This window comes from Camelus dromedarius, chromosome 4, assembly GCF_036321535.1.
Source record: "Camelus dromedarius isolate mCamDro1 chromosome 4, mCamDro1.pat, whole genome shotgun sequence".
NCBI lineage: Eukaryota > Metazoa > Chordata > Mammalia > Artiodactyla > Camelidae > Camelus > Camelus dromedarius.
The window spans coordinates 79736986-79881164 of record NC_087439.1 but is presented as its reverse complement, the minus strand read 5'-3'; the positions used below and the strand labels follow the sequence as shown (position 1 = coordinate 79881164).

General features: G+C 44.5%; 2 protein-coding genes and 1 pseudogene across 3 annotated transcripts; 1 reads left to right on the top strand and 2 right to left on the bottom strand.

Annotated features, from left to right (window-relative positions):
• Positions 1-74893: 74893 nt before the first annotated feature.
• On the bottom strand, positions 74894-77328 carry RPL37A (ribosomal protein L37a). The gene is made up of 4 exons (XM_010979698.3): positions 77261-77328; positions 76742-76870; positions 76241-76323; positions 74894-75020 (listed from the first exon to the last, which is right to left on the bottom strand). Exons 1-4 carry the CDS (start codon positions 77261-77263, stop codon positions 74957-74959), a joined length of 279 nt encoding a protein of 92 aa, XP_010978000.1. The 5' UTR covers positions 77264-77328; the 3' UTR covers positions 74894-74956.
• Positions 77329-87998: 10670 nt separating this feature from the next.
• On the bottom strand, positions 87999-139434 carry SMARCAL1 (SWI/SNF related, matrix associated, actin dependent regulator of chromatin, subfamily a like 1). Of its 2 annotated transcripts, XM_010979699.3 has the most exons (17): positions 139224-139434; positions 136792-137672; positions 136136-136186; positions 132692-132931; positions 130256-130306; positions 125569-125755; positions 123454-123604; positions 121963-122121; positions 118855-118920; positions 112548-112688; positions 109174-109392; positions 103582-103652; positions 100230-100332; positions 94058-94240; positions 92625-92725; positions 91559-91655; positions 87999-88302 (listed from the first exon to the last, which is right to left on the bottom strand). In XM_010979699.3, the coding sequence occupies exons 2-17, from the start codon at positions 137612-137614 to the stop codon at positions 88072-88074; spliced, it is 2874 nt and encodes a 957-aa protein (XP_010978001.3). In that variant the 5' UTR covers positions 137615-137672; positions 139224-139434; the 3' UTR covers positions 87999-88071. The 2 variants fall into 2 exon arrangements, with proteins under 2 accessions (XP_010978001.3, XP_010978002.3); XM_010979700.3 differs by lacking the exon at positions 139224-139434 and having other exon boundaries at positions 136856-136994.
• Positions 110727-111363, top strand: LOC116152902 (tetratricopeptide repeat protein 23-like; annotated as a pseudogene).
• Positions 139435-144179: the final 4745 nt, after the last annotated feature.

Genomic DNA, 144179 nt, shown 5'->3' with positions numbered 1-144179 from the left:
AAAAGTAAATGCCACCGTGGGGAATGTAAATTGGTGCAGCCAAAACAGTATGATGGTTCCTTAAAAACTAAACATAGACTTACCATATGATCCAGCAATCCCACGCTACGGCATATATCCAGAGAAAACTCTAATTCGAAAAGATACATGCACCCCAATGTTCACAGCAGCACTATTTACAATAGCCAAGACACGGAAGCAACCTAAACTGTTCACCAACAGTTGATTGGATAAAGAAGATGTGGTATATATTTGCAGATCGTAAATCGGATTAAGGGATTAATATCCAGTTTATGTAAAGAATTTCTACAGCTCAGCAAAACCAAAAAACTCAATTAAAAATAGGCAGAGATCTCGAAAGCTCTCATCACAGGGAAGAAACAATTTTTGTAACTATGTATGGTGATGGATGTTAGCCAGACTTACTGCTGTGGTAATTTCTTAATATATACAAATATCGAATCACTAGGATGTAACCAGAAGCTAATGAAATGATATATGTCAATTACACCTTCATTAAAAAGGAGAAAAATAGGTAAAATGGTAAACTTTATGTTATGTGTATTTTACCACAATAAACAACAACAACAAAGGAAAGGCATTTCACTTGTGGCAGCAGAATAATACTACAGAACTGAGAACACAAAAAAGCCATAAGACAGCTGTCCTCCTGTGGTCTCAGGAGAGAAAAAAAGGTGCAGTCTTCAGGAGAAGGGCATCTGAGACAAGTTTGTTTGGGTTAAGCTGCAGTGTAGACAGGCCTGAGCATGCTTGGAAAAGGTACTTAGAAGAAAAGAAAAATCCAAAACCTCAATGTGGTGTAATGGAAGGGACTAGAGAAGGGGGAAACCCATGCTAAGGAGTAGAGGGGGCGGAGTAGGATGAGAAACGCACTGGAGAGAAACTGGCGTGGGGGATGTTACCAATAGATCCAATAGAGTCTTTTTAAGCAAATAGTCCCCAGACTTGGAGGGGGCATCACAACGACACTTAAGTGTTGTCTCCACTGTGCTCCACAGTGTGTGGCTGTAAGAAGCCCGTGGAGCCCTCCCCTGGGGCGGTACCCACGTCTCACAGGGATCCAATGCTCTTGTTCCTCACAGCTCTGGGGGACTTCCTCCCGGTAAAGTTCCACATCCTTCCGCATCCTCCTGTGATTAACCTCTAAAGAGAACAACTACGGTTCCAGCTGGGCTTTCCCTGTTCTCAGCTCTGGCTTTGGAAGTTGCCCAGAGGTAGGAGCGAGAGAAAGGAGAAATACTGGTGTGTGTTGTGTTCCCCCAGAGTGATAATGACCTTCAGTATATTTTGAGTCGTGGGATTTAAAGTAGAAGTTAATTTGGGAGAAAGGAACTTTTGTCCTTAAGGAGTTTGCATCTCAAGGAAAGCATCATATTTTATAGCTGTGACAAATTGGGGGGGGAAATGGTCTTTCTAAGGATGGGGGTTAATTTACACGCTAAGTAGAAAACTGAGATGAGTCTCAGGAAAATGAAAATGAGGAAAGCCAGCCGTGGCTCAGGCCGAAGTCAAGTTAATCCCTAGAACCTGCTTCGGCTTGTCAAAAATTTAACTTCGATGCGCTCCATGTCAATGGAGGTAAAGGAGGTGGGGAAAGTTCTTTCTCCTTCCATTCTTGGGACATAAAAGTCTTACTAGCCAATGAGCTTCCCCGAGACAGAAGACATCGTGTTCCGTCCTCTGGGGACCTCAAAGATGTCTGGTACTCAGCAGGGTCTCACCCACTGTGAGTAGAATAAATGATGGATTCAATAAAAGAAAAAAGGACTGAAAGAATGACTGGAGAAGCCACATTCCAGCCCACGCCTCACTGATAACAGTCATAAAACGAAGGACAAAGTGGACTGAATTGTTATAGTATTTTGACTTTGTTTAACTTTGTGCAAACACTTTCTGTTTAACTGGGATAATGGGAGTACTCGGATTGGTAATAAACAAACAAATGAGCAAAGAAATGGTGTCTTACATTTGAGGTGATTTATGGTTTACAAAGCTATTACACACACATTTTTTCCATGGAGCCTGTTAACCACCTTGTGCACAGGCCTGACAAAGAATACTTTCTCCTTTGATGAAACTGCAATTTAAGCAACTGAAACAACTGCCATCACAGAGCTGAGAGGGGTAACATACAGATTTAAACCCAAGTCTGATTCTCCACGCTCTTTCTGACCTGTGGTTCTCACTCTCGGGGGAACTACATTCTGGAAAAATAATTCCACCAGCGTGTCCAGCCTCGTCAACTCCTCCAAGAGCCTTCTTTTGGGATCCAGGTGTCCATGAATAACATTTGGTCTTGTTTTGGGACGACTGTTAATTTGTTACAAATTGTGCAATTAAACGATGAAATGTGTAACTCAAGCCTTCGTGTCTTCTCCCACACACACAACCATCCGTTTCTCACGTCTCTCGTGAACATCAGAAATTCCCGCGTTCGTCGCTGCCCCTCCTGCGGTCGTCCTGGTCCCCGCCGTCTGCGTCATCTCTGCCCGGTTCCCCTGACGCTGGTCTTCCTTTCAGAATTTCAGCATCTTGCCCTGCCCTTTGCTGCCTCACTCCCAGCAAATGTCTGCTGCCTCCTCCCTCTTCTCTTCCCTAAGGCCTTTCAGTTGCTTTCTTTGGAGACAGTGTCTACCCACTCTTTCTTTCCACAGCTTTGGCCAGCTGGCCCCAGAAATCAATCAGTGGCCCATTAGAGACCAGGCGAGCAGCTGTCGCTCCCACCATGGAATTTAGGTGAGTTCCCCAGAGGCCCGTTAGCGCAGACGTTTCATGAGTCAGCTCTGCTTCACGGGACCCTCCCATTTCCTGCAGTCTCCCGAAGCCTGGACCGTGTCTTTATCTGTTAAGCCATCAATTTCTACTCCAGGAGCATGCACATTCTTTGTTTTCTTTCCCTTTTTTTCATTTAAGAAGCTCACCGCGTGGTTTCCCAGGAAGCTTTTATAGCCTCTACACGCTCGCCGTCTTTGTCACTCTGCCCTTCCAACAGATCTCTTTCGCCCGTTTTGTAAGGGTTCCTTCTCATTTTCGTTTGGAGCTTTAACATTTCGGCCCGCCCCTTGCGCCCTTAGCCTTACTAGGTGATGTGCTCCTTCCTGCCTAGTCTGGGGGCTGGAGGGAGCTTCGGAGAACCTCCAGTCCTGGAATTCCTAATCTGGGGTCCGTGGGGTCCTTGGCAAGCTGTGATGCTCTGTAGTTTCATGCAAAATGTTGAGGGTCTGGGCACTTTCCTGGGGAGAGAGTCCATTGACTCCCATGCTAGTCTCAGATCAGAGACGGGCTCATGGCGCAGGCCCCGCCCCTGGTCCGCCTCCTCATTTTACAGATGCCTAAACAAAGGCCCATGGTGAGTTAATGGCCGTGAGACAGGAGTTAGGCTTGGGGCCTCTCACATTTGTGCTGTGCCACGTCCGTGTGGGTCGCCCTGCACCTGGAGGCTTCCCTAAACACTGTTCCTCTTTCCTGGATTTCCCCCTTGGTTCCCGTTCTCCACCTCGTCACACACAGTGAGTGCTCCTTGCACTTTCTCAGTCCTCGAGCTGGCTATGTAACCGAAGGGACAGAGCAAAATGAAGACTGGGGCCTGGCAGAGAGTAGGGAAGCTGACCTTCTTCCAGCTGTCCCAGGAATTGCAACCTTGGTGCCAAGGTACCCTGGGTCCTGGAGGCAGGGTGGGCAGGAGGCCCCTGCTCAGGGGTGCACTGAACAAGCTGAGGGACTGCAAACCAGGGAGGACAGCCACACCTTCCCCCATGAGAGGCCCCATGGGACACAGGCCTGCCAGACTCTGATTGTCCCAGTGCCCACACCCAGGCCAGGGCGGATCAGCAGGGGAGCTGGGCCCACCAGCATGCTGGGCACAGAGCGGCTGCCCTTATGGGGTGAGGACGGGGAGGAGAGGCCAGACAGGGCGCAGGGGCCAGGACTCAAGAGTGGGAGGCTGACACCCCATCCAAGGGAGGCAGGGGGAGGTGGACCCCATGTGAGCAGAGGCTCCAGGACCCTGTGCAATCTCCACTGTCCCACTGGACTTCACTTCAGAGATGAAAGTGTTAAGACTCTCAAGACAAGAGTAGCAGAACAAGTACACCAGCCACAAGCCCCAGCAGCACCCAGACAGCACGTCACAGGTTTCAAAGAACATTCACATCCTTGCCTTTATTCTGACCTCTCATTAGCCCTCTGAATTCATCAGACCAGTCGTCTTTAAGCCCCATTTTACAGGCAAAGATAAGACTCTAAGGTAGTAGACATAGCTTAAACACATGAATTCTGGAGTCATATATAGTTCACCCCTCTGGGCCTCAGTTTCCTAATTTGCAAAGGGAGTTTATCACCCTTCTGTAGGGTCATTGTAGGATTACAACAAATAATGTATAAAATGCCTTCCATAGTGCCAGACACAGTCAGAGTGCTCAATAAATGGAAATATCAGCCTGCCCATGGACCTATCTGGCTTTTCCCAAAATCCTATTCATGAACACTTTTCATTAATTTTCAACATTCACAAGCCATCTGTACCATTACTGGGCACAGTATTTTTATTTAAATCTATCTACCTTTTTATACTTAAATTTATTCAGTGGGATAGCTTTATTCTAATGTCATAAGTGAAAGACCAATGACACTCACCTTAAATAGAAGGTGGTCATAAAAATAAATTTATGGAAAATGAGAATAGCATGAGAATCTTGCCTGATACCTTGGCTTGCTGAAAACTTAGAGCCCGTACTTTCTCTTTGTTAAAAAGGAAATTGGCAGGCTTTAGCCCCACTCTGAGACTTCGCTTTGACTTAATCTGCAGGGAATAATTCTGTCACTATTCCATTCAGTGGTGTTATGTGCCCTGCACGTAATAGGAAGTGGTAGAGCCAAAGTTCACCAGACATGTAGCGTGATTGCAAAAGATGAAAAACCCACACAAACCAGTTCCAAATGCTTTTCATGGACACATGGACTGAAAGAATTCACATCAGTTCCTTAATAGTGATTGCCTCTGAGGAGGGATAGAAGAGGAAAAGGTTGTGGTCAAAGGGACTTTAACCATATTTGTAATGTTAAAATTATTTTATCAAAAACGCTTGAAGCAAATAGGAAACTATTTTTCCAGTTGCTAATTCTGCATAATGAGAGCATGAATGTTCAGTATTCTTTAGACTTTTATTTATTTTAAAATTTTTCCTAAAGTTAAAAAAAGAGAGAGAGAGAGATAAAAAGAAGGGGAAAAAAAGAGTCTGATCCAGCAAAATGCTCCCAGATAAGGTTGCGGGAAGGGTTGAAAGTTCTCTGGTAAGTAAGGGGCTGGGTTAGTTTGCTAGGGCTGCTGTCATAAAATACCACACACTAGGTGGCTTACACAACAGAAATTTATTTTCTCACAGTTCTGGAGGCTGGAGGTCCAAGATCAAGGTTTGGTTTCCTCTGAGTCCTCTCCCCTTGGCTTGGAGATGGCTGCCTTCTCACTGTGTTTTCACATGGTCTTCCCTCTGTGCATGACTGGATCCTAACCTCCTCTTCGTATAATGATACCAGGTAGATTGGGTTAGGGCTCACTCTAATGACCTCATTGTACCTTAATGATTTGTATAAAGACTAGCTCCAAATACAGTCACATTCTGAGGTCCTGGGGGTTCAGACTTCAGCATATGAATTTGAGGGAAACAGCCCATATCAGGGCTGATGACTCCTGCTGACCTATCTTATCATCCAGGAGTCTCTTGTCACCTCCCTTCACTGACTCTGCTACCCTCTCTCCTCTTTCCAACATGCTGGACATCCAGCCAGGGTTTTCGGACCGCCCCACTGCCAGCATCTTTTTTTTTTTAATTGAGATAGAGTTGATGTACAATATTATATAAGTTTCAGGTGTCCAACAAAGTGATTCACAATTTTTAAAGTTTATATTCTGTTTATAGTTATCATAAAATATTGGCTATGCCTGCACCTTCTTGATCCTTCCTGGCATCAACTCCTGCTTTCTCCAGCCAGCCTACGGAGGACCATCCGTCCTCCTCACCCCAGCTCAGCCTTGCTCGCTCCCTTTGAGTCCACACTCATCTTTGGATTCTCCACTTAGGAGTCAGACTAAAACTCTGCAGCTTCGCCCAGCTCAGACTAACTACTCATGGACAGCACATGCAAGACACTTCCTCCATCTCAGTCTAGCCACTGAATGCCCACAATCCTGTGTCCTGTATTCCTTCTTGAGGTGCGTCGGCAGTGAGTGTGTTTGTGGCATTCCCCTGCCCCTTCCTCTCTCTGCAGTTCTCATCATTTTCAGGTCATAGATTGTATCAGTAAACATCCAATCAAGAGAGCAGAAAGCTCTCTAGACACTTAACCAGAGGAAATTTAATATAGGGAATTGTTTACAAGGGGGATGGGAGAGCTGAGGAGTCAGGCAGGGCATGGTGAGGACGGCTCATGTGAGTAAGGGTGACGCCCTAGAGATGGACGAGCAGCAAGACAGAAAGCATTGGGTCCACTGCTCCCTGGAACCACCACACTAGCTCTGAACTATATGAGCCCAGGCTGTTAAGTGGAAGAAAACTAACCTCCTGTTGTGTTGAAGCCACTGTTGCTTGGAATCTCTGTTAGGGTAGCCAAGCTCATATCCAGCAAATGCATCTCTTTTTATATTATCTCTTTGGAGGCAGTTTGTAGAGACAGGCCCTCTTCCTTCCCCGAGGAGAAAAACAGACCTGTAGCCTTGGCCTTGCCATCTGAAATGCATTAGACACATTCATTATGCTCAAATGAGTGCTGGAACTTGGGTGGCCAGTTGCCTCAGTTTATGCAGGTATAGGGGGTTTTGTAGAGGTGGAATTTTCAGTGCTTAAATGGGGAGAGGCCCAGGCACACCAGGGTACGTTGCTCACCCCACCTTCTCCTCGTGCTTGCAGCACCTCTCAGAGTTGCAACCCCATCCTCCCCTCCCATGCCCAGGTCCAAACCGCAGTGCAGGTCACCACCCTCACTGAACCTGGTTGCCTCCCAGTGTCTCTTTGAACAAGACGCGGCAAGTTCTTCCGTGTCCACTGCTTCATTCCTGAGGAGAATAAACACCTTTCTGGACTCAGCCTGCCGAGCAGAATCATCAGAGCCCTTCCAGCAGCCTTGGCCCTTTGCACCTGAGACATTTTCCAAAATAAACTCAGTTTCTCTGGATCTGAGGTTCATGTCGCATTCCTTGCTTCTAGGAATTTTCCTGACCACACGTTGTGTCTCTGGTCTCGCCTCAAGTAGGTGATGATGGGGTTCTCCCACCACACAGTCGTTGCTGAGCTGAGCTGCTCATCCTCTTGGAAGCGGAGCCTCTCCGTGAGGGTGTCCTTCTCAGCAGGGACCTTCTCTCTTCCTGCTGTCAGCTGAGGAGTAGCTTGCTGGACTGGAGACAGCGATGGATTGAGTTCAGACCTTTGTGTTTGGAAGCCTGCCTCTGCCTCTGTTCTCTCTATAATATTGGGCAGGTTGCCTTGCCTTGCAGAGTCCCAGTTTTCCCGTCTGTATAATGGAGTGGAATTGTAGGCTGAAAAATTACCCCCAAAAGACATCCACATCCTAAACCCTGCAATCTGTAAATGCTACTTCATTTCAAAAAGGGGTCTTTGCAGATGTAATTAAGAACCCTAAAATGAGGAAATAATCCTGGATTATCCAGGTGGGTCCTAAATGCCATCACAAATGTCCTTAGGAGAGCAAGGTAGAGGGAAATTTCAGACAGAAGGGGAGGGGGCAATGTGACCATGGAGGCAAAGATGAAAATGATGCAGCCACAAGTCAAGGAATGCTGATAGCCACCAGAGTCCATAAAAAGATAAGGAACAGATTCTCCCCTAGAGCCTCCCGAGGGAGCATGCCCTGATGTTAAGGGCTGAACTATGTGTGTCCCCTCGAAATTCATATGTTGAAGTCTCAACCTCCAGTGCCTCAGGATATAGCCATATTTGGAAATCAGGTTTTTAAAGAGGTGGTTGAGTTAAAATGAGGCTTTTAGGTTGGGGCCCTAATCCAATAGGATTGGTATCTTTATAAGAGGAAAGGACACCAGGGGACTTACACATACATGGAGGGAGGACCATGTGAGGACCCAGTAAGAGGGCTGCCACCTGCAAGTCAGACAGAGAGGCTCAGGAGAAACCAACCCTTCTGGTATCTTGATCTGGACTTCCAGCCTCCAAACTGTGAGAAAATAAATGCCTGTCATTTAAGCCACCCACTGTGTGGTACTTTGTCATGGCAGCCCCAGGAAGTTAACACAGGTCGTGATACCTAGCTCATAGTCTTGTTCTAAGATCAAAGCAATCGCGAGGTGTGCCTGCAGGGCTGTGGGGAAGTACTCTGCCTCTTACTCCGTCTCAGGGGTGTCTGAGCTCTTCTCTCATGGAGACGTGTCTACATGTTCATTCCTCTGCCCAAGCGGAAGTAAAAAAAAAAAAAGCACAAGCCATAATGGCTTTTTCTTTTTCATCTTCTCTCCTTTTTTTTTTTTTTTTTTTTGGTGCCTGTTTCCCAGCTTACCACTCCATCTTCCTTCAGTGAACCCCATCATCTACCAGGGCTCCATGAATAGCTAATAACTGCCTGTTAACATATCTGTCTCATCACCACTTAACAGCAATGACAACAGCTAATATGTATAGTCAGGCATTGTGCCAAGTGCTTTTTCTAAGTTACATCATTTAGCTCTCTGAGTGTCCCTTTAATATGGGTGCTTTTATTGTTCCAACTTGACAGGGAAACCGAGGCACAGAGAGGTGAAAGAGTCTGCCCAAGGAAGTGGCAGAGCTGGGAGGCAAACCCAGGCTGTCGATGCCCAAGCCCACACCCTTGCCCCTGCTAAACCGCGGGAGGGCAGGGATCCACCATATCTCAGTTACCTTTAACCCTGCACTGTGTGCTTGGCACAGAGTTTAAATTCAGTGAAGCCTGGCTGGCTGAATGATGAACGAATGAGTGACACTTTCCATATGCCAAAGAAAAGCCAGGAAGATGCTCTCCAGGACGTTGCTTTGTCCAGCTTCTCTTTAGCTTGGCTCTGCCTCTATTGCCTCGACAGCAGCCCCCACCACCCCGTCCTGAGAGGACCGTGCCCACATCACACTGTCTCTGCTTCTAGCCTCTTTCACCCTGGAGCTGAGAGCACCTGAGCTGAAGCGTCAGCCCCTGCCGCCCCCCCCCCCTCCATCACTCAGTGGTGCCTTGTCTCCTCCTCCATCACTCAGTGGTGGTCTTGTCTCCTCCTCCCAATGGCCACTACTCACCCATGTGGACAGAGAGGCTGGAATTCTCAAAGCCTGATGAGGGAAGTCTGGATGCAAGAGGATTATGGAAGTTGTGAGGGGCCCTTTACACTTGCCTAAAGCCACAGAAAACTGGGTGTTATTTTTGACTTCAAACCTGGTCTTCTTTCCAACGTACCAAGACAGTAAGGAGAGAAGATGCGGTATCAGAACCCGGTTTCAATCCTTACCAGCTGTGTATTGCTAGGTAAATTATATACATTCCCTAACCTTGAGCTCCTTGGCTTACAAAATGGGAGATAGGACTATTTACTGTCTGTCTTTACAGTTAGTGCTGGCTCCAGCAATCACCTAGCCAGGCTCTCCTGGGCCGAGGTCACTGAGACAATCCCGGGAGAGAGGACCCAATTCCAGAACTACATATTTCAGTAATTGACCAGTCTAGACCTCCACCAGTCTCACTCCTGGTGGTCCAGGCCCTTTGGGGGAGCAGGCTAGTTTCCTATTAATAACGGGGAAGGGCCTCAGAAACTTTGATTCTAGGTCAGTGCTTTCTGCATCTGTCTCCAAATGAGACCCAGAAAAATGCAGGAAAAGTAGCAGCTCACCTGAATAATTCCGTCCATGAGTAAAACCCCATGACATCTCTTTGGAGTCAAGAAAATATTTACTTGGCAATTGTGTCCTAACTTACTCAGTTGTCCCTCCTTTGTGATGAATGCCTAATCACTATGGAAAATAATCTCTTTTCTAAACTATGTATGTCATGACTTAACCCATACCAGAAACATGCTCCGATGTCTCATCTCTTCTAAACATTTTAACACACATGTGAATGAAAGAAAACAATGCTTTCAATAGAGATCTGCAGTCATGTGTTCATTGAACACAAAGAAGGCCAGCCCTGATGTCATCATTGTAAACCCCTAGAGCAGACTTTCTCAACAGCGCTTTTAGCATTTTGGACCAGATAATTCTTTGTTTGAGAGGCTGTCCTGTGCATCGCAGGATGTTTAGCAGCATCCCTGGCCTCTACCCAGGAGATGTTAGTAGCACTTCTCTTCCATCATGACAATAAGAAATGCTGCAGATGTTGACAAATGTGCACTGGGGGGACAAACCATCCCCACATGAGAACCACTGTCCTGGAGAAAGAGACCAGGCCTGGGAGACTCTCTTCGCCCTATCCTACCTGCAACTAAATACTTTACAGACGTGCTTTTTGATAACGCTGATGAATTAAATGTAGGCATAAGAGTTGGTTGAACAAGGAGAAAAATATATATATATATATTTTACACTCTGAATATACAAAATGTGCACATCTTAAAAGACTGTTTACTAAGTTGGCTTCTGGATCATGATGCACAGCGGATTCTTCCTGGGATTCCAATATTTAGCTAGGCAGCTGTGACGACACTGCAAAGTAGACCGTTTGTGACTTCATGTACTTTTCTTTAAAAATGGCTGCTCTCCCAGATGTGTCCTCTCCCAGTGAAGTGTTTGTTCTTATTCAGTTTCTCTACAGAAAAAAAAAGTTTACACTGTAGAAATTCCTCAGCAACTTGTCAAAATTTGTAGAGAATGTGTTGAAGCTACAAAGCATATAAAAATGGCGTGCAAAGCTTGGGGAAGGACGGGAAGATGCCAGGCTCACTCTGGACAGAAGGCAGACCTCGACACTCGATAGGCTGATGCTGGAAGCCATATTTTGCACTATGCTGTGCTTGAACCTCCTGGCAGTTGAGAGTGAGTCCTTGGAATAACTGGTTTATTAGAAAGAAGCTTGGACTACCTGTTCCTGTCCCTTTTGGCTCCAATATTCTAGGATCTGACAATTGTCTTATGTGGTAGATTGTTACCATGAGGCTCCTAATGAATCATGCCTCCCTTGGGCTCACTCCTCTTTGCTGGGTCACTTTACAGGTGCTTCCACCAGGAGGTAGAGTCAATTTTCCCACTCTTTGGACCTGGGATTGGCCTTAAGACTTTCACTGAACAATAGAACACAGAGGAAGAAATCCTATGAGATCGTCAGGGTTAGTCCTTAAGAGGCCTTGCAGGTTTTGCTTTCACTCCCTTGGAACGCTGCCAGGGGCATGTAAGAGCACAGACCAGTCTCCTTAAGTATTAAAGACCACGTGGAGAGAGAGATCCAGCTTTTTCTGTTGTTGCAGCCAAGCCCAGGGGTTTGCAGACTCACTTAACGTGGAAGAGCCCTATGAAGACCCACCTAGTAAACCCACAGAACTGTGAGAACTAGTAAATGGGGCTAACTTTAAGCCACTGCATTTTAGAGTGGTTCGTCACACAGCAATAGATAACTGAGCACCTTATCAAAAGATTGCTTTTAAGAAGCACCATATGAGCAATCTGCAACATGTGCAGCACATTACAGTAAGACCCTCCTCCTATTGCTGGAGCTTTTCTCCCAAACTAGAACAGACATTCAGGCTATTTCCTTTTTCGCTGTTTCAGGGGCCTTCCTCAGGAAGGAAGATTCCTTCCCTGACAGCACGACCAACAGCGTGTGGACGCAGAACAGCAGCAGGCGTAATCAGTTTTCACTAAGAAATTCACTGTCGCTTGGTCTTTCTCTGCTTCCCGTTGTTTCCTCTGTGTTTCATCTCTAATTTCTGTTCAAAGAAGTTTAGAATAAAATTTTTCTAACACATCCTGTTTCCTACAGATCAACAAAAGGAAACAGATAAAGGCCATAAAGACTTTCTGAGTTATTCATTAACTGATGGCCCATCTTCAGCCCAACAGACAGGGCATCAGAGGGCCGTCGTGTACAACATTGGCATAGTTCCTGATGGCATTACTTTTTCTTCATAGCACATAATAGAACTCAACTTCAGAAATCAGAGTAGAAGAGATTCTCTTATGAGTAGCACAATCTCCAATCCCAAAGATACTTGAAAAGACTGTATATGATAGGGCCCTCCCTACTGAATTGTCATCTGAATGGCTATTAGGGACAATGGATGTATAGTTTCTTGCCATAGCAAATTGCAGGGCTCACACAATCCCACTGCCATTGACCTGGTTTTATTCCCCCTGACTTGATGCAGTCCTAGGAAGAAGTTGAATTTGATGATTATCTTTGCTGGAGGGAGAAATTTAGCATCAGTGGAGGTCATTGGCATTTGGTAGGTACCCACTTGATCTCTGATCAGTCATATGTAATTCTCCCACTTAGAGATGCACTTTGCAGTTCTTTCTCCAAGCTCAGTTTTGAACATGTTGAGATGTCTGTTATTTATCCAAGTGGAGATACTGAGTAGGAAGTGAGATTTACAAGTCAAGAGTTCTGGAGAGAAGACTGGGCTAGAGATAAAAATTGAGGGATCAGTCATCAGCATATTGAGGGCCTACTGAGTGTTCAGTGCAACAACACAGCATGGTGAAGCAGTCAGAATACGCTCTGGAGCGGGCTCTGTCTGTGTAACTGGTGACCATGAACATGACCCTTTCCTTGTCTTGAGACCCCATCCCCCCACTGGTAGGACAAAGGGGTGAAATGAGACAATCTCTAAGGTTCCTTCGCCAAAGATGTTTGTGATTTTAGGATTTTAATTGCTAAAGTGTTCCCTACCCTCAAAGAGCTTACTCTCCTGCCAAGATGAGCAGATTGAAAAGCCAGTTAGTCGTGGAACCACAAGGACAAAAAGCAGGAGTCTTCTGCCCTGAAGTCAGCCTAGCAGTAGGAACAACAGCATTATTTTACATGGGAATAGTCCAGAAGACTTCTTGGAGGACCAGGGTGGAGGAGGGGGAATGATGTGGAAGTTTAGGAAGCTCTGGTTTGGAGGAAATGGAGGAGGCTCTTGCACATTTTGGAAATGGAATGAATGAAGGCACAGAGAAGCAGAAGGGCATGTCATTCAAAAGGGTTTTACTGAAGAGAATTGAAAAAAAAAGACTTATTTACAAGAGATATGGGCAAAGTTCAGGGAACCATGAAGAGATGGTGAAACACTCAGGGCTTAGCAGCAGTGATGAAGCGGTGGCTCACTGCTGGGCTCAGGGGAGCAAACGCTGTTCCCAGAGCCTGGGCAGAGCTAGAGGGGTGGAAGGGTGCTGTCTGACAGGAGGGACAGCCACAGAGGGTGGTAAGGCAGAGAGGGGGCAGGTATGGAGAGGGGGTGCAGAAAAGGGAACCTCCTGCACTGCTGGTGGGAATGTAAATTGGTGCAGGCACTATGGAAAATAGTATGGAGGTTCCTTAAAAAACTAAAAATAGAATTGTCATATGATCCAGCAATCTCACTCCTGGGCATACATCCAGAGAAAACTCTAATTCAAAAAGATACATGCACCCCAGTGTTTATAGCAGCACTATTCACAATAGCCAAGACATGGAAGCAACCTAAATGTCCATCAATAGATGAATGTATAAAGATGTGTGTGTGTGTGTGTGTGTGTGTTTGTGTGTGTGTTTGTGTGTGTGTGTATAATGGAATATTACTCACATAAAAAAGAATGAAATAATACCATTTGCAGCAACATGTATGGACCTAGAGATTATCATACTAAGTGAAGTAAGTCAGACAGAGAAAGGCAAATAGCAAATGATGTCACTTGTATGTGGAATCTAAAAAATGATACAAATGAACTTATTACAAAATAGAAACAGACTCACAGACATAGAAAACAAATTTACGGTTACCAAAGGGGAAAGGGGGTGGGGGAGGGATAAATTAGGAGTTTGGGGTTAGCAGATACACATTAGTATATATAAAATAGATAAACAAAAAGGTCCTAAAAATAAATACATTTTTTAAAAGAAAAAAAATTTTTAAGGAAAAAAAAAGGGGAGTTGGGGGAGTATAGCTCAGTGGTAGAGTGTGTGCTTAGCATGCCCAAGACCTTGGGTTCAATCCCCAGGACCTCCATTTAAAAAATAAATAAGTAAGTAAATAAACCTAATTACCCCCCCCCAAAAAAAGGTCCTACTGTCTAGCACAAGGAGCTATATTCCACATCCTGTAATAAACCATAATGGAAAAGAATATGAAAAAGAAAATATGTATGTATGTATATGTTATGAACCACTTTGCTGTACACAAAAAACTAACACAACATTGTAAATCAACTATACTTTATTTAATTAATTAAATAGAAAGAAAAGAAGCAGGGTAATAAATAATTCATCTTCTCTCTCTCCTCCCACTTTTTGATCTCTACCCAGTGTCTCCCACTGGACAACCCAACCAGAAGGCCCAGGCAATGGGATCTGGGTGATGTGGTCTTTAGAGGTCAGCATCCCAAGAATGCGTGGAGCAGAACAGACAGGGGCAGATGATGAGTCTGGTGGGGGGTGGGGCAAATGAAGAATAATCAGCACACAAGGGATATAGAGAAGAAAAGTTCAGTATGAACTCTTTCCAAGAAGGCTTACTTTCCCTCTGTCCAAATGTAAAAGTTGCTCTGAGTCTCAGTATTCCTGATTGTGAAATGGGCCATGCCTACGTCCTGGGTGGTAACGAGAAGCCTATGATACGCCAAGTGGAAGGACCAAGCACAGGGCCTGGTTCGCATTGGAGGCTCCGTGTATGTTAGCTCCTTTACTCTTCCCTGCACACGCCTGAATGGCCCTTTGACCAGATTACCTCTCCAGGTCTGATGCTCCAAGTGACCTAAGAAGTTGCATATCTGTTTCCCTCTATCCATTCATTCGTTCATTCGATAGGTGTATATTTACTGAGCATCAAGTGTGATTGCTGTAGATACCACAGTGGATAATGCAGATGTGTTCCTTGCCCCTTTTCCACCCTTCCTCACACATCTGTCCCCATCTCTCTGATTTGGGTCCCTGGTGTTTCTCTCCTGATTCGCACTGATTTTGTACCTTCAACATCTCCCTATCACCACCTCTGACAGAACTGTGAGAACGATCCTGGTTTTCACCTGGAGAAGCTGCTATTTAACTTTTCCAGGGACTCTGAGCCCAACGAGCACAGGAAGACAGATAAGTAGTTGGCTTCATTCTAACCATGAGTCTGTGCCGGAATCAGCTGCACAGCCATGCAACAGAGAGAGAAGGACCCACCAAGAGAGACAGAGATGGAAAGTTACTGGGAGCCCAGAGCCCTTCTGAACTGTCATCGGAACACCACAAGCTTGGGGGCACGGGAGTGTCCAGAGGTCACCAGATTCAGAGAAACTCTGAGCTGAGCCTCATCCCCAGCCCTTTGTGGCGCTGTGCGTTGCCTTGCAATTCTAGCAATCTGTGATTCTGTTCAAGGTTCCACCCTCCCTCCAGGACCCTGTATTTAATCTATAACATGAAGAGTTTGGATCAGATGACTTCTGAGTCCCCCTAGAAGAGTCTAGCTCAGGTATTTTGAGTCTGTGGGTGTGGGAAGGCTGCGAACTTTAGAGTTGAATTGATGGTTTTGGATATTCTGGTGGCTTCAATCGTTTTCAGGAAGGTTGAAGATTCTGCAGTCTGGGTAATTCTCCTTCTGAGCTACCACCCAATCTATCCTGGAAAAGAGCCTACACAATTATCCTTCTACCCGGGGGCTTCGGGTAGGCGTCCAGATATGCAATCACTGCAAAGAGAGCATGAATCAGAGCACAAGAGCTAATTGGTACATTGGCGTCCATCGGAGCCCAAGGCCTGGCCTGGTCCCTAAAGGGTATGACTGCTCTAGAGGTTTAGTCACTTTGGCTATCAAAAGAACTAAACCGCACCTGATGAGAAGCTGAACCTGGAGAATATTAATAAATAATCACAACGATAATCACTCTTTATTGAATGTTTACAATGCGCCAGACTCTATGTCAAGCACTCAGCAAGAACCTCGTTTAATCTTTACAACCCTCTTGGGTGGGTATTATTATTCTCCCCAAGATACAGATGGCAGACTGAAGTTTAAAGGCTTAAGTAACTTGCCCCAAGTCCCTCGGCTATTAAGGGAAGGATCTGGATCTGGGACTGAAACCCAGGTCTGTCTGACTCTGAGATCCCCGAGTAAGCACCCGCTATGCTCTCAGGGCCCCAGTGGACTTTGGAAAAAGCTTTAGTTCATCATATCTGCCTCTGAGGGACTGCTCAGTAGGATCACAATGTTCCCAATTTAAAGACCTTTGGGATAAACTTTGCAGATTTTCTGCATTCATAACCCCATCTCTGGCTGTGTTTTGTTAATGTCTCAGCCACCCCTCCTTCCTCTGTTTCCAAAAGTCCCCGGGCCACGTTAATACGCCTGTATACAAACTCCTTGGCTTTACATTCTCTAGTTGTTTCATTTGGTGCCCTGTCTAAATTCTTTGGGAGGCTGTAGGAGGAGGAGACAGCAATTTGGGCTGAAGGGCAAAGACCAGGCAGAGGGATATCCAAAAATGTGATACACAAGCTCTTTTTGCTACCCAGAGGTTACAGAAATTATGAACGTAGACCTGGGTTCCAGTGGTAGCTCTGAAGCATCATCCAAGTTACCTCCCCTCTCTGAGCCTTAGCTCCCTTGTCTGTACAATGAGGTAGGAAGAAGTCTATCCAAGGTTATTATTAGCACTCCTGGGGATCATGCATCTCCAGGCTTTAGCACAGTGCCTGCCACACAGTAAATGCTCCAAACTGGTAGCTGCTATTTGTAGAATCCTCTCATTGGCTGTCAGCTTAGTTCCTTCTCACTTATGTCATGCTGGGTGAAGTGGTGCCTCATCCTTTCTGATAGGTTCAAAAGCGTGCCTGCCTCTGGAACTCTCTTCAGACATTGTTCCCCTTCCCATTCTGTGAGCAGGAATAGGTCCCGTGGCCTTGAGAAGAAGCATGAATGACAAAGCACTATTGACTCTGCACCAGCTGTGTACAAAGCACCAAATTAGGCATGGAGGAACTGCCTAATTATGGAGGAGAGCATCCACAGAGGGTTGAAGAGATAACACCAATACTCTTGAAAGTGCTAGGTAATAAGCATACAAGACGGTACATAACTCAGCGCTACGCTGGTACAGAGGACAAATGCTAAAGTTGCTTAAGACTCACTAATGGCTCATTCAAATCCCTGCAGATCTTTATCAGAGGCTCTAGGGAAGTCAGGAATCTCATACTTGGTTGAAACACAAATAACCTATGAGAGCCAGGACCATACTGCTGGCACTCTGTGAGGGTGTCCTTGCACGTGCAGCGGCAGTGATTTGTGTGTGGGCTGCTGTTTCCATTCCCAGAGGGCAGAGCTCATGTTTGGGCTCGTAGGGTGTTTCCCACTCAATAAACAAAATGTGGCCACAACAGGATTAGGGCAAAACGGTGAAGGGAAAGATCACTGAACTAGAGGTCAGGGGACCAAGGTCCTCATTCCATCGTGACCACTATCTCCTTGTATGACCTTGAACAAGTCCCTTGCCCTTCTATTTATAAAATCAGAGAGGTAGCCAGAAAGGGATTTTTGAATTGTGTTCCATGTTACCCTAAGGTTTCTAGAAATTCTGGAGCTTCAAGGGCACCAGTGGGTTAAGAGGACAAGTGAGTGGCGATTTGGGATTCTCTGTCATTCTCCTTTTACCTTTCCCTAACTTCAACCAGAACAGCCCCCATTTACATCTTTTTGCACACTGAGGTTCTGTGGCAGCTTTCTTGGAAAATCACCTAACGTGTCTCCCTCCACCATATTCCTTTTCCATACATGTTAGCTGAGGCCTAGAGAGGTAAAGTAACTTGACCAAGGGCATCCAGTGAGTGGCAGAGATGGTACTAAAGTCTCTTTTCTGATGATGTTGACAGTTAATGGCTGTCCAGGGATAAATGTCACTCCCCATATCCTGTAGATTTGGAACATGTATGGCTCCTAAATTCTGAAAAGGGACAACCTGAAAGTAGGGCAGTGACTAGGGACTGGGGATCCATCAGAAAAGACACTTGAGTGCCAGCTCTGACAAAGTCCACCTGAAGCTCAGACAACGCCCAGTGGAGAAGCGGACACAGGATTGGGTCCTTGATGACTCCACTCCCTATTGACAAAGAAGGGGACCCAAGCCAAAGCAAAGAGACTCATTGGTCACTCTGAGGCCTTTCTAGAGTGCTCATCAACTTCTCCACCCTCTAGCTTCTTAGCTCTTGCCCCAGAAGTCAATATGGCATGCAACCAAAGTTTCTTTATCCTTACTTTTTGTAATTAATAGACATTATTTTTTAAAAGAAAAAATGAGCAGGAAGTACAGAGAGCTCCCATCCACCCCCTCTGCACTCTTGAATTTGTGTCCTACACTTGTCATAATTGAAGAACCAATACTGACACATTATCATTAACTACAGCCCAGAGTTTACATTAGAGTTCACTCTTTGGGTGACATAGTCTATGAGTTTTGACAAGTGTGCTATATCACATATCCATCATTACAGTATCATACAGAATAGTTTCACTGCCCTGAAAATCCCCTGTGCTGCTCCAATGGATCCCTCTTTTCTCTCCCTATCCCCAAACTTCAAGTAACCACCAATCTTTCTACTGACTCTATAGTTTTGCCTTTTCAAGACGTCATATATTTGGAATCATACAGCATGTAGCCTTGTCAGACTTCCTTCTTTCACTAAGCAATATGCATTTCAATTTCCTCTGTCAACCAAAAAATAATAATGCAAGAGGCTGCAGATGAGAAAAGTGTTTATTTGGGGATCTTAAGAATTGCAATTCGAGAAACACAGATTCAGGTAACCGTAACCCCAAAGGAGTGTTTCAGGAAAGGGACAGAGTCAGGGTCTTATAAAGACAAAAAGCTATGAAGTTGTTAAAAGTTGCCTGGCAAGAATTGTGACTGATGAGTCAGAAAACATTCATCCTTAAGGACTCGTGAGCTGTTTTAGGGTCGGGGTCTGATAAATAGACAGTCACAAGTTATTTTAGGGTGAGTGTCCGATAAGTATCTTGAGTTTTTGGCAGGTGTTCTGGATGACTTCACCAGGTCAAAATGTCAGATTCCAACCAGACTGAGACGTGTGTAAGTCACACTTCCTTAATGGACAGCTAGCTCCAATTTGGGGAGCTCTCTAAGCAGTACCGAGTCCATTTTAATTTTCCTTTCACACCTCCATGTCTTTTCATGGTTTGATAGCTCATTTCTTTTTATCACGGAATAATATACCATTATATGTATGTATGATGTGCCACAGTTTATTTATCTATTTACCTATTGAAGGACATCCTCACCACTTTAAATTCTGGTAATATGAATAAGGCTGTTATAAACATTCACGTGCAGGGTTTTGTATGAACGTTAAGTTTCCTACTCTTTTGGGTAAATACCTAGGATTGTGACTGTCAGATCATATGCTAAAAGACTATGTTTATTTTTGTAAGAAATTACAAAACTGTCTTCCAAATTGGCTGTACCATTTTGCATTCCCACTGTCACAGTATTTTAATTTGCTATTAAATGTTGTTCCAAGAAAAAATTTTAAACTCTAAATTATTAGCATGAATTTTACTGTTCATTTTTATATTGTGCAATGCCAGTTTTAAATGCAACTATAAAAACATTCACTCGTCTACAGAATCACCAAAATTACACAATTTGTATTTTGTAGCTTGTATGTGCATATCTATTTCATTCCCACCAAAAGAGTGGGAACACTGCACAGAACTGACTCAGGTGGTTTTGATATGTGCACCTCCTACCAAAACTCTCTACCTTCAATGTAATAAGTGAGGAAGGATTCAAAGAACAAGGAACTACGCATTCCCCTGCCCTTTTCCTTCTGTCATCACTGGTTGGCTTACATAGGGAAGTAGCAAGACTAAGAAAGGTTCCTTGGTTGTTCTGTTCCTTAGAACATCATTGCCTTCTTTCTGCCTTTAAAGCAAGCTGATTTGAATGGAAAGCATAGTTTTTCAGGGCAGTCAGTCCCCTACTTAGTCAGCTGTTGTCACATTAATACGGAACAGGAGTAGGGAATTCTGGTGTTCAGTGAGACTCAAAGTACCCAGCTTTCATAACACATTTACCTTATACTCATTTTGAGTCTCACTGAACTGCCATGCCTGATGTCCACTGGAATTCCGTGGTCCTGGGGCATCCCCAGTCCTCCTGGGCCAGCTGTGTCCTCATGTCACAGGTGAGATAAAAGCTCCCAAGTGGGTGAGGGTGTGAGTTGAGTGGTACCCAGCTCATCTCCTCATTTCCCTGGGGTCAGCCTTAGCTTAATTCATTCACATTCCTTGGCAGACTGTGCATCATTCTTTTTGGGGGTTTCCTGGGCAAATGCTTAGCAACTTTCCATTTGTCAACAACAAGACAAAGGGCTAAAGGCCAGGGAGAATTACCAACCTGTAAGAGAAATCAAGATTTTCAGGGACACCCCCTCTGCCCAGAGCATTCCCTTATTTGGCCCAAACCACAGTTTTACCAAACAAGGTCCACCAAATGAGACCCAGAAACAGGGAGGGAAAGGAAGTAGGGTAATTTATGTCATTTCCATCAGAAAATGTTAACACCACTACACACAGAATGGTTAATCCAGAATGAAACAGCGAGCACTTGCTCAAAATCGATTTAACGCTTTTCTCAAAGCACCTCGGATTGTTGCAAAACCTCTCTGTGCAATTTAAAAAAAAAAAAAGAAGAAGAAGAAGACTAAAGAAAGAAAAGGAAAAACAAAACAGAAAAGCAGCAGTTTGGAGCTGGGAACAAAGAGTCCCAGAATAGTTTCATTTCCACACTACCGTCACAGCAAAACAATCCTTCGGAAAATGGTTTTTAGTTAACAAGTCTATTTACTTGTCTCCCTGGGTCCTTGTGACAATGCAAGAGTTCCTTGCAGGACTTTGACACCAAGTCCAAATCCTCTGCGTGCTTTTGAGGTCATCCTCAATCTCAGTCTCTTCCTTTACTGCAGTCTGTCTCACATTAGTGGGTCCCAAGTTACGCAGGCTCCACTCAGAGGACACCACTTCTAAGGAACACACATGGTCGTGGCTTCTCACGGGCACTCTGGACTACAGTGGATCCCACTTGGTCTTTTCTCTCTGATTTCTTTTATAAAGTTTGCCTTCCGTGTTCTGCAGTTTTGCTATGGTGTATCTTAAAGAATATTTGGTTTTGTTTGTCCAGTTTGAGCTTTGTTGTGATGCCTGAATCTAAACATTCCCACCTTTCATCAATTCTCAGGCATCTTCCCTTCAAATGTGCTCACCCCAATCTCTGTTTTCTCTGCTGGAACTTCTGTTAGTTATACAGGAGACTTTCTCATTTTCTCTTCCATGTCTCCTAATATCTACTTCATAGTTTCCATCTCTGGGATCCACCTGGATAATTTCCTAGATTTACCTCCAACTTCAATAGTTCTTTCTTCAGCTGTGTCTAATCTACTATTTAGTTTGTTCATTGAGTTTTACATTTTAACAAATATTTATTTCTAAGAAAAAGTACTATTTGTTTTATTTTCTGTCTTCCTTATTTTATTCACTTTCTAGATATATATTATGTTTTTGAAGCTTTACTTTATGCTATTAGTCATTTTAACATAGTTTGTGGTCTCCTGTGATGATTTTATAATCTAAGATTCTGGGAGTTCAAGTCTTGTTGTTTGTTAGATCTGTGGACTCTGGCTCATGGGTTTTCCTTGTGTGCTGTGTGATTTTGGATTGTGAGCTCATCTTCGTCAGGTCTTTAATCTGGAGAAACCAGTATCATCAAAGTGTTTGCTTCTCACAGAGTATCATTGGTCCAGACAGAATTTTATGTTATTTCTTAGCCCAGAGGTTTCTAGGTTGTACAAGAACTATTTATTCAAACCCCAAACCCACTAAAGGCTTATGCCAGTGATTTTGAATTCTTAAGGGAGACATTTTCCCCTCCTGACCTAGAGCTCAGTTCAAGATAAACAAGCTTTCTTCCCTTTTTTTTTTTATGCTAGAAATTGCCTATTTCTGGTCTACAATTGTTTAAAGGATGTTGTCCTTCCACGGTCTTGGCTTTATGTAGAAGTCTCAGTGCCAACACTCCACCTCCCAGAGGCTCAAGATCTTGTTTCTTGTCCCTGAACAGTATTAAAACCCCTGTGTAAATAAAACCAGTACTAACACCAGTACCACTCCTCCATCCCACGGTAACTGCAAAAGGCAGCCCCTGCCCTTACTTTTCTAGTTTTCAGTTCCCTCTTGGTTTCTGGCTCCTGGAGGTTTTTTGTACACTCAGCCCTGTTAATTACAGGTAGTATTTCTTGCTACACGATGCTAACTGCGCATACATATTGACTCATTTAACTCCAGTAATACCTCTTAAGTATGTACTATTATTACCAGTCTCATTTTCATATAAGGAAATTGAGGCACAGAGAAGTAGAGTAACTTACCCAAAGTCTCATGGCTACTAAGTGAAGAAGCTCAGATTGAAACTTGGGCAAACTGGTTTCAGAGCCTGTAGATCCACTTGTATAAGATCTACCGGAGTCCAGCAGGTATTCTGTGAGAATTGTTCCACATACAGAGACGTACTTTGATGTGTCTGTGGAAGAGCATAAGCTCCACGTCCTTCTGTTCCACCATCTTGAACCCCTCCCAAGCATGTGTTCTCTGTCAATACTCTATACTGCTTTCTTATTTTGGATATTTAGGTGTTTTATCGTGGGAAACTATTTAGACTCCATATTGCATTTTCACACTATTTCTCCCCAAAGTAAATGAAGAATATGTGAATAGAGGTGCTTTTTGTCAAACAGACAGGCAGCCTGGTGATTTTTACTAGCTAGTCTCATAATGTTGAAGCCTATATCTTGGGGAAGAAGCCAGAATCCAGGCTCTATCATGGGTACTTCCACTCGCTCAAAGTAAATGACTTAAATTTGGGGAAATTTTAGTCCATCAGAGTCATCAGGGACTTTAAAGACAGTCTTTTCCAAGGCTTGGTCCTCAGACCACCTGTATCAGGATAAATCAAAGACACTTCTTAAAAATGCAGATTTTGAGACCCTACCCCAAACGTACTGAGTCAAGAGTTCCTAGGGTTAGGCTTAGGAATCTGCCTTTTAAAAACAATCTCTCTGTCAGGTTCTAATTCTAAGGTACCCTAGAATTTGAGAAGTACTCAGCATTTGCTTTGGACCCCAACTTGGGTCCATGTTCCTTCTCACGATGTGACCATGACAGGCACATCCCTTACCTTCCTTTTATGATCTGTTACCACACACCTAATGCACAGATGAGGAAGCAAGCCCACAGAAGATGGTCCTCTGCTGGGCTCCCATTGCACCTAGGTTCCTCCTAGCACATCAAGTACCACCTCATGGTATTGTTAATTGTCTTGACTGCTGGTCTATCTTCCCGTATAGGCTGTGAAGGCAGAAAATATTCCTCAGTCAGCTTTGTGTCCCTAATGCAAACCATAGTACCTGACACATGGTAATCATTCACTGTTTGTTGAGTGAATGGATAAACTGACTTGAGTTGCTTGAGAGCCACTTGCTAATCAATGATGCTGTGAGGGCTAGAGCCCAGGTGGTAATTTCTCATGAAACTTTAAATCTTCTGACATTGTCATCCCAGCAGCCATTTTTCTCCCATTCTTTCAGAGGAAGACGGAATTTCCTTTTTTTCTTCTTTTTTTTTTGCCAAAAGCAGGTCTGAGGTATGGGACAGCAACTCATTCTTCTCACCCCAATGAATTCCACTGTGAAACAGGGATTGCTATCCAGGTACCTAACTGGGAGGGGAGTGAGGGCAGGATGAAGGCAGATCACTTAGAAGTTGTGATGTGGGAATCATTCAGAAGTGTTGTAGCCCAGACAGTGATGTAAAGGGCTCAGCAGCCTCCAGACAAAACATTCATACTTCTTGGCACTGGGAGGCAGGGAAGCTGGGTTGAGATGCCAGTAAGCTCCCACCTGTCTTCCTCCTCCAAACATGACCCTTTGACTTGCAGGCTTGCCCCCTTGTGCTACAGTTTCAGTGAAGCCTGGCAAGGAGATCCTGTGTTGGGGTAACTAACCCCAATTCCCCATCAACACTCCAGCCCACTAATGTCTCTCCAAGGGACCTCAATCCACATGCCTTTCTTCACATAAGAGTTTGCCCCAAGAACTCAGTCCCAAGTTTAGCCAGTTTGCTTAAGGTTGCTGCTCTGGGAAGAAGAGAAGGAGTTCGCCAAAGACTTTCAGTTTGTTTCTGTGTGAAACGTTCTATTCTAGCTCCTTCTATGTGCTAGGCACTGTCTACATTCCCCTGCAGTTTACTGAGATAAACAGAACTTGGACCCCAACCTGATTGCTCAGATGGAAGACAGACATTCACACACACTTAACACACCCCTTGCCAGGTCATCATTCGGGGGACAGTTTCAGACCTCACCATATCCTGCCTGAACAACTTCTACCCTTTGATGTCTCTGGAGGAGCCAAATCTTGGGTGGTGGTGTTTTAGTGCTCATAGGGCCTACGTGACGAGGGGCACGAGGCTCCAGAGGGTGACCTGCATGCCTCAGTGTCACAGAATCTCAGGTCTCCCCCGAAAGCGTCCCTGCACAGGAATCTAGAAACGGCAAGAATGCTCCTGCCTCCCTCCCACGTCTCACTCCTGCTCTGTCTGTCTGCAGTCTCCTCACCTCCCTTGTTTCACCTCTGACTCACACTTGACTGTATCTCTCAGTTTTCACTAATCTAGAAACCTCCTGTGATGCTATTATAGGGGTGTTGTCAGCCAAGAATGGAGAATTTCTCCCACCCCCCACAAAATCTGCAGGGGATTAAGAAGACTTGTGAGTCCCAAGACATTAGGACAGCAAACATCAAGGGGTCTGCTCAGGAGCCCTGTCCTCTGTCCAGAGACACTTTGTTTATTTCTTTGTTTCTATTTATTTAAGACAAAGGGGAAGGTACTGGGTCAGGTGTAAGCTGAAAATTCTAACATGGAGCTGAGGCATGATGAAGAGACATTACTTATTTCTCTAGGCCCTGATTTCTCTCTCCTTGTCTCTCAACTCTGCTAACTCTGCTTGGCTCCATCTCAGATCTGCTCTCCCTTGGGGTGGTGAGATGGCCACAGCAGCCCAGGCCCTCACCTCACCTCTAGTCCAATTCCAATGGAAGTGCCAGGACTGGTCCTCGCTGGCTCTAGTTGGTCTGGATTGGGTCATATGACTACTCCCAAACCTATTACCATTGTCAGGAGAACGCAGCTCACCCACTGGCCAGACCTGAGCTTCCGGCCACCATCCCCCCAGGGGTGGAGTCAGCTCCATCAGGACCCCACAGAATGGAAGAAAAATGGAAACAGAGAAAATGAATGCTGATGACCAAAAACAGCTAATGTCTGTAACAACTAATATTTTGAGTACCATAAACAATTTACATGCATTATGTTGTTTAGCACATATCTCATAAGATATCTATAACTAATGGTAAGAAAATCCAAATTTTATCCCAACTGATGGAGAAGGTGTGAGAATCCAGCTCTCCCTGCTTTCAGAGCCATTCTTACTCCGTTTTGCCTGTAAATCACCCTATCCTACAAACCACTCAATCTTGAAAATCCAGTCTTCTACCACCTCTCTTTCTCCCTTAACCCCACATCCAGTCATCACCAGATTCTGTCATTTCTACCGCCAGCACACACAGTCTCCACTCCATCTCTCCTTGCCCTGCCGTCCCGCTGCCTCTGCCCTGGGTGGCCTTCATTGCCTCTCTCCCAAATAAAGACAGTAGCTTTCTAAGGGATCCTGGTGTCCCTACCACAGGGTCCCACACTGATGGGCTCAGACTGGACGCAGTTTATAGACCTGCCTCACTTAGCCTGATTTTTTTTTTTAACCAACATTTTTAAACTGGTGAAAGATTCCTCAAACATAATTAGTATTTCCAGCTTCTCTTTTAAAAAAAACAGGAAGATCTGGAAAAGTTTTAGGCAAGTTTTAAAAATTTCTCTAAGCTGCAGTTTCCCATCTAAACTGGAGATAATAATACTTACCTGATAAGGTCGCTGAAGTGATGATACGTGGACCCGTACAGAGAAGGTAGTCTCACATGGGCTCTCTGGCCTCCCTGACTATGAAGATACTCTCCTGGATTCCTGTAGCATCTTTCTCTAGGTGCCCAAATGGCTCTCACCTGTGAGAGCCTCATAGCACTCACGTGACGGGGTTAAGAGCAGCTCTGGACACCACTATGTGAAAAGGAAAAACATGATACTGGGAAACTAGGACTTTTTTCTAATATCACACCATCAGGTAGAACCAGGAATAGTTATTCTGTCTAATATTTTATCCAGGAAACTTTGCCAAGTCATGTATTGTAAACATTCGTACAATGTCTGAACAGAAGAGATCCAGGTGGGACAGAAGGAAGAAGAGCTGTTTGTCCCACCTGCAACCAGCCACTGAGGGGAAGTTACACAACCTTCTCCGAGGCCGAAGGATTTAGGGGATCCTGATCACGCAAATAATACTCCTTCTGGAAAGACAATGTCTACCACTGCACCATTGATCCAACTGAATGCTGTAATCAGTCGTGATTTTAGAGTCATCAGTTGTAATTATTGGAGAGAACAGCATTATGAAATACTTTGAAACCATTAAAAGCAATGAGGCAGATCTATCCATATGTCCCGAGACATGGTTTACTGAAAAGTGAAGAGCAATAGAAATAAAAACCTGGAAGACCTGGCAACATTGAACCTGCATCTCCCCACGCCCAGAATGCACAGAACTGCGTCGTGGAATTGACACTACATTGTAAACTGACTGTACTTCAATAGAAGTATATTTTAAAAACCTGTATAGTGGCTGCCTGCCTTAGAAAGGGCATCCACGCTTCTGTTTGCCCACCTCCCGTTGTTGCCCTTCTTTTTTAAAAGTAAAATTAAAATATTAGAAGTACTAGAGCCACAGATTTCATCCAAAAGTACAAATAGGAATACAGTGACCAGTCTTCTTTCAACTCATCCCACAGCCAAAGAGCTCCCCTCCCTCAGCCTTCCAGAGCCAGTCCGCACACACACAACCAAATACACGCGCATATAAGCAGTCACGCTCTTTTTTTCTTTTGTTTACAAAAATAATAGCTCACTAAATTCCCTGCTCTTTTTTTAATTGAAATATTATTGATTTACAATGTTTCTAGTGCACAGCAAAATGATTCTGTTTTATATATATACATATATATATGTATATATATAATCATGTTTTTCAGATTCTTTTCCATTATAGGTTATTAAGAGATATTGAATATAGTTCCCTGTGCTCTACAGTAGATCCTTGTTGTTTATCTATTTTATATATAGTAATGTGTATCTGCTAATCCCAAACTCCTAATTTATCGCTCATTTGCCTATCCCCTTTGGTAACTATAAGTTTGTTTTCTCTGTCTGTGAGTCTATTTCTGTTTTATAAATTAGTTCATTTGTATCATTTTTGTTCTATTCCACATATAAATGATGTCATATGATACTTGTCTTTGTCTGACTTACTTCACTTATTACGATAATCTCTAGGTCCATCTATGTTGCTGCAAATGGCATTATTTCATTCTTTTTTATGGCAGAAAAAATATTCCATTGTGTGTATATATATATATATATATATATATATACACACCACATCTTCTTTATTCAGTCATCTGTTGATGGACATTTAGGTTGCTTCCATGTCTTTGCTAGTGTAAATAGTGCTGCTGTGAACATTGGGGTGCTTGTATCTTTTTGAATCAGAGTTTTGTCTGGATATATGCCCAGCAGTGGGATTGCTGGATCATATGGTAAGTCTGTTTTTAGTTTTTTAAGGAACCTCCATCCTGTTCTCCATAGTGGCTGCACCAATTTACATTCCCACCAACATAAACTCCCTGCTCTTTACCCTACATTTTCTTTTAACAATGTCTCTTAGAGATTATTTCATATCTGTACAAAAGAGAGTTTTCTCATCACTTTTTTTTGCTGTTTTTGTTTTATTTTTGCCTGTTTGGTTTGTTGTGTGTGGAAGGGGCGCTGTTTTTGTTTTTTTTACTACTGGAGAGAATTCCATTATAGGGATATACCATAGTGTATTTAACTGACACCCTACTGATGCACTTTGGGGATATTTCTTATCGTTTGCTATTATAAATATTTCTGTAACAAATAATCATATACAAATGGTATCTCACACATAAGTTAGAGTAAATTCTAGGAGTAGAATTGCAGGGTCAAAGAATGTATGCTAAAATGAAGCTTTTAACGTCATGGAACAAAACACGGTATCAGAAAGATTAAAAATGGTTCTGGCTACACTTGTTACATGGCACTGACTGACGCATATTGATGTCTTGCATTATCTCTTCCACTAGCCAGTAAATTCAAGCAGGGCAAGAATCTGTCTTATTTATCACTGAGAGTTCCTGCTTACCCACAGGCCCTGAGTCCATGACCTAATAAGAAACCATCAGGCCCCCTAAAAAGTCTCCAAAGTACACCAGAGGGAAAAAGGAGAGTAACTGAACTCCAAGGTCAGGCCACAGGAGAGTGAACACGTTTCCTTCCAAGACAAGGAGCTGTAATAGGCGCCACTCTCCTAGTTGGCCTGAGTGAGAACACTACTGTGAGGCCAGACTCTCTGTTCCAGGAAGGGAAAAGTTGAGCTGGAGATAGAAAGGTGGTCCATCAGGGGAAAGACAATCAACCCTCTGGCCTCATTTTAGTTTAAACTAGATCCACATTTGTTCTCCAGCTTGGCAGAACGATGTTGACAAGTGCCTTTGTTTTCATCCAGATATTCCCCAGATGGTTTCCGGAGTCCCTGAGAGGTGTTTTAACACAGACCTGCTCATAGGATCGTCAAGAGGTCTCATCCCTAAGCAAATTCAATAAAACAAAATTAACAAGTCCTTGGTGCTAGCTAGAATTTTCTCCAAACCCAGTATTAAGGCCTGATGCACTTTTCAAACATGGAGGCCACCAGTAGGCCCACAGTGAAGTTTGCTGAATGCGTGAAGACAGAGTGTTGACGGTGTCGGAAGATGACACAAAGGGTTTGAGGATCTCTTCCCTCCCAACCCAGTAAAGCCAGGTTTGGGAGGAGGAAGGAGAAGAAGGACTGGGGGAAAAGCGGGAGGAAAGAGCTGGTCCTGCCTGGGGAGAAGGGGATGAGACTGGAAGGCAAGCAGAAGAGAAGTGAGGCAGAAGCTCTCCACAGTCTGCTTCTCTCCCTCTCTTTCTCTCTCTCTGTCCCTGTCTCTCTCTCTCTCCCAGTCTCTCTCTCAGGAAAGAAAAGGAGGAGATGGAGATGGGAGGTGAGGAGGGCAGAGGACAGAAGAGAAGAGGAGAAAGGAGAGAAGAGCTGGGGACACAGGAAGACCTGCAGGGCTTCCGGGCACCTGCTTCCCAAGTGGGGAAGAGCAGACATCTAAACCCCCATCGAATGTCCTTAATGGAAACTGCGGGTCTTCCTGGAGGAAGACCGCAGAGTCCACAAGAGGCTGCCTCCTGGGAGGTTATGGAAACAGGGGCTGTGGGCAGGCCAACTGGAGAGGCGTTTCGGCAACGGTTTGCCCTGGTATGTGAAAAATTTTTCCTGCTTAGATAGTTGGCAAACATTTGAGAGGCAAAATGGAATTTATTAAGAGAAAATATTTGTCAAGGATTGTTCCGACTGTTCCCTCCCCCCTCCCTCTGTTCTTTTCTTTCTTTCGCTCGCTCTCTCTCTCTCTCTTTTTTTTTTTCCCCAGTCTTCCTCTTCTCAGGGTGGAGGACTTCATCAACAAGATTCTTTCATCTTCCTTTGCGGTTTGGATCTTTAAGCCTGGCTCAAAAGAAGAGGGAGCCGGCTTTAGGGGGAATGCTCACCACCGCCCACCCCCACCCCACAACAGGATAGCTTCTCTACCTGCAGGTGTCAGCTTTCCCTCCTGGGAAGAGCTTGGACTGACATGGAATTATCTTTCCAGAGGATTCCTCCTGTTTCCCCTGGCATGGGCTTGGAGTTCATAGAACTGCATCTGAATCTATAATTATTATTAGTGGTGTGGCTTTCCTCTTTTTGAGCCTCCATTTCCTTAGGAGTAAAATGAGGGGGGAATAATACTTATCTCTTGCCACTGTTGTGAAGATGAAATGAGAAAGCGTGCTGGTACAGGGTCTGGCCCAGAGCAAAACCTCAATGGATGTTAGTTCTGCTCCTTCTGGTACAGGACAGAGACCCTGGTGGTAACCTGCCCACGGGGTTAATCAACCAAGGCTTAGAATATGGAGCCTTGGGTGTCAGTTAATAAATGAGAGGTAAGACCCAGCCTTGATGAAACCTACACTTAACCAGAGGCAGCAAAAATAGACAATGTTTATTGAGAGTTTACTAAGAACCAAGATTTTAAAAAACTTTACCAGTGTTATTTAACCTACCCAACTACCCTCCTATTATCCCAAGGCCAATAGAATTAAAGTGGCTAAACCAGCATTGAGCCCAGACCATCTCGTTCCCCTACTTTCTTAATGATAATGAATGCCCCATTGCTGCAGCAATGAAAGGGAAACACAGAATCATATTCTTGAGAACTGAAAGGGCTTGGAGATCAGCTTTTCCAGTTCTGTTTTCAGGAGGAGGAAAATGAAGCCCAGAGAGGGGAAATTCTCACCCAAGGCCATGTAGCTGGCGATGGTGGGGCCAGGACTAGAAGCCTGGCTTCTGGAATTCTGGGTCAGTGTCCTGCCACCTAGAAAGAGAGGAAGAGTCACATCCACTGGGGAGAGAGAGTGCTGGTTGGTCACATTGCCCTTGAGAACTGCGGGTCTCAACTTAGATTCCCAAATGGGAATTTAATCCAACTCACACCCACCCCAAACCAAATGTTTTCTCAAGCACCTTTGATTGGGTGCCTGCTGTGAGGGAGGCATCCCAGAGTGCAGACCCTATGGGGGAGACTGAAGATGGAGGATCCCGCATTGATGGACTGGGAACTGGCCAGAGATGCGCTAGAACGTGGCAGCTGCAGGAACATGAATGCAGAAACAATTGTTAGGCTCTGTGTGGAGATGCCGAGGAAGAGGGACCTGTGGCCTGCTTCTAGAGGGGTCAGAAAGATTCATCTGCAATGACCCTAAGAAACCATGGGCAAGTCTTCATTGTTTCCCATCTAAGCAGAGCCCAGTCATACCTGTACACACAGATACAGCCATGCAAGTTCTTAAAATATTGGAAACGTCCTGTAGCACTTGATAAACAGCCAAGTGAGCCCCACTAGCGCCACTGCCCACCCCACCACCACTCTCTCCCGTGGCACCTACATACCTTCCTCCAGTCCAGCAACTAAAGAGTTAACACTTGACCCAGCAGAGGTCCTGGAGAGAGCCTGCTCCTGCCTTTGGAGTTGGCTCTCTGTTAAGACTGGTCTAGGACTAAAATCATTCTTACTGTTTTTAGATAGTTTGAATATTGCCCCCACATGAAACTACCCAAATGGAATGAAGCATCTAAACAGAGCCACATGGGGTCCATCTGAGGTGGCTCCCTGGAGGACAAATCTTGCAAAAGAAATCTGAAGGGGTAAGAGATGCAATTTAGTGGCTGGGAGAGTGAGGGTTTGGACAAAAGCTCTGATTAAGGGGCAATCCTCCTGCGCACTCTGGGGTTTAAACACAGGGTTCAGGCGCCGCTGTGGACATCCCTCTGCCCTCAGCTGCCCTCTGGGCCCCTCCCCTGCAACAGACCCTGAGGGCAGGCCTAGCAGCCAGCGGCCACATTATTAATACTCCTTGATCTGCCCGACTCCCTGTGGTTTCCCTGCCAGCAGTACCCTCCCTCCCCTCATTGCTCCTGGACAACACGTGCTGGAAGAATGCAGGTCAGAACAGCCACAGAAGGCTCCCCAGCAACCCCTGAAATCCTTTGCCTGGCAGGTCCGCCAGAGGTTATCCAGGCAGAGTTGAGGGTAAGAGGCTTTCACTTGGATGCAGATGTTTTGCTGGTAGAGGTTCAGTAACTTCCAGGGGATGGTGTTCTATATCTTGTGGCAGCCGGGGAAGGGTTCCTTAAGGCTTCATCTCAGTCTCTTCTATTTAAAGGGAGAAAGGGCTAACTGGACCACTCACCTTCCCCTGTCTTGCTAAAGAAATGCAGGGGCCAGACGGGAACTCATTTCACTGGCTCTGGAGCTGGACAGTCCTGGGTTCACATCCGGGCTCCTCCCTTACCAGCTGTCTGACTCTGACAGGTTACCTAACCTCCCAGAGCCCAGTTTCCTCATCCATAAAATTCAAATAATAATTTTATAATAATAATAACTCAGGGTCCTTGAAAGGATTAAATGAGGTGGTGGATGGAACGCACCTACCCACGTGACTATGGGTCATCCCCTTCTCTTCCTTCATCTTTTGAAGCTGGGCAAGAAAACAAAAATTATGCCCCTAGCCATTCAAATATTTATAAAGTAAGTTGAGGAGTTTCTTCTGCCAGCTACAGACTTTCTCACATATCTTCACCCGGTCTTTTCTTTCCTTGGGCTCCCCATCCCTGGCCCTCTCCTGGGAATAAAAGGGTAAGAGGTGCCCAGAGAGTCAGAAGATGGTTCCTGAAGCTGAGCAGACATTCCAGAAGGGAGGGCTCATGAGCTCAGGAGCCTTCCCAGAGAGCATGGTGTTTAACCTGGAACTTCACTTCTAGGAATCACAGTGAAAACATTCAAAGATGTGAAGTTTCAAAGATTTAGAGATTTACAGATAAGGATATGAGATACATGTGTGTCTATACACACATGCATATGTTTGACACATATATTTATTTGACATTTAGGTTATGATAGACATATGATGTAAAATATATATCTGTATTTATATATAAACATAAACTAAATGTCAAGTAAATGCCAAACAAATTAAATAAATAAGTAAATAAATAAATATTTATGCTAGGATATTATCAAGCCATTAAAAATTAGGTTTGGTGCACCCCAGTGTTTATAGCAGTGTTATTTACAATAGCCAAGCTATGAAAGCAAACTAAGTGTCCATCAGCAGATGAATGGATAAAGAAGATGTGATACACACACACACACACGTATATACATATACACATACACTATGGAGTATTACTCATTTATGAAAAAGAATGAAATTTTGCCATTTGCAACATGGATGGACTTGGAGGGTATTATGCTGAGTGAAACAAGTCAGACAAAGGAAGACAAATCCTGTATGGTATCACTTATATGTGGACTCTAAAATAAAGTAAACTAGTGAATATAACAAAAAAGCAGCAGACTCACAGATGTAGAAAGCAAGCTATACCTATAAAAATTGTAGCTATAAAAATGGTTACCAATGGAGAGAGGGAAGCAGGGAGGGACATGATAGGGGTAGGGGATTAAGAAATACAAACTACTATGTACTTTTTCACTAAAATAAATAAGCTACAAGAATATATTGTACAGCACAGAGAGTATAGTCAATATTTTATAATAACTAGAAGTGGATATAACCTTTAAAATTGTAAATCACTGTATTGTACACCTGAGACTTACGTAATATTGTACATTAAGTATACCTCAATTAAAAAGGGAAAGAAATACAGTGATGCAAAAAAATTAGGTTTGGGAAAATATAATTATTAAGAGAGAAAAAGTACAGTGGAAAGTCAAGGCAGAAACTGTATTCATGGCATGATCTCAAGTATTCAATAGATGTCTGAGTATAGATGCAAGGCTGGAGGGAAATTCACCAAAATATGAATTCTGGTCAACTCTGAGAGCTGGAATTAAAAGTGAGTTTTATTTCCTTCATTACAAAAGTAATCCATGTCATTGTAGGAAATTTGAAAAATGCAGAAAAGGTTGATTTGAATTTTTTAAGTATCTTAAAAAAAAAAAAGAAAGGGTGGTTTCAAATGGACCCACCCAGAACATCAGCGGTCACAATGATCAGCTCCTCCCCAACCTGCTACCCACCTCCAGTGTTTGCAACACTGTCGTCCCTACACAACTACACAGGCGTGCATACACGCAGGTGCACACACAGCACACCTGAGATTCCCACCTAGGCATGGGGCCAAGTCCCTTGGGGTTGTTGGAGGAGCCTGAGGCTGAGAAGGCTGGAAGGATGGAAGAGAAAAAAACAAGCGGAGGTGGGGCGTGGGGATTGCAAGGGAGACGTGAAATGAAAAGAGGGAGCTGGTTTCTCGGAATAAAATTCCTGTAAATCACCATCTTCGTTGAGAGAGATGAATCGAGTTTTTTCAGAGAAAGGAGAGTCTACAGGATGGCTGGGGTGGCAACTGCTTTAAGAAAAGTGGAAGCAACTGTCTCAAAGGGCTTCATGGTAACAAACCGCCCCATGACGGTGGCTAAAAGAGCAACACGCGTTCATTGTGCTCAGGTACTTGCGGTTTGGGCGGGGCGGGAGGGGGCGGCTCGTCCCTGCCCCCACACTCTGTTGGCTGGGCTGGCTGGACAGGTGGGGGGGGGGGGCTCCAGGATGGCTCACCCACAGGGCTGGCACCCCAGCGCTGGGTGTACAGCCAGGGCCATGGGCTCAGAGCATCGGCTCCTCCCTACGTGGGTCTCCCCTCTTCACAGCCTACTTTGGCTTCCCCTCAGCACAGTGGCTGGCTTCCCAGAGCCAGCATCCCGAGAGACAGGAAGCGGCAGCTGCCAGTTTCTGAAGACCTGGGCCCAGATACAGGCCCAGCGCCTGGTCTGCTGAATTCATTCATCAAATAGACACAAGGCCAGATTCAAGGGGGAGACAGATCCCACCTCTCAAGAAGAAGAGGGTCAAAGAATCTGGAAACTGTGTTTTAAAACTGCCACAGAGGGGGACAGACAAGATCAGTTCTTGGGGGAGGGGGGAGGTTCCTCCAGACCAAGCTGTTTATAACATCTCGGCAGTCGTGAAGGATGGACAGGGTAAGAAAGAGCCACACCACAGCATATCCGTATAGCAGCAGCCTGCTCCTGCCAAGCAAAGGAAAGCTCAGTTTCTCTCTTTGGCCCACCTCCCTGGCCCCCACAATGTGGATCCCTCCAGCCTCTGGTCTACCCCGCTCCCCACCCTACCCCACCCCTAATGACTTTGAACAACCTCCTGACCGTCCCCAGGGCTATGCTGTGACTCCTCAAAGCCAGCTCTAGAAGCCAGAAAATGTCAGGGACCACTCAGGTGTCCCTGAGAAGGCCACTTTCTCCCCATGGAAATAAGGAATGGCCTGATGAGGGGAGGGGGAGCTAGCTGTGCTTTGTCCAATCAGTGTGCAGCCCCATGAGACTGCTCTTCTCATGGACTTCAACTCCATAAAGGATGGAGTCTGGCCCCTCATACTCAGAGGACACTAAGGCTTAGAGCAGGGAAGAGGCTGGCCTGGAAAAGACAGGACTAGAACCCAGTTCTCCAGACCCCAAGCTCAGTGCCGCACCACCAGCCCATCTCTTAGGGCATGTTCATGCCCTACTACAGAGTTTCTGCTGTGAGTGAGGCACTCACCACAGAGAAGCTCATTTTTGTTGAGAAGATATTTCTAGTCCAGCACCCCCACCCAGAAACCCTGGGCAGGGCATCAAAACATTTCCTCTAAAGAGGCCACAGGGGCCGAGGAGAGATCTGCAAAGCTAGAGCAATCTGCTCCCCATTCCCGAGCTCACCACCCCCACCCAACCCACCGCGAGTGAAACTTCTCCAAAGTCAGCAAGGCCACCTTTCGTAAGGGTAGGGACTGTGCTTTCCATGACATGACGTAGCCAAGGCTCATACATCATAACAACGATGCTCTCAGTGAATTAGTTTAAAAAGGATGCTGTGTGACAGGCTTCTCATGCCCCCTTCCACACCACACACACACACACGCACACCCCTGGCCCCCCAGGTCCCATGCCTGGGATTTTGCTATCTCGCTTCAAAATTGTGGCTGTCACAGTGGTGGGAAGACTGGTGCCTGAATCCAGGGGTCTGGGCGTGAAAGCCAGGAGTGTTAAAGTTCTCCAACAGCACACCCACCAGGTCACCGCACATGGCTGTACAAGTCGTAACCTGCCTCAGGGCATCCAGGTGAAGGGGCAAGTGGAGGCTGAAATTCTGCTGGGGACTGACTTGCCCAGACATGCCCCTTCAGGCGGCAGGGACCCCGTGCCCCTCACCCTTCCCCACCGGCAAGCAGAATCCACCCTCCCAATATTTCTGGTTTAATAAGCCATTTAACAAGTATTTATTGAATATCGATTGTGTGCTGGAAACTTACAGACACTGGGAATAAAACACAAAAGCGAGGCAAACAAAATCCCTACCCCTGTGAAACCTGTGCCTCCTGGAGGAGACAGTATCAAGCCAGGGGTCGTGAGTGCTATCAAAGCAGTGAAGTGGAGAAGGCACGCAGGTGCTGGAGCGCTGCTTTAGACACCTGGGTCTCGGAAGTTCTTCCTAAGGAAGTGATGTTTGAGCCGAGACCTGAATGGAGTAAAGGAGGCGATAAGTGAGACCCAAGCTGAGGAGGCGTCAACATCAATGCCCTAAATGGGGGGATCCTGGTATTTGAGGCCCGAGTGAAGTGAGTCAAGGGAAGAGACGTAGGAAATGAGCCTGCAGAAATAACAAGGGCTCCTGCTCGCTCTACACGGGTGAACTGGCACTTGTTTAGTGCCAACTAGGTGAAAGGCACCTGCCTTATTCACCTCTCAAAACCACCCTAGGTGGACACACCCAAAAATCCCGAGCAGGGCATCCACACATTTCCTCTAAAGAGGTCAGGGGCCAAGGAGAGATCTGCAAAGCCAAGGCAATCTGCTCCCCATTCCCGAGCTCACCACCCCGACACGACCCACCGGGAGTGAAACTTCTCCAGTCACCAGGGCCATCTTTCGTAAAGGTGGGGACTGTGCTTTCCATGACATGACATAGCCAAGGCTGACACACCGTAACAGCTCAGCCTAAATCCCAAACCACCAGACTCTGTAATCACCCTGTCAGGACACGAAGAAGGATTCGGGGAGGGCTGCCACGAAAAACAAAATCTGCTTTCCCTTCCAGTTCTGAAGATTCAGGACGTATTTTCCATCCACTTAATAGAGAAAACCTTCTATCAGGTTTCCTTTCAGCCTTCCTCCACTCCTCTTTTCCTTCCTTTGATTCTTTTTTCCTTTATGTATCTTCTTCATCTGTGCTTGAGTGCCTCCCATCTCCCTCTCTCTCTCTCCCTTTTCTTCCCAATTGAATGCAATGGAATGTTTTTCTTTGGGGATCATGCAGGAATTTCTGACATCTGGGAATGGGGACGAGGTATATGTATTTAGAATATACATATTGAGTTCCATTTCAAGAATTTGCTATTCCTTGATTACAGTCTAATCATATGTGAGGACAGGAAGACTTTCTGCTGAGGCACCAGCCTCAAGAGAAATGTCCTACCAGCTGTCACAGCCTCCTCCCTGGTCGTTCAGTTGAGAAGCAACATCAGACATCCTTGGGCCATTTCTTACCGAGCAAAAATTTTAGAAGAAACATGCTTCTGGAAAAATAATTAGGACATTTTTAAAGAGACATCCATCATAAAACTTGCTCCTATCTTCTTTGAAAAAAAAAAAATTAGCATTGGAGTAAATCAATCTGGGATTCAAGTTTCCAGGGTAGGATTAAAAGAAACATATAAGGATTCAATGCTAGCAATGATTCTAAATACATATCAGCTTCGTGTGTCAAATTGTTTTTCGAATTCAATGCATTTATGAGTGCCTTATGCCCCACCTTAGAACAGAGACATGGAGTCGTGAAAAATGCTTTGTTATCAGGCAACCCTGCTTTTGAACCCTGATTCAGCCACTTACCGGCTGTGGATGTAAAAATACTTATCTGAGCTTCAGTTTCCTCATCTATGAAACAAGAGCCAAAAAATATCCAACTCTTAGGGTTGAAAAGATTTGATGAGATAATGTTTTAAAGCCCTGGATAAATGTTAATTTCCCTCATTCCCACATCCTTGCCTTCGGTGCGGAGAGAGATGATTCAAACAGGTATTACCACACCCTTAAAAGTCAAGAAGATTACAACCTTGTTGAAAAGACAACACTTAGTAATATATAATAAGCTGCCAAATTGGTGCAAAGTTGGAAACAATCGACACACAAACAGTAAGGGCATAAAGGGGACAGCTTGACTGGGAATGCTTCACAGAGGAGACGGCTCTTGAAGAATTGCTAGTTTGGAACAGAACTGAAGCTGGCATTTCAGGCCCAGGTGTGGAGGGAAGAATCAGACTAATGTGTTTGTGGCGAGTAGGAAGACAAGCCCAGACTGACCAGAGAAGAGAAGCTGTGGAAGGGAGCCACACACCACGATGCAGCAGGAGAGGGAGAGGGGCAGGGGCTCGGTCTGGAAATGCTGGGCAACCAGGCAGAGGCAGGTAGGCATGACTTCATCAGAAATGGCATTAATTGCAGGTTCTGATATCATGAGATCAGAGTTTGATGGAATGGAATGGAAAGCCAAAGGCCTGCAGGAGGGGCCAGTAGCAGGATCATCACCAAAGGAGGGAACGGGGAGGGTCACTCATGGCTTGGATGCTGGGGTAAAGGGGAGGAGGGATCAGGGTTGACTCCCGGTGTGAGTCAGGATAGCAGGGAGGAGGGTGAGCACACTGACAACACGGACACTGAGAAGTTAGGACGGAGGATGCCTGAAGAGGAAAGCCGTCTGGTGGATTTGGGGCCAGTTTATGTAAGATGGCTGAACAAGAGCCTTCCACGTGGATGTCTCCAGGGCCTGGTTCCACTTCTATTTAATGCCATCCCTCCTCTCACTTTCTTCCAGCATCATGTTTCGTAAATCCTCAGCTGAATTCATAACTGGGTCTGCCTCGAGGCAGGAAGTTATGCAATCTGTCCAGAGGAAGCCAGAGGCAAGCTCAACACCTGCGCTTCTGAAGTCTTGGGCCCCTGAGATAGTCAGCTAGCCGTCCCCAAAATGTTGTGTGCCGACTGCCTCACCTTTTTGCAGAAGGAAAATAAGAGTTTCTGGAAAGGGCTTGATTCCATATCAGGCAAAATCTCAAGACTTAGGGAAAGTCAATGCCATAGAGAATCTTAGAATCCAGAGATAACCTGGAGATGTTCTTTATGGGCTCTTGAGAATACCCTTCCTCGGTCATGTGCATTCCAGCTACTTTCTCCCAGCTGGGAACTTGTCTGTTTCTGTAAGGTGCCCTTTGATGAATGGTCAGAGGGACCTTGCATGGGTCTCCCTGCCCATGCTGCATCCTGCCTCCAGAAAGGCTCACTCTTATCTGCTGCTGCAGTTTACCATGGCTTGGGCTGGCAGAGCTGTGTGGGATTCTGGGCACCAGAATAGCGAGCAGGCCTGGAGGCAGCCAGCATCAGGAATCAAGGAAGGGAGTTCCAGATGGAAGCAGCAGAGTGTGAAGATGCTTGACTGCAGGCCAGCCCCGGGGCGGGGGGAGACGTGCGGGGGCTTGGAATGCCCTAAAAGGTTCCAGACCAGAGGAGAAAGGCTGCTAGGAAAGGCTGAGAGCATCGGCACGCAGACCCAAAGGAACGCCTGGTATTCAGCTCCTATGTTAGAAGATTTGGGGAATTGCAGGCTACCCGGGATTGAAATCACCCTCACCCTAAAATCCTTATGTCCACCCTCAAGCCTCCTGCCGAGATGACCAAAGCGGTGTTTCTCAGAGATGGAAATCTGCCACGACTCTTATGGGTCATTCATTCAAGACCCCCTTCTGTTGCCTTCTATAAAATGTCGAGAAGGATAGAAAAATCCCACTTCAGATTTTTCTGGACAACTAGAAGGAAACATAAACGCAGAGGAAATGATTTACATCAATTACAACAAAATCAATAAAAGTTAGAGAATGTAAGAACTTCTCAGGAGTCCAAGAGGGTGTGAGGCACAGACTACAGTCTCAAAAGCGAGTCTCCGTGTTCTTTTGTGGAAGAGACAACCACACTGGGCCTCAGTTTCCTCATCTATAAAATGGGGAGACCATTCCCTGCCTTGCCTCACTTGATATCGCAGAGAGTAAAGCCTATTTGGATGCCGAAGACTTTGACATCTCCAAAGGAAATTTCTTATGACTTCTCCAAGGTAGAGACTTAGGAGCCATAAGGTTATCCAACCAAGGAGATGGGAGAATGAGGGCCCTTCACCCCTAGATCCTTTCCCAGAAGCACTGGACAGGTACATGGGGCCAGAGCCACCTGCAGTGTGCCGCCACACGGCGCTTACCTTTTCAGCTGCTGCCACGCCTGCTTTCAGGTGATAGGTAACCTGTTTTCTTCCTACCAAAGGAATCACGACTTGACCACTCCCAGGACTGTGATCCCGAGTCCTCCACGACTACCTCCCACTAGCCTCCATCAGAGTCCCAGGGAGCAGATACCTTCTGGAGGCAGGGACGAGTCACATGCCCAAGTGGAAGCAAAGAGAGAACACTGAGGACTGGCTTAGAGCCCTGGAAGCCTGAAGCACCATCTCAGCCTGCGGGTTTCAACTGCAGCCGAGGGAACCCCAGTGTCCTGATGAGCTGGCTCGGTGGGGAGTGGGGGACTAGTCTGGGGTCTCCCACCTCTACCTCAACCACAGTAGCTCTGATGTTATTGGTCCTATATTCGGGGGTTCCATATATGCTTTTGTTCACTAAAGAGGTTCCGTGGCTCTAAAAAGGTTTATAAAACTCTATCTACACTAATATATTTTATAGGTAAAGAAACCAAAGCCTAGAGGTGTAAATTAATTGTACTCGAGACTTCTTTAGAATCGGATACCAAATCCAACAGAAGAGTTCTACTGTGGGAAGTGCCCACGCTGCCAACCCCAAACTAATGTAACACGCACATAACATAGCTCTCATCTATCCTATATTCTCGCTGTGCCTTCAGCTCCTCCTGTTCCCTCAATTTCTAAGCACTTCTAGGACAGGTAGAGATGCTATTTAGGAAAATGTCCCCTATGTGTCCTCCCTCTAGGGCACTGCAGACCCTCCCCTCAGCTCTGCTTTGTACATCTTCCATCACTAACACTCCATCCTGTTGGTATATCTAAGCTATGAACATCTTGAGGGCAGGGACCACGACTAATTCCACAAATCTGTTCAGTCTCCGCATTAGGCACAGTGCCAGTAACTCTGGAAAAGCTCAGTAGATGGTTGCCTGAGTGAGGGAAGGAGGGAAGGAGGGAAGGAAGATACTTCTGCACAGACATAATCTCCTGGTTTCTCTTCTCTAAGTAAGCTAACCTCCTCAGCTTTTTTTTTCTTCTGGGTTACAGAGGGCAAATGCTGTAAATCCTCTCTAAGGGGAAAGTTGGGCAGATGTACTTGGGAACATTTGAAAAACTAGGTTGGCATTGGAACGGAAACAGCCAATATATTTAGCTACCCATGGCATGCCAAGGCCTTATTGAGACAGAAATAAGCACTGTAGGAGGAATCTCAATTAAATATTTTTCCAAGCAGTCAGTTCTGGGCTTTGCCTGAACATGGATATAGAGCTGGGGCGAAGCATAGGACAGGAAGCCAAGAGGATTCTGAGCGGGGCTTCTGAGACATCTTGGGGCTCAGCTGCTTGTATTGTAAAGCTGGTGACCCCAGGGGTAGGGGACTGGCCAACCTCCATTGTCCAAAGAGCAGGATACCCTCCTTTCAAGCACGTTCCAGAATCCCCTACATGGGAGGGACCCATCATCTCCTCCACATCTATTCTTAAGTGGTGCCATGTCTCTAAAATATTCTCCTACAAGCTCTACCCGACCATTTCCATTAGTTACCACTGCCTTAGAGTCTTGCCTTCTCAAGAAATAAGGTTCCAGAATGACCCGAGGGGAGACGACGCTTTAGGCATGGAACGCCACACACATCCTGCTTATCTTTGTTAAAATACTCAGTTCTTCAATCCAGAGGCATAGGGATGACTGTCCCAAGTTGACGAGGGTGTGAGGAGGGGCTGCATGCTAGGCAGGGTGAGGACGAAAGGGGCTACCTGGCAGTGGCACAGGCAATCCGGTACAGAAGCCAGATATGTCTGCCAACACACACACGTGTGAATAATAACAGTATCTCTCCTTTTTCATATTTGGGGTCATACTGTTTTGAAAACATCTTTTCTTACTTAAAAATGTATCATCAACATTTTCCCATGTCATTGAGTATTCTTCTACGATGTGATTTTTAACATCTATATCGCATGCTCTCATTTAGAAGTCAGACTTTATTTAGCCAACCTCCAGCTGTTAAGCATTTAGATTGTTTCCTGTTATTATAACGCTGAAATGAACACCCCCAGGGCGCAGCCTTGTGTTCATTTCTAATCATTTCAAGAGGCAGAACGGCCTGGCGGTTAAGAAGGGCCTTGCAGCTGTTCTCCCCAAATGGCAACCCCTCAGTTGTTAGACGTTGCTCAAGTGACAGAGCCTCCCTGGGCCTCATTTTCTTTATTTGTAAAATGAGAATTTACTTGTAAAAAGTATTTCTAGTATTGACCTTATAAGATTGTCCTGAGGATTAAGTACGTTAATAAATGTAAAATGCTTAAAAGAATGCCATCTTTGACATTGTGTTGTTGGTTGAAAAAGTACTCAACAAACTTTAATTATTATGTCTTTAGGGTTATATTCTTTGATGAAGAATTTCTGCATCAGCAATTTTATACATTTTTAAGGCCTCTGAGACAGAGCCCAATTGCCTCTCTGAAGGATTATGCCAATTTACATGCCCACAAGCAATTTTTAAAGACGTTGGGTGGTCCACAGTCTTCCAAATCTCTTCTTTTAGAATAGTGAAGATGTTTGCTTTCACCAACCTGGATTTCTCTGTACTGGTGGGATTTAGCACTGATGACCCCTCTTTCTTGAAACCGCAATTCCCTGGCTCTCTCTCTGTTCTCTGCGTTCTCTTATATCTCTGACCTTTCCTCCATGTCTTTTGTTGCATCCCCTTTCCTGGGACCAAGTAATGCTGAACGTTTCCTCGGGTCCAGACCTCAGCAGCCTCCTCCTCTTTCACCACATCCTTTTTCTCGGAGGTCTCAGACTCTCCACCTCCTTAGTTTTCCAACACTGTAGTTCTCACTTATCACTAACGCCCTAATTCTGCATCTCCACGTGGGTGTCCCTTCATCTCAAATCTCCAAGTCTAACACCAAATCCATCATTTTCTGCTTCTCCTCCTCCACCTCCCAATGCAAGCTCCTGTTTCCATCTTCCTGTCAAAAAGCTTAAGACTTCAAAGACATCTTGAACTCCTCATCCTCCAACATCTAGGCAGTCATCAGACCCACATATTTTTTTCTTGGAATCACCTGAAATGTTGCTCCCTTTCCATACCCAACACTATCACCCTTATTCAAAATTTTATCAGAAGGCAGGTCCTCTTGCCAACCAGCTCTCTCCTCCTGCACACGCCTTCCTTTGATCACCTCTGGGACGGATCTTTCAACACCCAGCCCCTCCCCTACTCAAGCATCCTCTGCAGCCCCCATTGCCTGAGTGAAGCCCATACTCCTCCATTTGACATTTAAAGACTTCAAAGAATGGATACTACTCTATATTTCAGCGCTGATTGCTGGACATTTTCTTCTGTGATTTTCTTTGCCTAGAATATCCATTTGCTCTAAATCCTATCCATCCTTCAAATCATTCTCTTCTCTGAAGCCTTTTCTAGCCCACAGTTATAACTTGTTATAGTTGGGACACTTGGGCTACAGGCAATAGTTTGAGAAATGCTCAAACTGGCTTCAATCATAAGGACATTTGGTCTCTTGCCTCAAAGGAAATCTATGGGTAGAGTAGCCAACAGAGTCAACTCTAGCAAACACTGTTGCTCACCAACATCTATTTTTCTCTTCCCCTTTCCTAACAGAGCTTCGATTTTGTTCAAGTCTCTACCTCTCCTTCACTCAGCCTCGTGCTCTAGGGAGGATGACCTCATTTCATAACTGAAGTAAATACTGATTAAGGACACAGGGCCTAAGTTCAAAACTTAGTTCTGCCACTTCCTAGCTGCGTGGCCCCTGGGCAAATCATTTTAACTCTGCATTGCAATTTCCTCACGTTTAAAATAAGGATAGTAGTAGTACTTCTTCTGGAGCATTGTAACACAAGTGTAGCGCTTAGCACAGAGCCTGGCACATAATTAAAGTGTATGTTTGGAGTGCCTGCTGTTTTGTACCCCAGCTAAGATAATCAGACAGTCCTGGCATTCCCATTGTCTTTTTGGGGGTAGCCACAGGATCCAGTGCTGGTCGAAAAGTCATGAGGGCAGGCTGCTGGGGACCTTCTGGGGAGATTATCCTAACTCTTAAGGAGGAGACACAAGGTCTTCTGCCCGTTGTTCTCATGGACTCTGCCATGTCTGATGTCTGATGTCCCGGATGTGCAGCCTGAGCAGGTGGGCCCCAGTGTTGGTTGAAGAACGTCGTCCTGGACCCAGACTCTCTTGTCTCTTTGCTCACCCTGCTTCCGTGTGCTGGTTTCTTCCAAGCAGCAAGTTGACTGTAGCAGCCCCAGTCATCATGTTACAGGCACAACAACAACCAGAGAAATAGGGAGCTTGCCCTTCCCTGCAGCTCTTTAGGAGTGAAAGAAGTTTTCCCACAGGCTGCCCGGAGGACCCCCATTCCCGCCTCATTAGCTAGAATTGTGTCACCTGAACCAACTAATAGCAAAGGAAATAAGGTTTTCCGTAGCCCAATCAGGGCAAGCCTAGAGAGGGGAGAGGGGTCATCATCCCCCGAGGCAACAACGCAGCAGTATTTCTCCTGGCCCCTTTGCCCACTGGAAGTGGTGTGAAGGTGAAGGATTTCCATGTAAGGCTCAAGAGACCTGGGTTCTGGTCCTGGCACTGTTGCTAGCTAGCTGGATGACTTTGAACAAGTCATTTAACTTCTCTGGGTCAGCGTGCTCATCAGTAAAGCAGGAATATTAACCTTGCCTTCTTGTAAGAATCCAATGAGACTACGTAAGATGGCACTTTGAGAGCTTCGAGTTGTTCTAAAGTGTGCGGATTTTAAGGGGCTGTTTCCCTTCTTCATGAATCCGCTCTCAGGCAACGGAGCTCTCCAGCCAGCAGCCAGCTCGGGAAGTGGGTCAGGGATGGCTGTCCCCACCCCCACCCCCAGCTGCTCTTTTGGGGCTGCCTCATCTCATAACCCACTGCTGTATCAGCAGCCCCACGAGGGGTCATCTGTCCATCTTCACCTCCATAACCACAGGCCTTTTTTGGACTGGAAAGTCTTTAGGGAAGAAAAATGGCCTGCCTCCTTCAGATGTCCAGGCCTTTCTGCCTCAAACCTCATGTCAGAGGGGCTAGGATGTTGTGTTTTTATCTAGAAGGTCTAGGTCGTCTTTCTTTTGACCCAGTCGCCTGAGATCTGTAAAGGCCAGACAGGAAGGTTTTAGAAAGCAGCTGTTGAGAGCATGGACTCCAGAATCAGGCAGTGTCTGGGTTAGATGTGGGCCTCAATGCTCAGTAACTGGCTGCTCTAGGCAAATTATTTAGTCTCTGAACTAAGTTTCCCCATCTTTAAAATGAGGCTATCAATGTCTACTTCGTAAGGCAGCTCTTAGATTAGATAAAACATGCAAACTACTCAGCACTGGTTTGTGCCTGGCACGTAGCAAGAGCTCAAGAAGCAGCGGCTAGGCCTTCCAGTCTATTTATACCGATTGTTGGGAAAAACTAATTCTAGCTCCTATCCATCCTTCGAGGAGGTAAGAGCCTTGGAAAGAGAACAAAGAGGTCTGGATTCCAGTCCTGGTGCTACCACCACGAACAGTGTGGTCTTGGTCACCCCATTTCTCTCTCAGCTTCCATTTCCTGATCCACAAAGTGGTGGGGGCGCAGGGAGCAGCCCCTCAGAACGCTCCTTATGCCAGATGCTCATGAGTTTATTTTTGTGGCTTCCAAGTGCTTCCGTGACAAGACTTCCCAGAGTGTCCTGTCCATCAGATATTCAGAATCGGCTCCCAGGACGGTCCACATCCAGGCACTTGCTCCAGGGAGTTCCTCACCATTTTCGGGCACAGACACTGCATCTCCAGATCGGCGCTGCTGCTACCCTTTCGCTTCTATCCAGGGCTCCTCCTGGGTTTCCATCCCCACCCCATCCCCCAGGCCTCTGTGTCCTTTCACTTTCTTGTCTCCTGCCAAAATTCCTGGCTCCCTAAGCCAGGTAGGAAAGCAGTTTAGTTCGACCCAATCTGGCACTTTCTCAGAACCTCCCCTGCCTCTGGCACATTCCTTGTGTTTGGGCAGAACCCAGGGAGCTAGAGAATTCCTCTCCCTCCTTAGCGTGGGTCCCCGTGTTGGCATGCCAACAGCCCCAAATATTTAAAGCAATCATGAAAATGAGCTCAGAGTCCCATGCCAGGGCCTTGAAAGGAATTAGGCTAAAAACAGGACAAAGGAAGAGGTGAGGCCAGACAGAAAATGCCATGAAAGGCTCTGCCCAGCACTGCCAGGACCCAGATCCCTCCTCACTGGTTTCATTCATCTGCAGCCAGGCACTGCGCTGGGCACCAGGGAGGCTAAGCTAAATGAATCATCGTGCCTGCCCTCGAGGAGCAATCAGTTCAGCGGGAGGAGCTACACAGACAATCAGAGTACCGAATGGTAAGTATGGGCAAGACGTCACCAAAGGCACAATGGAGCCACAAGGAGGGGGGTGTCACCTCGGCTAGGGAGGTCAGCAAGGCATCTCCTAGACCACTGGCCTAGGCCTGGCTTGGAACAGGCATTTACCAGGGGACAAGGTGGAAGATGTACTCCCAGGCAGAGGGGAAACAGCAGATGCCAATGCACAGGAGCCTGAGGCAGGGTGGAGGAGAGGGAGAGAGTGCTCATGGGTAGCTGCCTGGTAAAGGGTAAAGACCCGGCGTCTCTGTCGGGTGTGCTTCTGCACGTGTAACGCACAAGACAGAGAACGAAGGTAGCCTTACAATTTAAGATTTTTTAAAAAATGTTGACAGAGGTGGACATTTGGATGGTTGTGGACAGAAGGAAAATCTTGAGCAGAAAGCCTTTATCAGAGGGCCTTTGAGTGTGAGCCAAGCACTGTGTGTGTGTAGGGAGGGCAGTGAGGCTGTGTGCCCATGAAGTAGCACCTTTCCTGTGATCAGTCCAGGGAGGCTGATCCCCTGCTGCAGGGGAGATGGGATTTCCCAGGTCACTTGTGTGATGGAAGAGAGTCGGCTTGGCAGACTGGGAGAGCTGGCAGTCCTCCAGGCACCTGGCACCATGCAGGGAAGGTGCCAAGGTCTAAAGCAGATGCCGAAGTGAGTGAGTTGTGATTAAGGGAGCCCCAGAGGAGATGGGAGAGGTGGGGCAGCCCCAGCGCCTGCTCCTGCCAGAGTGCTTCCAAGTCTTCACCGCAGGGGTGGAGAATAGCTTTGACCTGAATCTTGGTGTGCTGGGCAGTCACAGAGAAATTTCTTTTGGAAAGAAATGAGCAAGATGAAAATGACGCAAGTGAAATGATCATCAGGTGCTGTAAACAAGGAACCCTGTTATGACCGAAACATCTGCTAATAACAGTGCTGGTAGCAGCAGCATCTTTATTTATTTAAAAGGTTCTAACGTTTACTAAGCACCTACTGTAAGGCAGGCTATGTTAAGCCTCACAGGCACTTAATCTTAACTTCACAGGCACTTAATCACAACAACTTCAAGAGATCAGTATCTTTATTAATGCCATTCTACAGAGGAGGAAATTTCTCCTCAGAAGCCTAAATGAAGGTCCAGGATGCCCTAAAACCAAGCAGTGTGCATTTAAAAAGTGGAAGTGTTAGAGGCTAACTTGTGTCCACCCCTCCCCCCAAATTCATATGTTGAAGTCCTAACCCCCAGAACCGCAGAATGTGGCTGTATTTGGAGATGGAATCCTTCAAGTAATTAAGTTAAAGTGAGATTAAGGTGGCCCCTAGTCCAATAAGAGAACGAGATTAGGATACAGGTACAAAGGGAAAACCATCTGAAGACACAGGGAGAAGATGGCCATCTACAAGCCCAAGAGAGAGGCCTCACAAAAAATCAAACCTGTCAGCACTCTGTTCTTGGACTCCCAGCCTCCAGAATTTTGAGAAAATACATGTGTGCTGTTTAAGCCACCCAGGCTGTAGCGTTTGTCACGGCAGCCCAAGCTGACTAATGCAGGGAGCAGTGGCCCAGGGGTGCCTTAGAGGAGCTAGGTGGATCGAGTCTGCAGGGAGCAGGCGGTGCCCATTCTAGGGAGCTGACCACCACATGCCTTTGCTTTGTTCTTGGCTGTAGGGAACTGGAGCACATCTTGGCATCCTCATCTGAGCACTGAACGTGACAAGCCTCAGATGGTCCAGAGTTGTGTAGCAACAGTGCCACTGATGAGTATCTTCCTTCACAAGATCTGGACTTGAAATCAATAGGTTTAAAGAGATTAAAACACTAGATCGAAAATGAGCAAAGCCACCATAATCTTTCCTTTATATACCTTTATACACCAGACCTCCAGGAGAGGTGAGGTCTAGGGGGCAGATCAATATCTGCTTGAGAAGCAAAACTGGTACGCTAAAGGAATTCACACTCTCACCTGGAATACATCGGAGTCCAGAGGATGGACCCTCATGAGAGACATCATTAGGATTGGTCTGTAATGAGGTCAGCAGTCACTGTGTCTGGGCTCTTGAATTCTTCGAAGCAAGTTAATCATTAAAGGGAAGAGGCAAAAATATAGTCTTGAAGTTTGGTTAAACTAAAATTGGTCTAGTCAGAGAGTGGGTTGGGGAAGAGGGTTTCAGGAATTCAATCTGAGGAGACCCAGGTTGCCCTGGAATCTGTAGTTAATATGGAAATTACCAGAGAAACAGACAGAATGAGGGCTCCAGTTTTCAGGATGGTGGGGTATAGAGATGGAGGAGTCAGGGAGAGGCATCTGAAACTTTAAGAAAGTTGGATTTCTGTGCTGAGAATAGACTTTAAAATAGGTACAGGCTACTAGGACAAAGAAAAGGCTAGCCAGAGAAATATGGAGGACATCCTGGAGGAGGCGTTCTGCAAGCTGAGCTCTGGAGGAAGGAGGATATGAAGCTCAAAGAACAGCCGAGGGTACTTTTTCCCGTAGAAAGTGTGAGAGAGAAATTCAAGACAGTCCAGTGGCAGCAGGCAGGAAGTCCTCCACGAAGAGTTTAAGGCTGGAAGGGAAGTACTGGGCAGCACCCTAGAGGGGGGTGTGTGTGTGCGTGTGTGTGCGTGCGCACACGCATGTGCACACACTCTGGGACTTTAATGGGGAGGATCACTTGGTCAAACATCTCAAGTGAGAAGAGAAACTGTTAGAGCCAGAGCTAACAACAGTGGGTTGTGGAGAGGGCTGGGGGGACGCAGCAGGCGCCTTCCGTGCTGGGGGTGGGGGGGGCAGGGATAAGGGGTCATGAAAGAGGTCTGCTGGATTTTCAGTCAGACCTGGAGTGTCAAGTTGCAGCTCAAGTGATATCCAAACGTCTCGTATTTCTATTTTATCATTTCCACACTTACTTCCAGCAAGCAGAGCACACCATCTGCACAATGTTGGGCCAAAGAAACAAAACCCAAGAGGAAATTGCACTACGGGGCAGCATAATTGGTCCGATACGCCAGGGATATTAGCTGAGACATGTGTGTCTTCACTTATCTCAGTATTAACATCCTGATTGTTTCGAAGCAGGACGTTTCCCATTTGGCCTGGCCAAGAGGCAGCTCCAAAATCAGCCATGAAGTGGCAGCTTTCCGGTCTCACCGAACTTCTCTCCCCCTGCTCCTAAATCACGTTTCTCCCCAGTCGCCGCAGATAGTTCTCACGTGTTGACAGGTTATACAGTTCAAGACAAGACACCAGCAGCAGTCTGGGTGTCAGCAAGAACCAAAAGTGCAGCAAGGAGGCAACGTGAGATGGGTGTTAAGTGACAGGGGCAGGAGGTGACCTGCCCGCTCTTCCCTGCCGTCTCTCTCCTTGGCCAGCTGACACGCCCTCTGCAGCCCATGGGGGCAGTGGCTCATCTCAAATAAGTCATGCAAACTCCTCAAGCCTTAGTTTCTTTCTATGAAAAGCAGGCTCAGCAATGCCTACCTTGCAGGGCAGTAGGAAAAACTCCAACACAATACACAATGCTCGGCACACAATATCCACAGTATCAAGAAATACTTTGAGTAATAATACTCATAGTGAAGGCTTGTATGGTGCTTACGACATGCCAGGAATGGTTTTAAGTACTTCATTTATATGACTGATTTAATCCTTCATAACCCTATAAGGTGAATGCCATTACTGTCTCCACTTTACGAGGAGGACGCTAAGCCACAGAGAGGTTCTGTAACCTGCCCATGGTCACAGAGCTGGGAGACCAGGGATTCAAGCTCAGGCAGTCTGGCTCCAGAGGCTGGGTGTGAATAGATAAGTGAATTAATTAAAAAGCTGGTGAATTGGTGTATGGATGGACAAAGAACGTGGATCCTCTTGAGCTTCAGTAAGGGGCAGGTTATCTAAGCAGCACACTGACAACCTGACGGCTGGAAGATCTACTCCCCGCAGCGTGGGGCCTGGGCACCGCAGCCAGTCATCTAATGCTGCTGCGCAGTGGCCTCACCTGCTCTGAGCCAGAGGTCAGGGCTGTCCCCCTTACTGACACAAGGACAGTACATGCTATAATCTGGAAATGTAGAACTGGAAAGGACCCAGAGATCACCTAACCCCTGACGGTACGTTTGAGGGAACTGAGGCTAGAGAGGGGACGTGACCAGCCCAGGGCCATGCAGCGCCTGAGATGGGACCCACGTCCTTGCCCAGCACTGTTTTCACGACACCATATGTCCTCTTCTTCGTGCCAGGAAAGTTGAGCCTGAAAGTTGGAAGAGCAATTACAGACAAAAAAGCAAGGTTTCTGAAGAAGAGCTGAATATATGAATACACGGTAAGCTGCTTTACAATGAGGTCTTCCCTTCTTGCAAGTTCCTATTTATGTGAGTCTGATGAAGTCGTCAGGCCCTGCCTCTTCTCATGCCTTGAAGGCACAGGGAGGCATGGAGGGCACAGGACACTGGTACAGAATGCACCCTCCCCAGCCAAACAGGCCATTTGCTGTTCCCCAACCATCACAGCCAGCACGCACTTTCTGGTCTTGAGGCACCTTAGGCCAGTGCATAAATTTCTGGCTCCAGCATCAGCCAGGCCTAGGTGTGATTCTCCATCCTCAGCTCACTGGCAGGTGACCTTTGCCAAGTACCTTAACAGTCTCCCTGTCTCCATTTTCCCATTTATCAATTGGGGATAAGAATCCCCTCCTTGTGGGGTTATATAAATGAGATTAACACATGCACAGAAGGAATTTAGCAAAGGGCTGGTACTCAGTAAATGGGAGCTAGGATTGCCTACCTGGGAGGTCTTATTCCACATGCCGTTTTGATTTATGGTTGTTTTGGTTTTCATCTTATCTCCCTCCTAAGGAGATGCCTATCTTACTGGCAGGATCTGGGCCAAGTTCATCTTTCCACTCCTGCTGCACCCAGAGCCCTGCACAGACTCGGTGCTCAGTGAGCATGTGTTCAGTGGATTCAATAGAAGTGAGCAGGACACAAACAGGATGAGTTCACTGTAACCAGAAGCAGTGGTTACAGATTGTGTAAAAAGCCTACGGTGACTGCCTTTCTAAATAGGCTTCAGCGGTTCTGGGTAGGAATGGAGGCAGGGCATGGCTCACCACTCTCATTACTCATTTTCTTATGGGTGATAAACACAGTAATGATCACCTCCTCCTGTAGGACTTCAAATAGTCCGTGTCGGGCTCTTCACATTCTCAACCTCATTTCATGCTTACTGAGGTAGACATTATTATCCCAATTTGAGGACAAGGAAACTGAGGCTCAGAGAGATTATGTCACTTGCTAAAGGTCAGAGGCCAAGTGCACAGCTGAGGTGGGGTATGAACCCAGGCCTGTTTGACTCCCAAGTCCACGCTCTATGCCCGGAAGCCTAAAACTGCCTCCCACGTCGGCCCTGCACCTGTTTCTGTGTGGCCATCAAGCTAAAGGGGGCTTTTACACTTTTAAATAGTTGGGGGGAAAAATCAAAAGATGACTAATATTTTGTGACACATGAAAGTTATATGATATTCCAGTTCCAGTGTCCATGAATAAAGCTTTATCAGAATGCAGCTACATCTCGTCATGTATGTATTGTCTGGCTGCTTTTGTGCTGTAACAGAGGAGTTGGAGTCTTTTCAGGAGAGACTGCATAGCCCTCAAAGCATAAAATATTTACTATCTAGCTCTTTACAGGAAGAGTTTGCTGACCCTTGCCCAATGCCCTGCTGCTTCTTACTGATTAACGTCCTGCAGAGAAAACACCCCCTTCTATAAAAGTATTGCTGCAGAAAGGACACCCGCTCCTGCAGCTAACAGTACTGACCCCGGATTCTGACTCTCCTCTGCGTGCCCAGCCAGCCCTGGGTTCTCACAGCTACCACCCACCTCCCGGAGCAACTTGAAAGGCAGAGCTGGGGGCAGCCTCTGGACTCCGCCAGGCACGGACAGGCCGGAGCAAGCCTGGAAGGAGAGGGAAAGGGATTTAGACCCAGAAGTCAGCTTGACTTCTTTAATACCCTCACCCCCTTGATTCATGGTTTCCTGCCACATCTTGTTCAGCTGTGAACGTGCCCAGGCTCCAAGCAGGGACAGGCAGGCCAGAACCGATGAAAGCACAGGGGCCCCGTGCCCCACTGTCTTATCTGGCTTCCACCCTGGAGGTGGATAGAGGCCAGCTCAGAAGAGCCTCTGGGGGAGGGGGTGGGGAATGGGGGCTCTCAGGCTATTCCCTCTTCATCCTCATCTTGAAACAAGAGCTTGGCCTGGCTGCTCTATCCCCCACCTGCCCCACACACCTGCAAAAAGCAGGCCTCTCCTTCACGTTGCGTCATCACCCTGGGAGAGTCTACAACACCCTTTGTCCTTCCATTGCCCCCTGGGGGTGAGTTCCAAACAGCAGATTTTGTTCTTTGTGGCACTCCTTCATTCAGCAGATTTCTGAGCATCCGCTGTGTGTCCAGCTCTGTAGAGACATGAAGGAGGTAAAAGTAATGGAGGGGCTTTTTATTTGTTTCAGGACACAAGATACACCAGATGGAGAAGCTACAGAACAATCCCAGCACATTCAAATTCTTGTACAAATGCTGAGTGCCAGTCACACACTTGGCATGTTCCAGATACTTCCATATCCATGCTTTTACTTAAGCCACAAAACACTTTGGTAGCCTGGGTATCCTTAGACCCGTTTTTACAAGTAAGGAAACTGAGGCTGAAAGTTTGCTTGATCAAACGGCTGTTAAGAGGTGAAGCTAGGCTTTCAATGCAGGCCTCTGGTTCTAAATCCTGTGCATCTTTGAGAAACGGGGTTACCTCCCACAGGGTACAATTGGGTGCCTGAGTGGGTACAGGTTGGTGATGTTGAGACAAATTTCTTACAGAAAAAAAGTCTTAACTGAGCCCTGATGCAGCAGCAGAAAGCGCACCAGACTAGCAATCAAACATTCCTCCAGACCCAGCTCCACCTTCTAATGAGTGACGTGGCCCTGGGTGAGATTTTTTTTTTTCTTCATCCCTGGGCCTCAGTTTCTCCTTCTGTAAAACTACAGTGGAGAAGCTGGACAAAGTGATCTCAAAGTACCACCCAGTTTCATTGCCTCTCTCTGAATCTGCTTCACGGGTGCTGCGCTTAGGCACAGGATTCATCATTCAGCTCTGGCCCTGAATCACAAAGCTCAACCCTAATGCCTGTATCAGAACCTTAAAAAGACAGAGAAGCCCTAGTGAAACTCAAGTAGTTGAGCTACATTGGTTCAAAACACAAAACTAAATTTTAAGGGAAAAATGGAAACCAAAGATGTTATATAGATGCTATCTTCCCCTCCTAATTTCATCTTGCTTGGCTTTTGTGGAATTCTTTCTAAGAATAACTCAAGCTTCTGTTTAAAACTTGAGTTTTCAGAGCATCCTGCAGCCAAAAACAAGAGACAGGCATGTTGAAAAGGAAGCTGGTTAGGGCTGGCAGAAGGAGGACTGAGGCTTGAGGAACGGGAAGGATTTAGGCAAAGTGTGGGTGAAGACTTAACAGAAGGAAAGGGAGAAAGGAAGGAAGGAAAGAAGTAAAAAAAGAAAGGACTCTAAGGATTTAGGGGGAAATAGTGAGGTTACCAGTTGACTTTGATGGGAATTACCAGGGGGTTAAGAAGGAAAAACTGAAAATATGAGTGTCCTGAATGCTTTCAGTGAATTAAAAATGTGACTTGACATCCTAGTAGCAACAAGCACACCTAGCACCCAAATCTTGGTCTCTAATACCATCCTTGGTATTAGAAGGAACTTGGGCTTCTTGCAGAATGGCTGATTCTAGTGCTGCAGCAATTAATTAATTAATTAATTAATTAATTAATTAATTACACACACCCACACCCACACAAGATAAACATCTTAGAATGCCAGAAAGTAAGAAAATGCTCAAAATTTTTTTTAAAAGTTTAACCCACATTGATGAAAGTATGTTATAGGGACACGGGAGCCAAACAAAAGAGCTCCCAATGGACAAAGCTGGAAAAATCTTTGCAAACAAAGTAAGTAAAGTGATAATGATTTTTAACCCAAAGTAAACAACAAATATCCGTAAGTCTATACTGTTATAAATATATAATATGCTAAAAAGTAAATGAATAAGTAAATAAGGAGGAAGAGTAAAATCTCTTATAGATGAATTCCAAATAATTTATATAGAAACTCCTCCCTTAAGAAAGGGGAGCATAACCATCAATTCCTTAATGTGAGCTGTGTATAATGACTTTCTTTCAAAGAATACAGAATGAAAGTGCAGGAAAAGAGTAATTTTATAGTGGAGAAACTTGACAAGCACAACTGTCTTCTCGCTGTGTCCTCACATGTCTTGTCCTCTTCTTATAAGGGCACCAGCTCCATCAAATCAGGGTCCCACTTTTATGACCTCATTTAACGTTTATCACCTCCTTACAGATCCTGTCTCTAACATATGATTTTGGGAGGACACAAACATTCAGCCCCATGACACTTATGTACAAACCAAATGGCATACTTTAAATCTCATGGGCTGAAAAATAGTGATAAAAGAAGAAAAAAAGGAGCAAGACCATTCATGGAATTTTAGATAGAGATATATGTGTAATAACATTATTGTAATAGCAAAGGATTGGAATAAACCCAAGTATTCATCAATAGGATGTTGACTTAAGTAAATTCTGATAGATGCACACAATGAAAACATTATGCAGCTGTTAAAAAACAAGAGGATGCTTTCTGCATAACACTCTGGTAACATCACCAAGGTATATGGTTAAGTAAACAAGTTGGTGCATTATCTATTTAACTTGCAGAATATTTGTGCAAAAAAAGATGACGTGGCAGGGGAATAAGTATATTTGCATTTTTATCATATGTGCATAAAAAAACTTGGTAAAGTTATACAAGAAACTGATAACTTTTTAGCAATGAGAAAGGGAGTGGAATCAGGATAATGGGGGCAGGGCAGGGGGCAGAATTCTGACTATATATCATTTCCTATTGTCTTTTTAATTTTTGAATCATGTAAATGTAGTATTTATTCAAAAAATAAATTAAACAATTCAATAAAATGTGGTGATTTACAGAAAATCATTAACTTAAATAATAGCGAGGTGATATGTGGCTATGGCAGCAGTCATGAAGGTCCTGTGCAAATGACAGGTGCAGAGCTCTTTTAATTGCCTGCCAATGGTGCCTCAGTCTGGCTCCGATTGACTGATTGACTGGTTGATTATTGATTGCCCTTTAAATCTTATGTGCTGGAAAATAAGGTGATAAGAGAAGAAAAAAGACAGAGAGACTATTACTAGATTTTCATATGGAGAAGAAACAGAGAGGTTCTAACTCAGCGCCCTCAGCAAACAAAAGAAAGCGTAGGGGAAGGAAAGCTCAAGGCGTGTCAAGGCTCGCTGGCAGGGCTGAGACCTCCCTAAGCCCTGGGCCTTGCTCTTTTGGCAGCTCTGTCTCCTGTCAAGCACGTCCAAGTGCACCCGCGTTGAATAAAGTTTGTTCGTATGATCTCTAAAGCATATTTCTAATTTTGCCTTTGAAGTGGTTTGACTATTAGTAATTTATTAAATTAATGGTTGCTTATGATTCCTGGGTATTTTAATTGTGTTAAATTAAATTAATTGTGTTCCCCGGGGAGTCCTGCAAAATACGAAAACCTCAACTAAAAGTTGTTTTCATAGGAAAATTCTAAATGCTAAATTTCATAGTTAATGAAGATGACATAAGGAGAAGTTCTAATTAAACATATATTACTTTTGATCTTGCAGTTTCCTTTGGTATCTTCTTTTTTCAGGATTTAAAGTTTCCTAACGCCTGCAAAGCTCATAAATAAGAGGCACTGTGAGCTAGTGGCAGCAGAGGTAGAAACCCACACCCTGACCAGTGCACCCTCTGAGAACGCCAGTCCTCAAAAGGGAAGACAGAGACCCCATACTCCCATCATTGGCCTTGTCAACCAGAGTCCATCTCCTGCCCACAGACGCTGCTAAGCAGATCGTGGAGGTGATGGGACCCCACGGGGCCTATCCCCCGCCCATACACCATTCCTGAAATAGCCTGCTGTGGAAGGGGCAGCCCCTCCCTCTTCCAGTGCCTCCCTTCCATCAACCCTTCCAGCGACTCCATAAATCACCGAGGCTCTGCACAAAACCCCCTTCCAAGGTTTCCCAGAAAGGATCACTATGAAGTAAAACACATGGGGAAGGGTGGTGCTTCTTAGAGGCTGGCCAGGCATGAGGAGACAGAAACCAAGAATGTAAGCTAGGGACTGCAAGCTGATGCCTACCAGGCCTTTGTCTTCACTAACAGAGCTCTTGGGCAGCCTCATTTTCATTTCCACTCGAGGCTGGGGGTGGGGAAGAGGGAGAGCTTTGGAGTGGGGCTCAGTATCCATACAGAAGAAGGTGAGTCAAGGCTAGAAGCAGCCAGATGACCAGGATGAAAAGCCTCCGGGTCACAGAGTCCCAACTTCTCTTCACTTTAAGGACCCAAGAGATGACTACAAGGCAAGACAAAGAGTCTAAATGTCTGTTTTTTGTGATTGTTTTTGTTTTTGTTTTCTTCAGGATTTTCTATATATAAGAGCTTATCTGTGACTAGAGATAGTACATTTTGATTTACAATGTTGTATTAGTTTCTGGTGTATAGCAAAGTGATTCACTTATACATACAAAAGTATATATATATATATATATAAAATTATACATATATCTACCTTCTTTCATATTCTTTTCCAATGAATCTGTCTGTTTTTACAGGATGTGGCAGCACAGGGCCTGCTACATAACTGCCCCTTCTCCTATACTTCAAGGGGAACACAGGAGACAGAGCTATTCAGTTAGTTATGCACTTACTGTCCCTAGTATGTACAAATGTCAATGCGTTATTCATTGACTGCATCTTTTATCCACTTAATTAATTCCTGTACTTGCTCAGTGCTTAGACTGTGTCCCTCAAGCCCATCCAGCACAGGCCCCCTGAGGTCCCATAAGGCACTGGCCTTAGCTTAGTCCATGCAAATACAATAATAATAATCATAACAACAACAACAACAACAACAACAACAACAACAACAACAACAACAACAGTTAACACTCATAGGCTTCTTCTTTTTTTTTCCAATGGGCTTCTTTCTTGTGCCAGGGATTTTGCTAAGCACTCCATTTTTGTCCCGTTTAAATTTTGGAGCAACATGCTGAGATAAGGATTGTTATTATCTCCATTTTACAGATGGGGAAACTGAGGTCTGGAGAAAATAAGTATTTTTCCCAAGTCACACAGCTAGGGAAAGCCAGAGTCAGAAAAACCCAGGTAGTCTGGCTCGAGCTCACCCTTTGAGTCAGTCCCACTTACTGCCTTAACTGGCTTCTGATACTGTCACAGGCTTGCTGGTGACCTGTGCTCATGCTCATCATGGGTTAAGATAAAAACCCTCCACTGGACTCAGAGTGGTCATTCCTAAAGCACCTGTGCTCAGGGGCAACACATCTCCCTTCTAGCTCTGCACCCCTGCCCCATCGTGCTTTCATTAACAAGCAGCTGGCACTAGCTTAGCTTTGCACATCCGCTCCTTTGAGTCTCACAGCCTCCCTCTGAGTTGGGCAGGGCAGGCCTTTTATCCCCACTCAGTATATGGGGAAACTGAGCATAACCGGAGTAAAGAGACTCATCACAGGGCACTGCAAGCATTTGGTAGGGTTGGAACTCTAGCCCAGTTTTCTAGAGCAAAAGCCATCTCCTATTGCTGGTACTGCGTCTCAAAGTCATGATGAGGAAGGAAAGGAGACTCTCTAGGGTCCTTGGTCTATGGCTTGTTCTTGCAACAGTGGTCAAGGGGTTAAGGGGTTAAGGAAAGAGTCTTTCCAGCTAAGACTCTTCCCTTAATTATCTGTTCCTTCAGGTTATGCAGTTCCCAAAATTGGTCTTATGCTCAAAGCACAAACGTCCCCCTGAGGAGAGTAACACACTAGCTTACTAATCCTTGTTGAGAGAGTTCACGGCCCCCTTGCGACAGAAAGGAGGCTACTGAGCTACAAGTGAGGCAAGGGGACGGGGATGAAAGAGACAGCTGAAGGGAGGTAAGGAGAAACTTCTTTACCATTCTACCAAAGTTGGTCCAGCACACTACAGGCAGCCTGCTGAGTTCAGGGAATGGGAGATGGAGGCCACCATCTTTTCTCTGATCTTCTCTTCTGCTCTCTCTCCCTCACACTCATTCTGGTTGATCTAGCAGTGTTAAAGGATGCCAGGACTCAAGAGGAGGTTCAGGTGATCTGGGTGGGGTTCATGGGGCTTTTTGAAAGGAAAGCAAGAGGCAGTAAATGAGGCAAACTATTCACCAGGGTCTTTAGAGCCAAAGGAATAATCCCAAAGACTAAATTCTCAAAGAAGTTCAGCATTTTTCAGCACAGCCAGCTTACTAGCTACCTGATGTGACCTTGAGCAGATTGCCTCATTCTCTCCAAACTCAGTTCTCTCAAGTGCAAAGTGAAGCTGGGAAGAGATATACCACCTCAGTATTGGGTGAAGATCAAATGAGACAATCTAAGTTCTCTGTAAACTCTAAGCCAACAGAGAGATGTCATTACTCCTCACTCACTATTCACCTTTACCCCTAACTGTTTGTTGTACTCAAAGTGAGTACCAGATTCTGCCATTAAATTGTTTTATTGGAAGAGATAAAAAAAGGCAACACAAATTGAAAAAAAAAAGTTAGCATAAGAGAGCAGGTTTGGAGAGACAGTCCTGAACTGAAGTCAACAGCAGCCTTGACAAAGAAATGCCAAGTTCTCTAACCTTTGCACCACACCTCAAAGGGCAATGGCCTGTGACTCATAGGTAATACAAATATTTTTTACTCTAGTATATTTCTTTGTTCAATACATTCATCCCATTTTCCCTGGGCCATCTCCATATTTATCAATATTATGGCTTCCTTTTAAACAGTAACCTGAGTAATAAAAATATCACAGGCACTTATTTAACATGCCAGTTTCTGGAGTGAACCTCATAATTCTGTACCCGTGGCTGACCCCAGATCCATTCTTTCTGAGCCCCTGCATCGGTTTTGTTAAGTCCCAAAGGGCAGAGACTGTCATTTACCAGTGTATCGTCAGTGCACAACACTCAGAAAAGATGCTTGCTAATAAATGGGAAATAACAGAAAGTCTGAAAACTTGTTTCTTAAAGGACTTAACACTTTGTCCCCAACATCATTTCACAACTTCAACCAGTTGCATAATTCCCACCCTCCTTAAGAAATTCCTGCCACATCAGTTTTCCCATAGTGAACTTTTCTGACACCCCCGGACTGGATTAAGTGGCCCTTGGTTGTGGTTCCACAGCTCTCAGACCAGACCAGCACTTACCTTATATTCTGTTTGTTGACTTTACTGCTAGTCTCCACTCCCCAGCTCCCAGCAAAAAGTTTGCCCCTTTCCTTGAGGACAAGGGCTGTGTTCCCTTCTCTTTTGTGTTTCCACCATAAAGACCAGTGATCAACACTAAATCATCAGTGGTTAAATAAATGAACCACAAAGGGTATGAAATGGGATGGGACGGGTGGTAAACACTTTGGGATGGGAGAGGGAAGAGACCCCTCTGTGATGTTTTAGTATAAGGACTCTCTCATCCTACAATGAGTCACATGACTGTGTGTGGTTTGTTTTCAAGGAATGGAAATTTTGATCTTGTCCATGGTTTGAGGGTTTTAAGAAATTATTTCAAGGAGTGGGCATCAAGAGATGTTCCTTTTAATGCTGTGGAAGTGTCTCAGTTTTTCGTATCAATTTTGACATCCTGAAGCAGGTGTTTCAGTTGGCTCATGCCACAGGATCACTCACACTAAGATTGTATTTCTTTACATAGCAAATTATCATCAGTTGTATTACTGTTCACCACTACCTGGTTACCTCCTGTAAGGAGATCATGCTTAACCACATTGTTGAACTCTATATGGCCTTGTGACTTACTTTGCCAAGTAATATGGGCAGAAGTGATCAGACTCATCTCCAAGAGGATGCTGTAAGACCAGGTGTGTGCTTCAAATGCCCAGGTCCCCGAAGACGAGAATGATAGGAGCAGAGCCCCAGCTGGCCCCCAATGGACGCTGAGTGCAGGCAAGAGGTGAACATTCTTTGTTGTAGCCACATAACCTGGGAGTTTTTGGTTTGGGAGTTGTTGCTCCCATATAACCTGGCCTTTCTTGGCTCATGTCCAGATGCCCACATGTCTCTCGCCTTTTTTTAATCAATGAAAGTGTCCACACACAACTAGGCTGGTTTTGTGATTTTAAGAAAACATACTTCTTTATAGCTCTGTGGGCCTCAGTTTCCATGTCTGTAAAGGAAAAGAATAATAACATAATATCAAATGCAAATTAAATGCTTATCATGTGTCAGCTGAGCACTTTAGAAAGAGTATCTCATTTACCTTTACAACAACCCTATGAGGTGGGTATTATTATTATTACCCTCATGATACAGACAAGGGAACAGAGGCCTGGAGAGGTTAGGAAACTTGCCCAGGGAAGTAAAGATACTAAGAATAATGAGTGATGGAATGCAAATGACCTGACATCAGAACATAGTCTCTTGATTTCCGTGCTGCACCTGTGGGGTCATCTCTGAGATCCTGTCCATCTGGGACCCACTAAAACTCTGTGACATTGCTGTATGGTAACAACTGCCCTAGGTCTTCTGTTTTGAAACCAAGACCTGTTTGTTTCCACCACTACCCTACTCTTGGAGGGTTAAGAAAATCATTTGTGCTGTGCTTTGAACACCTTGGAGGAAGGCATCAGAGAAAGGGAGTGGATGCCCCAGTCCACAGAGGAGGATGTGCCTCCCCCGGGTGCAGGGGATCTGCTCCAGGTACTCTCCTCTCCAAAGTCGCTGTCTTGCTGTGTGAGAAATGTGCCTCCAAAGCAGAAAGCCTTCCTGCTCCCGCTGGGAGATTTTTATACATAGATGAAAACTGCCTCCTGGAGAAAGGTAGCCAGGAGGGGGCCTCTCCTGAGGGAGGCTTGGATGAGGAGGTGTGGTCTCATCATGTGGCTGTGGACTCAGGTTTGCAGTCCCAGGTCCCAGGGAATTTTGTTCATTTTATCCTACTAATCCTCACAACAGGCACTCTTCAGCCCCCTAAGAAAGGAGCAAATCATGAGAATTTTCCCAAGAATGGATTCCCAGCTTCTTTCATAGATGACATTAGTGGAACACACACAGATGTCACGTATCTTGAGCCCAGTTAGACCTTGCAGTGAAACTGCATCCATCTCCCTTCTTCTGTCAGCAAAAAGGCTGTTCTGAGAAGACATTTTCAGTCTCCATGGCCCTCTCTCTTGATGATCTGGCTCGAGAGAGTGGGAAAAAAGCTCAAGAATCCAACTGATCTGAAAAGAAACGTGTTCCTTCCAAGGAACAGAAATGCCAAACTAAGGGTTCCAGAGTCTCTCAGCCCAAGGGTAGTAAGGAATCTCTCACCCATAAACTGGTGCCCAAAATAACCCTGAACTCCTTCCAAGGCTCTTGCAGATTCAATTCTGGGTTCTTGTCATGGAAAGGGCCCTGGATTAGACTTTTGCCTCTGTCATCATCTAGCTGTATGACTGTGGGCAAGCCACTTCACGTCTCTGGATCTGCATCGCCTTCTCTTTGAAATGCAGTTGGATGAGACAACCTCTGAGTGTGGCCCCAGCAGCAGTATGATTCCAGGATGCCATGAGGTCTGTGGTTCCGGGACAGTACTGGCATTACTGTCTTGCCTGACCGTTGGAAAGAACAGCATCATTGGTTTACCTCTTCCCATCCACTCAGTTCTCCCTAAGTGTTATCTGGAAGTCTTGATTTTTCTTAACTTCTGCCCCTCTACCTACCTTCCAGCCACATCCAAATCTCCTCCTGCCTGCAATACCAGTGTGTACAACCTGTGGAGGGGAAGTACAGATGGATGCCACCAAATGTCACCAGCCACTTTGTTTTGATCCTCAGCAGCTCTGGCAAAGGACATGGTAGAACTGCTGTTGGGGTGTGTATGAGAATTTCCCTCATCTGCCTCCCTATCTGCCATTAGCCGAGTTCATGGAGATTTGGTTCCATTCTAGCATCTCTAAAAGAGCAGAGATGAAGCATGAGAGGGACAAGACAGACCTTTTTTTTTTAGGGTCTTAAGCAATATGATTTGAGTAACCCCTCGTGTTTTTCTAGAAGAAAGCGTCCCACCAATAGCCAATGTTCAATGACATCAACAAATCAATCCCTTGCTCAAGATCCTCTGACCACAACCCCAGTGCTTTCCATTCAGATTCTCCTCCCCATGCCTTCCTTTGGGCCATTAAATTCTTACTCCCTTCCCAGTGTCCTGCAGCACCTCCCCCTACCCCCAGCTGATCTTGGCCCTGACTCATTGGTGCTGACTCAAAGAAAAGCAGACCCCTCAGGCGGCCGGAGGGTGGACCTGGGCCAGAGCCTGCAGAAATGGGCGGGAGGGCAAGCAGAGGCCAGGAAACCATCAATCAGCCTGTCACCAAGTCTTTGCTGATCCCCTCCCCCACTCCCTACCGGGACTTGGTCCCATGCCGAGCTGCGCAGTGGGGTCCCAGAAAAGGAAGGGGAGAAGACAGGAGTCTTTATTTAGTAGCAACTAAAGATGTAAAGTTGGAGCTCTTTCCTTTTGGGGGTCCCCAAGTATGCTAACCCACCATCACTCACAGGAGGAAGGTTTGAGTACTGCCAGTAAAGGCTGCCACAGTGGAGTTTAGGGCAGGCTGGAAAAGGCAGCCAGGTAGGGTTTTGAAGCTGTATTTACAAAGATTATGTCAGTTGTTTATAAGAGAGAAATCAAATGAAAATTATGGGGAGAGTTTAAGGCCCCCAGACCCATACCCTGGGTACTGCCATTGCCACCAGGCCCCACGTTCCTCTCCTACAGGCTTGCTGCATGTGGGGCACCTCCTTTGAGTTAAAGCACTGTTTTGAAAACGTCCCTCCTAACATGAACCAACTAGGCTACTCAGTGTCTTTTTCGCCCTGTTTCTACCCAGGATTACATTTACAGACAGGGACTACAGACCCAGAGATTCAGTGGCACAGAAAAGTGACTTTGGGATGAGGCGGCTACACTCAGAACCCCAGAGCCCTAGGAGCTAGAGTCACGACCCAATGACTTACCAGTGAGTAACTGAACTGAGGGCAGCTGTTCAATTCCTTTGAGGCTTGGTTTCCTCACCCAGTGAGGAGGAATAAAGCAACCTCTGAGGCCCTTGTGAGGAGGGGCACAATGCTAACACTTCACGGGCACTTCTGCGAGGGAAACAATATGTGGGCTCTGAATAAAGACGAGAGGGGGAGAAATGAGCTCATGGTGAGGACACACCAGAGGAAATCTCACTTTCTCATTCTTCCAGACGTGAGTCCAGACTCCGTGAGCAAAACTTATCATGGGCTCCCTCTGCTGTCCATTCCTTTTTTTTTTAAATCTTTTAGGATGTTATTAATATTTTATTAATGTCTTATTAGTTCAACTCACAAATTGTGGCACAGATTGTGCATGTACTTTACAAAAAGATTTTGCCCCTTGGACAAATTGAAAAGTGAATGTAATGAATTAGAATATTTTCCCATGCTTTTATAACTACCTTTAGTCTTTCTGCATTTTTGTCTTATAGCTAGAGATTTGAGGCATCTCCTCATGCGTAACAAGATGTATGAGAGGTACAATGACCACATATTTCAGTTTGCCAGCTGTAGTCCTGGTATATGCTTGTTGGCTCAACATAATTATTAATAACAATTCTCTTCACTTTGAAAATGTCCCAGTCAGGATGATAAATTATATGATCACTCCGAGAACAAAGTACATAGTTACTGGTGTTTGTGCATGGAATCAATCTTTTAGGTGTTTTAATGTTATTTGCTTCATCAGTTTATCTTCAGAAAAAAATTCTATTAACTTGAACTGAAATTTTTGTTTTCCAATATTTAGTTTCAATAGTTTTTAGATTCATTTTGATTAAGAATTTATACTTAATTTTGTTGGCATATGTTTAAGCGGAGACAAGAATAGTACTTGCAGCCCGGGTTTACCAGACAAAGTTAGCTTAAGTGTTTGTCCATCCTCTAGTACAATTTTAAAATTTTAGTAACTGTAGATTCTACATTAGCTAGACCTCACCTGTAAATCATGCTATTTTGGTGCCTGATTTTTATTTGTGTCCAAAATCGCACTGTATCAAATGACATCTAAGGTTATTTGACTTCCAGAGTGTTGGTAAAAATGTCTGACCCTTAAGATGAAATGTTCTAGTACCAAAATAACAAAAGTTATCCCGTTCCTGCTCTTGTACTCATATTGACTTTTTAGCATTTGTTAAGAAAAAAATTATTTTTTGCAGTAAGCAATCAAGTCACATGGCATTTTAATACAGAAAAGCTTTACATTGCTTAATAAACTGTGGCATAAAATAACAAGAAAAAATTGGAGTATTGGAGAAATGTGCTACTTTAGTTGCTGTATAATACTGAGGAAAGAAGAGTGGCAGAAGTTAATGTATAAATGTTCTTTAAGAGAAGGTCAACTCCCATCTCAATCTCATTTAAATATTTCACAGTAGTTCAAATAAAGAAAAGTTTTGGGAGAATCAATTCATGGCATTCCAAATTCAAAAGAAACAGCTATATAGTATGCATGTGCATGTGTATGTGTTTACCCTATTTTATCGTGAGTAGATGCTGTTTACCCTCATCTTCCTGTATAAAATACGACGTGCCCAGATTCCTGAGTCTGGGCCACAAAATGCACATGCCCCAGTTTACTCAGTGGTAAACAGGAGTCAAGTCATGAGGAGCACTGGAAAACATGGGCCCACAATCACCCAGTGCAGGCTGTCGTGAGGATTACATGAAGCCAAGCCCTTAGAACAGTCAGGCTCATGGCAAGGTGCGCGTGTTTGGTATTCCTGATAAAACCCTCCTACTGCTAATCACAGCTTAGAAACCAAAGTGGGGAAATCTGTAAGTAGAACAGCCTTGAGTTGATGTGTTTGTTATAAAGAATAGTTGCTTGGGAGGGAAAAAAAAAAAGACTTAAAAAGACTTAGAAAAAAGAACCTCAGAAAACAGAAATGAAGATCCACAGCAACCCTGTAATACTGGCCTTTGAATCTTAACAAATTACACCATTTCATGTGCATGTGTGCACACACATGTACACACACACGCCTCCCTCTCAACAGAGAAACCCCTCTCTAACTGGCTCCCTTTCAAGTCATACCTCCACTGAGCATCCTATTAGGTCTGCCCAGTGGTGGCACCATTAGGGCATTTCCCTGCATCACTGTAATCTTTTGACCCACTTTTGAGGGGCCATGCTCTCACCTGGCTTCCCTCATTGGTTTGCGTCTTCCGTTGCTCTAGTTACTTAGTTACAAAGCCCAGCATTTTTGACTATGTAGTTAATACTTTTCTCCTGTACAACATCTTTAAAAGGAAAAAAATTCTTGAACTCTGAAAATGTGGTCAGAGATCTGCACACCCTAAATCTGAGAAGTGCTTGATAAATAAAATCTTATTCAATTAAATATATTTTAAAGATGCATTATCACTACAGAAGTTTTGTTTTTCTAACTGGTAGAAATAATTTTTAATATTATTAACAAAATGAAAATACTAAATTAAAATTTTCTCTTCAAAGTAGCAAACCCTAGGAAAAATACCTAAGTTCATCTTAATTATGTATTAGTGGGTTGTTTGTCCCAAAAGACCTGTAATGCTTAAATCCTTTGGTCTCTTTCTTTCTTAGTCTGCTTGGTCACATTATAACATTACGGAAATTTTAAAATAACTTGGTACTCTAATTATTTACACACGCTCTTAACCATTTTCTATATGCCCTCAAGATGAATCTTCCAAACGTTGCACTTAACTGCTAGCCTATGTTCTTTCTTCTAGTTGTATCATATCACCCCCTAGCGTTATATATGATGCTTGCAGCCAGTACATGATGACAAATCTCTCTGCTTTGCTGAAGGAGTGAATGTCTATAGTAAAGCACTTTCCTGATTTACAGATTAGGTTCCCAAAGAATAAATGTAAATCCATTAGGTTCCAAGGCCAAAGTGTGCGATATAAACCTTCAAAAATATCTAGAGAAATAGTGACCATGTCGTGACACTTTATGATGGTTGTTTTCCAAAGTCAGTACACAAAACAGTGAATACAGTGATACACACACGATTATTCGGTTTTCCCTGGTTAACACTTTTAAAGATCCACCAATGTTTAACGCCAATCCCGGAAAATGGAGCGGCAGGCTTCAGTAACAATGAATAAAACCATGGATGGTTCTAGTTCAGCTAAAAAGGTTAATTTATTATTATTATTATTATTATTATTATTATTATTAGCATCTGTTACTATATCTTGAGCTGCTGGAACATTTCTTGATATTTTAAGTTTTTGCTTCACAGAATGATCTGTTATTTAGAAATTAACATGTTTTCTAGCTTATGACTCCAGCTTGCTGGGTCTTCTTGGTCATTGGCATTGATTTTGCAGAATCTACCAGTTCCCCTTGATTTTCTCTAGTCAGTGTTTCTCTTAAGTTCTTCAATTAATTCTTTAGTTTGCTACTCAAAAACATCTTCAGAGTCACCTCCCGGTAGCTTATCTAGTGTTTCTCATCTTCATCAGTGGCCCAGAAATGCTGAAAATTCATGCACACGGTTTTTTCTGTTTAACAATATAAATGTCCCTCTTTGTTTCTAGCAATGCTTTTCTGCCTTAAAGTCTGCTGTTAAATATTAATATTGCTTTCATTTCATGGATTAATGTTTTCAGTTTATATTCTGTATCCTTTTACTTTAAACCTTTCTGTTCATTTCTAGTACCTCTGTATTATTATTTGTATGATTCTTGAGGTTTACCGTTCTTTAATCTTTATACTTTGTGTATGTAATACAATTTGACTATTTTTAATTGAAGTCTTTAGTCTTTTTATAGGTAATGTTATTACTGATACACACACACGTATGTCTATGCTTAAATCTACCATCTTACTGCATACTGCATTCTTTTCCTAACCCTTCTGAGTGTTTAATTTTATTTACACTATATTAATTTGTTATACATTCATTTTCTATTTTTTTAATGATTACCAGAGATTACAACATATACTTGTAGTTTGACCTCCCCTCCCAAACAATCCAAGAACCTTAGGACATTTTAACACTATTTACTCTCTCTCAACCTATATGCTGTCGCTATTTCAGTATTACCCTCAAATTTATTTTTGCTATTATTTATACAGTCTATAGTCACTTGCATTTACTTATCTATTTCCCCTTTTTTATTGACTCTCATTCTTTCCTGCATCTTCAAGTTTTCTTATATATTTCTGTCCAGTAGGCGGACCTGCAGTAATAAATTTTTCGTTTGAAATTGTCTTTACTTCACCTTCATACTTTAAGACTGTGGTCACTGAGTATAGAGTTTGAAGAACTTTGAAGATATAAACCTATTGTCTTGTAGAGTCTATTGTTAAGAAGTTGACTGCCTGTCTTGGTGCTGCTCCTTTATTTCTACTAGTCGTTTCCAAGGTATTCCTCTTGTGTTTGGTATTCATACTGACATTCTTAGGTGTGGTTTTCTCTGCACTTATTTTGCCTAAGGCTTACAGAGATTCTTCAATCTGTGGCTTGATTTTTTTAAATTGATTTATAATTCTTACCCATTATGACCCTTTTCTTTCTGGTACTCATTACACAAGTATTACAACTCTTCATAGTATCTCTTATGTCTCTTACACATGTTCCTTTCCATTGCTTTTTGGGCTTCTGGGCACTTTCTTTTGTCTTTCAAGACACTGATTCTCTCTGCATCTAATTTGCTATTAAATCCATCCATGGAGTTCTAATTTTAATTACTAAATTCTTGTACTGTTTTCAGTGTAAGAACTGTCTTTTCTTGAATTAAATTGAAATTTTTAATCTTGTCTTTTACTACCTTGCCCATATTAAGCATTTGTGCGTGCGTGTGTGTGTGTGTGTATATATATATTTTATTTAAGTATAGTCAGTTTACAATGATGTCAATTTCTGGTGTACAGCATGCTTCAGTCATATGTATACATACATATATTCGTTTTCATATTTTTTCATCATGTTATTTTGAATATAGTTCCCTGTGCTATATAGTATGAACTTGTTTATGTATTTTATATATAGTAGTATCTGCAAATCTCAAACTCCCAATTTATCCCTTCCACCTCTGGTAACCATAAATTTGTTTTTTATGTCTTTGAGTCTGTTTTGTAAATAATTTTTTTAGATTCCACTTATATCATATGGTATGTTTCTCTTTCTGGCTTACTTCATTTAGGATGACGATCTCCAGGTCCATCCATGTTGCTGCAAATGGCAGTTTTATTATTTTTTTTTATAGCTGAGTAGTATTCCATTGCATAAATATACTTTATCCAGTCACCTGTTGATAGACATTTAGGTTGTTTCCCTGTTTTGACTATTGTAAATAGTGCTGCTATGAACACTGGGGTGATTGGGGTGCATGTATCTTTTTGAATTAAGGTTCCCTCTGGATATATGCCCAGGAACGGGATTGCTGGGTCTTATGGTATGTCTATTTTTAGTCTTTTGAGTAATCCCCACACTGTTTTCCATAACAGCTGCACCAAACTACATTCCCACCAACAGTGCAGGAGGGTTCCCTTTTCTCCACACCCTCTCCAGCATTTCTCGTTTGTGGGCTTTTGAACGTTGGCCGTTCTGACTGGTGTGAGGCAGTTATTTTTAAATCAACATCTAACTCTTTTATTTGGATACCCTCTGGATCTGGTTCCACTATCCATTGTTTCTATTGGTTTTCTCTCCTTGTATACTTGGTTATTTTTACTTGGGTGATAGATACTATACATTAAAAAGTATAGACAATTTATCAAGTTTAGAACATTTTCATTTTCTAGAGAGGATTTACATTTGTTTCTTGTAGGCAGCTAGGGTACTAAGAATTCTAAATTAACTGAATCCAATCATGGATTAATATGATTCAGTCTCAGTAAACGCTTGTTTATTTCTTGTTCACTTCTACTCTCAGTGTGCAGCCTTTTACTCCATACTGGGATCACACCATATCAAGGGAAGGGCTAATATCCAGGCAAGAACCTGGGCAACTTGAAAGAATCACAGACATGGAAATTAATGATCTCTTAGGGTACTTCCACTAAAAGACTCAACTCCAACTAACCACCTCTTTCTGTGTGTAACTCTAATTTATAAATTCCCAGAAGAAATAATTTAACTAGTTATGTTAGTTTGCATCATGTGACCATCCTTTTGTGGCTAAGGGAAAGGATCCTATTGGTAGACCATCATAACCAATGGAATGAAGGTAAGTTGCCCAAAGGAGAGGTTTGGGGAGACAAAAGTCTTGTTACAGAACATAAGGAAGAGAAAGGAACAGACAGCAAAAGAGTGGGGAACAAATCTGGGGAAGAATATAGGATTTCAGCTCTAGAAATGTCAAAACAGGCTTCTGGGAAACATCTGTGGAAAAGAGATGGGACACTAAAACGGGGTAACTGAGTACAGCTGAATGAAGGGACTAAGGTCAACAGTGTGGGCAGCATTAAGGGAGATCGACAGTGGGGGAAGCCTCCCAGGACTAGTAACAATGGAGGGTCAGTACCACCCTGCATCACCAGGCCTGCAGGACTAGGGGGAAGGAGTGGGTACTAAATCTCAGCAAGAGCAGCAGTAAATACAGGAAAGAGCCACCTGAGAGCTAAAGCCTTCAGTACAATGGTCTACCTGAAGCAACTCTGCAAAGAGCAGGGGAAATAAATACCATGACTCCACTTTCTTCTCACCTGCCAAGTCTTTTTCTGGTGCCTCCCATTTACTGAACTTAACCAGAAGCCAGAGAACAAGAAAACCCACCACTACTGCCCGTACAAGCAAAGAATCTCCTGGAGTAGAGCTGAGTGGTAAAGGTGATGGATCGGGGCTCACTTTTCTGCTTGGTGCTTCAGTGGCATAAAGAACCCAAAATGATCAAAGAACTGTCTCAAGACTTCAATTTAAATGGAATAAAGGTTGTGTTCCCTGGAAGCATTTCTACCTTAGGCACTAAGACCTCCAAACCCATCAAACTCAAGGTCACAACACAAGAAAAACAAAAATGCCTTCAATGGGTCAACTGGCATAATTCTCAGGGGTGAATTCCACTTCTATCCCTTGATTTCTTGACCTGTGCATCCTAGCACTGGGGGAGAAAGCATCATATACTGATAGGTTTAAGGCATATACTGTATCTTGTAAAACAGTACCTAACCTCAGAGTTAACTCCAAGCTAGTCCTGTTACTGAGCCTTTGGCAAACCATCAAGTCTATCAAGCAAGCTGATCTGGACAATGGGGCAGATGGTAAAACCAATGATTTCCATGAGGATGAGCCAAGTTCTGCAATTCCTTCACTTTCTTCAGTAAGAGACTATACTGTATGGGGTATCAATGATGAATAAGGTGTTCTCTAAGTCCATGAACACTGATACTGGCAGACATCACTGTAGGCAAGACAAATCTACACCCATAACACATCTATCTGTAAGACAAACTGCTGTCCTTTGCATGATGAAAGGCATGCAATGTCATCCCTAGGCTTAACGGCACCCCTAGGGAATGGTGTCACATTAGCTCACCATTGGCCTCTCCTGTTGCAGTTTGCTACTCAGCAGAGTAAACAGCTAGGTCATCCTTGGTAAGGGGAGGTCCCTTTTTTTGAGCTCATACACAGGCTCCATCTCCACTATGACTGCTTTGCTCAAGTGCCAAGGCAGTGGCTGGGGAAAACAGCAGGCACCCACAGAATGGGTCATCTTATTCATCTGACTAGCAAGAACAATATCCATAGTGGGTGCTTTCTGGTAGGCATTTACATGGGATACAAATATCAACTCTGTACTCATCCTGAAAATTGCCTGGGTATTTATCCCTGCAACATCTTGTCACCAATTTTTGATTCTTATTCTTTTCAACTCTCTCAGCCAGCTAATCTCTGGATTAGCCAGCTGGTTAAATCTAAGACCCTGGAGCAGGTTTAAGTTGTGACCCAAGACACTCTGCCACTTAGTCTCCATTACCTAGCAAACTGAACATTCCATTGTAGAATGGAGGCTACTGTACACACCTGATTTTATAGGCCAGGTAGCAAAGTTTACAACCAGCAGTTTCTGACACATAAACTCTCATGTTCTATGTTCAGGCATTCTACCAACAGCAAACAGGAGCTACTTTTCAAATGGTTAATAGATGTTTAAAAAAAAAAAAAAAGTCTCTAACTCCAAACCCCTAGCACACCATTCTCCTTTTGGAGCATTACAGAACACCTCTACCAGGAATGCTCCCATTTATTGCGATTTTCTAGGTCATAGACAGAACAGCAGAGTAACGTGGACTATGACTTGGACCCCTTCACAGTCCTTTCCCTAGTCTCCACTCAAAACTGCCTGCCTTACAGGTTACTCAGTAAATGAGACAGAGAAGCACACCTAAATGTGATGTTTTGCCTCCAAAATCCAAACAGATACAACAAACATTATGCCCCTTTCTTAGAGACGGTTTAAGGTGAGGAAACTTGTCTGTTGCTTTAGACAGGCAAGGTGACCTATACCACTGTATGCACGTCAAAGGCATGTAAGATTCACAAAACCCCCTTACCTCACCCAGTCATGTTATCACAGTATATAATGTATATAAGTATATAATGATCTTCTGTGAGATCAACATGTCATGATGCTGGCTTCCTATTGTCAAAAAATCTTGCCTTAGCTCCTCATTCCTTTTGGATCAAAAATATACCCTACAAAAAAATGCTTCCTCAGCCTGAACCTCCCATCTCTCCTTCTTCCCCATCATACTTCATCCTTTTGCCACAGGCAGTTTCCCTCCCAATTCCACCTCCTTTTCTACTGAATTACAGCACCACCATATCCAAACTTAGTATCTTTCCCTCTCAAGATCCACACCATTAGTGAATGTTCTGAGGCCTAATTCGTCTGAGGAAAAAAACTTTTATACCCTTTTTACAGATGAGGAAACTGAAATTCAGAAAAAGAATAAACTTGTTCAGACTTACTAGCTAATAAGAAATTCAGACTCCTACTTCTGACTCTAGAATCCTTATTTTGAACTACTGTGCTAAACTTTCTTCCTCATGTCCTAAGTCCATTGTTTCCAAATAAATTTTAGGAACATTTTGCAGAGTTCTAGGGAAAGAAAAATTAGCATTTTGATTGGAATTGCCTTATGTAATTACTTTGGAACACTTCTATAACATAGTTTAATGAGGCGTGTTGTTTCACCCCTGCTAGTGAGCTCCAAGAGTGGTGATCAATCATATGTTGTCCTTATTTTAGGAACTGGTCAATGCACTTGTTTTAATGAATGGTCTCTATCCTCAACCCCCTTCTTCACTAGCTGGATCCACAAAAAAATACCTGTAGGTCTTTGGTGTCAGCCATACCACCCACTCTCTGGACACTCCTCTCAAGGGTCCTGGCCCACAGGGCTGACTGGCATGACATTAACTTGCCCCTGAATTTATTTTGACTGATACATCCCAAAACATATAATCAAAATTTCCCTTTCCTGCTGTTGAATTTTGGCCCCAAATGCTATCAACAACAAAATGGCTTTTGGTATTCCAAAGGATAATAGTTAACTGTGAATTTTTTTTAACTTTATACAGACTGCTTAGTTCCGGTTGCTAGCTTCAAAACTGCTGAAATACTCTATCTTAATTGAGTCCTCCCAAAGTTCCTTCTCAGCCCCAGCTTTTGGTTCCAAAACTCAGTTTCTAGTCCTCATCTCTCCCTGATAATCCTTTAAAACAAAGCTCAAGTATCCCCATCCCTCATTTCCACCCGCTAAACAAAACCTGGAATTAGATGTGTTCCTGTTTTGGCTTTCTGGATACCTGTATACATATGCAAATGGTATTGAGAATACAAGATGGCCTATAAACTTAGTCTGGTGAGGAACACATGCCTTTTTCATCTTTATATCCTGATGTAGTCAATTAAACAACTTAAATCAAAGGTTCAGAAAACCACTGTAAAAACAAGCCACAAAGTTGGGATCTTTAATCTATGAAGATTTAAGAAGGAACATTCCTGAACCCATAAAAAATAAGCAGCCTAGCACAGTGAGAAAAACACGGGCTACCAGTCAGAAACCGAATTTTCAGCCTTACCCCCACCAGCTGCCTTCTGTAGCCTTGGAAAAGCCACTATTTTCTTAGCCACAAAACTACTATTTTGACAACCTCCCAGTTTGTCTCTATGTCCTCCATCCACCCCCTTCAACTACCATAAAAAACAAGTATGCCTAGTAATATCAGCTCTGGAGCCAAGAATACATGGATTGAAATCCCTAAAGTTGAGGGATTAAATGGAACATTAAAAGCTTAGAATATTCAGGCTCAACATTACCTCACTGCTTACAAAATTCTGATGATTCTCTATTGCCTACAGAAATCACATCCCGATTCCTAAGAAAAGTTACACAAAAGCCTTCAAATAAGACTCCCAAGTTAGTAATCCCAGCTCCCATCATACTCTCCATTCTACTATCAGGCATTGCTCATCCAACTAAAACAGAAAGGTTAAGTAACTTAGACCACACAACTATCTAGGCAATTTGGCTGAGTTGGTAATTCTTAACCACAGCCACCTGAAGCTTACTCATTTCTGAATGCTGATGCAAAGTCCTAGCCATTCACCTGGGAAGTTCTGAAAACCTGTGTCAAACATCTCTACAAAAAGTTAACATGTGGTGAGACAAAACACCAAGTTAATAGGCAATATATGTCATCCTACCTTTAGAATATTAAAAAAAAAGTATCAACTGATTTTAAAATAAGTTTTCACAATTTGAACCACTGTATCTCAAAGAAGTCAATGAGGCTCATATTCTTTTATCATGTATCATTTGACTACTAAAAAAACACACAGAACTGGATTTTAACATCTCAGAATGCTTTTCCAACAAAAATTAGAAGGATTTTAATATCAAGTAGTTTTTTAGAAAGCAAAATTAATGTAATGCAATTAAGAACATCTAATAAAAGTAACAACAACCCAAAGTAATTTTGTTACATAAATTAACCCATTTATTATAGGCTAGCAATGTTTCAAATGGTGGTGCTTCTACTGGTCCTTCAATTCCTTCAGTCTTCTGATGGCAGACTTTACTGTGACGGCAGAAGTGGTGCTGTAAGGAGAAACAAATTTGGTTCCAACATAATTAACTAGGTTAACATGTGAAATGGCAAATGAGAAATCGGCCTCATTTTTACATTACAATCTTGATGATGGTGGCATCCATTACAGTTGTGACTTCAGGATCTCATGCATCTGATTTCTCAACTATCAGAGCATGAAATTAACAGGAAGAAATGGTTGCAAGAGGCCAACTAAACTCATTAAAAGGAAATGGACAGAATGTCAGAAAAAACAAATTATACAATGGTACAATGAGAGTATCAAGAAAACAGTGTCTAAAGCAGTAGAGCAGACTACATACAGCACACTGAAAATAACAAAACGTTTTACAACATTCAGGAACTGTACCTAAAAACCACATATCCATCCCACCCCTCTAAACATGAATGCTAATTCATTTTACCATAACCACCAATGAATACCCCACTCCGTTTTCCCTCATAAAACCCCCACAGAATGCATACATATATAATACATATCAACACATTATCATTTCAACATTTTCCAGTATTTTACACTCCTTCAATTTTAAATTTAAAAAAAATCTAACAATTTCAACTACACTAGCTGTATCAACTTTACTGTACGTAAATGACTAGGGTATTGGACAGCACAAGTCTATACACTGGCTCGAGAGAAAACACGTCAGCCTTCAGGGTCAGCAATGAATTCCAAGAATAGAGGCCCTCAGGCGTGGCTTGAATTTCCAGAAATGGATAAACTTAAAAGTCCACACGAGCAATAACCAGCATAGAGGGAAATCTCAGCAATATCACCTGGCCCTCATCAGTCACAAAACTGAAGAAGTCCAACCAATACTGTTTATAATGGCAAAGCTGTGGTGGCCTAGATGGCCTCAATACATACACAGTAGTAAGCTAAAAGACCTCTTAATTTTTGTAAAAACAGCCTGCCATCCAAGTATTCAGTAGTCTGCCCAACTACCGGACCTGCACCATACACAGTAATAACACTAATGACTCTTTAAAATCCTAAAACAATGTCAACAAGAGTCTGTAGTTTTATTTCAGTAGTTTTGTTTCTACTGAATAACTGAAAATAGACTCTAACGCTCAAAGAGTCTTGAAAAAAAAAGAAGCATCTTTACTTCCTCAGTCTTTTAAGAGTTAAAACTAGCCCAACCAGCATTACACCTGGATTTCTGACGTGGTCCACACACTTCCAAATACCATAAAGAAACGGACTCACTTGTAGGTCCAGGCACCACCAGCTACCGTTTTCATGCAGGAACCACAGTGCCAGATGCCCACGGCTCGTCTCTTCATCTTGGTCTGTAAAATACAATCATTTTCCCCATGAACCGAAGAAAAGCCTTTCCTATTATAAACACCCAGGAGTCTAAATTACACTAGAAAACTAAAGCTGGTGTATTTTATGAAATATGTAGTTCATTTTTCTAATTTTAAGTTCCCTGGTGGAAAATTTGCATTCACCATGGTGACACTGTCACGATGTGAAAGACGAGCCCCCCCGCCCAAAAGATAGCTATAATGCACACAGTAAACAAACAAACAAAAAAACTAAACAAAAAACTCTAGCAACACCAGAAGACAAAACCGACAGCCAATGGTATGTGCAATTCTAACCGCTCGACGACTTAGAACCAGCAAACTATAAACGTCCCTTCCTCACTTGGGAAGGAAACCTCCCCTCCGCGCCTCCAACTCCCCGGCCCAGAGACTATCTTACTTTGCCACAGAAGGAGCAAGTGTACTTGGCGTGCTGGCTGATTTCAATTTTCTTCACCATTTTCCGGAGGGAGGCACCATAACGGGTCCCGTATTTACCGACGATTCCGACCTTCTTGGTGCGTTTGGCCTGTTAAAAGAGTTGAGAGAGATATTAGGTCCCAGGAACAGAGGCCTTGAGGCCTTGCCCTCCGCCCAATCCAGGCGCCTCCCTACCCCATTCTTCCACACTCCCAGCCCCAGACTGTCACCTAGCTTCCCCTACACCAACCCGGTAAAAAGAAGCCCCACACTGGGCCCGGTGCGCCGAGGGCACCCCGTTAACCCCGCCGGATGCCCCAGCTCCCGTCAAGCCGCTCCCGCCCCTCGCTCCAGTTTGCGTCCGAGAGAAGCCGCGAGAGCACGGAGGCCTGGGGCACGGCACAGAGCGGGCGAGCAGAGGCGAGTTAGCGCGGAAAATACAAGAAAAAGGCAGATGAAGGCGGATAGATATCCAGGCCTCCAAGGGGCCGATACTCACCATGTCGGAACAAACAAGTCCAAGCCCAGAGAGGAAGAGATACACTGCGCAGGAGCGGTTTTAGGCTGGCGAGCGGAAGTGACGAATGGGAGGCCCATCTAGGAACTGAACTCTATGGTCTGGAGGTTTCCTCATACCCGGTGCCTCCTGGCTAACGTGGCCAGCTGTATCTCCTTCAAGTTTACCCTGATGCACAAATTGTAGCAACAAACTATAACGCAGAAGCTGTTCACACATCGACATTCTCTTACGCATATTTCACGAAATTCTGTAAAGCAGGTACGATTTCCTGCATTTTATGGACAAGGAAAGATTCACATTTTAAGTGACTTATCCACTTGTACTTGGCTTAGAGAAGCACTTAAATCTTATGACTCTAAATCTTGCTGCTTTCTGCATTATGCCTTCTAAAAGCGGCAAGCCTTGTGTAGGGGGCCGGCGTAGAGGTGACTGAAAACCATGGCTCCACTCTCATCAGTTATGGTCCAGCGAAGGGAAGCCATGGGACCACATTGACAAGTTCTAAAATTTAAAATTGATCAGAGCTCTGAAGGAGGGAAGATGATCCCACCTGGACCTCAAACGGAAGAGCCTGAACAAAGTCTGAGATTCGAAAGCTTAAGGGGAGTAAACAGGAGCAATGGTCTTTCAGCTTCTCCCTCCGTGTGAATTCCGATGGCCTGACTTTTGTTTCAGTTCAGAATCCACTCCCGTGATTGAAGCAAGGTCAGGTAATCAGAACAATGGTAACAAATGGCTAGAGTTCACAAATGATTTTAGTATTAACTGTCTCAAGTGGTTTTGCCTGTGGTCATGTTTCTTCACAAGTGTAGTAAAACCACCTTGCAAGCAGTTAACATACTTCGTACTTCATAGCGTTACAATCTTTGGACCCTTCAACGATTTGAGTGCAGCACTGAGAGACGCACTGGGAGACTCACTGGGACTCGAAGCAGCAGAAGTGGTGATAATAATGCCAGCTAGTGTTGGGTTGAAAGGTGACATGTGGTAGGCGCTGTTCTGAGTATTTTACATGGATGTTCACATTTACTTTTGACTATGATCCTTTGAGCTAGGAAGAATCATCTTCACTATTAGGATAAAAAGAGGAGGTCTCATGTAATGGTTAGGAACATAGATCTGGTTTAAAGCAGGGCTCTGCTATTTACCCCTTATGGGACCTCTGACAAATTATTTTATTTTTTTCTGTGCTGGTTTCCTCAACTGTAAAATCTGAATAACTGTAATACCTACCTCGTGAAGTTGCTGTGAAGAGTCCATGAGTTAAATGCATGAAAAGTTTTTGCCACAGTGCCTAGAACATAGACAACACTAAACAGGTAACTATTACTGTTACTATTTCAGATGAAGAAACTACGACCCAGAGAGGTTAAGTACTTTGCCCAAGGTCACACAGCAATCACTAGTGGAACTAGAACTCAAATCCAGGTGTATCTGACCCCAAAGTAATTTCTCTTAATTGTTGGCTTATATCACTCCAAGTCATATTTATGGCACTGAAAAATCATAGAAGAAAATGTACTTAACTTAAAATCAGGCACTCAGTCCAGGCCAGGCTCTGTGACCACCTTGTGGTATGCCTGGTTTAGCCACTGTCCCTACATGACTTGGAGAATGGCCTCCCTGCCTCCCAGCAGTGACCATCTTTTTACAGTGAGGGGCTTGACCCGATGACCTCCAAGGTCCCACGCAGTTCTTATGTTCTATGATTCCAGGAAATGTTTCCAGACTTTGAGTGCTACTGTGGCAGCTGACTGACCAGGCAATTTGTCTTGTCACCATCCTGTCGACTTTTTGTGGAACAAAAATTGTTGTCTCTTTATCCTCCCGAATCCATTATGCCAGCTCTATCTTCTTCTAGACAAAATGCAAAAAGTCTACTGTTTTGTGTTTGTGGATAGTGGGAATATTTAAATTATTTTTGTCTTTATACATTTCTGTATTTTCTAGTTATCTCTTACAATAAGCATGTATTTATAATCAGAAAAAAAAAGTACAATTAAAAAAAATCCCATCAGCAATGAGTACACCTAGCACCCAGAACTTGGTTCCTAATACTGTTCTTCAGTGAAAAGAACCAGGACTCTTTGGAGAAATGACTGATTCCAAGACTGCTGCAAGACATATACAAGATGAGCCTGAAGTATCTTGTACTGCCAGAAAGTAAGGAGGTACTCAGAAAGCAAAAACAAACAAAAAACCTACTGTGATAGAGCTATGTCAAAGGGACATAGGAACCAATCAAAAGAACTCCATGGATAAAGTCTGGAAAATTTTGAGCAAAAAAGAAAGTAGTATTGATTTTTAACCCAAAGTAGAAAGTAAATGTCCATGAGTCCATGCTGATATAGATAAGTGATTGAATAAATAAATAAATGGGGGAGAAGAGACAAATCTATCTTGCAGAAGAATTTTAAATAATTTACGTGGATTCTCTGCCCTCTGAGAAAGGAGATATAACTCCTCGCTCCTTAAGTGTGAGCTGTGCAGAGTGACTCCTTCCAAAGCGCACAATATGGAAAAGGGGAGAAAAGAGTAACTTTATAGTGGACAGAGCTGCCAAACACTACCAGAGCCAGGTCAAGGTCAGTATCAACAGTCATAAATCATGGAGCTAGTATGTCCCTTTAATTTGATGTGATGACAATGGCACTTAACTTTTTAAAAAACTTTTTTAATGAAATGTAGTCGATTTACAATGTTAGTTTTAGGTGTACTGCAAAGTGATTCAGTTATACATACATATATTTTTTTCTTTCCAGATTCTTTTCCATTATATGTTATTATAAGAAATTGAATATAATTCCCTGTGCTATGCAGTAGGTTCTTGTTGTTTATTTATTTTATATGTAGTAACGTGTGTCTGTTAATCCCCAACCCCTAATTTATTCCTCCCTGCCCATTCCTCTTTGGTAACCATAGTTTGTTTTCTATGTCCATGAGTCTGTTTTTGGTTTGTAAAATACAATTTGTATCTTTTTTTTTTTTAGATTCCACATATAAATGATAACATATCATACTTGTCTTTCTCTGTCTGACTTACTTCACTCTGTGTGGTCTCTAGGTCCATCTATGTTGCTGCAAATGGCATTATTTCATTATTTTTTATGGCTGAGTAATATTCCATTGTGTGTCTCTGTGTGTGTGTGTGTATATATATATATATATATATATACATATATACTATATCTTCTTTATCCAGTCATCTGTTGATGGACATTTACGTTGTTTCCATGTCTTGGCTACTGTGAATAATGCTGCTGTGGACATTGGGGTGCAGGTATCTTTTCAAATTATAGTTTTCTCTGGATATATGCCCAGGAGTGGGATTGCTAGATCATCTGGTAAGTCTATATTCAGTTTTTTAAGCAATCTCCATACTGTCCTCCATAGTGCAATGGCACTTTAGTTTTGTGCTCCTCCTCCCTCCAAACCCATAACCCCAGTCAAATCATGAAAATAAAATCAGACAAATTCCAATAGTAGGGTGTCCTACAAAATACTTGACCAGTATGCCCCAAAACTGTTAAGATCATAAAAAACAAGAGAGTCTAAAAACTGTCACAGCCAAGGGGAGCTTAAGGAGACATGATGACCAAATGTGAGATGGGATCCTGAAACAGAAAAAAGATATTAGGTAAAAACTAAGGAGCTCTAAATAAACTGTGGATTTTAGTTAATAATAATGTACCCATGTTGGTTCATTGATTATAATACATGTACCATACTAAGATGAGATGTTAGTAATAGGGGAAGCTGGGAGAGTATCTGGGAACTAGCTCTTCAATTTTTCTATAAATCTAAAACCTCCCTAAAAAATAAAGTCTATTTGAAAGAACAACAACAAGTCAAGGTCACCACAAGTCCACTCCATGAGGACAGGCCTCTGTTGTCCACCTCTGCATCCCAGGACTGAGCACACACAGAGCCCGGCAGGTCAGTGGTGATGGCTACTTCTTGAGTGGGGAAATGTTCCCTCACATGGGGTAATGGTGATTATGGGTTTTAAGTGTTTTAAAGGGTTATCTTTGTTCATGCTTCTTTGCCTTACCAAGTCAAGTTGCCTACGTCAGAACTAAAAAAGTCTTTAGAGGTGGTGTGGCCCAAACTGGATACAGAGGCCCAGGGAGGTCAGGTGACCTGCCCGAAGTCATACAGCCAATAAACGACTCCCAGACCAGCGCTGTTTCTGCTGTATCATGAGATTCAAGCTGTTTCCTTAGCTGCACAATGAGTATACCACACACCTTCTAAAGTCCTTGGGAGGCTAAAATAACTAATGAAGTGCCTACTGCATTTCTAAATGATCATTATTACTCTTGTAATGGATGATGATGATACCTAGTTTCAATGTCTCTTGATGCCTTTTCAGTCCTGTTTTCTCCTCTGCCACACTCTGGGAATTAGAACAGATCTGCTTTCTGCTGTCCCTTAAAAAATATGCCCATCTCTTTTCTCCTTAATTTCTTTAGCTTGGGCTCAGTGAGACCATTCTAGTCATGGCTACTCCTACCTGAGGCCAGCCGATGGAGTAGGGTGTGCTCAGCATTTGTCAGTTCTACCAGAGCCTCTACCCATGCATTCTCTGCCCCTGTAGGGTGAAGAATGGGGAGGGACCAAGGGAGCAAGTCTCTCCTCCCCCAGAAGAGAAACTCACCACACTTGGAGAATGACTTCCGGAAACCTCTCCACCTAAACTATGCCCTGTCTCCAGAAAATTATCAATAAAAACGTATTGGTGCAGACAAATGGGACTGGTGGAAGGAGTGTTGAGAAAAAAGCACTCTAATGGTCCTCCGGTTCCAGTCTGCGCTTCTAGGCCAGCCAGGAGCCGTGCTCACTCGCCCTGGGTAGGTGAATAAGCATGACCAGCCTTGCACTGGGGCAGCCCAAGCCGAGATGAGCTCTCCTGGGCTGGATCCAGAGTCTAGTTCAGATCGTCTTTTACCAAATTTACCTTCTCCCAACCCATCCCCTTTATAAGCCGCCTACCTCTCTGGCCTTCAGAGAGCCTGAGAGAGAAGGAACAAGAGGAGAGAGAATGCATGAGTAAGAATGCAGTCGATTGGCTGAAAATGAGACCTTCCATTATAAGGGGGAAATTGTTCATGTTCAGAGCAATTTTTTCAAAACAACGATTCTCTGTAAATGGCGAGCTCGAGGATGTACAAAGAGCACTCTCATGAAATCAGCTCTAAGTGGCTTCAGAGGACTGTGCATGGAGCCTCAGTTTGTCTTACCTGTGAGGCAGTGAATCTCCATCCCCATTAGAGGCCCATCACGTGTAGAGACTGTTAACTGTAATGTGTGCCCATAAGCATCTCAGGAAAGAGCTCTGCTGAATCACCCCTGTTCCTCGGGAGCCCTCCACAATCACTTTTAGCCTTTAGAAAACTAAATAAGTTAAAGGTTGCCTCCAAAGAAGAGTTCTTTTAGCACTGTGTCAACCAGTTCCCTTGGGAGCGTGTAGCACATTTTATTCTTGAAATCTGAGGTGCAAGCATCATCCTAAATTCGTCTCATGCTGGAGAAGAAAGGCTTATCCTGGAGTCCCTGGCCCCTTGTTGTGTCTTCACTTTGTGCCTAAAGTGCTCTTGCTCGCCCTTACTGGTAGCCACAGACCAGAGCAAAGTTTGCCCAGAATTGTCAGGAGTCCAGTGGGCCACGTTCCCCAGGGAAGAGCTGACTCAGCAAGGGGAGGGCAAGGCCTGGACACCTGGGGAGAATCAGGTGTCTGAAATTAGCTTCAGCACGTGGATTCTTTCCTTCCTCCCTGCTTCTACAAATTTACTTTAAATTCATTGAAGTTGTTTTTCGAATGGACATTTCACAGAGCCTTGACACAGGCAGTGCCTCCATCAGGATGGGTTACTTGTCAACTCTTAGAAGGGATGAGAGGGACGAATATAAAACAATGACCAAATATGTAAAATTAGCCATTGTCAGTATGAAAGGTTTGATACAAGTTTTATAAAAACAAATTCTATGTATGTTTAATTACACAGGTTTGTATGCATAGCAAATAAATTACCAACAGCTTCATCCCAAATTGTTTGTATTATCACCTCCAGGGGTAGGGCGGATGAGGATGTAGGACTTTCATTTTTTTAAATTTATGCATTTCCAGATTCGTTGATTTTTACATAGAATTTATAGCAGTGAATAGAGCAGCAGATGAAGGGACAATCTTTTCAATAAGTGGTGCTGAGATAACTACATATTCATATGGGAAAAAATAAACGTTGACCTTATCTTCCCCATGTACAAAAATCAACTCCAGGTGGATTGTAGATCTCAGTGTTAAACACAAAACAATAAAGCTTCTGGAACATACTATATTCATAACCTTGGGGTCATGGTTACACAGTGTTTATTTTATAGTATTTTGTTAAGCTGTAAATTTGTTTGATGAACTCTTTTGTATGTTATATTTCACCCTCCCAAAGAGGTGTTAAAAAGAGAGGAAGAATGCCTAGTACTCAATATATTTGCTGAATGGGTTGGGGGTGTGGGATGTGGGTAGAGGGTGTTGCAAAACCAAATAACTGTTGGCTGTCATAATAAGCAAAAAACTGTGACTCACAGGCTTCTTAATACTTTCTGCTATGATTAGGAATCCATTTTCTTTGCTGAGACCACCCCTCTCCTCGGAAAACACAAAACCAAAATAAAACATAGGTATGAGAGATTGCTCCAGTAAATCCCCTTTAAGCTTCTAAGCTTTTTTTTTTTTTTTAATCTTGTGATCCTTAACTTCGTAGGAAGTGAGAGGATAGGGTAAAGAAATAAGGTTGGACTTCTTTTCATCCCCTTCACAGTTTAAATTTCACTTAAAAAAGAGCTTCAGAAAACATCAAGAAGGCACAAATCAGGGAAAACCTAAGAACTGGCGGTGAGGGGACGGCACCTCCGGCTCTGTTTCTTAGCTCTCCCTCTGACCTAGAAAAAGGCTGGTGGGAAGCCAGAAAGGAAGAGACATGATTCACTCAAGCACAAGTGGATCAAGGCTAACAGGATTCCTTACTGCCTCTTGGAGTCTTCCTGACGCCGGTCCTCAAGGCAGAAGTTAACCAGGGCCATTCAGGGACCGAGACTCCACTTAATGACCTGGGGAGGGGAGGCAAAGATAGCTCCAGTGAGCCGGTAGGGGCCTTTAGTAAAACCTTTTAAGGGGACAGTTGATGGCAGGGACAGGAGTGGAATGAGATGCAACCAGATTTGCTTCATTCCAACTGACATTTCCAGAAAACATGATGGATGAGGAGATGGGGGGAGTGTGTCTGAACTGAGCTGCAGAGTCCATGAGGGAAAGGAGGGAGTGTGGAAATCCTTTCTTAAACCCAGAGGTATTCAGTCTGTAAATAAGTCCAAGTGTCCTTTACTGAATCACGCAGAAGTGGCTGGAAAGCTCTCAACAAATTTCAGAGGTACATTTGGGAAGGTACAACTTAAAGTATGTAGGCTACATGGTCTAAATAAAATTTGCTTTGGAGGACCTCAGGGACATCTCAGATTGAAAAAGAGAGAGAGAGTGAGTGTAGGCAAAACTGAGGTTTAACTAGAGGCCTCAGATGGAAGTTCAACAGACAAAGTAACTAAGACCACAAAGGAATAGTGGTTTCAAACACAAGCAGCCTCCCACTGGCAGACACTGACCTGACACCTTGCAGTATGTCAAGGGCTACTCTGTGTGGGAGGCCCTGGGTGAATGCAGCCGGGATCTGTTAATTTAATTTAGAAGTGATTCTTCTAAGCAACACTGTATATTTCAAAATCACCAAGGCATTCACTTCTACTTTGAAGCATACCCCTTGTATCCTGGCCACATCCCTGGAGTAAGGAGGGACTATTAACAGAAGTCAGAAATGAGAGCCTAAGCAATTAAAGAACTTGACCAAACGCCAGTGGGGCCCATGGAAAAGCGGTACTCACATTCTCTGGAGACCCTGATGAGGGTGGAGCGAGCAGCAGGCAGGTGGCAGCATCTCTGGGCAGTAGTCTGGATGTCCACAGACTCAGGGGACAGGGCCTCTCAACGTACCTCAAGCTGTGTGATGTGAGTGTGTAGAGCAGGGGCTGTGATGAGGCACTGGGGCCGGCTAGGAAGAGCTGCTTCTTTCTGAGACTTTCTCAGGATTTGACTGTGATCCAGAACCTTTCTTCTTCCTGGCTGCAGGTCCTGCTCTGCCTCTTCCCAGCTGAGACACCCTGGGCACAGTTTCTGTATCTGCACAAGGGAAATATAACTATCTTTTTCCGAGACTGGGTTCACTGTGTCAATAGATTAAAGTGCTCAGCCCCCCGCACGTAGTCCACAGAGCAAAAGTGAAAACCATTCTGGTCTAACAAACAATCCACACACCATCACACCAGCTCAAGGTGGTGTTCACTGCTGCCGAGGAAACTGGGCTGACTCTAAGCCCTCAATTACACCTGGCCCCTGGCTGCCTACAATACCAATGAGAGCAGCAACTCCTTTGTTCTTGAAACACTTAAAAAAGAAAAATCCCCTTCCTGCACACTCACGTGGGTCTCCTTCTCCTCTTCCCAACCCTAGATGTTGGGTGCATAAGGGTCAGTCAGAGCCAGTTTTCTCCTGATGCCATCAGGCCCCTGGATGATCTCATCCACCCTGGGGCTACAAGCACCATTTACATCTGGTGCAGCCTGAGTCAGAAGACTCGGACACCCTACTGCCTACGGAGCATCTCCACTTGGACCTTGCCACAGGTTAGGCTTTCCAGAAACACACTGAGATGAGTTTGGGGTGCAAGATGTTCATTAGAGAGCCTTTCCTGTGAAAGGAAGGGGGAGGAAGGAAAGCGGGGCAGAGGGACCTCCCTCTGGGATACAAGCCTGAAATAGCCTCTGACTACCCAGTGGGGCATAGGGAGACCTGCGGGGATACTGCCCCTCAGAGGGGGTGCCCACCAGGCCAAGCTGCCCGGCCTTCACGCCCACCGTGCTCAGCCACCGACGCACGCTGCCCCAGGAAGTGTAACCTCAGACAAAGTGGTTTCCTGCGGTCTGGGACTAACTGGAAGTTGTGGCCAGGTGGAGGCTGTTTGCCAGTTGCACTCCCACAGCTGGGCAGCAAGTCCCTTCTCAAAGTGGGCGCTGGGCAGGGGGGTCTCCAGGTCTGCCAGATTGTCTAACAGCTGTCTCAGACTCAACAAGTCCAAAACCAAACACTTGATTTCACCCCGGCCCCCAGTCTCTCCTCTCCCATCTTTTTTTTTTTTTTTTTAATCTATCTCTAAATGGTTAAGACCACTAACACCTTGCTGAGGCAACACCCCAGGTTTCGGTATTGACCTCTCTTCCTGAAATGCACACGGTCAATCCATCTGCAAATTCTTTCAGATTTACACCCAAAATATGTCCAGATTCCAACTGATTCTCACCACCTTCACACTGCTCCTCAGCTCGACCACACCCCAGCACCACCCCCAAAGTCAGCTGTGAGCTCGGTAGCCTCTCCTACCCAACCCCTTCCTCCGTTCATCCTTTCTGATCTCTTTTCTACACACAAACCAGGCGATCTGCTCAAAACCAGTCAGTGCTTCCATTCACATTCAAAATGAAACGTTTCCTTACTATGACCTAAGACATCCAGCCCAGGTCTCTCTTCGACGTCATCATCTATTACTTTTCCCACGTGGCACTCCCCTCCCCTCCCCTCTCTCTAAAGGTGCGCTGTCCAGCACAGGAGCCACCAGCCGTGACACCTGAAACGTGGCGAATTCAGGCTGTGATGTATGGTTACTGTCAAATACACACTGGATTTTGAAGGTTTGGTACGAAAAAACAAATGAAAAGTTCCTCAGTAATTTTTAACAGTGATTATGTTGAAATGACAGTAGTTTGAATGTATTGGGTTACAAAAAATGTTACTAATTTGGTCCTTTATTTTTTAAAGTGCTCTTTAGAAAACTGAAATCCCCTATGTGCCCTGTGTTGTATTTCTGTTGGACAGTGCTGCTCTGAACCAGGGGTTAGCAAACCATGGTCTCTGGGGCCAAACTCTGCCCACTGCCTGCTTTTGTATGGCCTGTGAGCCAAGTACAGTTTTCACATTTTTCAATGGTTGAAAGTAAAAGAATAGTAATTTGTGACATATGAAAATTATATAAAATTCAAAATTCAGTGTCCATAATAGAGTTTTACTGGAAAAGAGCAATCATTTGCTTCCAGATTACCTATGGTTGATTTCACATGACAGGAGCAGAGGTGAGTAGTTCTGACAGAGACATCCTGGCCTGTAGACTCAAAATTATTATCTGGCTATTTATAGAAAAAGCTTGTCAACCCCTGCTCTAAACCCTTTGCTTACTTTTTCTTCATAGAACATGTAACTATTGCCTCTTCTGTTATGTGATAAACTCGGCAAAGGCCTGCACTTTTCCTCTTTTGTTCAGTGAATCACTGCCAGCACCTAGAACAGGGCCTGGCACATACCAGGTGCTCTGTTGAATCAATACATTTGAAAACTCCAGATTTGGGGGACTGTGTAGGAAACATCTCATTAATGCAAGAACACGAGCCACCACTACTACAATCCACTGCCTCTGTTCCTCAGCCGGGAAAGCTGAGGTTAACTGAGACCCGAGCAAACCCACACACGAGAGGGGAAAGGAAATGCTGACCCTGGGCCTGGTCACCTCCTGGGCTTGAAGACAGAGACCAGTGCTTTGCTAATGACAGGAGGAGCACAGGCTTTAGAAACAAAATGCCTTATTTTATTTTACTTTAATGAATCCCATGATTTTTCATGCTTTTTTTGGCCCCTCCTACAGAGGAGAGGTAAAGCTGTCCCAGTTATCAAAAAATTCAAATCTCTTTTTCTTCAGTGGACTGCCCAGCAGTGTGCTTTCGTCTGGCGTGTCTCCCGTGTCCCAGGAACCAGCCCCGGAGGCACTTCCTGGGTCGAAGGACTCCGCTGCCTCCAGGAGTGCCACATCACTGCCGTCCTCCTCAAAGGACTTCTGGAACAGGTCATAGATCTTCTGCTGCTTTGGGTCCTTCATCAGAGAAAGAAAAGACAAGACGTCAGCACCCGGGCACCAACACTGACTCCCTCCACCACGGAGGCTGGGGAGAGGACACTAAGGAAGGCAGGGGACCAGCTGGGTGAACTGCTCATCACCCAAGCAGCCTTGGGCCTTCGTGTCTGGTTTCTCATCTTCTCAGCTGCTTGTTGGGGTAAGGAAAAAGAAATCGTTGTGAGAACAAAACAAAGAGGCTGCTCTCACACAAATTTATGCTGGGGATATTTTCTCCCTTCTGACTTTATAAATCGGTATTTCAGTATTGAAATAGCCCCCAAGCTCTCACTTCCTCCAAAACCTTCCTCCACTGAGAGGTTAGTTAAGCTGTGATTCAACTCCCAAATCAGTGTGATCAGCCATGGCTTACACCTGACTTTCAGAGTGGATGTAAAAATACACACACTTAACATATTAGTAAGTAGGTACGTGTGCCCGTTTCTGACTACTCTGAAATTACAAATGATCAAAATGCCTGCCAACTGCATCTGTGTGTTGACAATAATGGTGCAGTGTTAAAATCACACCCAGCAGTTACAACCACAACACACGACAGGCTTGTTTTCATCCGTCTGCTGATCTCTCCGAAATCTAAATTTCCAACCCTGCCCATCATCCAACCCAGAGGCACATATTCAGTATCTCCACTGATATCCCACAGTTCCATAAAATTAAACTTGTTTAAAAACCAAAACCATCCCTCATCTCACTCCTACATCCTCGAACCAGCTCCAGTTCCCTACTTTTGATGGTCTACCACCGTTCTCATAGTCTGCCCGGCTTGCAGTCACCAAGGCACCTTGACTCCATATCTCACACATCACCGCATGGAGTTGCTTTCTGCTTTCTGTTCCCTCCTCGTTACCTCGTAGGCAGGCTCTTTCCTTGGCCACACCACTTTCTACCTGCCTGGATTTGCAACGGCTTCACTGCACTTCCTGCCTCAGGCCTCCTCCCATTTCAACTGCTCACAGGTCCCTGCCAGGCTCATTTTGCCTCCAGACTATCGTTTATTTATTTTTGTTTTGTTTTTTTTGGGGGGGGGGCGTAATTAGGTTTATTTATTTGCTTATTTTTAACGGCGGTACTGGAGGTTGAACCCAAGACCTCATGCTTGCTAAACATGTGCTCTAACCACTGAACTATACCTTCCCCCAAGACTATCCTTTAACAAGATTTTCTTCACATGTCATTGGGCACCCCTGTGTCTACCTTGTCAAGTCTAACGTGGCTTTTCAGGCCCTTTATAATCAGGTCTCAACCTAACTGGCCACTGTTTCTTCATTTTCACAGAAGCCCTCCACACTGGTGAAATGAAGTTCCTTGAAAACGAGTCCTGTAAGGACTCTGGAGTATTCCATAACCTGTCCTCCACCCTCCCTTGCCTTTCAGGATCCCAGCCTTTCAGATAGGAAGAGACATTAGAGATCATTAAGGTCAGCCCCACAGTGTCCACGTGTCCTCCTCTACCATGTCTTCATCAGCTTCTGTCTGAACAACTGCAAGGTCAAGGAAAGGCCACCCGCAAGGCAGCCCCCTCCAGGAAGAACTGACTGCTCACGTGCATTGGAGTATGATGTGGGAGCACGGTGTGCTAACTTGGAGCACGCGTAACTGCATTCCAAGACCAGACGAGTGTTTCACTTCCCCTCTCAGCAGGAAGGCAGGCATAAACGCCTTTGTTTTTGGCTCCTCTACAGGAGGCAACATTTTCTTTTACTAGAAGCTGATAACATTTCAGCTCTATTTTCATAAAAAATAAATTGATATAATTATTAATCAAAATAAATGCTGATAAACTCCATCTATATTATTTTGCATTTGTACTTTAGGCAGAATTCTTAACTAATTCAAAGCAACTGAGGGCCAGGCCAATCTGAATAAATGAGTTATAAATAAACCCATTCTCATGGGCTGAGAATCCTTTAAAGATAAGGCTCTTGCTCTTTAATGGGCACATAATAACCAAGGCTCTGTCAGAACAGTCACCACTGAACTAGAGAGTTCTTTAAAAAAGTTTAAAAATAAGGTTGTTTTAAAATTGGCTTATTAAAGTTGGCTTATTAAATCAACTACACTTAAAAAAAAATAAAACAGGCTTATTAACTATAAGGATAATTCATACTTAATGTTTAAAAATATGTCCTCCCTACCCTGAGTCTTATTTATCCCAATAACTACCTTCTGAAGAGAGAACTTAGTTGCTCAGTAAATGTAAATGAAAGCTCATATCCTCAGACTAAGTCTTAGTATCGCCTACAAGGCTGTGTTGACTTAACTCTCAGCCTCTGATGCACTGCAATTCCACGGGAAGGCGCAGGCACTTTGATCTACTGAAGAGCAAGGCCACCTTTCTGCATGAGGCTCAGACCTCTGCCCAAGCCCTCGTGTTAGAAATAGTCCACTCAGGAGCCGCCCTCCAGCAGGCAGTGCCCCCCGAGTCCTCACCGTCCTGCCAACCGTCCGAGCAGGTGAAAGAAGACCAGCACCTCTCACTCCTCTTTATCTGGTTTCACTGAGATGGAGGAGGAAGGGCTGGGGCAACTGGGGCCGCAGAGCTAGGCCAGGGCAGGCCTGCTGGGCCCCGGGCTGCCCTCTCCACAGGCAAACAAGCCACGGAAGGAAAGAAGCCGCTGGCCTCTTTGTCCTCTTGATAATAAGCGGGGCTGTCGCATGGGGGATGCTGGGCGGAGCTGGGATGCCTTCGGCCTTGGGCTGGCTTCCCATGACCCGTGACTGCGAGCAAGACTTATTGCTCTGCAAGCCTCGGTTCACCCCTTTACAAAGTGGGAGACACCAGGGATAAAATGCAGTGACAGAGGGGAAAATAAGCTATATAAAGGCAATACCCCGTGTGAAACACTCCCCATCCTGTGCGGGGGGCGTGTTCCGGTGGCAGGCCTGCTGCTTGGTGTTGCTGTGCACTTTTTTGCAACAACACAAGGGGAGTTTTCTGTCAGTTTCTAATGGCCTGATGGAAGAGGCAGCATTTGGAGGCTCTGGTTTTATGAGGATCTAGGTGGGCGTGTCAGAAACAGCAGGCCTTAATGCCAGCACTTCTGCATAAGGGGAGGCAGACACAATTGAACCAAGAATGACTGCAGCCATCACTTTAGCTCCTGGGCTGGGGGAGGTCCCCAGGAGTGATTCACACCCTCCCTCCCAGGACCACAGGACGCTGAGCAGGCAGCTCAAGGCCTCCCTCTGCCCCCGTGGTACGTGCTGGTGGTACCTTGTAGAAATAACCTGTGGCTTCTGTCATTTCTGAAAAATTGGTCTCAGAAAGCCCGGCTTCCCCCAGAACTTTAATCTTCTCTTGAATCAGGGGCCTGTTGGGGAGAAATGAGCTTCAGTGGAAACAACCTGCACAGAACCAGCAGACTGATTAAAATGACACCACCCCCTGTTCTCATGGGACCGCGACAGGCTTACTGTTTCACACCTTTGCACCTTTCCAGGCACAAGTGCCCATCCTGAAATAGTTACCTCCTGTCTACTGTAAACTGACCAATTCAGGGCTCATATCATCAGGCTCAAAATTCTTTCCACTGGAAGATATGTAGGAAATGAATGCCATTACAACATTTTGAACCTGGCGCTGTTGTGAGCTGCCCAATTAACAAATCCACTAACAAAGAAAGGGAAGTAGGGGCAACCTGCGCACGCCATAAAGGTAGGGTGATGCCTTAGTCATGGTGTGGAAATAGAGATAAGCAGTGGAAACTAATGAGACAATTAAGAAACTTAGTATCAGGAAGGGGGATGTGGGATTAGGGAGGGGGCATTTGGGGACTTTTCTTGCTGAGGCAGTGGACATGAAACCCCAGAGCTGGAAGTTTCACCCCAGCTCTACTAAGGAGGCACTACACGGCCCAGGGTGAGCCACGTTCTCCCACTGGCCTGGCAGCAGCACTGCAGGATGTGGCCTCATGGTACCGACACATGTCATGAAGGGAAAAGGGGGCCATTTCCCTGTCTCAGCAAGTGCCCTCATGCCTAGGAACAGGGTGTTTTACAAACAAAAGTCCACCGATTTCATCCCAAGTTCCCCTCCCTTATCTCAGGCCAGTGGGAAGGAACCACATCCCCTTATTCCTATGAGATTTCCTCATGCTCCCTGCAGCCACCAGTAATGCTGCGTAAGAGGCCAAACAGGGTCGTGATGAAAGAGGGTGGGCCCTACTAACAGGTCTTCTGTGGGGATCCCTGAAGTCCTCAGCAAAAGCAGAAGCTCTCGGGAGCAAAGGAAATCTGTCACTGGTGTCAACCCCAGCTGCCGGGCCAGCCAGAGGCGTTACCAAAGGTAGTCGTCGGCTGTGCCTCTCGCCACGAGGTAGTGGATGCCCACGGAGTTCAACTGTCCGATGCGGTGCACCCGGTCTTCAGCCTGGATCAGCACCTGCCAGGCAAGGGATGGGATGCATGGAGGTCAAGCCTGGGAACGGCTCAGCCCAGCACAGCAGGCAACCTCTTGGCCCTGAGCCACCCCACTCCCAGCCCTTCCTCCTCACTGCATGTCACATGGCAGAGGGCCTGTGAGGCTCTACCCACAAAGGACCTGACATCTGACAAAAGGGAGAAGCAAACGCAACACTGGTCAGGGAACTCAATCTGCAGCTGGGTAGCTGTGGATGGCCCTTCCACGTCAGGCCCGGTGCTGGGCGCTGAGGAGGGAGAGCGAGCTTTAGCTCTGCCGCCAGTCGTGACCAAGGGCAGACAGACCCGGCACACTTTTATCCTTCCTCCGTGGAACAAATAAAGTTACCTTCTAAATAAATAAAAGTACCACACCCAGGGAGAGGCCATATATCATCAGGGGTAGGGGGTAATGGATAAAAAATTGTGGTATATGCATACAATGGAATATTAGCAGCAGTAAAAAGGAACAAACTACTGATACACATAATAACATGTATGAATCTCAAAATATATTGAGTGAGAGAAATCAGGTTTAAAAAAAAGAGTACACACTGTATGAGTCTACATTTATATAAAGCTCTAAAAATGCTTTTTTATGTGGAGGTAAACCCTACAATGAATAATAAGAACTCAGAGCATGGTTTCTGTTATAAATGCCTTCAGCCTCCAAGTCCACCCACTGTTACAGCTGTTGCCTATGTGTGGTCACTGAGAGCCATACCGAGTCAGAACGGAAGGGAAGAACTTTCTGGAGTTCAGGAGAAAAGTTTGAGTCCAAACAAATGTCTTCTATCTGTTGCCACAGCCCTCAGCTGATCAGATAAGGCCAGTGGGCACCACAACTGCGTTCAAGGAACACCCACCAGTCACCCCGCTGTGGCCCCTTGGGTAAAGCGGCTCATGAGGGTGGCTGATAAAAGGTGCTCATGCTAGGAAGCCAGAGCCCTGGGCTGGGGCCTGGGCTGCCAGGTGCTCCCCTTTAAGTGACAGCTGTGCTTTTGAATTCTCTGTGCCCCAATTTCTTCATACAGACATGGAGCCTGAAATTCCTCCTAAAACATCATTCTTCCCATTGATAGTAAGATGGAGTTGATAATGCTACAGTAATAATCCAATCCAGTAGGTTGTTGTGAAGACCTAATACCTGGCCAACGAACTTAAAGACAGACATACGGAAAGTACAAACGTGTTTCTGAGGCTTAACAGAAATGGAGGGAAGATGAAACTGGCACCAGGGACAGAGCCCATAAACCCTGCCTTCCCCCACTGACACTAGCTCCCTCCTCCCTGCAACCCAGGGCATGCCCCTTACCCCTGGGTTCCAGAATAACTCTGCGAACACCACCAGCTCAGCTGAGGAGAAGGTGAGGCCCATGTTGGCAGCGGTGATGGACAGCACAGCCACGGCGTGCCCCTGGGACTGCTGGAACTGCTGGCACAGGTCCTCACGGTCGGCCGAGGGGGTGGAGCCATCGATGCGGATGTGCTGCACGCACTGACGAAACAAGGGAGGGACACAAGGTGGGCTGCACGGTGCCAGGCCAGCCTTGGGGGCACAGCTCCAGGGACAGAGCCCCGCGCTGCTCTGGCTCAAAGCCGGCGGCACATCGAGCTGTCACTTGGTACTGCTTTCCAAGCTTCTTTTCTGGTCTTTCCTTTGCTTTCAAATTGAAACTTGTGTTGAGACAATCGAAGATTCACATGCAGTTTAAACAATAATACAGAGAGATTCCTTGTACATTTTGCCAGTTTCCCCTGGCGTTAGTAACACTGGCAAAACTATAGCATAACATCACAACAAGTATACTAACTTTGCTACAATACACTGATCTTATCCAGATTTCCCCACTTTTACTTAAACTCGTGTGTATTTTATACAATTTTATCTCGCAGGTGGGTTTTCACGTACCCACCTTCACAGCAGAGATAGTGAACAGTTCTAACATCACAGGGATGCTCTATAGCCCTTGTATAGCCACACCCATCTCCCTCCTGCTTCCCCTCACTCACTCATCCCTAAGCAATCCGTCCTGCCTTTCTAAAATGTTCCATAATGTTGTATAAATGGAGTCACACACTGGGTAATCTTTGGGGTTGGGCTCTTTAAACTCAGCATCACTACCCGGAGACTCATCCAAGTCATTGCACGTATGGACACTTCACATGCACTGGTGACTCATTCCTCCTCATTGCTGAGCAGCGTTCTGTGGCATGGATGTACCACAGTGTAGCCACTCACCTCTGGAAGGACATCTGGGCTGGTTCTAGCTTTGCACTGCTACAAGTAAAGCTACCATGAATATTTGGGTACAAGTTTCTCTGTGAACATAAGTTTTCATTCCTTTGAGATAAACACCCAGGAGTCAACTGCTGGATCTTATCTGACAGTTGAAGGTTTAGTTCAACTTATTTTAGGCATTTATTTATTTTTTTAATGATAAAGACAGAAATTATAGTGATAACATACATCATTCTAATGATAAAGACAAGAAAAATAAAAATTAGTAATATTACCCATCCATTTTTTTCCTGTCACTCTTCTCAATGTGTATGACACATTTTTTAAATAAAAGTTTTACATCTTGCTTTTCTCCAATAAACATGTTGTAAATAAAGTAAGTTATTAAAAAGTTTTCTAAAACATGATTTTTAGTGGCTGTATAATATTTCATTATGCAACAATAGTATTATTTAACCATTCATCTCCTTCCTCACATTTGGGTTGTTTTTTTTTTTTTAATTTTCGCTAAAAAAGAAGGGTTGGCAAATGTCCACCAAATTGTTGTCTATGCTTACAATGGAATACTACTCAGCAATAAAAAGGAATGAACTGTTGATACACACAATAACATGTATGAATCTCAAAATATGTTGAGTGAGAGAAATCAGGTTAAAAAAAGAGCACACACTGTATGATTCCACATTTATATAAAGTTCTAAAAATGCAAACTAGTCTACAGTGACAGAGAGCAGATGAGTGGTGGCCTGGAGCTGGGAGGATGGGGAGAAACAGGCATTACAAAGGGCACAAGGAAACTTCTGGGGCTGACAGATACATTCACTACTGTATGGCTGTTAGCATAACTGGAGCCATCTTGGGCCCATTCAGTTCCTCCTGTCCTTCCACTGATCCTTACCTGGGGCTGTACTGTGCAATAAATTTCTTCTCTGTCATCCAGGGTTTTGTAGTTAACAGATACTGTTTAATGATCATTAGGTCCAAGTGGTCTCTATGCTCGGTTAGTCTCTAAACAATGACGAGCTTTGATGCTGTATTCCCGATGCTCACGATACTAGTTACCCATCATAAATCTTGACTTAGGGAGGCACTTCCTGTCTCCAAGCACACACCCCTGTACCCTAGGTTAGCTATAAAACCATCCCAGTGGCTCCTTGGCGTTGCAGAGAGCAGCTGCAAATGCTTCTGGATCACCGTCCACCCAGTCCTACCCTGTATGTAAGCTCTACTCTGTAATAAACTGATCCATCGATTATGTGGAGCTACCTGCCTCGTTTTTCAGTCTCAAGATACCTTCTCAGTTTGGCAGGCATTTTTCATTCTCTCTGCCCTCCAACAACTATCTTGATTCTTATCCAGTTTACACTTCAAATATGTAGTTTATTGCACAGTAATTATACCTCAATAAAGCTTATTAATACAAAAAAATTTTAAAGAGATGGGTTAAAATAAACCCGTTCATGGTTCTTTGTCTATACCTGGTCATTTCCTTAGACTAGACTACTAAAAATCAAAGTGCATGGCAAAAGAGAAAAACTTCATTGACAGCTCCTGACATGACCACTGAATTACTTTCCAATAAGTAACATATAAGCATGTCCAGCTCACTGCATTGTTATCAATAGTGAGCCCTGCGAATTTTTAAAACCTCTGCTGGTTTGATAGGTTTTAAAAATTATCTCATTTTAATTTTCATTTATTTGATTACTAGTGGAGTTGAAATTTTTCATATTTCAGATTCTTAGCAGGTCCAGTGATCTCCACAAAAAAGAATTGATCTGCATCATTGTTTTTTATGGATGAATGGACTATTATTTAATGGGACGCCTACTGATGAACATTTGGGCTTCTAATTATTCAATATTATAAATAACAACATAACTAATATTCTTGTACATAAATCTTCCTGACTGGTCTGGTTATTTCCTTAGGATAAATTCCTAGAAAAGGAGCTTGGAAAAATTCACGTGCACATTAAGTTATTGCCAAATTACTCTATCAAAAAAATGTACCAAATGTGTGAAAGAACAATGATTTAACCACTGTGTATGTGTGACAGTACAGACCCAAATTTTTAGTAATCTGAATAATTTTTTCCTTTGTAATTTCTTTCATTGTTTTTATGCTTAGAAAGTCATTCCCCCATCCAGTGATCAGTTATGTGTTCATTTATATTTTCTTCTAATACTTTATGTTTCGAAAAGTTTTGATTCATCTGGAATTTAATAAACAGTGAATTAAAATTTCAGTTAAGTTCTCTACCCACTTACTTAGCCATTACCCAAACTTTATTTGTTGAATAAATTAAATCTGATCTGTGATGACTTCTTGGTCACATATTTGTTTTTTATTTATATTAAAAGGCAATTCCACACACCTGGCCACCAGTTCTTGAACCAGCATGACTGAGTTTTACAACAGGGACAAGTCTATCAACATTGCTTTTCTTTCTCAAAGGTGTCTTAGATATTGCTCATGCTTATTTTTTTGAGACTCCTTTAGAATAACAGTATAAATTTCCTTTAGAAAAATCTAATGGGAATTTTTATTAGACTTGAATTGAACCTACAAAATAATTTGAGACGGACAGACATTTTTACACTTTTTAGCCTTTACAGAGAAGAATATGGCATAAGTCTTTCCAATTCTTCATTAGTTTCTACACTCTTCTTGGTGAGATTATTATTAATTACTTTTTATTTTCTTGTTGCTGTGAACTTAGCTTTTTCCCATTACATTAACTAATTAGTTATAGCTGATACATTAAAAAAAGCAATTTATTTTAGTTTATTTGGAATTCAAGTACCCTACTAAACTTTTGTACATTCTAACAGTTTTCTAATTAATTTGGCTTCTTGAAATTGGAAACAGCTTTGATTTTTCCTTTCCAGAGAATAAACTATTAATTCTATTGGCTGGCTTCCTGCATCACATTATATACAAAATTCAAGTCCACCTCTTAAGATTTTCAGAAAAAAACAAAACAAACAAACAAAACAACAACAACAAAAAAAAAACAAAAAAACCCATCTGCCCCCAGCCCAAAAACAAACAAACAAAAAACCAGAAGAAAATCTTCATGACCTCAAGTATGGAAAGATTTCTTAAACCAGTCATAGAAGTTAAAAACCATATAGAAAAAAACTACAAGCATATTTGAAATATATTATAATTAAAAATTAAAATAAAAATGTAAAACTGTCCAATAGAAACAAAGTGAAAAGACAGATCATAATTGGCAAAGGATTGACATCTAGAATTTATGAAGACTATTTCCAAATCAATAAGAAAAAGACAAATAATCAACAGGCAAAGGACACAAATCAGAATACTTATAGAAAAGAGCCTGAAATGATAATAAACATATAAAAAGATATGCCTTTTACTGGTGGTCAGGGAAAGGCAAATTAAAGTAAGAATGAAATGAGACTTCATTTCAAAAGTAAAAAGTCTGATTAACACAAAGTGTTGATGAGTACACAGAACAGCAGGAATTCTCAAATGCTGCTGGTGGGATTACAAATTTGAATAACCACCTTGGAGAGCAATTTGACAATACCTAGTAGAGCGCAGGATAAGCCTATCCAAGGGTCGTGCAAGATCATTCCTGGACATGCCTATGTACACACACAAGGCATACTTATGTGTGTACACATATGTACAAAAATGTATTTCCATAATTACTTACAACCACAACATTGAAACAACCTAAATGTCCATCAACAGATGACTGGATAAAGAAGTTGTCATGTATATATACAATGGAATACTACTCAGCCATAAGAAATAATAAAATAATGCATTGGCAGCAACATGGATGGACATGGAGATCGTGATTCTAAGTGAAGTAAGCCAGAAAGAGAAAGAAAAATACCATATATCACTTATGTGTAGAATCTAAAAAGAAAAAAAACCCCCACAAATGAACTTATTTAAAAAACAGAGACAGACACAGACATAGGAGACAAACTTATGGTTACAGAGGTAGGAGGGAGTGGGGAGGATTAAATTGGAAGCTCACAATTTGTAGCTAACTACTACATATAAAACAGATAAACAGCAACGTCCTACTGCATAGCACAATAACTTGTAATGGCCTATGATGAAAAAGAATATGAAAAGGAATATACATATGGATAAATGAATCAGTATGCTGTACACGAGAAATTAACACAACATTGTAAATCGACCATACTTCAATAAAAATTAGCATAATAGCAAAAACTGTAAATAAAATTCAACATCCATCGGCAGGAGAATGGTATAGTTATTCAGTGAGATACTACTCAGTAATTACAGTGAGTGAACTAAACCTGTAGTGCTATGTAGAGAAATCTCTAAAACAAGGTTGAACAAAAAAATAAATTCCAAGATACACTATGCTGCTGTTTATGTAAATATATTGCTATATATTGGAGGCTATATATTGCTCAGGGATACCTACTTTTAGAGTGAAGTATTACAATATTGGAGGGGAAGGATTCAGCATAGGAGTTTCCCCCAGGGAGGAAGGGACAGGAATAAATTAGAGGGTTATTTTATTACTTAAAAAATAAACTTTGAAATAAATACAGCAAAATTTTCTTTTATTAAATGGGGGACTCAGAGATGTTTGTTGTATATTTCCCTGTACTCTTCTGTGTATTTGAAATAGTATATAAATGTAAGAGACGAAGAAAGACCAAAGGAAATTTATGGCCCGAAATTTAACCAAAAAGGAAAAGGGAGGGGAAAATATGATGTGTTCAGTTTTAATAAAGATCCTTGGAAATCATTCTAGACATTTTCCACTCAATTTAATGAGAGCCATAAAACCCTGTACTGAAGTTTGCGCTCAGCCATGTGCAATGAGTAAAGCCACCCTGACAGTAATAAGGAGGAGCAAAAGGAGGGGGAAAGGACGCATCTTTACCCAAGAGAACAACTTTTGCTACCTCCTGTCTTGTCAATCCTGTAATTATTTACACAGAATAATGGAAGAAGCCAATGGGAGATGTTCCCACAGCGAGACTCCTGGGATATCAGTGGAAAGCTTGGAGGAAGTTGAATGACACTGCTGGGAAAATATTTTGATCCCACCCTGGTTCTGTAAGCAAGAAATACTCTTCAGAAAGTCTGCAGCAATGTTTCTGGAAACCATCATCTCACTTCTTTGCTCAGATCGGACCTTGGCCTGCTCGGAACAATTCAGCACCCAACACACAAACTGAAAAGCATCCTGTGTTGAATTTCCAAGGGAGCTTACCTTCTTCTCAAGCTGTTTCGTAATTGCATCCAGAACCACCTTATGGTGTGCAAACACTAGAAACTTCTCTCTTCCACTTTCCAGTAGGTCCAGGATGTATTCACTGTATTGGACAATGACAAGACAATAAACTAAACATACACTCACCCGCTGAGGCTATTACTGCATCTGCAGAAGACACCTTAGGGGTACCTGCCCTCCGGGGGCCTCCCTCCCCCTTCTCTGAGAGCTGACCTGTCCCCCTTTCCCTGAGGAGCTGTGGGGACATCATCATCTGGGTTCCTCCACACTCTTTAGTCATCTCCCAAACACAAAATCAATTGAAGTTTTCTTATGTTTTATGTGTCTCCGATAGGTTGCTGAAACATTCGTATTGCCTGGGGTCATGGAAGATAATTAACAGTTTGCACTCTGGCTGCTACTATCATTGTCTTGTGTTTTCAGTAAAAACTGAAGTGTTGTCTGTAGATCTGAAAATGCCGGGGCAGGGATTAAGGGATTCTTGACAGTAATCAAATTCTTGGAAGTATAACACTGAGACATAAGTAATAATACTGAAAAGACGGTCAAGGATAGCTTTTTAGCTCCTTCCCACATCAGACTGCAAACTACAGGGCCAGCAATTAATTTAGTGGTAGATTTTCTGAGGCCAAGAACTATGGGGTGAAAGGCCTTATTTGCTCGGTCTTTATTCTCCCTTAATTTACTTCTCTCTTCCATCTACTGTTTTTTCTGCTCCTTATCTTTAGCTGTGGCCTGAAAAGAAAGCAGCTCCCCCCAGGAGCTGCAGGGAGGAGAGTCACCCAGTCAGCAGACCCTTGCCCTGGGACTGGTGCCCTGCGGAGAGTTCCCAATCCCAGCACAGGTCACTGCTCTGGCAGGGACAGCAGGAAGGTGTGCCTCCCCGGACAGGACACAAGGAGCACTCGCTCTGCCTGAGGCTGTCCCCACACCCGGGTGCGTCTGGGCAGAGAACAGACATCGCTCTCCTTGGGAAAGGATGAATCTCCAGGGTCTCCTATTATAATGTTATAGGCAGGTGGTAGAAAGGTAAGTGGATTGTCTTCTAAACAGCTAAGAATTATTTTCAAACAACACTATGGCCAACCAGGGTATGGATTTGAGTTCAATCTGTGAATTGTTGGTACTAATAGAATCTAAATTTTAATTAGTTTGAGAGACATAAAATTTGCCATGACACAAGCAAAAAAGTTTATTGCTATAGCATCAGCAAGTCACAAGGCCATAAAAGAAGTGTGGCCAGCCCATAAACACCACCGCTCCCAATCTTCCTAATGTTTCTCTCCCCGCTACATCTCAGACGTGACGTTGTCACTCTGCCCTTCCTCACATCCCTAAGCTAAGGCTGCAAACACTTGCCAACCACAATAACCTTGGCTTTTATAGTGGAAGATGTCCATTAAAATGAAAACAACAGCAAAAAGGGGAAGAAAAGCAACTATCAGAGGAAATTGGGGTCGTAAGATTTATAACCTAATTTCTACTTACTAACTGTGTGATTCTGAAGTTCAGAGATTTATGAGATTTGCTCAATTTCTGCATTTTAAAAATGGGGCCAAACAAGGAAATAGTCTTACTTCTCTCAAAAAAACTTGGGGCCAAAAGAACTTTTATTGATCTCACAAAGAGGCTGTAAATGTGAAATGAGTTAACAGATGTCAAAATTGCTGGAAACTATAAAGCACTGTATAATTTATCATGGATTTCTGAAAAAGCATGATAAGGTATGTTATGGACTGAAAGTCTGTATCCCTCCCCTTCTCCCCGTACCCCCAGTTCATATGTTGAAATCCTAACCCCCAAGGTGATGGCAGTGGGAGGCTGGGGATGGTACTGGGAGGAGATGGAATTAGTGCTCTTATAAAGGAGACCTCAGGGAGCACCCCTGTCCCGTCCACCATGCAAGGACACAGTGAGAAGACGGTTGTCTAGGATCCAGGAAGAGAACTCTCACCAGACCCTGAATCTGCCAGTGCCTTGAACTTGGCCTTCCCAGCCTCTAGGATGGTGAGAAATAGCTATTTGTGGTTTAAGGCAGATGGCCTATGATATTTTTGTTATAGCAGCACAAACGGACTCAAGACAAGGTGTTACCGAAGTTTATCTGTAAGGTGGAAAAATGGTTAGATTTAAAATTTCTAAAGGCAATGGGTGGTTCTGGGCCCAGCACTCAAGGAGCCTGGATTTCGTAGGTCACAAGCCGAGAAAGCGAGGGAGAGGCCCACACCCTTGCCATCTGTTATTCAGCAGCATGTGAGAAATGGGTTGGTGGGGGCAATTCAGAGTAGCTTCTGAGAGAGAAGTTTCCAGGCCATAAAAACCACATCTGGAGTTCATCAGCCTCCTAAGGGCATCATAAATGAAAAGGGCAGCGGCCAGGGGGTGAGGGCGCAGTCTTCGTGGGGAGTCTTGGATTTGAACAATGCAGTGAGCTCACTCTCAGACCACATTTAAGGGTGCGGAGGGAGAGGCTGGTGAGGCTGGAAGATGTGGAGGCTGAGTGAGAGGGCGGGGCAGGCTGTACGTCCCAATTTATCCACGGATCTCGGTCCCCACAGCCAATCTGGCACCGCTCAACCCACACGGAGCTCATTGTCATTGTAATCTAACCACTGGGACCATTATTCTGCCAGAGTCTCACATGAACGTTAAACAAAAAATGAGGCAAGCTGCACGTCGTTAGCATCGCTTCGAGTTTCTACCACAGTGATGTGTGAACGGCTGTGGGTTTTTCTTTCTTTAGCAAAGGCAGACAATTGAGATTTTTTTTCAGGTCAGTGAAGAATTTTAAGAACAGAAATGATTACCTCAGCTTTAGTTCATAAGGCAGAAGAAGAACCAAGTGTGGCAACGGCCACTTGCCCGTATCTTTTGAACACCTTTGACATTCGCCCTCTTTCTTATTTAGGTAAATGACGACTGAAACACGACGTCTACGGAGAAGACCAGAGGATCCTGGGCTTCCATGAAAACCCTAATTTTTTCCTACAGACAAGTGACCACAGTTCTCCTAGTGAGAGGGAAACTCCCCTTCAGTGTTTGGGTCCACCTTCCACATCAGGGGCTGCGGCTTCAGCTCACTGGGGTTAAGACAGGATCTCACAGGGACCCCAAGCACACATCCTGATCATGCTCCGGTGACAGGCCTACTTCCGCCTCTCGGGTGGTAAGTCTGTGGTGCCCTAAACTTGATACTCAAGGCAGCTGTGATTCAAATCTGTCAACTCTAATCACTTCTTACAGAGCAATAAAACCATCCTGGCTGACTAAGGTAACAGGTGTTTCTTTTTTAGAAAGAGCGAGAGAGAAGTCACGCTTGGTGACCACTTACATGACAGATGGGATTTTAGCTTCAGCTGTTCTGTTGAAGAAGAGAATGAGGGCTTCTTTCTGCTGCTGTTTCTGTGGAAGGAGAAATTGAGAATTTGGTCTCCTGCTCTGAGAACTCTGAGGTAGGCTGATGTCATTATCACCGCCACGAGCTTCACAAATCCTAACATCAGTCGTCAGAGCCAGGAGACCCTGACTTACCCACTTGCTTTATCCAAGCCACAGGAACTGTCTGGACTTTGGTTTTGTCCTGGGAGACACGGCATTATAGCTACTCTGTCATCCTTCGAGAACAGCTGTGAGAATCCAAAATGCGGCAAGGAACATGAAAGTTCTTTGGAAAGGCATTTCAGGTAGGGCCTCAGCATCCATACCAAGCTCAGGTGCTCAGCTGAAATGCAGCCTTGCTAAGCACACCTATTTACTACAGGCATTACAACCTAGTGACAACTTACACATGACATTGGCCCTGGGTGTGCCCCCACCCTCCCTTTTCACCTGCCCAGTTGTATCCACACCCAACTGACTAAGCTCACCTCTAAGATTTACTGAATCAATTCCAACCAACCCCAACTAGTCTATTCTAGTATCATCTCAAAACTATTATTCACGTGTTTCTGGCCTGTCTCTACATAACGTAATTGACTTCGAGAGGAAACTGTATTTTCTTTATAGTCTGCATCTAAGTAAATCCCAATAAAGAATGCTAACACAGGAGATGCTTAAATAGTTTCCTGACAATATGAGATAACACTTACTGTCACTCTTGAGTTCCCAGAGATGACAGACACTCTTACCATCAGTGGTAGGGCAGCCGTCTCCTTCCACTGGCCAGCCTGGGTTTACAGATACCCCCACTTTTGGGTTCTGGGCCCTGTGAGGCCAGTGACCCGGCAACTTTGGTTCTTCACAGAACAAAGCAGTAATAACACCTATGGCCCTGAACTCATCAATAACTCAGGAAACAGCCACAGCCAGACTGTACCTTAAATTACAGACACCACAGACGATGAGAAAAGCTACCTGCTCAAAATAGTTTTTTGCCTTTAAACAGCATCTTCCCTCTAGGCCTTGACAAGAAGGAAGAAGAGACCCAGGAACCACAGGAATCCATGGGGACACTGACAGGCAGTGGATCCATTTTATGTTCTGTGTGTCATGGCAGTAGTGGCCACCGTCCATTCTATTTTGGGGCAGCAGTTCAACTGAACAACTCAAACTTCCTGGGAACTCATGTTGAAGAGGTGATTCTGTGTATGTATGTGTGTCTTAACACGTTTCTCAGCCCCACGCCCAGTCAGGACTCAGACACATGCACAATTTTGTGAGTGTGGCCCATGAGCTCACACGAAGTCCATTCGTGTCCCTCAAAGGGTTCCCTGCAGCAGGTTAGGCCCTCCAACCGAACGTGTCCCTAGCAGGACACGTGGAAGGGCTAGACAGTGTCAGGCTTCCGTATGATGACCTCACCTGCCGTGTGGACCCCTCAAGCAGACTGCACCCCACTCGTCCTTGATCTACAATTTTACTCCCGAGTCCTTCAGAGACTCTTGGCAGGCTCTTCCCTCTGACCTACACCCACTCACTCCACAATTGCTATTAAGAAAGGGGGAGGGCAAAACAAACAGATGGAGAAATGGTGAAAAGCACTTTCAGAAACCCTGCCCCGAGATTTAACATGTAGAGCTGATGTGGGTATGAGAAAACAAACATCCTTATCACACTCGGCTGGGGGGATGGTCCCCCAGGCTAACCCTTTTGGGGATGATTTGTCAGTACGTTCCAAAAGCTTTCAAAATATGCCCGTACCCTACGATGCAGCAACTTACCCCTTAAGATTTATCCTCATGATACAACTGGAGGTATACAAATTCCTAACTGCTTTTTCAGCGCAGTATTACTTAGAATAGTGAACAACTGAAATCACTTAAATGTCCAACTAAAAATGATTGGCAAAATTATAATACAGCCAGGTGAGAATCACCAGGCAGCCTTCAAATATTATACTTCAAAAGAATGTATAACATGGAAAAGTGCACAGATACAGTTTTGCAACCTGCTTTCCTCCCCACTTGATGTATCTTTATAAAATCCCAATTCTGCTTTTAAAATACATATGCTGCTTATTACATACATAAGCTACACATATATTTCTATATAAATATATATTTTAAAGCCAAATACACATATATTTTATAGAAAAAAATACCCTAGTATATATGTCAAAATTACATAATACAAAAACAATGAGTGAATCTTTTTTATGGTATAGTAATAAAAAACATTTAATAAATGTTACTTATTATAAGTACTTTTCTTTTTTTCAGAATTTATACAACAGACATCTATTATATTTTTAATATGGGAGAAATCAATAGATTTTATCTTAAGGAAAAAAAGCTCCCAAAACTGAGTAGACATAATACTAGTCTATTTAATGATCTCACTTCTTTTGCCAGCCACGGGCTGGGAAATTTTAAATAACCTGCATTCTTTGTTCCTGCCTCCTAGACTTTTATTAAATTAGATCCACTGGGATTCTGAATTTATTTTTCTATGCTGGAATTTGAGTGGATTGTCAAACAGCAGAAAGGTGAGCTGATACTGTCACCAGGAAGCCTGCACGGACTAGCTCCACTTTTCTGCTCCTGGTCTTGCTGATCAAAAAATGGCTTTAGACGGAAGATGATTAGAGTCCGTTTTTCTTAGCCTGTGAAGAGCTATCTATTATTTCAGCTGAAAAATGAGAAAAAGCTTTCACTGTGCATTATGTTTTATAAATTGGCTGCTTCACCTCAGCTTCTGTGATTTAAAGCTTTTCAAAAAATGTCTTCCTCCAGATGGGAAGGTATGAGAGAACAAAGAAAGACTCTCTTCTTAACAGGCCAGCAGTGCTTTGCTGGAACCACTATAATGTGCAAAATCACATGGAAACTTGGGGCTACAGAATCACTATAAAAATGGTGGTGGTGCTGGGGTGCTTTCTGTAGATTCACAGACTAAAACCATAAAACCGTGACCCTCCATTTTAAGTCTTTCAACTCCAGATTTCACAGCCATTCAGGGTTCAGAAGGCATGTCGATGGTCATCTGGTCCAAGCCCCGGCCGGCACTGGCTCCCCTTCCTGAGTTAAGTTGTGGGGGTGCTCCCAGTTGGAGTCACGGTGTGCAGAGGCACCAAATCCAGGGCTTTACGGTAAGAAAGGTTCTGATGTTCTAAAGTGTCATGCTCATAAATTCATTTGCCACTTGGATTTTCTATTATAAAAATGAGTTTACATTAAAGAACAAAAAAGAAAACCAAATTTTCAAGGATTTATCTTATTATCAAAAAGAATTTAGCATCTGGCTTGAGCGTCATGCTGAAGGTAATCTGTACCAGCTCAATTTCTCTCTCTTAGGGACGATCTCTAATGTCCCCAGATGCCAAGGAAGCACATAGCAACTCCTAAGCACTGGACTGAGAAGAGCTCTAGTTTCCTTCTCCACTGGATTCTTTAAGAATGACACCGCAATTTAGGGCTTGTTTTCACAGTCTGCAAAATAGCGTTTAGATTCTGGGGTGAAGAAGCAGAGACCACAATCACACAACAGGTGGGACACAGAGCAACTGCCACTAGCCTTTCATACTTTCTGGCACCAACCCTGTGAGGCAGGTCGTGGCTCCCCTTTTAGGTAAGATGAGGGATTTTCATAGCTACGGGAAGTTATAAACACCGAACATTCCTCATTTCCGTAGCTCAGCCTTGTCAATTTCATATCCTTGCCTGTAAACTCAGAAATCAAACTTGCAGGTTACACCTACAATCATCTTTGGAAAGAGCCACTCACCTAACTATACACATTGGTGGAAAGTTTAAAAAATGGTTTCAAACCTTGCTGCACTAAGTTCAAGATTCCCATACTTCTTTGTCTTCTTTTTCTTTTTGGCCATACTACACAATTTACAGTTGCCTCTTGACCTTCTGTGACTTTTCTCCTCAATTCAAATGTTCACTGACCACTTTGTCAATTGTCTACACTGGCTATTCTCCACCTGGTTCAGGAGGTGGACTGGGTACACACCAGGGTGTTCTCTGGGGATTCCCATGAACTACTGACAGACTTTCTTCTCTCACACAAGGAACTAAAACATAGCATTTTATAAACATTCAGTTCTTTACATCTAAAAATATCACACTTCTGAATTTTTTCCATCAATATTATATACGCTATTCATGTCCATTGGTTTTCTTGTCTGTAGAGTTTATTAGGGGGCAAGTTAGTAGACATTAAGGTTTAATAAAGTTCTAAGAAAACATTTTACATTGAAAAGAAAAACTATTCATTGAGTTTTTATCTCCAGAAATCAGAAAAAGAGCACCAACACTGATTTTAGCAACAGAACACCCTGGTTCGGCTTCAGGGTTCCACTGAAATACAATTTGAAAATCACTGGTCTATGCGTCCATGTCCATACATACAGAACTTTGTTTGAAAACTCCACGACAAAAAAATTATGCCTGCTCCCTTCCTCCAGGCTGCCCATATGATTATGCATCATACAGCATAAACTAAATACAGCTAGACAGTTAACCAGTGCATCCTCTGCCCTACACTGTTTTTTAAAAGTTACTAGCCAGACTTGCTCATCACAAGGTAAAATAACATTAAAAAAAAAAAAATCACACCTCTGCTTCCTGTCATTCTGATTTATTTTGCACTCTCCCAGAAGGCTGAGATCTCACCTAGATCTAAGTTTCTGTATACAGGGAATTATCAAGCCCACATAATGCTTTATGATAATGTCAAAAAATGTCAATGACTGTTATTTTCTGGGGAATGAAAATTGCAAGGTTTTATCCCAAGAGGACAGAGACAGAGCTGGTATAGATTACTTTACAGCACTTAGCACAGTATGACACTAAAGACAGACATGAAATGAAAGTGTTTTGAAAAGATAAAACCACCATCTTGGAAAGAGCCCTAAAATATAGGACTAACAGGCTTGGTTATAGCCTCAGCTCTGCCGTGGAGTAGCCATAAAACTTTGGGCAAATCCCAATCTCTGTGAGCCTCAGTTTCCTTCTCTGTAAAATGGGGATGCCAACTTCCTGCCAATCATAATGACTGTAGTGAGGGATAAGAGGGTTTGAAAACTCTTTATTATATGTGTCAGTTTGTTGCTCTGACTAAACAAACGGCATGGGATGGTTAGAGGGTTAACTTATATACCAAATACACTTAGGACTAACTTCCAACAACTGTTACTAGACTGAGACATTCGCAAAACACACTAAATATTATTTGCAACTGTCTTTAAGGGATTCAGAATATATATCACCATCCCATGGTTGCCCTGGGATTTATTTTTAAGACCATCCATCAACAGTGATCTATACAAGTATAAAAGTACAAATTAATAAAAGATTCTGGAAGCAGACTAGGTAGGCTGAGAAATGAAGCGGGCTCCCGGTCCTGGCCCAGGGAGATGGGGAGAGGTTACAGAAAGACAAGGGCAGGGGCGGCTGGGTAATCTCCGCAGAGCCCCTCCCAGAAAGGAGCAGCTGTGGACACACGGACTTCCAAACCCCTCCTCCAGCCCTGGACTCACAGTTTTGTCCTTGGTGGTCATCTCCTTGGCCATGGCGTCTAGGGCAGCTCTGGTCCCAGCGCTGATCTGGCCTGGGGCCACCACCACCATCTTGCGCTGCTTGGCTGGGAGCTGGGAGAGGACGTCACACTTGAGGCGTCGCAGCATGACCGCCTCCTCCAGCAGGAGCTTCAGCTCTCCGAGGTTGGAGGAGCCTGAATAATCCCATCCCCAAGGCATCTGTGGAGGCAGGACAGAGATACGGCCTGTGAGGTTTTCCCAGGGCTGAGTAACAGGGCCGTGAGCCCCAGGTACAACCTTCTCTTCCCTGGGCTCTGCTCAGAGAACTCCAAGTGGCCTTGTAGGATGAATAAAACCTCACAGAATACAAATGAGAAACAGGAAGGAAAAGGGAGAAAGAAAATCAGGAGTGAGGTGGACCAAGAACACGTATCATGGTTTCCCACAGTCTGGCACTAAGCTTTCTAGCCACAAAGGCAAGATGTCAAGAGGTTTGGTGTCCATTACGCTCAAGAACTAACGAGGCACTCAGCTTGTCAGACTACTCCCAGATACTAAATGCAGAAATAATCCTTCCTGGGGCTTACCCTTCAGAGCCCATTTCACAGTGTAATAGATGACGTTGTAATATCTTTATTGGATGAGGTTTACAAGGATTTACAAAGCTGTGCTTCCTCAGCGTGGGTTACGCCAACAGAAACAAGCATGGTGTGGTGAACACCATCGTGGTGGTGGTGGTGGGGGTGGTGGGGGAGCTAAAGGTGTCTGCAGTCTGGCTGAAACCAGAAGTGGGTTTTATTTAAAGTACCCAGGGAGTCCTTCAAAAAAAGAGTTCCTTCATTTAGCTGTTCATGGGAGACAGTGAGCAAGAATGTCTATTTCCTGCCACACAGCTGGATAAGATGTTACCAGTTAAAATAAAAACCCTGTCTTTTGCTAACAACTTCCTGGAAAACAGGACTGACTTCTACGGTCTTGTAGAAAATCAGGGAGCCAGGGTGCCTGCTGCCTTAGAGTTTCAGTTGCTCATCTCCCCTTGTGCCTCAGCCCACCCTGGACTGTGAACTCCTGAGGGCAGGGGCTTGATCATTTTCGAGGGCCAGTGTACCTAGAATAATCATGGAAAATTTATAGGACACCTTTGCCAAATTGAGAACAGGAGGAGGCAGCCCAAGGTGGAAAAATAACATAATAACACTGCTTCTTTTTAAAAAAACAAAACTCTGAAATCAACTAGAAGTTCTCTGCAAATGCCTTCATGCTATGAGGTCGAAAATGAGCTTGGCATGGGGCATTCTCTTCAGTGGATTCTCTTCATGCAAGAATCTGGCCACAAAAAAAAAAAAAAAAAAAAACAGAAAAGGAAAAAAAGGCGGCCCGGCCTACCAGCTGCTTTACATAACAATCATGCTAGGAACAAAAGGGTATCATAATTAATTTGGGTATCATGAACCTACATTCTCATATTGTCAGCTCTTAATCTTACAGGTTAAAACCCAATAATACCAAAGGTTGACAGCTCAGCTGATTAAGGGAAAAAACGAACACCTAAGATGATTCTCTGTGTCATCCTTTCTCAGGTCATTTTGGGGAGGAACACTGGAAATGTGTGCAGGCCCTGGCCAACCTGGCTATGGTCACCTGACACTGAGAGGCCCCCAGCCCAAGCCAGGAAACATGCCGAGTCCACCAAGAACACACTGCTGAGCTGCAAGGGAGACACAGCCAAGGAGAGCTTTGGTCATGCTCCACTGCACTATGGGGGTGGCCCCGCTCCTGCCGAATCAAGGCAAAGAGGCCTACTTCAACCCGCAGAGGTAGAGGGCACACGGAGGAGCTGAAAGAATTATATAAGGTAGGTGTTTGTGGATTACCAGTCTCAGAGAGGGACCAACTTGCTGGGGCGGGGCCTCCTTGGCCATCTGCTGGTTGAAAACAGCCCTGGCATACTCTGAGAAGGCACCTGGCAACATTCATTACTGCCAACAGTGACAGGACATCGGATGTGACCAGTCTACAGTGGAACCACGCCCAGGTCTGCCAGCACTGGCTGCAGGCCCATTCGACCCGTGTTTCTCTATGCACTGAGCCAGCCCCCAAACCGCAGAGGTGAGCGTGTTACCAGCCGAGGCCTATGCCATGTCTGGAGAGGCCCAGCACAGAGAATCTCAGCAAAGTCCACCCACGTGAAGGCTGGAGCTCGCACGGGCGATGCATCTGCTGACGAGGAGACCAGCGGTAACAGGGCTAAGCACTAGCTCCGCCCACCCCTCCTTCCTCTGCTCTCAACCTCCAGGCCCCTTTCCTCTGGTTCACAAGAAATGCTGGTAGCACCTAGAATTTTCTTTTCCCTTTGTCTGGCAAGGCCATACTTCTGAAAGCGAATGGCTTTGGAAGGGACACAGGGAACTGGTGAGGAGGACAGCAGCTCCCGCTCCGCCGGCTGGGTCAGACTGATGAACACTAATGCCCGTCAGGAGGAACTGGGGTTTGTGAATAATGTAACTTAAACATTTAAAAGTCACTGGTTTCCTCACTGGGACGAGAAATGGACAATGGCAATCCACTTTGGTGTACACTGTCTTCCAGGCATATTTGAGAGAGACAGAGAGAGGAGGAGAAGGGGAAGGGGGTGGGGAAGGGAGAGGAAGAATGAATAATTAATTATAAGGAATGTTTTGCATCCTACTTCTTCCCACTCTTTTATTTCTCCATGTCATTAAATATCTTTTTTTCCTTAAGTTAAAAAAAGTTGAGGTTTTAGAAGTGGAGACTTTGATCGCAATGGCATTCGGGTTTACGAGGCTTCCTCTGCCATATTTGGAGAAGAGAGGCCACACGGGTTGTAGCTCCAGCGGCATCTGCCCCACTGGCACCGAATTCACAGAAATAATCTGTAGGTCAGAGGCTTCTGGCCTGGTGACTAGGCATGATTCACTATAATGAGTCAACGCCTGTGAGCAGAGGCCCGCTGGTGAGAGCCCACCGGGGCAGCCGGAGATCCGCTCCCCGCCCCGCCTTCCCCAAGGCCCCCTCTGTCTTTCCACAGAGCGTGCAGGGCCTCGGCCCCACCTGGGACTCACCCCAGCACCCCTCTCTTGGGGGAGAGCCGCTGGCCCTCAGGGCTCCACACACCTACGTGTCAGCCACCGGTTTCTTTGTCGGAAAACACTAACCCGGACCCACCACAGGCGTTAAAGCTCAGAGGGGCCTAACCCCTGAGGACAGGCCATGGTCAGAGTTAGGTGCGAAGCAGAACTGAAATCTGGCCTGCGCTCTTATGATCACACCATGGCCAAAGGGAAGGCGCAAAGGCCAGTGTGAAAGTCAGAGTGAGGGATGCTCTGGGAGGAGAGGGAACGGAGAATAAATACCCGCTTGGCACCACAGTAGCGAAGTCCAAAGGCGTGGAACTGAGGGAAGAAGGTTGGCTTGACGGCAAGGATCTGCGTGTAGAGTTCGGCAGGCCGGGACATGGCTGGCGTGCCTGACAGTAAGATCACCCGCTTGGCAACCTGGAAGACAAACAGCAGAAGATGCCGAGAGGCGCAGAGGACAGGCTGGGAATCTCCCTGGTGCCCTGTGAGCTGGAGACGATGCCCCCGGAATAGTATGTTCCCCTGGAATCTTGCATGAACACCTCCAGTTTCTGGTACTTCTCAAGATTACTCACCTCAGAACCAAGGTAGATCTAGCTTCCAAACACATGAAAGCTGGCCTCACACCCCAGCTCCGTGGGGCCACACCCTGGGTGGGAAGTCTAAGTGAAGATACTATGACTGGAGAAAAAGAGCACGCATGCTCCAAGAACCTCACGGTGTGACACGTGTAAGAGGCTGGACGTCCTCTCCTAAGCTGCCTCGACTGTGCCCCCTGTCCACCTCTACGTGAGCACTTAGCACACTACACTGAATTCCACCTTGTCTTCTCCCTCACTGGACTGCAGGCTTCTTGAGATTAAGGACCGGGCTGTGATCACTTTTATATTCTGTAGCACCATGGCTGGCACAAAGTAAGCAATCAATAATTATTCATGTTGCCGAAAAGTATTTAGAAGGAAGCTAATGAGCATCCCAGGAAACTTGGAGTGAACTCAAAGAATCCAGCATTGGAAGAGGAAGTAGGAGTATGGGAGACGGCAGCAGCTCTGAACTTTTTCCAGGATAGACTTCTGACCCCCAGACCGAACCTATGAGCAGATAGCAACACCTAGGACCAGTCCTTTCTCAGTCCCAGGAGGAAGAGCAATGGCCTACATATAAGCCTCTATTTGATTTTCTTTAGAGGGGAAAAAGAAAAGGCCGTCTCTAACTCAGCTGCAAAATGCTTTTCAGCCTTGAGATCTCTGACTCAAGCTCATTTTGCAGTTAATAAGGACTTTAAAAGATGGGACCTGGATCCATTAACACTACACTCAGCCCAGGCCTGCAGCAGCCGTGGGCAGCATGGGCATAAATAGTTGGTGGATTCCAATGACAGACTCCAGGTTCCCCATTATCCCGACACCAGCCTGACCCAAGGAGACCAGACCCAAACATCCCACCTCTTACTCAGATGAGAAAGAGGGCGAGATAAAAAAGGAGACACTTCCCACTGTATTAGAACATGGAATGGCCAAAGATCACTGGAGGTAAAGTGCATTTCACCTCTGGGAAGGGGCCCTGCCATGGGCTCAGTTGTCTAGAAACAGCTTGTTAACCACTGTCACCTTGACTTAATGACAGCAGCATAAGGCAACTGCATGCAGTCAATCACCTACAGGAGGAAATTAGGTTTTCAAATGGATACACTGCCTCATAAAAATAAATAAATAAAGATGCAACAGAGGAAAGAAAAATGATTCTTTATAAATATACAATATATACAATTTTCAAGACGCACTTCTGCCCTCTCAGCAACCACCAATACCTAATTCCACTATGACAGGAGAGCTATGAATTTCTCCAGCTATCATTTTCCGCAGTTCAATTACCCGGTCCTCTAATTTCCTGCACGGTTTAATGCAGACTCATTAAAATAACAATGAGCTTCTTGAATGACGCCTGTAGCATCGCTTGCCTTGGCTCAAGACCATTTCAATGAAATGGGGAAAATGAAAAGTCTTATCAGGAAGAAAAAATCAGCTCATCGTCCCAAAGCTCTTCCCCACGTCACTGCTGCTGCAGCCTAGGGATGCAGCCTGGGCAGCAGCTCACGGATCAGGGGATGGAAATTAACCCCTGATCCGTGTTCTCGGTCAGGTACTCATAGGATAGAGTGAATGCAGAGTCAGACCAACCATACACGGTCCAACCGTGGAAAATGGATGTTTGTGGGTGTGAACAGGCAGAGGCAGCATCATGGAAAAAGAAAAAGGCCAGCTGTGAAAAGAAGCCAGGACGGCATCTCATCTCCACGGAATGATTTAGCCTGAGCAGCCCCAGCACGTCTGACTGTCAGCACTGCCACCCGTGAGGCCTTTAATCGTGCCCCGCTGCACATGATTTATACGTCACTCTCCACTTCTGAGAACTTCCAATTTAGGAAACTATAATTGCAGAAAACTACATAAATCAACACTAAATTGAACACTTCACAGTTAACTCCTCTGGCACTCAAGAAATGCACAATGGAACAATGTAAAAAAATTGATTTCTATTTGCCTTTGGAGAGAAGTCTGGCGATTCACACGAGCAGGGGACCCCTCCTGTAGCCTGCCTGATCACTGCGGGAGAGCAGACCCTCCAGCTGACACCACTCCCCTCTGACCTGGAGAGGCAAAGAGCCATCTCTTTAAAACGCGAAGGGTTTTGGGTTTTCTCTTCTAGGTGCAAGGGAACTGGGCTTTCTACTCCCGCTTGTGTTATCACATGAAAAGCTGGCCATTGCAGTGCTGTACGTAACACCCAAAGCCTGGTTACAAAGCCACCACAAGGGAACAGATGATACACATTATGGCAGATTTATACAACAGAATACCATCTGCAAGAATGAGGTCGAGTCATCAGGAACAAGGTGGAATGATTACCAAGATACAACACTAAGGGAAGAAAGGTAGGTGCAAAATGGTGATTGTCGAACACTCGGGAGGGAGAAAGGAAACACATGTGCGTGTACTTTCATGGGCATGGACTAATTTTTAGAAGTAAACCTGAACATTGGGCAACTGTGGCTGCCTTCAGGGAGACGACAAGGGACTAGGAATCCAGAGGTGGGAGAAAGTTATTTTTCACTGTACACCCTTTTGTACTATTTGAATATGCCATCTGTTTAAACTAATGAAAAAGGAAAAAGAAAAAGCTCATACACCTTAGACCACTATTCTCATCCAGCCAATCGGCAGAGATTAAAGGACTCTACACACACAAAGAGAAACAGCAAGTTATTTGGAAAGGATGGTGGGATTCTGAGGGCCTTTTTCCTTCTAAAGAAATAATCTAACTGGTTTAACAATAAAAAGTACTATAAATAAAACACCACTAAAGGAAACTCAAACACACACCTCACTGCTCAAAAGGGAAAAGTCTGATAACATTCAGACTGGGGTCACGTGGAGAAAAAGACCGTGTTATTCAGGCTGAACAGGAGTGAAGACAGTGCTGCCCGAGCAGCCTGGACTGCAGAGGCATCTATCAAAAGGTAAAATTATGACCCAGAAACTCTGAGTGTAAGAATCTGTCCTCAGAGGACAAAGTATACAAGCTGTGAATATACAGATGACGTTCATTTGCAGAATTACTTATAATAGCAAAACAGCCTCTAACACTATGGGCTAAATTATGGGATGTGTCCATACAACGAAATGCTCCCAAGCCATTAAAAATGACAATCTTGCCCTGCAACTGACGTGTTAGAACAACAGTGGTTTTCTATGTTGGAAGGAGTAAAGGTGATTTTAGTTTTGTTCTTTATAGTTTCTGTCTTGCCTACTTTCACGTAGTTGACACTTAATCAGTGTGGGTTTGCACTGCACGGGTCCACTTATCAGCAGGTATTTTTCAATAGTAAACTCTACAGTACTACATGGTCCAAGGCTGGATGAATCAGAGGATACGGAGGAACTGCAGTTGCCAAGGGCCAACTAACTATAAGTTAAGGGCAGACTGACCCCCATGCTGTTCAAGGGTCAACTGTATATGACAGGGACCACCTTGCTTAGCATAGCCCAGGCGAATGGTGCTGCAGGGGAAGAAAGATGTCACACTTCCCAGGGGACAATGACGCCAGTTTCTTACAACCTCAGCGCCATGTCCTCTGCACGCAGCTGCTGTTTCCATTCACGAAACCCGCATTATCTGGCCTGGCTCTCTCACAGGCAGTATGAGCTAATCTAATTACCTCATTACGGACATTTGCTGAAAATATCTTAAAATACTAATTATCATAACACAGTTCTATGAGATGCACAAGTTAAGAGGAGCAATCAAGTGCTATTAAATTAGGCCCTTATGTGGCTTTTCAAAGGCATTATTTACTTCTTCCCAACTCTGTTTATTCCCAAAATACTTTAATTCATTTCCTTAGAGTATATAGATCAGTGGTTCTCAAAAGAGAAGGGGAGGAGTGATTTGCTCCCTTACCCCCAGGGAACATCTAGCAATATCTGGAGACAATTGTGGTTGTCACAACTGGGGGTGCGTGCAGCATTTAGTGGGTAGAGGCCAGGGATGCTGCAAAGCATCCTACAATGCTCGATACAGCCCTGTGGATAACCAGGAACTGTCCAGCCTAAAACAGCACGAGTCAAGAGCCAAGGTTGAGGAACGCTGGTCTAGATGAAAACACAGCAGACAGATGAGAGGTTTGATTAACAGAATAACACAGAATGTCTCATCCTCCATCTCCACTCAGTCACGTTAAAATTCCAGCATCACGTGAAGTCAACGTTAGGGGCGAGCGCAGCTTCAAGATGCTCATCAACAGGCTATGCTCATGGGTCCTATTTTAAAATGTCAATTCATCCAAGTTCTGCTGCATAGGCAGAGTAACATATACTAGTTAGCAGTTAAAAGATTTGTTTTAAATGTGTCACTTTGAAAAAGACCCAAGATATTAAAAACGTAAACACTGCTTTAAAAGTGTTTTAAAAGCTTCTGGCTCAGAAGCACATAATTTAGAAACCAATATTTAAGTCCATATTGTCTGGCCAGGCAATGAGTGAATTAACAAGACAGCTACTAAGAAGCTTTGCTGTTTATCTTTAACGATACAATCTATCTACCATGCAGTTTCTTTTGTCTAAATACTCAGGGGTACAGATTTAATTTTAGTTATGGCTGTAATACCAGAACCATAGTACAAAGGCCTATTAAAATTTTTCAGAAGAAAACAATAAAACCTCCCAAAAGAAAAGTCACCACTCCGGGAAAAACATTTCATTTAAGTGTGTCCATAAATGGCTCTCAAGCTATAAACATTTGTAGGTAATACGAGCAGAGGATCAAGCTTTTTAAATAAAGGACTTTTAGCTTTGGAGAAAATAACATACTCCTGCTTTGGAAGATGTATTATATTACCTGCTGTTCCTAACACAAAGCAAACTTGAAATGAGTAGACACTTGCATGTGTTCTACGGGGAGTTGGAAAAAAACTGAATTAATTTTCAAATACTAGTAAGTTTCACCAACATTTAGCATTTGTTTTCCCTAGTTTAGGTACAATTTAAAGCTACTTAAAGCTTCTTTTAAGCAGAAAAAAAAAAGGCTGCAGTTTTAAAATGCTTATGAAACCCAAAGGCTGCTTTAATAGAGTCCAGTTTGCTCAGTCCATACAAACCAAAGGAGAGTCCCCCAAAGTCCTCTGTGAGATGTTTCTACCTAGTTATGAGAGAAAAGACTACTTTTCTAACTGTACTATTTTTTCCCGATAGTAGGATAAAGCTCACTACAAAAAGATGGAAGGAGATGGGGGTCTTCCCTCTGCCGGGACACAAAATATAGACCCAGATGTGTGTGCCATACAAAACAGGGAGCTTATACTGCAATCAGAGTGGAATGCTTTTGGAAAAAGACTTGAAGCTGCACTGTACACACACACACAGACACACACAGATATACACACACACACACATACACACACACACATACCCCTTCTGCTCTGAAGCCAGGACTCAAGCAAACCGCCCAGCACAGGTTTAGACCACCTCAGGAAGGGAAGTGCACGGTTGGCCCTCCCATTAACATTCTTGGAGCTGCCCCAGAAAAGCGCATCATCTTATAAAGCCAGTCTTAGCTTTGTAGCGCCTCCTGCTGGTGACCATGGCCTGGTTCTAAGTCTGCATAACTCATCGCCCTTGGTTCCAGCACCATGAGAGCTTTGTGACTTAGAAGACAGGCAGTTCCTCCTGGGCTACTTAGAGGACACGCTGCTGGAGGCTGTCCCTCTGCCTCATCCAGAAGGAGCCCAAGAAGGCTCTGGAGTGAGTCTCGACCAGGCCTGTGACCTTCAACAGGTCTTCATCTTTGAGAGACAGACAGACGCACTGACCACTGGTTCCTTGGCAGGATGCTAGGAAGAAAAACTAATCTGGCACTTAAGCCCTAAGTAGAGATGCCCTGAGTCGATGCCAAGTCACGTCCACGGCCTGCAGACCTGAACTTGCAGCCCCTGTTCCCCTTGGGCCCTTGGCCAGCCCAAGCCAAATACAGCGGATCTCAGCGCCAAGTGCGCTCAGGTACCAGGTCTGTTCTCAGCAGCACTCACCTTGAGGAGGGGCATAGCCGCGCGACAGCGGGCGGTCTTAATATTTTTGAGGAAGTGAGATTCATCCTGAAAGGGAAACAGTCATGTAAGTGAACAAGACCAAATCCTGAATGGACGGAGAGAAGGCCCACGTTCAGCCTGGCCCCAGCATGGCATTACATTGAGTCTGCCTCCCTTAGCACTTTCTCATTCAGGGAATAGGCTGTGAGCCTGGGTAAGGCCCAGGCTCCAGTGCATCTTCTCCATGACATTCCCGGCAAGATGCTTTATCTCTCAGGGACCGTTTTCCACCTGCCACGGGGGTTTGGCAACTCCCCTTCCCTCCACCTCACAGGCTGCACAGAACAAACCACTGAAAGGTGGTTTGCTGGTTTGCAAGATGCATCTGACATCTGCAAGGCACAAACACAGTGTGCTGCAGACCCATTGTGTGCCAGGCACTGGTGTGAGGTGCCGCAGCCCCCGCCAGCCACTCTGACACCTGCTCAGATCGTGTAACGCATGCTGTCACCAAGGTGGATGCAACACGGGACTGTGGGAACTTAAGGAAAGACGACGTGATTCTCTCCTCAAGGGACTGACTGTCACGTTTAGAATGTGGAGTTTGATTATTTAGAGCTCTGCATTCTGTGCATAAGCAAACTAGAATAAGTCATACTTTACAAAGCCAAACGAATAACTAACACTTCTTAGGGGGAAAATTCCAAGTTACTTGCTGTGTGATTTGGAGCAACTACTTGACCTCTCTACAGCGCCAGTTCCTCCATCTGTAACATGGGAACAGTAAGGGTACCTAACATTATCACGTTGTTGTCTTAAATGGACTGATGCACACGAAGCCCCTACAAGAGTCCGGCCACTTAGACAGTATCAGTTGCCCTAAGACGGGGACACCAGGGAGATCCCAGCTCTGTCCCTGAAGATGATCTATGAGAAACCCTGTTCTGTTTCAGCTACGATGAACCAAAAAGGAACCCAAAAGCACAAGAAGGGGAGTGTGAGATGAATCCCCAAATATTAAGACAATACCTACTCTCAGAAGCCTGGGGTGTAACATTCATGCTCTTGTCTAATGATGATCCTGCCTGACAGCCAAGAAAAAGAGGTTTAGAAAGCAAAGTAGCAGAAAGTACAGAGGATACGGACGGGAACAGGCTCTTTCCACCAGTGGGTAAAAATGTACCACTATTATAACTCATCAGAGGGAGAGGCTTTATCCGAATCTCTTCTGAGAAGTGTGATATCACAGAACCAGCCCTTTATTCCTTCCAACAACATTGCTCTGAAATCAGAAGATGACAGGGTTCTTACTTAACTGAACAGACCAACACTGGTGGGGAGTGGCTTGCCAAAAATCATATGGAAGGTCAAGTGTTGAGCCAGAAACAGAAAAACATGAATTCTGAAGCAGATGCAACCCAGCTTTGATTAGTGTCTCTTCACCCTGCACCTGTGGGCAAATCAGGTGCCCTCTGTCACTGACAGTCTCGTCAGCTGTGAAAGTAACATCTGCCTTCCAGGCCATGGGAAGATCAGCCATCACAAAGTACCCCCTGGATGCTTCTTCTTCCTACACACTGTACAGTCATTGCCATCATGCTGCAAGACTTCTTTTAATGTTTTCATTCCACATGTGTGCTGATATCTTTTCAAAGACGTACATAGATCTGAGCCAAATCAGTAATGACTCCTCCCAAGACTCATTACTCTTAAAGCTTTGAAAAAATGCAAATGTTTAAGTTGGCGTATGCTAAGAACACAATATGGTTCTCATGTCCAAATTACAAAAACAGACCCCCAAGGTCAGTGACTGTGTCTTCTCCTTCCCTTCTGAGTGCCCACAGTCCTTGGCTTCCAGGTCTCTGAAGGCACTGGAATGGATTGTAAAGATCTGCGTGTGTGTCCACCTGTCCTGCTGGACTGCGGCTCCACAGAGGGCAGGGGCTGACCTTCCTCCCTCCGCACCCTCCGTGCACAGCACTGTAGGACGTGGAGCTGGTTTCAACCTCTAGTTAGATGAGTGAGCGGATAAGTATGCCTCCCACGGCCACCAGCTTGCTGCCGGGAAAACCAAGGCATGGTCTCTACCGCAGTCTGGTTGGTGGGGGCGATTCAGAGGCTCTGGAAGGGTTTTCTAAAAGCCCTTCCCTGCCTCTCCTTCCAGGTGAGATAATCACTGGGTTAAGAGGAGCAGCGAGGTCTGGGAAGCCACTGTCCATGGAGAATCCTATTTTTAGAGGAAGAAAATACCACGGGCTTTTTCAAGTCACACATTTGAATAAAGGACATTTCATGTCACCTGGAGGCACTGGGTTTCCCTGTTTTGCCAGGAGGAAAAGTGAGGATAAACTTCCCCTGGAAATCACCCACCACACGCTTTGTCCTGGAATGTGTTACCAGGACTGGGTGTGGGAACAAGACGGATGGGGATGGGGATGGGAGAAACTCACACCTTTTCAGATCTATGTTTGAGAGTCATGTAGACACACTGAGTGCTGACAGAGGAGGCTGGAAGCAGGTGTCCCCAGACCTCCCTGATGAAGTACGAGAGGAGTTAGAACAAGGAAAGTTGGCAATTAAAAGATGTGTCGCCACATCTGAGAGCAGGACACTAAAGACTTCTTTAAAAAAAAAAAAAAAAACCCAGGGTAAAAAGTACTTTTTTGGGAGAGAAGTGTCTTTATATTGGTTGGAAGAAAATCTGTCAACTGTCTGAATGCACATCTAAGTCATCCCAACAAGAGGCACCAGATGAAGGCACACGCCCGTGCTGTCCAGCCTGCAGTTCCTGGAGCCCCAGTAGTCCTGGGTCCACATGTTCGCCTCCATCCATGACCCCACGTGGGGAGACAGGGGCCAGAAACCCCTGGTGCAGAACCAGTAAATCACAGGTTTTTAACAAACCCCCAGGAGATTCTAACGTGTAGCCAGGGCTGAGAACTGCTAACTGAGAGGAATGAAATGTTGGTTTCCCGCAAAACAGACAGTGATTTCCATTCTCCTAGAAACCTAGTGAGGCTCTGTGACATGGACAGGGACACTCCTGGAATTTTTAAGGAGAAAGCTTCCACAGAGATAAAGCACTAAAGATGGTGCCAAGTCACTTACAATGATGACAACTTTAAAAGGGGTTTTGAGCTGCCTTTCTAACTTGCTCAGGAGGTCAAAACTGACAATGTTGACCAGGCCAGCCGTCAGGCAGTCTTTCCCAGTCACCACGACATTGATGCGGTCTGGCCTCAGAGACGGCAGCCACCGACGGAAGGCCTGGGGACGACAGGACAGAACAAAACTGAAATGATGATCTGGCCTGGCAGCAGACAGCTGCAACCCCCGCCAACCCACCCGCTGACTCTCCACGTGGACCAGTGTTAACACCCCCTGAAAAGAAACTCGGTCTCCTTCTCTCCCCATCCTCCTGCATTTGTCATAACCTTGTCCCACGGGCAGCAGTCATCTCCCTTGTGCTCAGACCCAGCCCCCTCACTTCCCACTAACAGGACACTTCCCCTTGGTAAGCAAGCGCCTGTTAGCAGTCACTTTGGGTGCCTGGGTTCAACTTCTGTCACCTTTAGCTGGATGGCAAGTTTCTGTAGGGAACGAATGCATCTCTTTTTAAGAAGAATTTTATAAGGGATTGTTAGCAGAGCCTGGTACACCGAGGGCACTGATGATGATGAAAATATTCATGTCAGTGTTCGCTACAAAGCCAGTGGACAGCCACCAGGTGCCCCTGTGTCAGCAGCCGGGGGTCTGGTGCTCCTGGCAAGCCTGGGCTGACACAGTCCTGATACTAGAGTGCCAGTCCTTTCTCCAGGCTCCATCCTGCTAATAACCATCTTACCATATGACCCTTCCCTGGCATCTCTGAGGGTGCTGTGGGAATCGAAGACACACACAAAATAAATGTGTGTCGAACTGTTAGTTCCTAGAGGTTCTAGCACAACTCAGATCACAAGGACAGAAGAATGATACTGGTTTGACACACATTTTTCAAGTTTCGCTTTCTCTCCGATCGGAGGGGCATATCGGGCATCAGGGCCCCTGGCTGCAGGCAGAGCTGCCTCTTCCCCAAGAGCAGCTCCTGGGGCTGAGTAAAAAGCCACAGCGTGAGGAAGCCAACAGCCGCCTCGGGTAGCATAAAGCAGGGAAGAGCTACGGACGATGAACCAGGCCTTCCTTCCTCAACTTTGCTTGTGTGGATTTTTATTGGTTTCACAGGAACCCTCTGATCCTTGCATTTATGGCTGACAAAGCTCGTGGCTGAGTGATAACACAATGTTCACGTCGGGTTCTCCAGCCATAGAGGTTCCTAGGAGACCGTGACTATCCCACCCACACCGCCTCCTACAGGGTGCAAAGCCCCCGAGCCATAAAGTCAGAGGGTGCAACTTCAAGGCCCGAGCTTGGTAAGGCCTTGACTTTCCTCTCTAGAGGCGTAACCTGATCTAACCCAGAAAACCAGGAGCCTGGCCAGCCTCCTGCCTTCAGCTGAGACAAGATCTTTCAGGCTCCCCAGGTCTTGTTCCCAAACTATCATTTCATGGCTCTAACACTGAGGAAAACCCTTCTTTTTAAAACCACACCAGGAGAGCTGACCTGCTCCCAGGTGAAGCGCACGGATGAAGGTACCACCACCAGGAGCGGCCACTCCTTCTGGTAGTAGGCCGCGATGCAGATGGCTTGGATGGTCTTCCCCAGGCCCATGTCATCGGCCAGCAGCAGGCGGCCTCTTTTCGCGATGGCAAAACTGAAAGCAGATAAGGTGAAGAGAGGGCACCACGCAAGTCCCACAGTGCTGGTTAACCTGCCATCGTGCCCCCACGTGAAGCCACCCTGCTGCTAGGCATGGGCTGCCTGTTCACAAGGAGAGACCTGCTCCCCAGAGCAGGAAGACAGGAGCCAAACAGGGGGCAGAGTGATAACAATGAAGAAAAGGCTACAAATAGGGACAACGTGAAATGTCGTCCAAAGGTAGGGAGAAGCTCTAGAAGCCAATCAGGTTGTGGGAGCCGAAGGAGAGGGTTCCAGGAAGGAGCCGTCCTCAGCCCAGGGCAGGTGAGGCCCAGGGGATGCGGAAGGAGGATAGTGGGAAACAGCCCCTAACGAGGTGCTGGGAGGGTGGCGCTTGTCACATCAGGGATCTGCTGGGAAAGGAAGAAAGACGACGATGGGGCAGGGGGGTCAAAATAAGGCTTTCTCAAGATCAGAGAGGGCTCTGTGTGCATAAAGCTAGCAAAGACAGAAGATGCTGGAGAAAAGGAGGACAGCCAGAGGAAAGGATGGAGCGATGGTGTCTGTCTAAGACAGGGCACCAGCCTCAGCAAGGGGTCTCATTACCCAGCAGCCTCCAGGGTCCCCCAGCCCTTCAGAGCCGCAGCCCTTGCCAACAGTGTGTGAAGGGGTGTGGAGTTATTACCCTGCTCCTTCAGAGCCCAACTGGCCTGGAATCCTAATTCCACCTCTTGGGAGCTGTACGCCTTTGTGCAAGCTGTCTGACTTCCTCGTGCTTCAGCTATGACGTGGGACTAACAGCAGGAAGCACCCCAGAGAGCACTGCCAGGGTGCATAATGTTTAAAGCCCTCAGAACAGCGCCTGGGGCCTTCGAAGGTGCTGAGGAAGTGTTTCTCTTATAACTATTATCCAGGGAGAGCCTTTTGTTTCAGCCTCTGAGGGGTAGCTATCCATTTGGCTTCAGCCCCCCGGTCATTCCCAAAGCAAAAAAGACCCCTGAATTTCATACTTTCCTTTCACCCTGCCTTGAGGTAGCCCAGCTTAGGAACAAAGTGATAAATAATGAGAACAAAGACAATGCCAGGATGATAAACAATCACCTGCTGAACGCCATTTAACAGGATAGTTTAGTATTAAAGAAAAAATGCTGCACCCACCGTCGAAGACATGGATTTTGGCCCCAGTTCCCCTTTTGGAAGCTGAGTGACTTTAGGCAGATGACTGTCTTTCTTGGTCTCAACTCACTCCTTATTAAAAGGAACTGTTTAGATATTGGAGCAGGCTGATACATATCTAAGGGATTCTGCCCTGTACATTAAAGGGAGTTTTCAATTTTAGTTCTAACAAAAAACAAAGCAAAACAAAAAAACCATGGGATTGACAGCCCTCTTCTCTCAATACCAAACTCCTCGGGAAATGAAAATTGAAATCTGGATTTAATTGGAAGTTTTGAAGAAAGGCTATAAGTACCATTGGCAGTTTCAGAGCGATCAAGGAAAAGATGGCAACAGCCCCCGTGCGCTGGCTCTGACGCCTGTCAGCCCTGGGGTGCCTCACACAAACAGCGTCTCAGTGGCGACAGGTTAGCTGGAGAGGCCAGCACACACCGCGTGGACCCAACGATCTCTCTTGGAGCCATGAGGAACCTGGACTCTGAAGATGGGGGTCGTCCAGAGCTGGGTGTGGGCAACCTCTCTCGGAGTTAATGAAGGAGCCAGAGGAGGAAAAATGAAAGGGAAACCGAGTCCGAGACCCGGTGAAAGGAGGCCCAAAGGATGTCTCGACAGATGAAGGACTGAAATGGCAAAGCGTGTTGTCTGAGAGAGAGAGCAGCACCCCGGCTATTTCATGCTAACACCCAGACCCTTCTAGATGGCAGTGAAAGAGGAGCCTTCGTAAAAGAAGGAGCGTCTGCGTGAACCCGTCCATGGTGAGTGATGACATCCGAGGAGAGGGCAAGAGGAAGATGAAGGACCTACTTGACCCCAGTCCTCTGGAAGGGCAGCAGGCTAGATACAAGCTTGGAATCCACCCCGGAAAGGTCTGCCTCAGGGATATTTGCCACTGGACAGAGAGACGTCTTCTCGAGCTGAGAAGCGAAAGCCAGGGTGAGCGTCTTGGGCAAAGGATCCAGCTGAACTTGGGGAAGGCAGCGCGCCCTTTCAACTAGAAAAAAGAACAGAGGCGAATGAATTGGAGTGTCAATGCCCAGGATCTCCGTGGTGAAAGCAGGGACTTCGAAATACCAAGGTCAGGGGCTGGAATTCTGCTGCTTGCCATCTTCTCCAAATAGTAACTGGAGAGAAAACTGGGTGCTGACAGATGCATTGTGGAGAACTAGCTTGCCCTCTCTATTCCCACTGTCTGCAAACCAGAGGGCAGTCAGTAATGCAAAACTGATTTTCTTCACTACACAAACACTGGAAAGAGCAAAAATGTTTTTATGACTGATTTCTTTTAAAACCAAAGTAATTTTTAAAATTTATCTTGGTATTCCCATTCAATAAATAAGAACCCATATTCTTAAAAAAAAATAATCACCCCAGGAAAAGCAAGACTTAGAATGAATAAATCTTGTCTTGTTTCCATTCTCCCTATGTTTTATTTTGACTCCGGTGTTTCACAGTCAGAGAATTCTAAGTCACCGGCTAACAACAGGCAAGGAAGCACCGCGCTCTGTGCGAAGAAGCTGTTCGGCGTTTCCAAGGAAGATCAGGAGGACAGTGATGCTGACCACAAACAACGACTAAGGGCAGAGTCCATGCAAAGGCCGCCAACCAATCACACTGCACGTGGCCCTGCACACTTCTGACCCTTTCCATAAGAGAATCATCATCTCCCCTTGACAGAGGTGAGTTTTACAGGTGTCAGCAAGCTAAGGCCTGTGGGCCAAATCAGCCTATTACCTGTCCTGGTAAACGAGGTTTACTGGAACTCAGCCATCCTACTCGTGTATGGACTGTCAATGGCTGCTGTCACACCACGACGGCAGAGCTGAGTAGCTGGGACAGGGACTGCAAAGTCCATGAAGCCGAAAATACTGACTACCGGGCCTTTTATAAAAAAAGTTTGCCAACCCCTGCTAAGCTTAGAGTCTAAACTATTACTAAGAGTGACCAAGGCTCTCAGTTAAAGCTTATATTTAGGGTCTTCACTTTCTTCCAAGTGCGCTGGTTCCAGACCCCTACAGGATAGATGGGGAAATCCCGTCTTCTAGCCCAAGTCACTAAACCAAGCGGGAAAAATCAATTCCTTGGTCTCTACATGGAAATGGAAGCAAATTCATTTTGCTGATTTTGCTTTCGAAGGAATTTAGCTGCACCTGATTTTAAAATTAAGAGGGAAAAAAAAAACCCTTTATTCAATAGAGAAACAGAAAAAGAATAACCAGAGCTACAGACACAAATAAAACATAATTCTGGGGGGTGGGGGAGGCAAGGGAAGACAAGTTAAAAATTTTTAAAGTTAGAAGATGATAGACTAGAAATCTCTGGTGGTAGAATTACCATTAAACAACCCATCACAGCCGGCTGGCCTACAGTTGTAACTTTCAAGATGTTCTTCCCTGTGATCATTTCCTCTGAAAAATCTGCTTAGAAGAATGAACATTGTTTACAGATCCTCAATGGCTCTTTATCTTTTACCTTTTCAGAGGCACCAGGAGAGTTATAGTAACTCACCATGGGGTTAACTGTCTTCAAGAATCCAGAAGGAACCAGATAGAGAACGTGGGTCTCCTTCATTTCTACCCAATATCATTTGAAATCTAAAGTTGTTAATTCTCTAGTCCATATGTTTGTGCATTTTCATAATCTCCTCACCACCATGCCAAGTCTTTTGCCACAGCCATCAATCGGCAGTTACAAACACTGGTGTGAATACGGACGTCCGAGCCATCTACGGTCACCTTAAATTGCTTTGTATTTTCAGTATATTTAAACCCATTTCTGTCTTTCCCTAAATGTATGTTCCAGTTATTTCTGGAAACAGTTTGCATGAACAGAATCACTATGATAAGAAATTAGGTGAGGTTGATGGCTTTAATATAAAAGAGACTGTCTATATTGATGCAGAAACACGTTTTATACTTCCAAATTAAATCTGAGCGTGCTGGTTTCTGCACACTTCAACAGACTGAGCACTCCATGCGCTTTCAGAACCCATTTTCATTTTAATCCTAGGGATCTTCGGCACTCAGATACCTGATGAAAGCTAAGAAAGGGCTAACAATCCAGCTGGGGTGAAATGTGGTGCTTTGTAAGCATTATGTCCTTTCAGCCACTGAAGAGGGAAAAATCCAACCTCCACTCTGTTTCCTACTGACTAGCGTCTCCCCGGCCCTACGCTGCTCGTTCAACCAGCTGAGTGTGTTTCTGAGACGGCCTCCATCCGCTGTCAACGGCTGTCCCTGCTAGCCCTTTCCCGTGCTGGGAGATGACAGCAAAGTGCCATCTGGCTTCATGAGTCACCGACAAGTCATCTCTGTGAACTAGCTCTCTGGCAGTATGCAACCGAGCCACCAGGCAGAGAGATGTTCGTGTTTTCAAATAGCAGCTAACAAGACCAGACCATCGAGGGGCACGCAGAACCCTTCTGGACTGTGACAGGCAGGGGAAAACAGAGGGCCCTTTGCCAATTTCACCGTGGCCAAGAGGGCCCAAATCCGCCTGAGGAGAGCGAGGAGGAAGGCTCTGAGACGCACCTTATCTGGAGACAGTAACAGGCGCACCCCAGCAGTGAGCACTCACACACTCAGCTCTCACTGCCCCTTCATCAGGTTCATACGCACGTGCCCACTGCTCAGGTCAACTCTCTGACCTTACACATGAGGAATGAGACCTAGGGGTGAGGAGGGAGGTGCAAAGTCCCAGGTTTACCGTCTGTTAACAGTGGAATCAGAACTAAACTGGGGACTGATATTCTGCAGCACCTCACCTCCTGGGCCTCTTAGCTCCTGGACCTGGCTTCTAAATTTCCCAATGGGTCATATCACAAACTCAAAACTGTAATTTCAGTCCAACTTGCTTATAACACTGCAGTGTTCCAGACAAGGAAAACAACTGTTTCCTTTCTCTGGCTCCAAGCTTCTCCTAGTCTGTGAAATGGGGAGAATCAGCCTTACAGTCTACAGGACATTATAACAATGAGACAGCATGTTAAAAAGCAATCTGGACTCTAACTCTGAATTCTCAACTCAGGACCCTTGGGATTAGTGATATCAAAAGCAAAATCTTACGTGTAGCCATTATGTGCATTTTTCTGGGTGAAGAATTCTTTGTCTTCATCAGACATTTCAAGGAGTCCCTGGCCCACAAGACTTGGAACTGTTATATATAACGCTATGTGAACTGTGAGTCATAGTTTTTCAACATTATGTCTATCTGCTAATGCTGTAAACATCCTGCTTTTTGTCCTTCCATAAAAGTCAAAGCCTCTATAACTCACATATTTATATGTCTTTCTGCGGTTGAAAGACAAAGGGGTGAGAGAGAAATCATCAAAAATTCAGCTCTGGCCAAATGGTTTGCTCTCAATTACAGGTTCCAAACGGCACACGCCATGGGGTCTCAGATCGACGTCAGCCAACCTTCCTGCATCAGTGAGTGTTTGCTGATACTAAATAAGTAACTCATCGTATTCAAACTTAACCTTGACTTTACAGCAAGTCTTTCCTCAAGGAATTAAAAGCGCTTCCCTTTGATTTAATTTCTCTCAGTAGGGCAGAAATGGATGAAATACACCTCCTCCTTTTTTTAACTGAAGGGACAAATGGGACCCAGAATATTCAGTTACCTACCTGACACAGCAAGTCACATAAGGACACAGAGGGAAGGGACCCTCTTCCTTAAGGCCCTAGCCTGGTGGGCAAGACGGCTAATGACTTGGAGCCCCCCCAGCTGGAGTATGTCTCTCTTGGCCTGACTGGTACCACCTTTGGTACCAGAAAGTCCTCAAAGGGTCACACAGGAGGAACCTATGCTGTACCAGCTTCATACCCCGCAGGATCATAACAGCCTGGAAGATTGGTGACGGACAGACTGAGATATGACCAAGCCCAGGAGATACACCATGCTGCTCTCTGAGATCCATTGCCCCACCCAAGCAGAACACCGAGAAACGTAAGCCCAAATTGGCTTCTTTCCTGTAGTTGACCTGTACACAGAGCCCTTCCCTTGGTCAGTCTCCAAAGCGCTTATTAAATGTTTACGCACCCTGGCCTTGGCTTCAGAATTCAGCCCATTATGAAGCCTGTAACCACTAAGGCTCTCCAACCTTCACTGACCACCTGGTGCTAGAAGTAAACTGAGAGCCTGTTCTCAGAAGGAATTCAAAACAGCTTCCATTTAAGCCAAGCAATCCTAGCTCGCCTTTGATTCCCAAAGTCCATATACCCTTACTTCCAGTACTTCGATGGGTAGGAGGTTTCACAGGCCTCAAGAATTTGAACAGGACTGCCTCACCCTGATGGAAGAAGAGGCTCTGCGTTTGCCTGGGCTGCTGTAAAGCCGCCACCCCAGCAGACGGGGACCATCCTCACCTCTACCAGTCCTGTATGCCAGCATGCGAAATTAATGCAGTAGAGGGGAGGACGTGATTCTTTTAAAAGACATTCAATTGAAGGCTTAGCAACAGCATGATATAAAACAAACAATGTGGGCATCTCACTTAGTTTACTGTGCTCTTCCAGGAGAAAGTTCCACTTCCTGGTCTTGACATCTGCAATGACAAGAAACAAAGAGGCAAATGTGACACCTTGCTCTCATATAATGTCATTGCACTTAATCATTCCCTGGTTTTATAACCCCCCAAGGAGACTCACGTGATGTGGCTGATCTTGGGTGCCTGGCACTATGGACACAGAAATTGAGAGGCCCTGTCCTCGTGGCTTTCACAGAATTCAGGGAGGAAAGACAGGCAAATGTGGTGACAGCACTGGCTTATAAGAGTGGTGATAAAGGGTGCTAAGGGGACACATCCCTGGGGACGGCCCTGCAGGTCAGGAATGCCCTGAATTTCCAAGGTCAGGATAATACTTGCAGCTTACACTTATTCAGTGCTTACCTTAAGCCAGAGACAGTGCCAAGAGGTTCATACACATCATCTCCTTGGCTCCTCAATAGGCTACAAGCTGGGCACCATTATTAGCTCCATTTTGTACATGGGAAACAAGCTGCATATGTGGCCAGAGTAGTCAAACAGCCTTGGTTCAAATCCCAGATCTGCCACTTCCTGGCTGTGTGACCTTGGGCAAGTTATGTAACATCTCTGTGCCTCAGCTCCCACATCTGAAAAAAGGAGGATCCTACAGCCCCTGCCTCACAGGGTTCTTGTGAGGATTATGTAAAATTTAAATGTCAAATGCTTATGAAAGGGTATCTGGTAAACAATGCACACTCAAAAAAAAGGGGAGTAATTCTAAATCATGATGATGATAACAAGGATGCCATCTCCTGATTAGCACAGTGGAGCATAACCTACATACATTAACTAAGAAGAGTGAGCATCTCACTACCCAGCGCTGGCCAATTACTTAGAGAGCTTTTCCAACCAATCAACCCACTGAGAAAAGCAAGCTCCAAATCAGCAAGTGCTTCTTCCCAGGCAGCAGTAGTTAATTCTTCTAGGTATGGTCACTGAGGGAGCAGGTGGTTAGGGAAACGGCACTGTAGACATAGTGAGTCCACTTCAGGAAAAAAGCAAGCTGGCCTAGGTGTAACCTGACAAAGACCAAAGGCAGACAGACTACTCTTTTTTTCCTTCTTTGTTATTTCCCATAATTTTTTCAGATCATTTTGCTTTTTTTTCTTTTCATTAAAGTATAATCAGTTTACCATGTGTCAATTTCTACTGCACAGCATAATGTTTCAGTCATACATATATGTACACTTATTCCTTTTCATATTCTTTGTCATTATAGGTTACTACAAGATATTGAATATAGTTTCCTGAGCTATACAGAAGAAACCTGTTGTTTATCTATTTTATATATAGTAGTTAATATTTTCAAATCTTGAACTCCCAATTTATCCCTTCCCATCACCTTTCATTCCTGGTAACCATAAGTTTGTTTACTATGGCAGACAGACTACTCTTGATATGGGAATAGTGCAGGAGGCCCTTTCTGACAGCTTGATCCTAACAATGGCAGGGCAGCAAACAGGGAAGTCTGTGGATAACTGCTATGGATGAAATGAAATGAAATGAAAAATAAAATGAAATGAAATAAAATAAAAACAGAGCCAATCATGGGTTTTCGATGTCTGCGTCTGGGCAGGGTTGGATGTCAATATTTCAGCTGTTCACATTCAGGTGGGAGGTTTTAAAGGTTTGTTTTCTACTTGCCAAAGGAAACACTAAAACCACTTCAAGAATGGGAATATGAATCCGTAAAAGCCACACTGTTTTGTAAAACAACATGGCCCAAGCTAAGAACGAAACCCAGGAATTCAGAATTCTTCTGTTCCTTATTCTGATAGGGCAGCTTTTGAAGAACCTCACAAAACATACAGCAAAACTGCTCTGCTTTGGCTGGTGGTTTTCAATCCTGACTGATTACAGACCCACCTGAAGATTTTTTTAAAATGCCAGTGCCCAGGCCCCACCTCAAGCCAATTAAATCAGTATCTCCGGGTGGGAACCAGGCTTCAGTGTCTACATTGGGGTTGGGGCTCGGCAATCTGTGTTTTACCCACCCCTCAAGGTGGTTTGGATGCATGCTCAAGTTTGAGAACCATTGGCTTTGTCTACCCAAAGGCATTTAATTTTATGGCAAACATCTATTTTTCAAGCTCTCCTAAGGACAAAATAAAAATAGGTGAGTTTAAGTGGCTGAAGCAGTAACTTACCTGCTTCCACCAAGAAGACACTGACCAGGTGACTGGGGAAGGAGTCTTCTCTTTGTGAGGCCTTTAAGGACAAAAGAGGCCCCACTACGTATTCAACCACCTGGAACAATTTAGACAGCACCTTTCCATAGAGGAGCAGGCTAAGAAGACTCTATTAAGAAAGTCCTCTCAGAATACTCAAAGAGGGGAAGACACCCTACTCTGAGATCACAGACCACTTTGCATCCTGGGAGCGAGGCAGAAGCCAATTACTTGCCATAATTTCTGGAATCCATCTGTTGAAACAGTACAATCAGGCCTTCTGAGTAGCCGATGTCTGCCTCGAAGCGGGCCCGGGAGATGAGCACGCACTGCCCTTTGACAAAGGTGAGGGAGGGAGCTGCAGGAAGGCAGGCCTGGGCCACGCTGCCGCTGCCAGTGGAGGGCGGCTCCCTGCGGCCCTCGGCCCCTTCCAGAGGCTGCAGGGTGACAGCAGGGAGGTGTTGGGCTGCTCTCACTGCCAAAGAAGAAGAAAACAGAGATGACGACCCAGGAGGCTTTCATGCGGCCCTGGATGCTCAGGCAGGCAGAGGAGGAAAGCAGGAGCAGGGGCAGGAGTTACATCTGGCAGGCGGGTGAGATGGGGACTGCCAGATGGGGAAGGCGTGCCTGTGCGCTTTCACTGGGGCTTCGGGAATTTCGGTATTTCCTGAACCTGACTCTTCTATTCCTTAGGTTTTCAAATTTTAAAAACTCAGAATTCAGAAATGAAAAGGGGAAAGAGGAACCTCAGCAGGATGAGTAAACTTACTAGATAATTTCTGTTGCCGTGTCAGAGAAGCCACCCAGGTGCGTCAGCACACCCGAAACCACCCATTTAACCCTATGCCCAGGTGACTGCTCTGCCTGCCGCTGGGAGGACAAGGAAGGAATGCAGGACCATCAGGCCACAAACACACAGTTTGGAACCTTACTTCCTCTATTACTGACACATTTTAAAGATTAACAGATTTGATGACATAAAACTAAATTGTCAAAAAACACAGGCTGAAATGAAAGGCAAAACTCCTGAATAAAGATACTTGCAAGAAATATAAACAGAGCTCATACTTTAAAAAAATACAAAGATAAGAAGACAGAGATGTAACCAATTCAAAAGAGGAGGGGAAAGGACTAATAGACATTTGGAGAAATGTGCAACTTCACAAATAATCAGAGTAATAAAAAGCCATGTTTTACTTACCAAACCTGCGGGATTAGGAAAACAGACATCAGCATTGCCAGATGGGAATAAAACCTTCTGGAAAACAGTTTGGCAATATATGGCAAGAGCCCTAAAAAGTGGTCATAATGATTCAACTTCCAGGAATCTATCTCAACTAACAGTTGAAAATACAAAAATTTATAGACCAAAATGTTCCTTACAGCTTTAACACTGGGAAAACTGGGAGCAAGTTAAAATTAAACAAAAAGAAAATGATTTACCCAATTTCCGACCCATCCTTACAATCGAATGTTATAAAGTCATTAATTTCTTTTTTTGGAAGAAATTTTGGAAAAGACAAAAATAACAAAAAACAATATTAAGTTCAACAGTATGAAATCATTTTTTTGGAGGCCAAAGTGGTTCAATAATGGATACATACACTTTTCATTACTCTGAACTGTTTAATATGCACCATTGAAATAAAAACGCTTATGCAGGAACACCAAGTGAAAAAGGCAGGATATAAATTAAATTGCATATATAAAATATTGTATGTTTTAATGCACAGGAAAAAAGGCTGGAAGGAACAAAACTAAAATGCTAACAGTGTTTAAGTGAGTGGGAAGAGATGGGGGCTGTTTTTCTTCTTTGCACATTGATATGCTTTCCATATGACTGATGACGAGTGTGTGGTAGGTTAAAGAGGCAAAATTCAGAGGCGTACCCAAAGGAGAGTGACATTAAAGACTGACAGAGATAGTCTTTATATTTTATATTAATAAAAAGTATAATCTACTAAGAAGACACAGCAATCATGAACTACCTGAAAATTAAGAAACAAATGCACAAATCCACAATCGTTTCAAGAGTGTTCAAGGTGTATCTTGGTAGAAAGCAGACTGAGTGTGCCAAACACTGATAAGGATGCAGAGGAGCTAAACAACTGATCATCAGCAAAATTCATATGAAAGCTACAGAGAGAATTCTGTGCCCAATAAACAGTTTTCTAAAGAAAAAAACATGTGGAGCATTACCAAAAACAACCGTACCACCCAAGAAAACATAAATGAATTTGCAAAAGCGGAAGTCATCCAAGTCACCGTGCACTGTGGTCAGAGAACAGGAGTAAAAAGATGACAAGACAAAACAAAGACTTTCAAAGAGTCTTTGTAGGTTACTTTTGTATACATCTATAAAAGTATAAAAAAAATAAAAAAGAAAAAAACATTTGACCTGACATGATAAAGACTTTGTAACAGTGGAAATCACTGGTTTAACACAAGCAACAGTGAGACTACCAGGTGTCAAGACCTGCAGTCTTTTTTTTAATATTATTTTTAACTTATTTATTCATTTAATGTTTTTTGGGGGTGGGGGAGTAATAAGGTCTATTTATTTATTTCAATGGAGGTACTGGGGATTGAACCCAGGACCTGGTGCATGCTAAGCATGCGCTCTACCACTGAGCTATCCCCTCCTCAACAAGAACTGCAGTCTTAATCCCGAGCACTGGTCTTCTCCTCCCAGTACCTAACAAATGGATTAAAATAATGGTAAAAGTGAGCTCCTCAAAAAGATCATCAGCAGCTTCCAAAAGAAGAGATGCCACTGGATGCCATGCATTTCAATAGGTAGAGGCCAAGGAGAGACATTCTGCAGGGAGCTGTCCCATCATCCCCGGAAACTGTCCTGGTGACTCCAGAGAATTCTACCTTGTGCCCCAAAATGGTAAGGGAGTGACCTCACCATGCACCCTCTGCTTTCGGCTTTTTGAACGGGGTGGGACAGAGAGGGAACAGGAGTGGCTGCCAGGATTGACAAGCAGAATGGGAGATGAGAACACCCAGGGCTGACTCTGACTGAGGTGCAGGCTCCAGGCCCCGCGAGAAGGTGGCAAAAACCTTGGTGGAAGACAGTCAGCAAAGCCTCAGAAGGCAGTGTGGGGCACCCAAGGTGCCCGACCAACACCAGACATGGCACTGGCTGGAGCCAGTCTGGGCAGCACTCCCTCCCCGCACTCTCGGGTTAACCAGCCACAGAGAGAGTATGGTGAGGTTCTGCATTGTTTGTTGAACTGTTACCCTTCCTGGGAGCAGGGGGTTCACAGCTGCCTGGCATGGCTGGAGCCTGCAGTACAGTAGGAATATGCACTCTCAAGTCAGATTGCCTGGGTTTGAATCCCAGTTGCACAACCTATTGGCTATGTGAGCCTCTCTGGGCCTCAGTTTTCCCATCTGTAAAATGGCTGTTATATGGAATAAAAGAGTTAGCATATATAAGGGGCTTATAACAACCTGGCATGTAGCAGGCTCCCTTAAGTGCTACCTTTTGTTAATATGACCAGTGACTTCCTCCCAAGGACCTGCCTTACTAGGCTGGCCATGGTGAGAAGGAAGATGGGCCTTGGCACCCAAAAAGCCATATGAACAACCAGCTAGACGACATCTGCTCCTCCAGAGGAACTTTTCAAAACCAGCATCTTCCTGCACGAGGGGCAACAACACAGCTACTTACTTAGGGCATCGTAGTCCGTCATGCTGAAGTTCCACGTCTTGGTGGCAGGATCTGAAATGAAACAGAAGTACCTGGTTTGCCCACAATGAGGCTGATGGCTGTTGTTATAAGTTGTACTTGGATATTTAACAAAGGTTTATTGAATGAATGAATGAATGAATGAATGCTAAGTTCAAAACAGTTGACTGAAAAGCCCCTATTGCCGTACAAAATCCCTGCAGAGAACAAACAGCAAATATAAATGAGGATAATGCTTCTGCTCTGCCCTTGTGGATGAACCAAACTGAGTACATCACTTCATCTTGCTGAGCCAGTTCCATCGCCTTTGAAATGTAAATAACACCTACTTATGGCAAAGAACTGTTGTTAGGCTTCAGTGCTACAAGGCATAGAAAGCACCTGGCAGGGGCATCTGCCTCTGAGTAGATATCCATCTATGCTCTGTATGGCCATGCAGCAGCCCCTGAGTGGGGCAACGGTTTGAAGGCATGTCTGTTACAAAAGGAAACATGAGCTAAAATAGAAAATTTTTAACAACTGGATGGACAGAATGTGCCAATGCACTCTCTTTATATTTATGAGAAACTTTCAGAGTTAAAGAGATTCTAGAAATATGACAAAACATCCGAACAAGAACTAGATGGAAGACTTATTACCGTAACGTCTGCTGGACAGACTCTTAAACACTGCAATGAGCTCCACATTGTACCCGATCTTCACCTGGAAACGGTCTCCATCCCTTATGCACATTCCCTGCTGGGAGCTTGCCGCTTTCTGGAGTGGGGTCCCTGATTTCTGTTGGAGTCTTCCTTCTGTCTTAGGCGTCACACTCCCTGAGCCACAACGGATGTCAGAAATGTTCTGCCCGGAGGTGGAGGGTCTTGACATCCTGGCCTCTGATTCAGGATCCCTGGGTCGGGAGGAAGAAGCTGCTGTTTCCTGGGAATTCTTTGCTTTGGCCAAAGGCTCATGAGCTGTGTTAGCAAAAGGTGTCAATGTGGTCTCATGTGAAGCCTGAGGATGACCATAACCTAACTCATAACCCAAGAGCTGTTGGCTGGTGACCTCTGGAGGGCTGTGTGCCAAGGGAGGGGAGATGCCAGTGACAGTCATTTGGCTCGGTGGGCTGTGGCTTGGGCAGGCTGTGGGCATCTTCTCTTGCCTTTTCCATGTCCCCTGTGTCCACGTTGAGGTGCTGAGTTGAAAACTCTGGGAATTTGGGGGTCTCTGGTCACCATTCGATGAACTCCTGGGATTCTGTTGCTTGAAAACAACACCATGGCTCCCTGAGTTAGAAGGATCCCTGGGGGGGGTTTGAGAAGGGCCCTGCTTGGACTGGGAAGGTGTGGCAGCAACGGTGAAGCCAGAGCCTGCGTTCTGACGCTGTTCTGCCAATAATTTCTCAGCTCTACGGGCCAGAGCCTTTTGCCGATTCTCTTCAATTTTTTTCCTCTGCTCCTCTGTAAGAGGCAAGGACATTTTAACAGGAAAACGCTCATGCAGGAATGTCGTTCTTTAATCAGAAACTTGGCAAAAGCTGAGGAAGGAAAAACAATATTGAAATAAACATTAAATGTATTTATTTGCTTACTTTGATTTTAACAAGCTTTTGTGCCAGGAAATGCACGAGAAGCATAATCAGAGAATAAATTAAGGTTTCTTTTATAATTAAACACACACACAGGGACAGTAGGTACCATATGCCAAAAACCATGACCTTGACAAAAAGAGCAAAAAGCAAGGTCGATCAAATCCAAAGCTGAAAAGGTTATTTCAACTGCAGTATTTCTCTCTCTCATGCACCAGCCAATACAAGTTATCAGATCTCAAGAAAGTTATGCAGTGCCAATTAAATCCATCAGATAACAAGAAGGGTGACATTTCAAACTAGAAAGGATAACGGATTAGACTGACATAGACCAAAATAACCAAATACCATGGAGTGACCCTTGCTAAAATAGCCTCTTTCCAACCTGGAAGAAGGAAAAAAGCATTCACATCACACACACTGCACACTAAATTCACCTGCCTCCCTGCCCCCCAAAATCAATCCTTTTATCATTCCTGGCAAATCAATCTGCAGATGGTCAGGTGCAAACCTTAGCGTGCTTTCCAAACCTACCACCATGGGGCAATCGAGTGACTCTTAAGAAAAATAAGGGGAAAAAATATATATATTCTCATTGCACAAATTCAGATGCTACATAAAGAAAAGAGTAAAACTAATCTGTAATCTCATCATCCACCAATAACCACTGTTCATAATTTAAAGTAAAGAATAATTCTGATTTTTTCCTATCTATATCCATAGATACATGTCATGTATTTGGAAGATAGATGAATTTATTACAAAATAGGATCATTAGTGTTCTGTTTTGTATCCACCCCCTCCCTTTTTTTCTTGCCAATTAATTTACCTAAGTCATTTTTCCATGAGCTGAGTCACTTTTACAGTACCCTAAACCCAGGGCGCTGGAAACCAATTTCTCTGGCTTGGTTCAGAATAAATAGCTTCCATCCAACGTAGTACCATGTGATGCTTACAATGATAACATGGGGACCCCGAGGAGTCAAAGGTTTCCATCCTTGACAAGAACTTCCTTGACAAGAACCCCAAACATCTATCTCCTGAGACCTCCCACTTCCTCCAACCACCAGCAGTTAAGAAAGGGTTAGGGAACGGTTTTGTTCCCGGGGCACGGATGAAGCTCTCAGGCTCCCTGAGTAAAACACTCTTGCCTAACTTTCCAACCAGGGCTCTCCTGAGCCCCCAAAACTTCCAGGTCCAAGTCCTGGTGCGCTGCCTCCACTAGCCAGGGGAGTCAAGGCCATGGAACGAAGTCCCATTGATCAGCCCCGAACTTATGGTCCCGCCACACGGACGCCCCTCTTCTTTTCGCTGGGACCTGTGTTCCACGCTATTTGGGGGTGCGCCTTCCCCCGACTCCGCAGTACGGGAGAGCCACGTCCCACTCCCACCCCTATCACCTCCACTTGGATTCACCCTTCCCGTTGGCCTACTCCCTGCCCCAGGCTACCATTTGGTCTCGTCCGCCTCCGCCGCCTTCCTCCCAGTTTCTCTTCTCACCTAGAGAGAGGCCTGGAAAGCGAGCCACGTTCGCGGCCGACCCCGAACCCAGGCGCGTCTCCAGAGCCCTCCCGAACCAGATTACTTCTCCGGGTGGCCGGTTAGGAGCCGGTATTTTAACGCTGCCAGTTCGCTCGTCTTATTTCAGGAGCAGGGCCTGGAGGTAGTGTTGGTGGCGGGGTTGTTCACCGTGGAACTACATTTCCCAGCAGGCAACGCGGCCCCAGCTACGCTTCAAAAAGTTAGCGTTATGAGAAGACCTGAGCGGCGCTGCAAGGTCTTCTGGGATTTGTAGTTTGAACCCGGAGCCTGGTGAGAATTAGGAGAGACGCAACGTCATGAGAGGGGCTAGAATGGTGCACCCTGGGAAGTATAGTCCTTGGTACCCTCAAAGGTTTCGTGAAATCTTTCGAGTTCTGGATCCTGAAAGCCTGGGTCCTTCAGGTTTCCTAAATTGGAGTCTCGCTGACAGAGCTCTCAAGGCTGTCAGAGCTGTCTCCAAAGGGCTTCCCAGACGGGCAAACAGATTTGGTAGCTCTTAATAAAAGAAGCCCCAGAGGCATCCATTACTGAATTGATAACCTTGCAGTTTAAGCCCCACTTGCTGTTCAACTCCAGCCTGACCTTCCTGGACCAAAAGAGAGTTAGCATTGTCGTCATTGTCTTCGTCATCATCATTAATTGTGCTGAGCACTTAGTGTGAATTACCTCATTTAATCCTCACTACAGCCTTACGGCACACACAGTATTTCTGTCCTCCTTTTACACATCGGAAAACTGAGCAGCTTTTTCAAAGCCTTGTGAGGCTATTTGTGATTCTGATTCTGGAGTGCAGGCTTCTGAGAGAAAATTAGTAAATTGACACTATCAGAGTCAGTTTACCCCATTTCTGAGCACTAGCACCATTTCCATTCCATAATCAACTCCACTATTAAATATTGGCAGTAAATATAATTTTCCCCTATCATCAGTGTACACATAAATGTTGATATTGTTTTCAAACATGGCTCATTTAAAAACAAAAAGGTAGAGCTCTACTTAAGGATTCGGAAAAACGGCCAAGACGTGTTGTTAAGAAAAACAAAGCAATGTGTATAGTTTGACCCATTTAAAAAAAAAAACCCTTACTTACCAATGCATGTAAACTCATAGTTCAAGACCAAGGTGGGATGGGATACACTCTTCTACTTTTTAATCTATATTTTTCTGAATTATTTGAATTTTCTTAAAATAATCGTGTAGAACTGTGTGACTTTTAAAACAGTAAATCTGGCTTTTTAAATGACAAAGACATTGGCCTGTCTTACAGTCCTTGAGTAAAGTTCACCAGAACAGATGGGAGAGGCATGTTGCTATTGTTTGAAGCGCACCTTCTTAGGTCTTTCATTACTCTACACCCCAGCAGCCGTTCCCTACTATATAGTGTGAACAGAAACTAATGAGCATCTTGCCCTGCCCTTCCTGTGCCCCAACAGAGTCAGTTAATTTGCTAAGAAAGCTGGTTGCTGGGCATTCCATCCATGACTGTCACCAGTTCATGTGACAGTCACTTCCCTTGGCTCACTTGGCTCACTTGTAAAATGGCATATTGCCCTTTGATGTGAGCTAAGAGGGCATGTGGACCAATGCAGCTTGGATTCTAGTGTTCCTAAAGCCCAATTCAGCAGGTCTGGAAATGAACTAAAAGATATGCTTACGTTTCCAGCTCAGACAGTCTAAAATCCTAAGAATGGGAAATCAGAATAAGAATTCAGTTTTTAAAAACTGTCTTCAGAAGGTAAACTAATCAAAATATCACTCAGTGTTCACATCTGTTCTTTCAGCACCATTTATTGAGTGCTATTGTATGCAAGGCTTTTTCTTTTCCTTAATGTCTATACTTCCAAAGTTCTTGAGGCAACTTATAGTGAAAATTCATTTACTGAAAAGGTTTAAAGGTCTGGAAGAAAGCGCAGGAACCAAGGAATGGAGGGAGAGGAGAGGATAGTTGTAGCAGCTGAGCTCCAAGTTAACACAGAGCCTCCTTGCAACTAAAGCAAAAAAGTGGAAAAATCATGCAAGGCCTTCAAATAAACACCGCATAGCTGAGGCTCCCAAACATAGGACAGCTGGGCAGTGCCAGACTGGTTTGAAGCGGCACCTGGTTGCCTTAGAAACACACAAACAAAATGACAATGTGATGAGTATTTTGTAATGGTATTTTTTAAATGATTTATATAATGATATAAAATTACATAAGATGGCTTGAGAATTTATCTCATAGTTTTTCATGTTTAACTCATTTTCTTTAGTAAAGTGAGGATGGTCATAAATGCCTTTATTTACCAAAATTAGAAGTAGTTTTCCTTTCAAAAGTATCCAATAATAATTAGTCTGTGAAATCCAAAAATCTGCAGACACAATTTTAAGGGATTCTAGAGATGAGTAAGATCCAGTTCCCAATCCTCCAAAAGATTACTATATTTGAAGGACAGAAGACAGATAGCTAAAATCATCAGATTTAGCAAATGTCCCACATATTTGTCTGCAATATTGCATGGGACATATATTAAAAAGTATTACTTATCTGAAGTTTAAATTTAACTGGGGGGGCCTATATTTTATCTGACAACCACAGAATCAGTCCACTCCTATTATATTAGTGAGCAACAAACAAACATGCATTGATAGATAGATGACTCATAGGTATATTGAAACACCGAATTTTCATGGGATGGGGTGAGCTATGTGTCCTTCTACTCCGCCATTTTGGCACCAACCCCCCAATACATCAAATTTTAAATCAAGAAGGGACTACCTGGTTTTATAGGTGAGGAAATAGAGGCCAGATCAGCTGCTAGTCCACACAGCACCATTGTGTATTACAAAAAACACACCCAGAGAAATTAGCTGTGCCTGACATCACAGACCCAGCAGAGGCTGGGCTGGAATAGGGAACCTCAATCCCACTGCAGGCTCTTTGTGACACTAATTAAACATACACGAAGTTGTTGCAAGCTTGCTCTTGCCTGATAGTATGTCTGGGTACCCACCACAGACCTCTCCCTGGAGCTTACATGCTAGTGATGCAGGCACTGGGCTTCCCTCTTCCCTCAGTTTCTGGTCCCCTAGGGAGGGCTTGACAGACCTTTGGGAAGGGAGTTTTTGACAGCCACCTCAAGGGCATGTCATCACTCAAGTTAATTACACCTAGAGCACTGTGATAAGATTCGAGAGCGGATGCAAGATTTTGGGTGGGTAAGGAGGCTGTTCCCTCCTCAGGCACTGCCAGGCTGTAAAGGTATTTGCATATCCAAAGCGCAGAGGAGCCATGTGAAGGTTTATAAGCCAAGAAATTCACCTTCCTTAGCGGTTGTTCCGTTCTGATGGACTTAATTGCTTGAGTCTGACAGTTCAGTTTTTCTCCCTTCTTTCATCTGCACCTCCTTAACCCCACTAAAGCTCTAAATGTATTATAAAGACAAAAACTCCAGTATTATTTCTACACCATGCATTCTATAGTTTAGTGTGAGGGTTTTCCAAGAGTCTTAATTTCTAGAACTGTTTGGTCTTGGTAGCTGTGATTAATTACAAGCCTCTCCCTCAAATCTGGCACATTTTCTGCTGGGATGGCTTTGCCAAAAGCATCCCCCTTGACCCCCTATTCTGGTTTTCTTAGACCTGTGAAATGTCACTTTTCCTGTCCCTTCAAAATCACAAATTCCACTTTATTCATCCATTCATTTATATATTCATTTAGTAACAATTCAAGGACCTGTTATGGGCCATACACTGTGCAAAGGCCCTGTGGTTGCAATAGTCAGTTAAAAACCCAAAGATATCATCCTTTCTCTTTAAAGCTTACAGTTTAGTTGGGGAAGCAGACATGCACAGATACACAAAAGGAAACAAACTAAAGGATAAGTGCTTGAAGGACCTAAACAGAGGGTCCAAGGAGAGACTAAAGAAGGAATGATTTCATGGTGGTCAGGAAAGGCCTCCCCAAGGGGAGGCACTGAAGCTGAGATCAGAAAAAGGAGAGGAGGTAGCAATGCACATGGCAGAGGGAGGAGGCTTCTGAGCCAGAGGCATCCAGGCAAGAAAGAGCTGGGCGTGTTTGAGGATCTGAAAGAAGGCAAGTGTGGCTGCAGGACAGTGGGAGGGAAGGAGAGGGGCACTCGGTGGGGCTGGAGAGACCAGTAGGATTGATAATTTCAGGGTCCTGCTGGCCATGGATAGACATTTGGATTTTGTCCTGGGAGCAGTGGGGCACCAATGGTAGGATTCAGCCTGGAATAGTATGATATGATATGTGTCTTAAAAAGATTGCTCTTGCTGCTGAGTGGAGACTTTCCTGGAGGAGGACAGGAGTGCCGAGAAGAAAGCCTTTGAGGAAGCCATGGCAGGAGTCCAGACAAAAGAGGATGGTGTCCTGGATGGATGGTCACATTGGAAAGCTGCTTGGAGGGAGACTCCAGCACCATGTCTCCTTCTCAGGGAGTGTCAGTGTCTGAGCCCAGCACACACACACAGCCAGAGCCCCATCGCTCACTTCCCACTGGCGGCAATGGACATGAAGTTGCTTAGAAAATTGGTGTAGTAAATGGAACTTTCTTATAGACTGCTATTTTTTTCTATGTATTGGCAACTTCTTTACAGAAATATGAATTGGAAAATTATGTTATTTCATGATTATTAAAGGAAAATTGGGGGCAAAGAGGAGATTGGAAGCTTGTTCAAGGATATAGATGACATTGGAGCCCAAACTTGATCTCAGTTGTCCTACTTCCTGCCCCTCACCCAGTACGCTGTTCTGTAGGTGCTACAACAAGGGAAGAGCCATCAGACTTTGGCTAATATTCTACTCTTGATACAGAGTAGATTATCCATCCCAAAGTGCCCAAGTAGCAGCACCCCATTTGTGTTTCAGCCATGAAAATTTAACACTGGTTTAGAAGTCGTTGGCTTGGTGCAATA

Coding starts and splice junctions, on each gene's coding strand:
- SMARCAL1 (XM_010979699.3), bottom strand. CDS start 137,614: ATGTCCTTGCCTCTTACAGAGGAGCAGAGGAAAAAAATTGAAGAGAAT. Junction 125,756..130,255: donor GGAAGAGCACAGTAAACTAA/GTGAGATGCCCA, acceptor TCTTTTTTCTAG/TTGAAAGGGCGCGCTGCCTT. Junction 103,653..109,173: donor TGACCACCAAGGACAAAACT/GTGAGTCCAGGG, acceptor CTCCTTCCACAG/AAACAGCAGCAGAAAGAAGC.
- RPL37A (XM_010979698.3), bottom strand. Junction 76,324..76,741: donor CTTGCTCCTTCTGTGGCAAA/GTAAGATAGTCT, acceptor TGTATTTTACAG/ACCAAGATGAAGAGACGAGC. Junction 75,021..76,240: donor GGTGGTGCCTGGACCTACAA/GTGAGTCCGTTT, acceptor TTCTCCTTACAG/CACCACTTCTGCCGTCACAG.